Source organism: Pelophylax lessonae (assembly GCF_965119305.1).
Source record: "Pelophylax lessonae genome assembly, chromosome: 1".
In the NCBI taxonomy this organism is placed as follows: Eukaryota; Metazoa; Chordata; class Amphibia; order Anura; family Ranidae; genus Pelophylax; species Pelophylax lessonae.
The window spans coordinates 249523322-249667500 of NC_138768.1; positions in this window are offsets into that span (position 1 = coordinate 249523322).

The window sequence follows — 144179 nt, forward strand, 5'->3', positions numbered from 1 at the left end:
GTTGAAACGTCTCCCCACTTGTATGGAATCTACATAGGATACGGTCATGGGTGTTACCTTAGCTTTATAATGTATTTACCTGCTTTGAAGCAATAATTTATAGTTGGTCCAATTATTTATAGCCAATCCCTATCCATTTGGGAGGGGTCCTATCCCCACAATCCCCATATATATTTTTATATATTTTTATACACTGTATTTACATAAAACCTTTCTCTTTCCCCCTCTGTTCTAACCCCTCCTCCTTTCCCTTCATAAAGGTCCAGTTTTTTATGTTTACATTTTTTTACCCCATGAAATGTTTTTCAAGTAATGATGTATTTGTATTATCATTCACATATATATCTAATATATATTTTAGCATTTATTATGTATTTATAGGTGTTACATTGTAAAGATTTACCAGTGTTTTTCATTCTTATGTGCATGCCTTGCTCAATTCTGCCCACGAGCTAGTAGGAAACTTCTGACTGGCTGGTGTCACATAATTAGTTGTTAAACTTTGCTTGGAAAGGGAGTGTGCATGCCCCTATGTGGTACAGCGCATGCTCTAAAATGTGTTTCATTCTGGTCCTGGCTATGTTCCACGCTGTGCTCCACCCACATCAGGAAGGAATTTGGCCAGCTTTCTCCTTCACATGGGGTCATCTGTCACATTCTACCTGGTGGTACCGGCAGTTCCCATGGCCTGCTCCAACTGGCATTCTGGACCTACACCTATTGATGTGCCTGTTTTTTACCTATCTAATGTAAGTATCCCTGTTGTGGGATTTATTAAGATACACTGTCTTACTGCACTTGGAGGCGCTTCTCTGCTTTTGTTTTTGCCCACAATTCTGTGAGCTGAGGTATGTTATGTACCCCTCTTCCCCACCTTTCCTGTTGTGAGGAAACAGCATGTAATCCGGCTCCTAAGTAGGCCTGCATGTGGGAATCCTCCTTCTTGCACTGCAGTCTACTCAGGATCGCTCACTGGGGCAGGTGTATCCTTCTTTGGTCCTGGCACTGGTGCGTGGTCCAGATAGATAACTCAGGGCAAGTGTATAGGGGAGAGAAGGCTCCGATAGTGTGATATAGTTTTAAAAATGTTTTATTGAATAAAAACGCTAACAAGTTACATTTAAAAAAGCCGCAAGCGGCATAACAAGCAAGGATGGCCAGCTCCCTCCGGAAACAATTCTGGTATGATCAGCTGCCCTACGCGTGTCTTCAATGTCACGTGACTTTATCATGACAATTGCGCGATCATGCAGCACTGGTGTGCGCTGATGAGGCTGCAGTGATGGGCACTGATGAGGCAGCACTAATGAAGCAGCACTAATAGGTGGAACTGATGGGCACTGATGAGGAGGCACTGAAAGGTGGCACTGATGGACACTGATAGACAGCATTGATGGGCACTGATAGGCACTGGTAGGTGGCACTGATGGGCACTGATAGGTTACACTAATTAGGAGGCACTGATGGGCACTGGTAGCACTGGTGGGCAATGATAGGTGGCACTGGTGACTACTGATTGGTAGCACTGATGGGCACTGATTGGTAGCATTGGTGGGCATTAATTGCAGGACTGGTGGGACACTGGTGAGCACTGGTGGTCCTAAATTATCAGTGCTGATGTCCCTTTACCATAAGCCAGTTATGGAATTTCTTCTCTCCTCATACTGTCAGTGTGAGAAAAAAAATAAAAAAACCTGATAACCAGCTTATGTTTACATGCTGTGATCAGCTGTCAATGGCCGACAGCTGATTACGTAGTAAAGGGCTGCTGTGATTGGCTCTTTACCTCAATCTGTGTTCAGCTGAGTCTAGGTCTGTGCTACACGGGGTGCAGGGCAGTGAGATTATGGGAGGGCATCCATGGATGCCCTCCTGGCACACCAAGCCCGCTCTGTAGCTGTCTTATCGGCAATAGCACAGGCAGGAAGTAGTTAAGGGGGCATGGCAGGGGGTGTGTCCTTTTCCTACATATTTTTGCCAATATGTGTCCCTCATTCCCATCTCAAAAAGCTGGGAGGTATGCAATAAGAAGCACTTAAGCAATGCTTTATAATTCCCATGTTTGCTTGCTTTGATTGGTAATACTTTTTTTCTCATGACGAGTACCGGAATCCTTGCACCCTACCCTGACCTGCTCCTGATCAGCTCCTCTTGTCTCTCTCCCTGCCCAGCATTGATTGCTCAAAAACAATTCCTCTGCTTCTGTTATTTGAAGGCACTGCTCTCAAATAGCCTCCTTTTTGGATATAGTGGCTGCGGGTTAGAGCCTCTGTGAATATTTTGTTTTTTACCTACTGTGTCCTGCTAGGAATGTTCCTCTTCACTTCTCCCCAGGACAAAAAATTATTGGAGCTCTGTACAACAGACACAGACAAAAATGGAAACCAATTTTTAATAGAGTGACAAATGAAGGATCCATTAACACTGGCTTTAAAAAAAAAATGTCAGTGCTCTTGGCAGAAAAAAAATCTAATTTTGAGTGTTTTTTGTACTAGAGTTTAGTCTAGGTTCACACCTTTGCACTTTTATGTGCATTTTCCAGTTTGCAGAAATGCACTACAGTTCATTTAACATGGTTTCCTGTGGGGCATGTTCAAATCTATGCGTTTTTCAGCCGCTGCGTTTTTGGAAAGGTCGGGGACTTTCTTTTTCCCCGCAGCACATTGTGTTTTGAGTGTGATAGACTTCAATAGACCCACACCAAAAATGCAAGTATTACATTTTTATGCATGTTTGCATGAGTTTTGTCTTTTCTTCTTTTTTTCCCTCCATAACAAACTGTGAATAGCCAGTTGTTAAGCCTGGCGGCCACCGCATCTTAACCAACCAATGAGTTGGGTCATCTTCCCCACTGACAGCTGAATGTAAAAAAAAATTGCCAACAAAGAAAAATAAAATGGCATGGGTCCTCCCCAATCCACGCCAAAGTGTAAAAATAAGTGGCGTGGCTCCAAGCATGCGCCCCCCCCCCTCCTGAACCAGACCAGGCCACATGCCCTCACTATGTGGGGTGCTGGGTGCTTTGGAGCAGGCATGGCTCTGTCACCCTCCAAAGCACCTTGTTCCCATGTTGATGGGGACAAGGGCCTCTTCCTGACAACCCTAGCTGATGGTTGTGGGGGGTCTGTGATCAGGGGGCTTATCAGAATCTAGAAGCCCCTTTTAACAAGGGGACTCCTATATCCCACCCCCCCCCCCCCCATGTGAATGAGTATATGGTACATAGTACCCCTATTCATTCATTCGAAAAAGTGTTGTAATAAAAACGACAGTTGCCAGTTTTTGACAATTCCTTTTTTTAAAAACAAAAACAATGTCCTCCGAAGTAAATCCATCGTCAATCAAGATGCCAGACGCCACCACCACCGACCCGTTAAAAGAAACAAAAATAACGATCCACTCCCGCTGAAGGCTCCCACTGTCTGATATTCCTTAAATAAATTAGACTTAACGGTGACCCCGCTCCCTTGTGACATCGTCAGCCAGGGGCATGCTGGGCCTGCTCTTTAACAACTGACTATTCACAGTTTTTTAGGGAGAAAATAAAAGCAAAAGGCAAGACAACTGCACGCAAAAGTGCATCAAAATTGTGTGTTCAAAAATACATTGCAAAACGAGCTGGAAAACCGCATCATCCAAAACTACATAGATGTGAACCTAGCCTTAGGAGAGTTTTGGACCATTTAGCAGTGTTTAACCTTTTTTGTCTGCCAGTAAAACGCTCTTAGAAACACAAAACAGAAAGGTTTTTTTTTTTTCTCCCTCTAAACACTGAGCTTAAAATATGCCTCTAAACGACTTAATGTACATGGACACATAGGATAAGATTGAGCTGCTTCTAAAGGCAAAACGCTAAACTCCTCTAGAAGCAGCTTTTTTTAAGCTAGTGTACATGGATCCTTAGAACTTCTGATAATGTTGCTATTGCTGCCATGCCATCTTGTCCCGATAATGACCACATGCTCATTCCTCAGGGGATGTCACAGAGAAAGGAAGTGAGTCTAAATGTCCCCAATGAGGTCACAGGAAAAATGGCTACAGAAATTGCACACATCCACACTGTCTGAAACTTATGCACCGTACACACGCACCGATTGTTGGCCGACTGATCGGCCGTCTTTTGTCCAGTGTTGTTGTGTTGGTTGAAATGTGCTCTAGACTGCACACGAATTTTGTCGGCCAACAACACCAACTGCAGAAGTGATGTCATGTTCTGGTCTACTTTTCGTGTTTTTTTTCTTCTCTGAGCATGCCCAGTCTTGCTCAACTGATTTTTGTCGGCCGAAATCTGTTCTGACTGAGGAACAATCGGCCGTTCTGCTGACAGCCAACAAAACTTTTATAGCATGCACACCAGATTTTGTTCGGCCGAAAAGTCGCAGTCGGTTGTCGGAAGCATCATACTAACAAGCCGATAATCGGCCGATCGGGCGGCGGCCGAAAATTCACGGCCAACAATCGGTACGTGTGTACGAGGCTTAAAGTAAATCATGTTGGATGAAGTTAGGCTTTAACACAAACCTGCATCGGCAAAGCAGAGATTCATCTCAAGCAAGAAATGGTTTCATTAGCAGAGGTTGTAAAAGAGATTAGAAAGAAAGTACAAAGATTTCTTCACAATTTTGTACATTTATAACATTTCCAGTGTCACTAGGATGAACATTATACTTAATTTAAAACTGTGCCAGATACTAGAACATGTTTAGTTAGATTTTAACATTAAATTTTACAGTCTCAAAAGGGCAAAAACTCAAAAAATGTTCTAGACAGTGCAGTACTTAGCAATTTTATTCATTAACTAAGCCTAAAACATTGAACTCCATAAACTATTACTACCTGGTTTGATTTTGAAAGCTGCATATAGGAAATGCACACATTGATGTGATATATGAGGAGGATCTGCACACACCTGCACTAATCTACCATGCATAGGCGTGCGCACAGGGTGTGCCGGGTGTGCCTGGGCACACCCTAATCACCTAGGGCACATTAGCATTATCGCTCTGTTTGCCAGTGAGGAGATGGGAAAGATCTCCCTCGGACCTGCTCTGCCATAAGAGAAGTGCCACACACTTCTATTTCACTTTGCCAGCAGGGAGAGTAATGTACCGGGGCCATATACATGTAGGCAAACACATGCATGTGTATTTAAACTTTGGGGTGCACACCCTAATGCAATAGGCTGCGCACACCTATGCTACCATGTATTATTTCAGACAGTCTCACATGCCCAGATAGCAATAACACATCTTCTGTCACAGAGCAAAGCTGTTTGCCTTCATGCTTCTACTTTAATATTTGGGGTTAAAGTGAAAAGAACCTAAGGCCCCTTTCACACATGCAGACTGTTCATTTTATGAGTTCAGTTACATCAAAATGGATAAAGTATTCATCAGTTAGGGTCCTTTCACATTGGCTTTCCGCCCGGAGGACTCAGTTTTTCTCAGTGGGGACCGATCCGCCGATCCCCGCTGAGCAGGCAGATGACAGGTCCGTCTCCACTCTGTGTGCAGAGACAGACCTGTCAGATCCCTGCTCTCCTCTATGGGAAATCAGATAATAATGGACCGCCTGTCCGTTCTCATCCTATCCGATCATCCAGACAGATGGAAAATAGGGTTTCCATCCGTCTAGATTTCAAAGACAAGATCAGATCGGATAGCAGCGGGTGTTAGCAGACATGTCACCGATGACATCCGCTGCTCCATAGGGGTGCATGGAGCATCCGATCAGGTCCGCCTGAAAAAAATGGCAGGAGGACCTGATCGGAAAGCCCTGTGTGATTGTTACATAACAATTTATTGTTATGTAAAGAGAGGTGAAGTGAGCCTGAAATTATTTCAGATATCCAATCAGGTGCAAGGGAGTTTAAAAAAAAAAGAGTTTTTTTCTTCACATGACTGTATGTTATATGAACACAGGTACTCTTCACATATATCCCTTTACATATTAGACTTTTGTAAATCATGTGCAGTTTAGTTCAGCTCTATTTCTAACTTATAAACTAGCCCAAGTCATTCTTAAAATGGATTTAAAGCCTAGACTTTTCATGTCAGCCCCTTGTGCTAGTAGCAGAAAAACTAAAAACTAAATAAATGCTAAAAAAAAATTAAACTTAAAACACACGCATGCACGCACGCACACACACACTCTGCAGATACCTACTAGACACCTGCACATCTCAAAGGTACAAAAATACTTTAGGGCAATAAAATTGAGTCGAACTGCGAGCAATCTATGGTGTGGGCTAGAAATGCTGGTAGCACTGTTCACGCCCTTGCCGTGGGTGCAATATAAATAAAATAATGTAAAATGTGCTGCGCAAATCTGTGTATCCTATGTGAATTGTTAATGTTACATATAGTTACATAGTAGGTGAGGTTGAATAAAGACAATAGTCCATCCAGTTCAACCTGTGTAGGTGTGTGTGGCTGTAATCATCTCACATAGCCTTGAATGTTCTGATACTTGAGATGTACGTCTAGTAGTCTTTTGAAAGCCACCATACTACCCTCAGAAACCACCTCTTGTGGTAGAGAATTCCACAATCTTGTAGCCCTAACAGTAAAGAACCCCCCACGTTGCCTGAGGTTAAAACGCTTCTCCTCTAATCACATTGTATGCCCCCGAGTCCTCATGCAATCCCTGCGATTGAACAGCTTTTTTTCTAAGCCTAGATCCCCATTGAGATATTTAAAAATTGCTATCATGTCCCCCCTCAGGCGTCTCTTCTCCAGGGAGAATAAATCAAGCGATTGCAGACGCTCCTCATAATCAAGGTCCTCCAATCCCCTAATTAGTTTAGTTGCCCTTCTCTGGACCCTCTCCAGCTCCAACACATCCCTTCTGAGGACTGGTGACCAGAACTGGACAGAATACTCCAGATGCGGTCGGACCAGAGTATTATAAAGTGGAAGGATTATAGTCTTATCTCTGGAATACATCCCTTTCTTTATGCATGCTAATATTCTGCTAGCCTTGGCAGCTGCTGCTTGACATTGCATGCTGTTGCCTAGTCTATCATCCACCAAGACTCCCAGATCCTTCTCCATTTTTGATTCTCCCAGGGGTTCCCCTCCTAATGTGTATTGTGCTTTTATGTTGCTAGTCCCCAAGTGCAAAACCTTACACTTCTCCACGTTAAACCTCATTTGCCAAGTCGTTGCCCACTCCGTTATTTTGTCCAGGTCATTCTGTAGGATATCTGCTTCATGCTAACTTCATGTTAATGAAGTGTATTTGTAATTACTATTATATTATGGTGGATGTGCAGTAAGGCTCTTGATATTATATTATCTGTATAATAATTATTTCCCATGATGGAAAAAACTAGTTGTGACAACCCTGCAAGAAAATTATACAATTAAACACAAAATAAATTGATACCCAATAACATACAAATTATGTCCAAATGTAGATATCCAAAAGATGGTATGTATATATATATATATATATATATATATATATATATATATATATATATATATATATAAAACAGCCGTGCAGTGAATGAGTGCAATGATATCACAATAATTACTGTCCAATGCCATATGCTGCAAATAATAGCACACAGACGTATGGCCCCTCCCCCATTTATTTAATAAAGTATACATTTTACCAAACATTATTGGCACTATGGATACCTTTCTCTCCATCTGTATTAGCCATCCTGGAGGGTTATGAACACCGCTGCACTACCATAGACAAGACAGGATTTAAAGTGCTTGGATCACATGCAAGCTTACCATTCATCGAGCTTAATTGATCAGGCAATAAGGTGAGGCACCCACTTGAGGGGGGGGGGGGCACAATATATTGAGGTGATATCAAGCCTGTTTATTTTTTTATTTAATCATTTTTTTTATTGAAAAGAAACAAGGATTTTCCAACAAGAAAAACAAGAAAATAGAAGAAAGATGACATTTTTTTTTTGAAAAATTCAAAAGATTGCAAACAAAACATTAAATACAAAATATGGCCATATTAGCATAACATGGTATGTTTCACTACAAGGATACCACTAGGCACCATTGATTGGGACACATTTCTGTATATAGGAGCACCTTATTTTGAATGCATATATGTTGGAAAAATCGCATATAGCATTGGACAATAATTAATTGTGATATCATTGCACTCATTCACTGCACGACTGTTATATATATATATATATAATACTATCTTTTGGATATCTACATTTGGACATCATTTGTATGTTATTGGGTATCAATTTATTTTGCGTTTAATTGTATAATTTTCTTGCATGGTTGTCACAACTAGTTTTTTCCATCACGGGAAATAATTATTATACAGATAATATAATATCAAGAGCTTTACTGCACATCCACCATAATATAACAGTGATTACGAATACACTTGATTAACATTAACAATTCACATAGGATACACAGATTTGCGCAGCACATTTTACATTATTTTATTTATACTTTAGGGCATGTTTTGGTTTAACTTAAAATGGATTACCTGCAACAGTTTCTAATATGTCAGCTATGTATACTTAAAGGGAAACTAAATTTTTTGCTGTTATTCAAGGGCACACAATTTTGAGTCTAGAGTCTCTTCTTTTTAATTAACCCATTCCCAATGGCCCTGTCATCATCCCAGGCCAATCGGTTCCAACCAATGTATTGGAATATGCCTAGAAATCTAAAATATACTTTCTTATGCTTCTGACCATATATTTGCCAAAACTTACACATATATGGGTTCCCATTACTTAGGATAAATAGGAAAACATGACTATATCTATCTGTATATATCAAATCCAAACGATAATGCTACACTCACTGCACATGAAAGGTGAACTCACAGTGATGAGGTTTTACTTTGATGTTTCAACAAGAAACAAGCTCATCTTTCTCGGGACAACAGTAAAGTGAAACAAAAAAACATTTATACCCTAAAACAGGGCTTCCCAAACTTTTTTGGGCTGAGACCCACTTCTGAATACAGTTATTTTTCGGGACCCACTTGCTTGTAAATGAATATTGTAAAGCACTACAGAATTTGTTGGCGCTATATATACAAATATTAATAATAATAATGCATATTTTAAAGGGAGGGGGATGTTAAATTAAAAATATCAATTTACTACTTTCACATTTTTTATTGAATACACTTAATTAATCTATAAATAAATTTAAGGCTATATGGCACTCACCCTCCTTCCTCTCCCAGTGGTCCACAGTGAAGGTGAAGCCCCTGTTTGCCCTCTCCAGGGCCCAGCACACCTCACCCAGAGTCTCAATGATGAGGATCTCTATGCTGGTCTTGGTGTCCTGGCTCTTCTCCTTCAGATCTTCTACTGGGGTGACAGAAGCTGCCATAAACTCCTTACACCGCCGGACCACCTGGTCCTCCTATGACACCAAGGCTGCCGTTTTTGCCCGATATAGCTGAGAGAATCCCGCCGCCAGTCTAGCCACCACCGCTGCCACCAGCAGGAAGGAGGAGCTGGCTCTGCACCCATGAACATATCCTACATAACAGCCCACATACGTACTCACTGATGTAAGTATCCTCCTTGTGGGAAATGCAGACCAGCCTCCGTAAACTGCATGGGTAGGGTCCTGAATCCATCGTGCTTTGACTGCTTTGGCTCTCTGTAATTTGTGTGGGCTCGGACAGCACAATTTTAGCGGGCCCGCTCTCAGTGATTTCCAGCTCATTGCAACCCACTCAAAACGCAGCCCGCGACCCACCAGTAGAGATGTATAGAACTGTTCGCCGGCGAACAGTTCCCGGCGAACTTAGCATGTTCGCGTTCGCCGCTGCCGGCGAACATATGCGATGTTCGGTCCGCCCCCCATAAGACATCATTGAGGCAAACTTTGACCCTGAACTTTACAGTCAGCAGACACATTTCCAGCCAATCAGCGTACCTCCCTCCCACACCCTCCCACCTCCTATAAATAAGCAAGGGCAGCATCCATCTTAGATCATTCTGAAGCAGTGTGTGTAGTGAGAATAGGGAGAGAGCTGCTGCTGCTGCTGTTAAGCTAGGGACAGTTAGTCAGTGTTCCTGGTCTTGCAGTGTTCTTGGTCCACTACTGCTGTAATATCAGCACCCCAAAAAGCCCTTCTAAGGGCTGGTATTTGTGTTTTTTTTTTTTTTTATATATATATATATATATATATATATATACCTAGCGTCCCCAAAAGCCCTTTTAAGGGCTGGTAATTGAGTTGTTTCTTCATATATATATATATCTATATCTATCTAGTGTCCCCAAAAGCCCTTTTAAGGGCTGGTAATTGAGGATTTTTTTATTTATATATATATACATATATATATATATATATAGTGTCCCCAAAAGCCCTTTCAAGGGCTGGTAAGGTAATAGATTTTTTTCTTTATATATATATATATATATATATATCTATTGTACACTGCAGTTGCCTGCCCGCTGTGTGTGAGAGGCCACAGACCTACCACAGACTGTACTGTGTGCACACCACACTCATTTCGGGTGGCACAGGCACAGTACCTGGCATTTTAAAAAATATTTTTTTTTTCTCTGTCATAATTGCAGTGAGTGCTGTGTCAGGTCCACAGAGTGCACTGTACCCACTGCAGTGCACTGCCCACCACTGATATATATACGTTGGCACAGCATCTTGTTGCAATAAATTGAAAAAAAAAATATTTTTTATTATTGCAGTTGCCTGGGCTGCCAGTGACTGTCAGGTCCACAGAGTGTACTGTGCCCACTGCAGTGCCACTGTGTGCCCACCCACCACTGATATATAAGGTGGCACAGCAGCTTGCAAAGTAAAAAAAAAATATATATTTTTTTAAATTGCAGTTGCCTGGGTGCCAGTGACTGCTGTCAGGTCCACAGAGAGTGTACTGTGCCACTGCCCACCCACCACTGATATATAAGGTGGCACAGCAGCTTGCAAAGTAAAAAAAATATATATATTTTTTTAAATTGCAGTTGCCTGGGTGCCAGTGACTGCTGTCAGGTCCACAGAGAGTGTACTGTGCCACTGCCCACCCACCCACCACTGATATATAAGGTGGCACAGCAGCTTGCAAAGTAAAAAATATATATATATTTTTTTAAATTGCAGTTGCCTGGGTGCCAGTGACTGCTGTCAGGTCCACAGAGAGTGTACTGTGCCACTGCCCACCCACCACTGATATATAAGGTGGCACAGCAGCTTGCAAAGTAAAAAAATATATATATATTTTTTAAATTGCAGTTGTCTGGGTGCCAGTGACTGCTGTCAGGTCCACAGAGAGTGTACTGTGCCACTGCCCACCCACCACTGATATATAAGGTGGCACAGCAGCTTGCAAAGTAAAAAAAAATATATATATTTTTTAAATTGCAGTTGCCTGGGTGCCAGTGACTGCTGTCAGGTCCACAGAGAGTGTACTGTGCCACTGCCCACCCACCACTGATATATAAGGTGGCACAGCAGCTTGCACTCATAGTACAACAGTAACAACACATTAAAAAAAAAATGACAGGCAGAGGCAGGCCACCCCGCAAGGGCCGTCGTGGTCGTGGTGCTGTGATTTCCTTAGGCTCTAGAATAATGCCCAGTGTTCAGAGGCCACCACAGCCCCTGAACTCAAAAAATTCTGAGGCCATAGTTGACTGGCTTACACAGGACACCCAATCGTCTACAGCTTCCGCTCGGAACCTTAATGCACCATCCTCCTCCAGCTCAGCTTCCGGCACCTCTCAATTTACCACTCGCCAGCCCGCCGGCACCACCACCAACACTAGCACCACAGCCGCTTCACTTGATCCGTCAGAGGAGTTATTTTCACATCAGTTTGAAGAAATAAGTGATGCGCAACTATTAGTGCCAGAGGATGTAGATAACGGGGATATGTCTCAGTCAGGCAGCATTATACACATGGACGTACATTGTGATGATGATGATGTTGTACCTGCTGCTGCTGCCTTTGCTGAGTTGTCAAGTGAAGCGGCTGATGATGACGATGTGTCTGTGGATGTCACCTGGGTGCCTGCTCGAAGAGCAGAAGAAGAGGGGGAAAGTTCAGATGGGGAGACAGAGAGGAGGAGGAGACGAGTTGGAAGCAGGGGGAGGAGGTCATCGCAAGGAGCTAGTGGCGCAGTCAGACAGCATGTAGATTCGGCACCCGGGGTCAGCCAGACAGCACGCCAATCAACGCAAGCTGTTGCCACCACCAGAATGCCGTCCTTGCAAAGCTCAGCAGTGTGGCATTTTTTTTGTGTGTCTGCCTCTGATATCAGCGATGCCATTTGTAACCTGTGCCAAAAGAAACTGAGTCGTGGGAAGTCCAACACCCACCTAGGTACAACTGCTTTGCGAAGGCACATGATCTCACATCACAAACGCCTATGGGATCAACACATGAGTAAAAGCAGCACACAAACTGAAAGCCACCATCCTCCTCCTGGTCCAGCATCTTCAGCCACGTCAACCACTGCTGTCCTCCATGCCCCCTATCAACAACCCGCCCCTCCGCCTCTCACCTTCAGCAGTTCCTGCTCGTCACCTGCCCACAGTCAGGTGTCTGTGAAGGAAATGTTTGAGCGCAAAAAGCCAATCTCGCAGAGTCACCCCCTTGCCCGGCGTCTGACAGCTGGCTTGTCGGAACTCTTAGCCCGCCAGCTTTTACCATACAAGCTGGTGGAGTCTGAGGCCTTCAAAAAATTTGTCGCTATTGGGACACCGCAGTGGAAGGTACCCGGCCGAAATTATTTTTCACAAAAGGCAATCCCCAACCTGTACTCTATTGTGGAAAAAGAAATCATGTCACGTCTGGCACACAGTGTTGGGGCAAGGGTCCATCTGACCACTGATAGCTGGTCTGCAAAGCACGGTCAGGGCAGGTATATAACGTACACTGCGCATTGGGTAAACCTGCTGGCGGCTGCCAAGCATGGAATGCGTGGCTCTGCTGCAGAGGAGTTGGTGACACCGCCACGACTTGCAGGCAGGCCTGCTGCCACCTCCTCTACTCCTCCTACTCCATCCTCTTTGCTAACCTCCTCGGCTGAGTCCTCTTCTGCTGTTGCGTCTTGCTCCACACCAACTGCACCCCCCCAGCTCCCCAGGGGCTATTCCACATGCCGGATACGACAGTGTCACGCTGTCTTGGGGTTGACTTGCCTGAAAGCAGAGAGTCACACCGGACCAGCACTACTGTCCGCCCTGAATGCACAGGTGGATCAGTGGCTGACCCCGCACCAACTGGTGTGTGACAACGGGAGCAATTTGTTGGCGGCATTGAATTTGGGCAAGTTGACACATGTGCCGTGCATGGCACATGTGTTGAATCTGATTGTGCAACGTTTTGTGCAGAAGTACCCAGGCTTACAGGACGTCCTCAAGCAGGCCAGGAAGGTGTGTGGCCATTTCAGGCGTTCCTACACGGCCATGGCGCACTTTGCAGATATTCAGCGGCGAAACAACATGCCAGTGAGGCGCTTGATTTGCGACAGCCCGACACGTTGGAATTCAACACTGCTAATGTTCGACCGCCTGCTCCAACAAGAAAAAGCGGTCAACGAGTATTTGTATGACCGGGGTGCTAGGACAGCCTCTGCGGAGCTGGGTATTTTTTTGCCACGCTACTGGACGCTCATGCGCAATGCCTGTAGGCTCATGCGTCCTTTTGAGGAGGTGACAAACCTAGTGAGTCGCACTGAAGGCACCATCAGCGACATCATCCCATATGTTTTTTTCCTGGAGCGTGCCCTGCGAAGAGTGCTGGATCAGGCCGTAGATGAGCGTGAAGAGGAAGAGGAAGAGTTGTGGTCACCATCAACACCACCAGAAACAGCCTTACCATCGATTGCTGGACCTGCGGCAACACTGGAAGAGGAGTGTGAGGAAGAGGAGTCAGAGGAGGAATGTGGCTTTGAGGAGGAGGAACACCAACCACAGCAGGCATCCCAGGGTGCTCGTTGTCACCTATCTGGTACCCGTGGTGTTGTACGTGGCTGGGGGGAAGAACACACCTTCAATGACATCAGTGAGGACGAGGAATTGGACATGAGTAGCTCGGCATCCAACCTTGTGCAAATGGGGTCTTTCATGCTGTCATGCCTGTTGAGAGACCCTCGTATAAAAAGGCTGAAGGAGAACGACCTGTACTGGGTGGCCACGCTACTAGACCCCCGGTATAAGCAGAAAGTCTGTGACATGTTACCCAATTACCGGCAGTCGCAAAGGATGCAGCAGCTACAAAATAAGTTAAAAACTATGCTCTACACAGCGTATAAGGGTGATGTCACAGCACAACGGGAATCCAACAGGGGAAGAGGTGAAAGTAATCCTCCTCCTACCACCACAACCACGCCGGCAAGGACAGGACGCTTTACAGACGTCTTGTTGATGGAGGACATGCGGAGCTTTTTTAGTCCTATGCATCGCCACAGCCCTTCGGGGTCCACCCTCAGAGAACGACTCGACCGACAGGTAGCAGACTACCTTGCCTTAACTGCAGATATCGACACTCTGAGGAGCGATGAACCCCTTGACTACTGGGTGTGCAGGCTTGACCTGTGGCCTGAGCTATCCCAGTTTGCCATTGAACTTCTGGCCTGCCCCGCTTCAAGTGTGCTGTCAGAAAGGACCTTCAGCGCAGCAGGAGGTATTGTCACTGAGAAGAGAAGTCGCCTAGGTCAAAAAAGTCTTGATTACCTCACGTTTATTAAGATGAATGAGGCATGGATCCCGAAGGGACTGACAGTGGGGGATGCATTTGACTAAAAAAGGCCTGGTGATGACTGAGATGCCTTGGCCTAAAAATGGTCCACACGCTGCTGTATATAATCATTCTCTGCATGCCGGATGACTTACGTGACGTCTCCGCCACCAACTACGGTTCAAGCAGCAATGTTTTAGTGCACTTTCTGCCTTAAAACCTCAATTTTTCAGGCCGCTGCTACAGCAGCGGCTGCAACAATACCTACTTTTTCATGCATGTGTACATGCCTAATTTTTCTGGCCTCTGGTGCTACACTGTGGCTGCAAAAAAACAAAAAACAAAAAAAAAGGCACATACATGTGTCAATTCCCCTTCGTGATCGTTACCTTGTCGTGGTGTAGGGGCTTGCGTATCACAATGAAGCGATCACCTCTAGGATTGTGTTGGCACACCCCAGATGATAAGGTCGTTGCTTCATTGTGTACAGACCAAAAGCGATCCGCAGGATAATTTTTCATAAAAAAAAACATTCATTTTCTTTCATTCTTTCTGCGGAGCTGGGTATTTTTTGGCCGCGTTACTGAATGCTCATGAACAATGGCTGTAGGCTCATGCATCCTTTTGCGGAGATGACAACCCTGGTGGTCAGTCGAACCCAAGGCAACATCATCGACCTCATCCCATATGCGTTTTTTCTGGAGCGTGCCCTGCGAAGAGTACTGGATCAGGCTGTAGATGAGCATGAAGAGGAAGAGTTGTGGTCCTCATCACCACCAGAAGCAGCCTTGTCGTTGTCAATTGCTGGACCTGTGGCAACGCAGAGAGAGGAGTCTGAAGAAGAGAAGTCAGAGGAGGAAGGTGGCTTTGAGGAGGTGGAATACCAGCCACAGCAGGCGTCCCAGGGGGCTTGTTCTCACCTTTCGGGGACCCTTGGTGTTGTATGTGGCTGGGTGGAGGAAGAGACCTTCAATGATGTCAGTGAGGACAAGGAACGGGACATGGCTAGCTTGGTATCCAACCTTGTGCAAATTGGGAGTTTGCGGTTGTGCAAATGGACTGACTGACTGTTAAACGGGGAGTTTGGTCTGTCAGAGTTTGGTCTGTCACTGTGAAGCGGGCAACGGGCGTAACCCTTACACTACTTGACCGATAAAACATCATACCTGATCGTATTCACACACTGGATGTTTTAGTGCTGGTTTACACTGCCGCTACCACTAAAGTAGCGTCGCTTCCAGTGCGACTTTGGCGCGACTTAGCGCGAATTTGACGCGACCTCATCGCGAGGTGACTTTTTATTTGGCCAATCACAATATCATGTTTTGTTACCGTCACCTAATTTCCTTTTCCTGTTTTTTGTTTTACATATTTCCCCATGTGTGCAGTGTTGTCTGTGTCATAGCTCAACTGATAGGCATGTTTGCCTTGGCATATCATATTTCAGCTTGCCAGAAAGAAAAAAAGACACTGCATTAGTTTTCTACTAAAAATCATAAGAAAAATGCTGTTTTTTTTGGGTTGTGGACATACTACAGAGCTGAAACTTGACAGGTACACTTTTTAGACCCCCCAGACACTAAATACAAAAAATGACATGCCTGCCTAAAAAAATGCCCGATAAATGCCTGCAAGAGAAAAAGACAGCCGCAGAGAAGCCGTATTCCTGAAAATATAAGAAAAATGCTGTTTTTTAGGGGTTCTGGACATGCTACAGAGCTGAAACTTGACAGGTACACTTTTGTGACCCCCCAGACACTAAATACAAAAAGCGACATGCCTGCCTAAAAAAATGCCCGATAAATGCCTGCAAGAGAAAAAGACAGCCGCAGAGAAGCCGTATTCCTGAAAATATAAGAAAAATGCTGTTTTTTAGGGGTTCTGGACATGCTACAGATCTGAAACTTGACAGGTACACTTTTGTGACCCCCCAGACACTAAATACAAAAAATGACATGCCTGCCTAAAAAAATGCCCGATAAATGCCTGCAAGAGAAAAAGCCAGCCGCAGAGAAGCCGTATTCCTGAAAATATAAGAAAAATGCTGTTTTTTAGGGGTTCTGGACATGCTACAGAGCTGAAACTTGACAGGTACACTTTTGTGACCCCCCAGACACTAAATACAAAAAATGACATGCCTGCCTAAAAAAATGCCCGATAAATGCCTGCAAGAGAAAAAGCCAGCCGCAGAGAAGCCGTATTCCTGAAAATATAAGAAAAATGCTGTTTTTTAGGGGTTCTGGACATGCTACAGATCTGAAACTTGACAGGTACACTTTTGTGACCCCCCAGACACTAAATACAAAAAATGACATGCCTGCCTAAAAAAATGCCCGATAAATGCCTGCAAGAGAAAAAGACAGCCGCAGAGAAGCCGTATTCCTGAAAATATAAGAAAAATGCTGTTTTTTAGGGGTTCTGGACATGCTACAGAGCTGAAACTTGACAGGTACACTTTTGTGACCCCCCAGACACTAAATACAAAAAATGACATGCCTGCCTAAAAAAATGCCCGATAAATGCCTGCAAGAGAAAAAGACAGCCGCAGAGAAGCCGTATTCCTGAAAATATAAGAAAAATGCTGTTTTTTAGGGGTTCTGGACATGCTACAGAGCTGAAACTTGACAGGTACACTTTTGTGACCCCCCAGACACTAAATACAAAAAATGACATGCCTGCCTAAAAAAATGCCCGATAAATGCCTGCAAGAGAAAAAGACAGCCGCAGAGAAGCCGTATTCCTGAAAATATAAGAAAAATGCTGTTTTTTAGGGGTTCTGGACATGCTACAGATCTGAAACTTGACAGGTACACTTTTGTGACCCCCCAGACACTAAATACAAAAAATGACATGCCTGCCTAAAAAAATGCCCGATAAATGCCTGCAAGAGAAAAAGACAGCCGCAGAGAAGCCGTATTCCTGAAAATATAAGAAAAATGCTGTTTTTTAGGGGTTCTGGACATGCTACAGAGCTGAAACTTGACAGGTACACTTTTGTGACCCCCCAGACACTAAATACAAAAAATGACATGCCTGCCTAAAAAAATGCCCGATAAATGCCTGCAAGAGAAAAAGCCAGCCGCAGAGAAGCCGTATTCCTGAAAATATAAGAAAAATGCTGTTTTTTAGGGGTTCTGGACATGCTACAGAGCTGAAACTTGACAGGTACACTTTTTAGACCCCCCAGACACTAAATACAAAAAATGACATGCCTGCCTAAAAAAATGCCCGATAAATGCCTGCAAGAGAAAAAGCCAGCCGCAGAGAAGCCGTATTCCTGAAAATATAAGAAAAATGCTGTTTTTTAGGGGTTCTGGACATGCTACAGAGCTGAAACTTCACAGGTACACTTTTTAGACCCCCCCAGACACTAAATACAAAAAATGACATGCCTGCCTAAAAAAATGCCCGCTAAATGCCTGCAAGAGAAAAAGCCAGCCGCAGAGAAGCCATATTCCTGAAAATATAAGAAAAATGCTGTTTTTTAGGGGTTCTGGACATGCTACAGAGCTTAAACTTCACAGGTACACTTTTTAGACCCCCCAGATGCTAAATCCAAAGAAATTTTTTATTTTTATTTTTTTTTAATTTTTCCAATAATTGGCTCTCTATCAAAAAATTATAATTTTTAAGAACTTTTTTTTGCGTGATCCCTCTCCGGCATGCCACAGTCCAGGTGTTAGTCCCCTTGAAACAACTTTTCCATCACTATTGTGGCCAGAAAGAGTCCCTGTGTGTTTTAAAATTCGCCTGCCTATTGAAGTCTATGGCGGTTCGCCGGTTCGCGAACATTTGCCGATGTTCGCGTTCGCCGTTCGCGAACCGCGAATTTTAGGTTCGCGACATCACTACCCACCAGTGCAATATAAGCACCAATATTATTTATTTACTCTGAAGTATAACATAACAGTACTATCTATATAATATATATGTACCCTATTATTGAGAAAGCGCTATAGGTAATCTTTCTATTTAGGTTACTTCACATCCATTCACTAGCACTTTACTAAAGCAGCTGCTTCCCCACCCTTTTTATTATTTTTTTATTATTTATTATTTATTTTTTAGGTAGGTCCATTGGCGCGGGGGATATACTACCAGTATATCAAACTTTCTAAAATCACTGAATAAATGTGAGGAAAGTGACAGAACTGGTAAAAAAAATAAAATAGCAGAAAAGTGTGTAAAATAAAGCATTTATTCAAATAACAATAACTGAAAGAAAAAAAAAAACCCATACTTAAATAGATAAAGTTTTTTTTCCCTTTAAGGATAAGACTTGGGGCTGCACAAAATCAGCCACTTAAAGCATAAAAAATGAAAGAAACAGAATAATGCAGATGGATATGCAGATCACGGATATGTCTTATGGAAATGTGCTTTGCAACTTTACTGAAGACATGCACATTAAGCAAACTTGCGACTTACTCTGTTATACTATATGTAAATGATATTGTGCTGAGCTATTTCCTTTCAGCAAGTTAAAATCCTTTACTTTTTAACAGTGTCTGTAACTCAGGTTGCTTATTCTACACACATTTTGGAAATGAGACTACAGGATGTTTTGTGAACCTGCTCAGGCTAAATCTTTAATGTAATGTAACTATTTCCTGTGAAAAGCAATCAGCCTCACGGTTATGAAGGAATATAGCAAATGTCACCAGTAATGGCAAGGTAAATGGCAAAATTCAAAGTGAATGTTGGATAAGTAGTTTCAATAAATTAAAGGAGAACTGCTTTTAAAGTCCACCACTCTACCAGAGGTTATCAGTGGTTCTGCAGAACAATGGAGATGAAAACAAAGATGCCGGGTATCTTATTATTAATTCTAGTTTAAAGATAGCTGTAGCAAGAGGTTGAAGTTTTTATCCAGTAAACATTTTTTTTTTTCTGTTATCCAGGTCACTGGTATAGAGATGTTCTCTCACTCCCTGTCATGCCAACAATGGTTTACCAGACATGATAAAAAGGGAACTTGCCAACAGAAAGGAAGACATAAATCAAACCACTTGCCGACTGCCTAACTGTAAATATACATCATGTTTTTTACATTAAATACCAGTTATGGCAGCAGCTAGCTTTTTTTTTTTCGTATAGCACCCTCTATTGCTAGAAGTGTAGATAGGTTTTGTTATAGTGTAGGTAAATGTATGCAGGCTTGGTTGCCTTTGTTTGTTTCCTGGGTTGGGCAGAAATCTAGGGAGAGCTGTGTGATTCACAGGCTGCATCACTGAGACTGAGACCTCCCTCCTATTTCTAGAATGTGCTGAAACCTTCTTGAAAAATGGAAGGGGAAATAATGTGGAGCTGCCTGGAGTATTTTGAGGGCCCTGACCAATCCTCAACTTAGATTGGCAGGGGGCAGGCCCCCTCAAATACTCTGGATCAGCCCAGCTGGGGAGGAGTTGTTCAGGTGGAAGTTGAAGATGGAGTGTTAGGCTGATGGTAGCCTTTGAGAGAGCTCCCTAGTCTGGAACGGTGACCTTAGGCCTGGGCTCGGAAAACACACAGAGGTGTTATGGACAGGTGGCATGGGAGCAAGGAGAGGACAGTGGGAGAACACTGCCAGGCAAGTCTCCAGGAGGAACAGCTAAGAGGGCTGGTAGGTGACACACAGTCAGGAGGACTGGAAGACGTGCCTGAGAGGACTGGGGTGGAGCAGTCTGGGATGGGTGCAGAGCCAGTCAGGAGGACTGTGGGGGCATGTGCATTTGAAAGAGGCAGCTGCAGCCAGAGGTGGTACTGGGAGCAGTAGCCACATATAGGACAGCCAACGCTAAGGACTACCAATTTTTGCTACACCATAGGGACCCGCGGTCCCTACTTGCAAAGGGCATTGGGTTTGGGTCTGACTGAGCCAGTGTCAGATCCTCATATCAGTGCTACCTGGTCCTGGTAGTGATAATCTGAAAGCAAGTGTATGTGCTGGAGGTTTAGAAGAAGAGATTGTATACACTGGAGTGTATAGAGTTAAGTCTCCACCAATTTCCTTCAATGAAGTGGGCATCCCATATGCACCCTTCCCCATCCAAGTTTAATTCTCCTGAAAAAAACAAAAACAAACAAAGTTTCAAGGACTGCTTCTTGTCTCTGAGTGACTGGAAATTCATGTGCCTGGCTCTTCAGGGTTGGAGACGACTACATTCACCTGTAGGGAATTCACCAGGGATAGCGCTACATTTGTTAGGCGACTGACTTTCAGATGAAAATAATCCTTGTAGCGGATTTGCCATGGGTTCACTTTTATAGGCGGCAGAAGAGGTGCCCCCTCCCGCTGCTTATCAGTTGTTTCTGGGTTTACTGGACCTGTCGGTAAACCCGGAAGCGATCCAGTCCAGCAAATAGCTGGGCAGGAAGTCAGGTACCTCCTGTCAGAAGGATCGGGTGTCTTGGGTGGCTGCCTGAGTACTAGAAGAGAGAGCTAAGCTGCAGAGAGGATCCGGTGTGCCGAGGACGAGGCGAGAAAGAGGGGTTCAGTTCCAGGAAAGCCTTCCACGGTCGTGAGTACTGTGAACTGCCCCTGGGGCCTGCCTAGTGTAGAGGGGACCACTCCGGTGGAGGTCCCAGGGATCCTGGAGCCTGCAAGTGTAAAGGGGGTTGCCTAGTGAAAGGACCCTGAAGTGTAAAGGGGGTTGCCTAGTGAAAAGACCCTGAAGTGTAAAGGGGGTTGCCTAGTGAAAGGACCCTGGAAGTGTAGAGGGGGCACCAGCGGTTGGGCCCTGAACAGTTAAGTGTGCAGTGTTAAGAGTGGAAGCAGTACAAGCAGTTGCAAGGAGCTACCTCAGTCAGTGAAGGGCTGGAGGGTGTCATACACAGGACTTTTGAGCTGTACAGAGTGTCAAAAGTCAAGGATCATTACAGTCCTGGATCGTCTGAGTTAACCAAGGAGTTAAAATTGGAGTTTCAGCACTTTCAGCAGAACAGTATTTAAAGCACCAGGAAGCGTTGGTCGGCATTCAGCTGGCGTCAGGACAGCGCTAATAGGCATTTTTCTACAAAGTGTCCCAGTTGAACCTATTTGAACCAGAGGAGTATCCCACTCATTCCCTTCTCCCATCCCCATTATAAAATAAACAACACAAACCAAAGATGCCGGAATGGTCATTGTCTCAGTTCTCAAACTTGGGTTTTCAACTTTAATGTGTTGGAAGGGTTTCCGGTAACAATGGCAGACCAACCTCAGGCCCAATTCCTGGAAACATTGCTACATATACATATATATATATATATATATATATATATATATATTGTAACCTAGGGTAGCTCTGGAAGGACCGCCAGCCAGTTTGGTGAAAGCAAAACAGTTCATTTAGTTGAATCCCAGCAAAACAAAAGACAGCTTACTTCAGCCAAAGTAAATAAACAGTCCAAATCCTTGTATTGGTAATAAAGCAGCAGGCTCACCGCTAGTCTTTGGTCCCATACAGGGGTCAGGCTCCTCCAAAGTCAGGGTGCCAGGCAGGCCACACAGGGGGAAAGTTAGCAGCCAATGGCTCAGCTTGAGCTTCCACTCACTACACAGCTTGTGAGTCTCTGTCTCTCTCCCACTCACTTCCTTGACACAGGTGCCGATTTCCCTCTGCTGCCTTTCAAGCCTCCCCCACCTGGGAGTTAACCCTTGAGTACCACAAAAGCTCTGCAACTGACCCCATTAAAGGGACCACAACTCAAATATCGGGGAAATGTACCTGCCATCCAGGACACATTCCCGGTGTCCTGTACAATATATATATATATATATATATATATATATATATATATATATATATATATATATATATATATATATATATATATACAGTATGTAGCACTACTCCAATGGGAGCTGCTGTGTGCCATTAGCAAAAGTAGACCATTCTGACATGTTTCCAAGTGTTTCCACCTCAGACAAGGACCAGTCCAGTTTCTTTCGTTTTTATGTTTTACTAGGAACTTGGATAGGAGAAGGGATGAGTGGGATACTCCAATTAAACTGAACTATGCACAATATGCTGGGACGATGTAGAAAATGCTGATTGATGCTGGTTAACGCTGACTGAGCTAGTCACGGCTAGGCTGCTTACTTTACTTTGCCTTTAACTGCGAAAGAGTCCTTTTAGATTCCTAAGTCATTCCTTTCCTGAGGCAACCGTCCTTTATAGAAGACTGCACTGCTATGCAACTTCAGGGCCCTTCCTGGCGCCCCCTTCTACCCTCTAATCTTCAGGGCTTAACAACTTGTCATCCCCTTTACTATATCACTCTGGGTTAGCTGACTCCTGGATCCCCTTGAACCCTCTGGAGTGGTCCCCTCTCCTAGGCAGACCCCTGGGCAGATGCTTGAGTACTCATGATACTGTTTTTCCAGAAGTTTTCTGCCCAGCAGCTCCACTTGGTCAGCACACACTGGATCCTTCTTCAGCACAGCTCAACCCCTGGTCCCTAGGCTGACCGCTTGGACCACCTTTCTCAGCAACAGGAGGAGAGACAGCCATCACCCTCATCCTGAGACCTGGCTTCCTGCCCAAAGACACCCTGTCACATGCTCCCTTCGGATTTATTCCCAATCCCAGGATGCAGTGCAGCAAAGCCCACCCACTGGGACAGACATAAACCCTGGTGTGCTATTGGCTGTTTCCTCCACTGTCCAACAAAGCCCCTCATTGGACATAGTGGGGAGACTCCCCAGACTCAACAGGTCACACCTGGAAGCATGTGACAAATTTTTGTAAAGTAGCTTTCCTTTATGTGTGTTTCATCAGTTCTATTTCCTCGGCCCAGGTGTCAAAGACTTGTTTTGCTTTGTGCTATTCAGGTCTATGTGAAGGAGTACTGTTGGATGCTAGATTGCGCTGGACAATATTAAGGCGTGAACTTGCTTGATGATAGTAAGTCAAGATCTGTTTCTTGAACAAGGCAGCATAAGAGATCACTCTCCCTCTGAGGAAATCTTTACCTGCTTCCCAAAAGAGGTTTGGGTTGTTTTTGTGGGCTGAGTTAGTGGATGAAAAAACCTCACATTCCGTCTTTATAAAGGATTGAAAATCCGAGTTGTTAGAGAGGTAAGAGGTGACGCGCCACAAGTGGGGGTTGTTTGAAGGCACTAGGTCCTGTATCGTTACAGAGACTGGGGCATGGTCTGAAATTACAATGTTATGAATCTCTGCATTAGAGATTTGAGGGTAAGGTTGTCGGTGCTGAAAATATAATCAATCCTGGAGAGTGTGTTGTGCGGGGGAGAGAGAAATGTGAATTCTCTATCTTTTGGATATAGTAGGCGCCAGATATCGGTTAAATGTAAGGAGGCTATGGCAGAAGCAAAGGGTGTTGATAAGGGATTTTTAGTGTGTCTAGTGTGCTTTTTGGCCATGGATTTTTAATCTACGTGGTGAATGACCGTGTTGAAGTCCCTGCCTGAGATGAAGAGAGCGAGGTGATGTCAAAAGTTTGGGTGATAGTTTGCGAAAGAACAAATGGCTTGGGTTATTGGGAGTATACACATTGGAAATCTGAATGTCTTTGTTTCCCATGTGCAACCAAACTGAGATGAACCATCCTTGGTTGTCGGCATCTATAGAGATCACCTCACTAGGAAGGTTTTTGTGTAACAGTACTAGTACTCCAACTTTCTTCCCAACTGCCCTTGATCCTAGGACTGTGCCCACCCAAAGTTTTTTCATACGAACAAAATCATGGACTGTTAGATGTGTGAAAAAGAAAGATAAAACAGTACTTCTCTCAGAAGCCACCCGGGGACAGAATTTAAGATGGCAGCCCGTCTGAGTGAGGCTGACTGTCAGCCCGTCCGTGGCTTGAGCAATATATCCCGTCAGTGAGAGAAATAGGAAATGGCCAGTGACAATCATGGGGAAAAATAATAAAAGACAAATTCCTGTAGGAGACGTAAGAAAAATTAAACAGAGAAAAAAAAAAACAATGCTTAAGAATACAATTTGGTGTAACAGAAGAAAACTAGAGGCTGCGCTCTAATGCCCCTTTAACAAATTTAACCTGTAGGAACTAGCCGGATCGGTCAGTGGAATTTGGAGCGGTTGTCAGAGCCAGGCGACTTAAGGCATTTAGGAGGATCCATTCTGGGGCTCCTTTGGTCAAGGGGACGAGATACTGGTGGCGTCTTGGAGGTGAGATTTGAGTGTGCCTCTGGACTGATCAAGCGGAGATAAGATTTAGCTGCCGAAGGGTCTTGAAAGGGGAGCTATTCACCGCTTGTGGAGCACACTCGGAGTACAGCTGGGTATGCCAGCAAGAATTTAATTTAATGTTGGAATAGGGTGGAGCAGATATGCTGAAAGGCTTTCCTTTTTTTGGACACCTCAGCAGAATAATCCACAAAAATTAGGATTTTGATCCCATCGATTTGTAAAGAGCGGGGTTGACGATATTTTAGTAGAATTGATGCCATATTTGCATAGTTAAGGTAATTGGCTATAATTGGGTGAGGGGATTGTCTGTAAGGGGAGTGTGTTCCTAAGCAGTGGGCCCTTTCCACGGTGCAGATGGAGGTGAGGGCATTTAAGAGGCATAGAATTCTGTGAGAAAGGTAGTGTGTAGGGATTCTGGCACTCCTAAAAATCTGAGGTTATTACGCCTCGATCTATTCTCTAGATCGTACATTTTCTGAAGGATGAGCTGATTTTTTTTATCTTGGGCCTGTCCTGTGGACTGAGCCTGATACAGCTCATCCTCCACAGATGACAGTCTCCCTTCTACCTCATTAATGCGGGAGACATGATCAGCCAGTTCCTTTCTGAGATGCTCCATACCTGCCTGAAGAGCTCTTTCCATCGCTGAAGTTGAGTGCTGCCAATGATAGTGCAATCCTCTTTGTTTGTTGATCGGCAGACTGACAGAAAACTTGTGCCGCTTTAGCGCCGAGTTCCATGTCTCTAGCCGGCGCCATTATGGATAAACGGCAATAAAGCCACGGGATCGGGCGGGTGTGCTGGGACCTGAGAGCTGGAGTCGCTTTTGTCTAAGAAGCAGTCCATCCAAGCTGAGGGAGCCGTGGAGAGCATCAGCGGTCCAATCCGGTGATCCAGGCAGGTGTTGTAAGCTGATGTGTGTGGCTGTACAGCTGGAGTGGAGAGGGGATGCAGCTACTCCATGCGGCGCTGGAAATGGAAGTGCATTACATTATACAATATGAAAGCTCATTTGCCATGTAGTTGCCCATCCCTTTATTTTATCAAGGTCTTCCTATAAAGTTGCTGTATACTGTTGCAAAGTTATTACACTGCTAATCTTTGTATTGTCAGCAAATATAGACATTGAATTATTTATACCAACCTCAATACCACTTATGAACATGTTAAACAGAATTGGTCCCAAAACAGAGCCTCATTTACATGTCATTCAGACGATACACTATTTCTCACCACCCTCTAACCAGTCCACTATCTTAGTTCATACACTATTGTCAATGCCAACAGACCTCGATTTGTAAATTAAGCATTTATGGGGTACTGTATGAAATGGTGATGAAGGTTGATCTGGCAAGAATGATGCTTCATAAACCCATGCGGTTTACTACTAATTATTACTACTATGTTTGTCAGCAAATTCTTGAATATAGTCCATTCCATTCCCTCCAAAAATTTACAGACAATTGATTTTAGGGTGACTGGTCTGTAGTTTTGAGGTATACTGTATAGCTTTGCCTTTTTTTTAAATATCGGTACCATGTTAGCTTTTGACCAATCAGTGGTTACCATTCCAGTCAGCAAGCTGTTTTTAAAGATTTGGAATAATGACTTAGCTATAACATAGCTAAGTTCAGGTGTAAGCCATTTGGTCCTTTTAATTTCTTCACTCATTCAAGTTTTTTTTTTTTTTTACGCTGGTTTCTGTTATCCACAAGTACATTCCATGTTTTATTACTAAAAATACAGTTTTGTTTATTTTACCCCTCCTTTTCCTTTTTCAAAAACTGAGGAGAAGAATGTATTTAATACATTTGCCTCCTTCTTGTCACTTGTCACTATGTTCAGACCATCCTTTTTTACTATTAATTTGTTTGAAAAATTTTGGGGTATTTTTTTAACTTTCCTCTGCTATGTGTCTCTCGCGGTCTATTTTAGCTGCCCTGATCGTGCCCTTACATTCCCTCTTGTATTTGTAGTGTTGGTATGTTGATGGTGAGCCCTCAGCCTGTGTCTCCTTTTCCTATGATTTAAGTTGAACGTACAGTAATTACTCTGTGATCACTGTTTCCTACGTTATGCCTTACTTCCACAACTGCAACCAGCTATGAGTTGTTTGCAATTAGTAAGTCTAGCAGAGCATTATTTTTAGTTGGGGCATCCAACCACTGATACATGAAGTTGTCCTGCAAGACATTCAAGCAATGTCGAGCCTTTGATGGTTGAACAGTTCTGTTTGCCCAATCAACATCTGAGAAAATAAAACTTCCCATGATAACCTTGCCCTGCCTCACCACCACATAGAACTGTAAGAGGAGATCATTGTTCTCTTCATCATTCAGTTAGGGGGCCTGTATCATACACTTGCTATTAATTTGCTGTTTGTTTCTCCCCTTTAAAGGTCCTGCCATAAGGATTCCACCTCTTCCCTTGCCTACTTAGCAATGACGTCCCTTGTATTTCGCTGGCAAACTGCGCTTGACATACAGGCACACCCCTTCCCTTCTACCTACCCCGTCTCTCTGATACAGGGAGTACCCATGGACACTTGTAAGCCAGTCATGTGAGCTGTCAAGATGGCTTTCTGATATTCCCTCAAAATTGAAATCCTCCTTTTGTATCAGCAGTTTAATTTTATTAACTTCTAGCATGTCTTTTAATTTAAAAGTGCATATTATTTTCTCCTTGTTTTTTTCTTAGGCTGCAATAGGATTCTGCTAGTCTAAGCACATTTATCTTAGGTAAACTGCCTACAGTAGCACCCTCACTCACTGCCTGGTATAGTTTCCACTGATCCCACACTTAGAACCTAATTTAAAAGTTCCTCTAACCTTTTGGCCATCTTCTTCCCCAACAGAGCTGCACCCTCATAATTTGGATGCACATATATGAAAATAGGCCCACAATTCTGAGCCCTGTAAAGTAAACATAGGGATTCCAGTGGCCTTCACCTGTGGATCAATGCCATCCTGTGGAATAGGAAGGTTGCTTTCTTCACTCCTATGCAAGATACCCCTGAAGGATATCCTGTATTGCTGATGTTGTGCCTCTTTCTCAATTTCATTCTCTATGGTCTTGAGCACCCCTGGTATAATCTTCCACCACATCATCCCCATCCTCCTAATCATTTAAACTCACTTAGCAATAAGCTGCAACTGTAGGAACACAATTAATTCTCCCTTCCTATTGGTCCATTGCTATATGCAATGTATACACTCATCGTCAACATTTGATGAAATTAGTTACAGCACATCTTCCTGCAGCAGATGACAGATACATTTGTTGCTGACTACTCAATGCCAATTTGTGGGATTACTGAAGAATTAGATGTTGAAGAAGAAGAAGAAGAGGGTACATGTCAGGGAAATAGCCATAGGAGAACTGGCAACTTTGCCAGTAATAGAAATGGACGCTCCTGACTCAACTGACACAGCCCTCTGCTGGCCTGTCAGGGAAATGGCCATAGGAGAACTGACAACATTGCCAGTAATAGAAATGGACGCTCCTGACTCAACTGACACAGCCCTCTGCTGGCCTGTCAGGGAAATGGCCTATAAAAGGTGGCCATAGAATCAGACTCTGTGTTCCTGTGCTTCCTGTTTCCTGTTTGGATTTCCTGTTGTGACTTGGCTTGTTCCTGATTCCGTTTGATCTCCTGCTCCTGGTTTTGACCCTTGGCTTCTCCCACTGACCTTGCTTCCGTTACCTACCGTGTATGACCCTGGCTTGCTTCAAGACCTCGGCTATTCTGGTTGTCTCCTGTGCATGACCTTGGCTTGTACCACGGTTTCCGCTACTAGAGACTATTCCTTGGCACAAGGTAGCTTCAGAGCCTTGAAGACTCATACCCTGCTGCGATTCCAGCCTGTTCCAGTTCGCTCTCGGATTGCTCCTGGTTCTACCTACCTGACTGCAGCTGGTAACCCGTGCCACTTGGGGCGCCACACCCTTTGTACCATCTCCAGGGGTGTGCCGCACTGAGCCGCAAGGGAAGCCCTCTCAGCACCTCGGCCTCGGATCAGTTAACCCTGACAGTACATTTTCAGCTGCTAATGACACTGCTCTATTCTACACCTGAGAGAAGGAGGAGGATGATGAAGGCCTTGTTATCCACTCTTCAACCTCCTCCACATTCTCTGACTGTAAAGCAGTAATGAAAGGAGGATGTGTCCTGTCTCTCAAAGGTGTGGCCCGACTGCCTGCTTTACACTGCAGATGCACAGCTTGCTTATTTCCTACTAGCTGCATGTGAAGAACCTCTGCCCTTCTATTTATACATTCCAGGCATAACAACTGTCTAATTTTAATAGCAGCTATAACAAAAGGGGGATTGAGGAAGTGCTACCTTGGTGCAGTTGACACTGTGCTGATTTTGGTGCCTTAAACTGCACAGCAGTGGAATGTGCTGTTAACAAAGGGCAGTTTTATTTTTTGTCATCAACATTTTCTTAACCCCCCCCCCCCCCTGATGTTCCACCTGTCCTCCAATAAATGTAATGCAGTGGAGTTTGCCCTCTATTATATTCTTCCACAAATGACACAGGGATCCAGGAGTAATATTTTGCACATCGCTTTGGAGTAAGTAAGAGGAAGGGCAGGACAGTGAATGAATGTTCGCTGGACTGTTTCCCCTCTACCCAGTGGCACCAATCATGCCAGTCCCAGACAGAGCCTGCGGTACATGGCGTGGGCTGTGTGCAAAGGGGCACAGACACAATATTGCTTCAATTTGACTGCCAGCACTCAGTTGGTCAGATATACAGTCCCTGTGGTTGCAGCCACTAGGAGTGTGTGTAAAGTCCTCCACTTCCACATCCTTGTGACATCTGTCAGTGGCAGCGAAAGGGTTACACTAGAAGTTTATTTTTTTGTTTTGGATATAATGTCATCTTTGACGCCCTAGGTGGAGGAGGGGTATGATTGGTGAGGCAGAGATAAGTGGGAACCATTTACTGACTTTAGTAAGATAGGAAAGTATTTTAAGTGAGAGATTAAAGTGAAAGAGCTGAGTTGAGTGAGCTTTGTTGTTAGGTATTTAGGTCAGGTCTAGACCTAGCCAGGCTTAAGGCTCCACCACAATGGACAGAAACTTGGAGACCCTGCTGTAGATGATTCAGGGTCCAGTCAGATACTCGGTTCGGAAACAGTTGTTTGATATTCCCTCTGTGCCTCTTGTTGGTTCTTAGCAGAAAAGGAGTCTCTGCTGGAGTATCTGGAGTATCTGAGCTGAGCAGGGACAAGAGAAGAGAAGGCAGTGATCACCTGGAATGGTTGATGATATGATCCAGTAAAAAGTAGGGGGGGGGGGGGGGCTGAGAATAATTTATGGGCGCTCCAAGGGTTGGTACATTGGTATGAGGGCATGGTACATGGTAAACAGAAAGTGGTGTTTTTTGACACTCATCAGGGACCTAGATGGCACCAATGTTATAATTTATATTGTTGCACTATTGTCATTAGGAATTTTTTTTAACGTTAATGGGTAATTTACTGTACAGTGAATGTTTTGTTATGATTTATTAATTGTATATTGCTGTGGCCATTGATTTCCAATATTAGGTAAAGTATTTGCCTGTTGTATTTGCACCTCTATGAGGTTTTGTATTGCTGTCTGTGCCCCTGCTGGAGTTATTTGCTTTCTCTATTTGTCCTGGTGACCATTGTTTCCAGCGCAGAAACTTCTGGGAAATCCTTAAATTTAGAGTTGCCATTGGAACAGGATTAAATGGAATCTTTTAACATGGGGGACACCTGTTCCGATGACAACTGCCTAAAAGGGGAGGTTTTGTCCATGGGTAGATTCCCTCTCTCCTATACTGCCGTATCTTTGAGACAAGCATTGGAGAAGAAATCACCCAGGAGACACACAGCAAAAATTAAAACCTGACATAGGACTTATTTATTCCCTTCTCAGGCTTTCAGTCTTTTTTTCGCATCTAATTTAACCTCTGTCACTCATGCTTTATATCTCTTTAAATAAACAGGGTGTATGGATAATTCTTGATACATTAAAATAGTCTATAACATATTTAAAACAAAGCTATATACAACAGAACAAAATAAATTACAAGAAAAGAATAGAGTGTGTTGATACTCTGATGGATCAATAATAACACTCCCAGATGTTTTAGCTTTTTTTAAAAAAATATAGTCAATATTGTCATGTGTGAAATACAGTAGATTGCTTCTAAAATAACCAAGGATTCGAAAGCCTCTTGTTTTGACTGAATGCCACATTGATTTGAACCTGGCCACACAAAGGGAAATAGTCTGTTACAGCTTAAATGTGCACTTGTCACAGTGGTTGAACTGGAAAGTAATGGCTTAAGAGAGGTTACATCAAACACAGTTATAGTTGTCCTTTTTGTTTTGCAGGACTGAAAAACAAGGGTGGTTCATTTTAATGTAGCTACATTTGCATCAGCTTGAAAAAGCCATACATTGGAAAATAAGTTTGGCATATGTCAAGGCACATTCTTCATACTCTTCTTATGTAAGCAGATTTGCATTGTTCTTTTAACTGATTCTGAAAAAAATGTGTAGCAACAGTGAAAGTTTAATGCTTTATAAACTGTAATTCCATCCTCTTTTATTTTACTGCAGCGGTCAATCAAGTGAATGTTAAATGATTACCTCAAGGTGTTGTTTTACACATTTGGAGAATACTGATGTGGCCCAGGAAGTGTGTGCATTTATGGAAATTAAAGCAATGTCATCAAAAAGCCATTAGCGCCCCTTTCTTAAAGTTTAGTGTGTCCATTTTCCCATATATCATTTAAAGCAGGGATTCCCAAACCAGTTGTTCAGGAACTACAATTCCCATCATGCCTAGTCATGTACGTGAATGTCAGAGTTTTACAATGCCTCATGGGATGTGTAGTTCTGTAACAGCTGTAGGGCCGTAGTTTGGGAATCCCTGATTTAAAGGATCATCAAACCAGGAGTTAGGATATTTTACATCATATTGTCAGAAACTCCCCCTTTAATTCAATTGGCTAGTTAAGGCTCAACCATGGAATATTTAGTTGCCTCATTCTATACATTTTCCTTAACTAACTGGGTCCTCCTGCAACATTCCCTTTAATGACTCTTTTCATACTGACCTCCTGCAGGGCAGAGGCCAAGAAAACTTACATGGCAGTGCATATTGGCATGTATCCTAGGGTGGTCAGGGTTTGGTAAACTCATTAAGGTGCTACTTGGTTCTAGCAGTTTAAGGTATCAAAAAATGTTATTATAGATGTGGAGGGGAGCAAACAAAAACCAACAATCAATGGAATTGAAAGACAGAGACAACATTGGTGTAAGGCTCCATGTACACGGGACGCTGGAAATGGCCGTTTAGGAGAAGTTGGGTGTTTTTTTCAGAAGCCCCTGAACCCATCTACATTTTATCTTATCTGTCCATGTACACCAGGTCGTTTACAGTCATTTGCAGGCAGTTGCGTTCAGGGACTGTTTTTAGAACGCAATTATTTGCGTTCGAACGTGTGTTTCCCGGCGTTTCAAATGCACAAACGCGTCCGAACGCGTCTGAACGCGTCCGAACGCGTCTGAACGCGATGACCCGCGTTTAGCGTTCGCGTTTTTCCATTTTAAAGGGGAATAATTGTTTTGACCTCTAGGAACGCTTCTAAACGCAAACACCCGCAAACGCTGCTAAACGCCCGCTAAATGCGGGTACAAACGCGACCGAACTGACGTTTCAAACGTCCTAAAAATTCCAGCATTCAAAGGGACTTTTAACAACGTCCCGTGTACATGGAGCCTAAGGCAGTTGCTTCTGACTTGGATGTCTAGTTGAGATTTGAAATATTTGATTTCAACAACCACCTTTTGGGGTCCTGTATCCTCATATATGTCAATATGATAAAGGTAGGATATGCCATCCAACTGACTCTTTTGGGTTATCTTGGGATCAGGAAGTAGCCCCCCCCTCCCTTTTCATGTTAGCATTGGGATGATAGTATTCCTTGTGTTTGTATGTTACATTCCTGGCTATTAAGCACTGTGATTGCTTTTTGGGTCCACCTAGCCATATCTCCTAGTGGGTGTCCCTTAATTGCCTCCCCACAGCCCTGGAGGATGTGACTATCTTCCTTCAGTATTTTCTTTTTCCTAAAAAATGTACATACAAGGCATCTTTAATATGTAAACATGAAGTCCCGAAGAAGTGGCACTAACCACAAAACATGTTGGCAGTGTGACCTATGACAATTCAAGCCATTCACATTTTTATGGAAATTTGTATTGAAGTGGTATTAAATGTAATCCATGTTTGGAAGTTTTTATGATATTTTTGAATAAACTATCACATTTTTAATTTTTTTGTGATATGTACTGTACATTCTGGTTGCCCATCCTTGAACATCCCTTATAACTTCTTCTTGGGTTTCATTTGCAGGCATGTTCAGTGACTGCACCCAAAAGTTCCCAGAAAATGTGCTAATTGTGAATATTAATGCAAGCGGAATAAACTCAATGCAAATAATTGAGCCCCACTAAAGGCTCAATGGTTACTAGCATGCAGCCACCAGCTTCTTAGCAACCAATGAATCCTGAGCTGTAAGCAGACACCCAATGTCCGCCGGCACCCATTAATCATTCGGTACACAGGCAGAAAAGCGATCTGCCTATTTAAACAAGGAAGATTGCCGTTCTGACAGTAGGGAAGACATTGATCCTTTGTTCCTGCAAAGCAGTAACATGGATCAGTGCCTCCCCCTAGTAAATGATGATATAGAAAACCAATGCGCTACCAGAAATATTATAGAGAAGGGGGGGGGTATATTAAAATGACAAGGTAAACCTAGCAGACAGCAGCCAATCCCTGCAGTGTCACCACATACAAATCAGTATAAAAGAAAAATAATAGATAGGCGCTATCGCAAGAAGGTCTAAACCTATAAAATTACACTGATAATATAACAATCAATAAGTGACAAATAGTATATATAAAATAATATAAATCATGAAAAAAATGACAATGCAAGTGAACTAAAAATCACAATAATATATCACACCTGTGATAAAGTGCATAAGAATATTGTAAAAAAAATAAATACAGTTCAAAAATCCATAAATGTGAATCATGCAAGTGCAGAATAAAATTCATGAAAAAATGTGCAAAAATAATCTTCAGGGTTTAAATAGCAAATAATTAAAAATAAATAATGTCAAAAGATCAAATATATCCGCAGAATCTAAGTGCAAAAAATATATTTTTCATTAAAGTTATAGGAAAAAGTGAATATTTATGTAAATCCACCTTAGTGCCAAAAAAATGTTTTGTTTTTTTTTATAAAATTTAGGATACTTGGTAAAATAAATCAAAATGATGAGGTTTAGAGGAGCCGGGTGACGTCACTTCCGGTTGCGGCCAAAACCTGAAGTTCGGTGTTTTTACCAACGCTTTGCTGCTACGGGGATTATTTGGTCCTAGCTTTTTAATTATCTGCTATTGTTTACCTAAGTGTTTTAAGCTTTTATTAAATCTTTATTGTTAAATACTTCACTATGGACATCTATTACTTTCTTTCTTTGTGAGTGGAGCATTACCAGCCTTGGAGTCATTTCCCCACCATAATTATTTAGAAGGAAAATATGTGGTCTCTCTGATCCCAGCTGACTTCCACCTGCCAATGGATTAGACCTCTTGGCCACGAGTATTATATGTACATGCATTTACTTCTACCCATTAAGGAGAGGGGCCATTGCACGTGGTGGAAAATATCGGTTTGCTGTGTATCTGCTTTGGGGGATATTTTTCCTTCTTGGACATTATTATTCATCATTTAATTTCTTTTACCAAGTATCCTAAATTAACCACTTGCCTACAGTGCACTTTCACCCCCTTCCTGCTCAGGCCAATTTTCAGCTTTCAGCGCTCTCACACTTTGAATGACAATTGCGCGATCATGCTACACTGTACCCATATGACACAAATAGAGCTTTCTTTTGCTGGTATTTAATCACCGCTTGGTTTTTTATGTCTTACAAAAAAAAAAAAAAGAAAAAAGACAGAAAATTAAAAAAAAAAAAGTTTTTCTTATTTTCTGTGAGTAAATTTTGAAAATACATATTTTTTCTCCTTCACTGATGTGCGCTGATGAGGTGGCGCTGATGGGCACTGATGAGGTGGCACTTATAGGCACTGATGAGGTGGCACTGATTAGGAGGTACTATTATGCCGCACTGATGGGCACTGATAGATGGCACTGACAGGTGGCACTGATGAGCACTGACAGGTGTCACTGATGAGCACTGAGAGGCGACACTGATGGGCACTGAAAGGTGGCACTGATGGGCACTGAAAGGTGGCACTGATAGGCACTGAGAGGCAGCACTGACAGTTGGCACTGATGGGCACTGGTGGGTGGCACTGATGGGCACTGACGGTCGGCACTGATGAGCACTGACGGGCGGCACTGATGGACACTGATGGGCAGTGTGGCGGAATCCAGACACCGCGACTAGGTATCTCCTCCAAGAAGCTGCTTCCTAAGCAATCTGGAACACGGGATCTGTGAATCTGTCTATAGTTACCCCAAGAACTCGACAGTATAAGTCTTGGAGTGAAACCAGAATGAACTGTTTATTCAAAACACATGCACACAGAGATATACAATCTGACAGGTGTCAGGTGGGAATGCCAGCAGCATCGCGTCTACCAGCGTGCGCTTGTACTCGCGCATCTTGCGATCACGCTCCAGTGAGTGAATAAAGGACTGTACGTTGTTCTTGTAACAGGGATCCATTAGCGTGGCCACCCAGTAATCAGCACAAGTTAGAATGTGGGCAACTCGGCGGTCATTGTGGAGACACTGCAGCATGTAATCGCTCATGTGGGCCAGGCTGCCCAGAGGCAACGAAAGGCTGTCCTCTGTGGGAGGTGTATCGTTTGTGTCCTCTGTATCCCCCCAGCCACGCACCAGTGATGGCCATGAGCTGGCCTGGGTGCCACCCTGCTGTAAACATGGTTCAATATCCTCCTCCATCTCCTCCTCCTCATTCTCCTCATCCTCCAGAACTGTGCCCCTGCTGGACAATTGTGTACCTGGCGTTTGTGGGTGCAGGAACCCACCCTCGGAGCCACTTGTGAATGACTGCCCTGAAAGCCTTGGAAATGATCCCTCTTCCTCCTCCTCCTCCTGTGCCACATCCTCTTACATCATTGCCCAAATCGTTTTTTCAAGGAGGCATAGAAGTGGGATAGTTAAGCTGACAAAGGCGTCATCGGCACTGGCCATGTTGGTGGAGTACTCAAAACAGCGCACAGGTCTCGCATGGAGGCCCAGTTATTGGTGGTGAAGTGGTGCTGTTCCGCAGAGCGACTCACGCGTGTGTGCTGCAGCTGAAACTCCACTATGGCCTGCTGCTGCTCGCACAGTCTTTCCAGCATGTGCAAGGTGGAGTTCCACCTTGTGGGCACGTCACATATGAGGCGGTGAGTGGGAAGGCCGAAGTTACGCTGCAGCGCTGACAGGCGAGCAGCAGCAGGGTGAGAATGCCGAAAGTGCGCACAGACGGCCCGCACTTTCTGCAGCAGCTCTGACATATCGGGGTAATTTTTAAGGAACCTCTGCACCACCAAATTCAGCACATGCGCCAGGCAAGGGATGTGCGTCAAACCGGCTAGGCCCAGAGCTGCTATGAGATTTCGCCCGTTATCGCATACCACCAGGACGGGCTTGAGGCTCGCTGGCAGCATCCACTCATTTGTCTGCTGTTCCATGCTCCTCCACAACTCCTGTGCGGTGCGTGGTTTTTCCCCCAAACAGGCAAGTTTTAAAACTGCCTGCTGTCATTTACCCCTGGCTGTGCTGAAGTTGGTGGTGAAGGTGTTACGCTTACCGGATGAGGAGGCGATAGAGGTTGAGGAAGTGGAGTAGGGGGAGTTAGGAACAGGAGGCAAGCTGAAGCGCCCTGCAATCCTCGGTGGTGGAAGGACATGCGCCAAATTGCTATCCGCCTCAGGCCCAGCCGCCACTGCATTTACCCAGTGTGCCGTTAGGGAGATATAATGCCCCTGACCGTGCTTACTGGTCCACGTATCGGTAGTTAGGTGGACCTTGCCACAGATGGCGTTGCGCAGTGCACACCTGATTTTTTCCCCCACTTGGTTGTGCAGGGAAGGGATGGCTTGCCTGGAAAAGTAGTGGCGGCTGGGCACAATGTACTGTGGGACAGCCACCGACATAAGGCTTTTAAAACTGTGCGTCTCCACCAGATGGAATGACAGCATTTCAAAGGCCAAGAATTTTGAAATGCTGGCATTCAGGGCCAGGGATCGTGGGTGGGTAGGGGGTACTTCCTCTTCCCATGAAGTGTTTGGGAGATGGAAAGCTGAACGCTTCCACGGGACATTGTGGAGATGGTTGGTGACCCAGCTGGTGGGGTTGCTGACAGATCCTCTGTTTGCGGGGTGGCAGGTGTCGGTATCACTACAGAGGTGGATGAAGAGGCCGAGACTGCAGCAGAAGAGAAAGCAGGAGGAGCCAGAGACCTTTCTTGGTTTTGAAGGTGTCTACTCCACTGCAGCTCGTGCTTTGCACTTAGATGCCTGATCATGCAGGTTGTGCTCAGGTTGAGAAGGTTTATGCCTCGCTTCAGGCTCTGATTGCACAGCGTGCAAACCACGCGTGTCCTGTCATCAGCACATTGTCTGAAGAACTTCCATGCTAGAGAACTCCTTTGACCTGGCTTTGGTGCACTCAGTCCCTTGCTGCGTTGGGCAGTAGCAGGCGTAGTGTCTAGGGCATGGGCGCTCTGCTTCTGCACCCTGCTCCCTCTTCTGCTGTGCTGGTGGCTCTGTGCGACCGCCGCCTCTTCCTCCAAACTACTCAGGTCACCTGCATGACCTTCATTCCATGTGGGGTCGAGGACCTCATCATCCTCCACATCATCTTCCACCCAGTCTTCACCCCTGCCCTCCTTGTCGGTCTCCACAATTCTGAGTGCCGCAGCAGTTGGCACCTGCGTTTCGTCATCATCGGAGACGTGCTGTGATGGTCCTTCCATGTACTCATCTTGAGAAATAAGTGGTTGGGCATCGCTGCACTCAATCTCTTCCACTTCTGGGGCAGGGCTAGGTGGATGGCCCTGGGAAACCCTGCTGACATCAAAAAGAAGAAGAGACTGCTGCATGACTTGGGGCTCAGACTTCTTGCCTGGTTTGCAAGGGGGTGAGGTGAAAGACGATTGGACATCGGCTGCAGGTGCCAACTCTGACCTTTCTGCAGTAGACTGGGTGGGAGACAATGTGAAGGAACTGGAGGCACTGTCAACAACCCAATCTACTATCGCCTGTACTTGTTCTTGCCTCAACACTTGTAGAGGCGCATGATGCCCTACCAAATACTGCTGCAGGTTCTGTCGCCTACTCACACTTGAGGTGTGCGTGTAGCTGGCACAGATCGACCACGTCCTCTCCTTGCAACAGGAGCACCACGACTCAGGCCACGGCCCCTATTTGACGTTCTCCTCATATTTCTGTAATTTATGATCTTTCCCTAGAAAGGTGTTTATTGAATAGCGGAACAAAACAACAACAGTATCCCACGGGTGTATCTCACAGTCAAATATGCAAACTATGCAGCAATTTAATTTTTTTACACCAAAAGGGTGTTTATTAAATAGCGGAATAGAAAAACAGTATACAAATACAACGGGTGTATCTCACAGTCAAATATGCAAAGTATGCCGCAATTTAATTTTTTTCACCCCAAAAGGGTGTATATTGAATAGCGGCATAGAAAAAAGTATATAAAACGGTGTATCTCACACGTGCAAAAACACAGACTAGGCCCCGATTACATTTTTTTGGACCCTAAAGGGAGGATGAGGATGAGAAAGAGGAGTAGGAGGACTTCGGAACAGGAGGCAAACTGAAGCGCCCTGCAATCCTCGGCGGTGGAAGGAGATGCACCAAACAAATTTAAAAGGTGTATCTCACACGTACTGATACACACTATGCCGCAATTTATTTTTTTTCACCCCAAAAGGGTGTATATTGAATAGCGTAATAGAAAAAAGTATATAAAACGGTGTATCTCACACGTACCAGTGTTAATTTTGGCAGCAAATTTCAATTTAATTTTAGTCTTAGTCTTAGGACTAAAATGGCATTTTAGTTTTAGTCCCATTTTAGTCTTCTGCAAGTGTTTTAGTTTCAGTCATATTTAGTCGACTAAAACTCCAGTACATTTTAGTCATCTATAATCGAATGGGTGTAGTTCAATTGTAATTTGTAATGCATTATTTAAGCATTTCTCTAATATTTCCAAACTCATTATATACTACTGCTGGTCCTGGAGTGAAAAATCTAATATGTTATTATTTATGGTATTAAGCTTTGAGCATGCACCAGTGTTAATTTTGGCAGCAAATTTCGATTCAGTTTTAGTTATAGTCTTTTGACTAAAATGCCATTTTAGTTTTAGTCCTATTTTAATCTTAAGACTAAAATGCCATTTTAGTTTTAGTCGTATTTCAGTCATCTGAATTGTTTTAGTTTTTGTCGTATTTTAGTCGACTAAAATTGTTTTAATTTAGTCAACGAAAATGTTTTAGTCGGTTTTAGTCGACAAAATTAACACTGACACGTACAAACACAGACTAGGCCCCGATTACAATTTTTTGTACCCTAAAGGGAGGATGAGGATGAGGAAGAGGAGTAGGAGGAGTTCAGAACAGGAGGCAAACTGAAGCGTCCTGCAATCCTCGGCGGTGGAAGGAGATGCGCCAAACAAATGTAAAAGGTGTATCTCGCACGTACCGATACAGACTATGCCGCAATTTAATTTTTTTCACCCCAAAAGGGTGTATATTGAATAGCGGAATAGAAAAAAGTATATAAAACGGTGTATCTCACACGTACAAACACAGACTAGGCCCCGATTACAATTTTTTGTACCCTAAAGGGAGGATGAGGATGAGGAAGAGGAGTAGGAGGAGTTCAGAACAGGAGGCAAACTGAAGCGTCCTGCAATCCTCGGCGGTGGAAGGAGATGCGCCAAACAAATGTAAAAGGTGTATCTCGCACGTACCGATACAGACTATGCCGCAATTTAATTTTTTTCACCCCAAAAGGGTGTATATTGAATAGCGGAATAGAAAAAAGTATATAAAACGGTGTATCTCACACGTACAAACACAGACTAGGCCCCGATTACAATTTTTTGTACTCTAAAGGGAGGAGGAGGATGAGGAAGAGGAGTAGGAGGAGTTCGGAACAGGAGGCAAACTGAAGCGCCCTGCAATCCTCGGCGGTGGAAGGAGATGCGCCAAACAAATTTAAAAGGTGTATCTCACACGTACCGATACAGACTATGCCGCAATTTAATTTTTTTCACCCCAAAAGGGTGTATATTGAATAGCGGAATAGAAAAAAGTATATAAAACGGTGTATCTCACACGTACAAACACAGACTAGGCCTCGATTACAATTTTTTGTACCCTAAAGGAAGGATGAGGATGAGGAAGAGGAGTAGGAGGAGTTTGGAACAGGAGGCAAACTGAAGCACCCTGCAATCCTCGGCGGTGGAAGGAGATGCGCCAAACAAATTTAAAAGGTGTATCTCACACGTACCAATAAAGACTATGCCGCAATTACATTTTTTTCACCCCAAAAGGGTGTATATTGAATAGCGGAATAGAAAAAAGTATATAAAACGGTGTATCTCACACATACAAACCCAGACTAGGCCCCGATTACAATTTTTTGTACCCTAAAGGGAGGACGAGGAAGAGGAGTAGGAGGACTTCGGAACAGGAGGCAAACTGAAGCGCCCTGCAATCCTCGGCGGTGGAAGGAGATGCACCAAACAAATTTAAAAGGTGCATCTCACACGTACCGATACAGACTATGCCGCAATTTAATTTTTTTATCCCCAAAAGGGTGTATATTGAATAGCGGCATAGAAAAAAGTATATAAAACGGTGTATCTCACACGTAAAAACACAGACTAGGCCCCGATTACAATTTTTTTTACCCTAAAGGGAGGATGAGAATGAGGAAGAGGATTAGGAGGAGTTCAGAACAGGAGGCAAACTGAAGCGCCCTGCAATCCTCGGCGGTGGAAGGAGATGCGCCAAACAAATTTAAAAGGTGTATCTCACACGTACCGATACAGAGTATGCCACAATTAAATTTTTTTCACCCCAAAAGGGTGTATATTGAATAGCGGCATAGAAAAAAGTATATAAAACGGTGTATATCACACGTACAAACACAGACTAGGCCCCAATTACAATTTTTTGTACCCTAAAGGAAGGATGAGGATGAGGAAGAGGAGTTGGAGGACTTCGGAACAGGAGGCAAACTGAAGCGTCCTGCAATCCTCGGCGGTGGAAGGAGATGCGCCAAACAAATTTAAAAGGTGTATCTCACACGTACCGATACAGACTATGCCGCAATTTCATTTTTTTCACTCCAAAAGGGTGTATATTGAATAGCGGAATATAAAAAGTATATAAAATGGTGTATCTCACACGTACAAACACAGACTCCCCTTTAAATTTGTAATTTTTAAATAGCAGATTAGAACAGCACTGTGTGTAAAGGCTGTATGTCACAGTAACGTATGAATGAAAAAATGAATAATTATTTTTCACTTTAATTGGTGATTTTTCAATAGCACATATGAACACAGCAGTGTCTTATGTTTTATGTCACGGTCAACAGCAGGCTATGAAGGGAAAAAAAAAAATTCCCCTTTAAATTTGTAATTTTTAAATAGCAGATTAGAACAGCACTGTGTAGTAAAATATAGCTGAACGCTGCACACAACAGACTGATAAAAATATTTTTTTTTCTCCCTCCTCCTCCACCTCCTCCTCAGTGGGCTCAAGTGAGGGCAAAAAGATTGTTCACTGCACCACCCCCCACACAACAAAATCGATGTAGATCGCTAACAGACGATTGTTCTGTCCTGTGTCTCCTAATCTCTCCCTGTCTACTCTCTCCAGCCTGTCCCTAAAATGCTTTTCTATCTTTCCCTGCCTACACTCTGACCTGTCCCTACATTCTTTTCAGCCACAATGCTTTTTTTTCCTGTCTCTGTCCATAATCAGCAGCAGCCAGCACCGTTGTGTGTGCTCTCTCCGTACACTAGAACAGACTGACGCGCACCACGCTGTGTCTCTAGCTTATAAAGGCCTGGGTCACATGCTTCAGCTGGCCAATCACAGCCATGCCATTAGTAGGCATGGCTGTGATGGCTTCTATGGCACACCAGTTAAACGCTTGTTGATTGGCTGTTGAAACCGCGCCATTAAAAACGCGCCATTACATACAAAACAGGAAATAAAACTAGCGAACACGGATTTTAAACCCAAATATACAGTAAAGTTTTCGGGTCCGTGTCCGGGTAACAAAAATCCAATTATCCGGTACGGACCCGAATAATACAGTCCGTGTTCGCTCAACCCTAGTTATTAGTCATTAATGTCATTAGCATTAGTGTCACTGGTCCCCAAAAAGTGTCAAAAGTATCAGTTATGGCGCTTTTCCACTGCATGGAACTGAACGGTTCGGCTCGCTTTTGTGCTTTTCCACTGCTGGTACCGCATGGTATGGTGTAGGAACGGTTCGATACGGTACGTCTGCGCTTTTCCACTGCATGGAACCGAACGGTACGGCTCTCAAAAACAGTACCACCTCGATTGTGGTTCCAAGAGGTACCATACCCGGTACCATATCCCACAATCCTTTGCATGCAGTCACTACTAGCCACTGATTGGTCATAGAATCCCACCCACCCCGTTGTTATCCCACGCACTTAACTTTAGTACTACTTTAGTGGAAAAGCAAACCATACCGTACCGTACCGAACCGTTCCAACACCGTACCATGCGGTACCAGCAGTGGAAATGTAAACCAGGCCAAGCAGGGCAGAGTAGAGCCGAGCCGGGACTTGCAGTGGAAAAGTGTCATTAGTGTCCTGACTGTCCACTGCTATAAGTCGCTGATTGCCACTATTACTAGTAAATTAAAACAAATAAATAAAAAAAAAAGAAATCCCATAGTTTGTAGACGTTAAGCCCCCGTTCACATACACGCAACGCTACTTCTCACCGCGACCTCCGAGGTTGAAGTCTATGGCGGTCGCCTCCGGGTCGCCCCAAAGAAGCTCCGGACCCTTTTTCTAAGTCGGAGCGACTTGTGTCGCTCCTATTAGAACGGGTCCGCAGCTTCCCTATGGAAGGCGACCTACGGCGACCTGTGAGGCGACCAGGTCGCCTCACAGGTCCCCTTAGTGTGAACGGGGGCTAAAACTTTTGCACAAACCAATCAAAACACGCTTATTTTTATTTTTTTTACCAAAAAACTGATGAAGAAATTTGATTTTTTTTTCTTTTTTTTATTGGATATATTTTATAGCAGAAAGTAAAAAATATTGTTTTTCTTTCAAAATTGTCAGTCTTTTTTTGTTTATAGCGCAATAAAAATAAAAACCTCTGTGGTGATCAAATGCTAACAAAAGATAGCTCTATTTATGGGAAAAAAAGGGCATGCAGTTTGTTTCGGTGCAGAGTCGCACGACAATGCAGTTGTCAGTTAAAATAATGCAGTGCTGTATTGCAAAAAATGGCCTGGTTATCAAGGAGGAAAGGGGTAAATCTTCCAGAGGGCAAGTGCTTAAGGACATGCGTATTTAAAAAAATTCTTAGTACTGCTTTGTATAAAATGAATGGTTTTATACAAGAATTCAATCTTTATGTGTGACATCAACAGAATATGTGCAGCTCTATCAAGACTGTGGCTATTCTATTTTCTAAATTAGCTGGAAATCATTTTTCTTGGAATAGATACATAATGTCTCTGAAAATAGTTATTAGTTATGAATTGGTAGAATGTAATGGGTTTGAGATACAGATAATTATATTTCTAAAAGGCTGATGTTCGGGTGTTTGCATTATTTTTTATGATTGCTATTTGGATCAGCGTGGCTTTAGCTTTTTTCTTGATCAATAGAGGAAAACGAGAAAAAAAATGTTTGAACCCAATAGAACTAGTCAGTCGCTTAAATCCTTAACCACTTCTGGACCAGAAGGATTTATCCCCTTAATGACCAGGCCTTTTTACGATTCTGCACTGCATTAATTTCACTGATAATTGTGCAGTCATGCGACGCTGTACCCAAATAAAATTGATGTCCTTTTTTTCCCACAGATAGAGCTTTCTTTTGGTGGTATTTGATCACCTCTGTGATTTTTATTTTTTGCGCTATAAACAAAAAAATGGGACAATTGGGAAAAAGAAACAAAATGTTTTACTTTCTGCAAATGTTTTCACCATTTTAGGCCAATTTGAATTCTGCTACATATTTTTGGTAAAAAAAAAAAATCCCAATAAGTGTATATTGATTGGTTTGAAAAAAAGTTATCACATCTACAATCTAGGGGAAAAATGTATTTATTTTTTATTATTATTTTTTTTTTTACAAGCAATGGCAGCGATTAACAATTTTTAGCGGGACTGCAACATTTCTGCGGACAGATCGGACACCTAACTGACATTTTTGACACTTTTGGAGGGACCAGGGACAATACTACAGTAATCAGTGCTAGAAATTTGCACTGTTACTGTATTAATGACTGGCAGGGAAGAGGTTAACATCAGGGGCGATCAACTGGTTAAATGTGTGCCTAGGAGGTGCTTTCTAACTGTGGGGGGAATGGGATTGCTGCATGAACCAAGAGACCTGTGTTCCTAAATAAGAGGAACGCAGGATCCCTGTGTTCATTACTGACAGAACAGCAGTCTGCTGTATTTAGCGAAGACAAGGACCAGGAATTGTTGTGGGTGGATGGCGGTCTGGCAGATATTTGTGGCCTGTGATGAGTCTACTGGTGGTCACATGTGTTGAATTCCTCAGAGATCCATGCCTCATTCATTTTTATAAATGTGAGGTAGTCTACACTGTCATGAGCTAGGCGAGTGCGCTTATTGGTCACGATACCCCCTGCTGTGCTGAACGTCCTTTCGGACAGGACACTGGACGGGGGGCAAGCCAACAGTTCCATTGCAAATTGTGCAAGCTCTGGCCAGAGGTCAAGCCTGCCCATCCAGTAGTCCAGGGGTTCATCACTCCTCAGAGCGTCCACATCGGCCGTTAACCCGATGTAGTTGGACACCTGTCGGACACCTTTTTTTACGCTCCAACATTTGAGCCACAGAAACCTGCCTTTTTCCAGAACAACGTGACAACGGCATCATGGAATGGACTATGGACATGGTGGAGTATTGGACAACTGTGAGGAGACAGGAGAAGGAGAAGGAGAAGGAGAAGAGGCTGGACGGTGAGAGCATGGAGTTTGGTTTTGTGGGTTCTGACGGTGTTGCTCCCACTGGACTTGGTGATGGGATTTCAGGTGCCTTCTTAAGGTGGTTGTCCTTAGGTGAGTGTTGGGCTTACCGTGACTTATGCGTTGACTGCAAAGGCTGCAGATGGCAAAAATGGTGTCAGCAACGGACACATTAAAAAAAGCCCACACTTCGGAGCCATGTGCCGGCGTCCTGGGAGCGCCAGATGTGACTGTACATGGTTGATGGCTCGCTCCTGATACATTTGCAGACTGCTTTGTACCTCTTGTGCAATGCAAGTTCTGCCTGCCTATCCTCCCTATCTGCTGGTCCGTCAGTCAGCCAGTTCTACAAATAATTGGCCAGTAACTGTTGTCACTGTGTGTAGAACAGTTAACACAGCAAAAGAGGCCAAATTTTTGCAGAACTAAAATACAATCTTAGAAAATGATACTGTTAAATAACACCCCACTTCAATATGTGGTATTGGGGGGGGGCATTGGTGTATCACACCAGTTCCAAAAATTGGCCAATTAGTTTGGCGCTGTGTGTACCAGACTTCACTCAGCAAACGAGGCAATATTGTTGCATGACACAAATACACTTGAAAAAGTTTACACAGATAACACCCCACTTCAATATGTGGTATGGGGGGGGGGGGGCATTGGTGTATCACACCAGTTCCAAAAATTGACCAGTGAGTTTGGCGCTGTGTGTACTAGACTTCACTCAGCAAACAAGGCAATATTGTTGCATTAATTGAAATGAAAAAGGTGTGTGAATAAATGAGATGAATTGTAGAAGTATAATATTGAAAATGTGAAGGGATATAACATATATGAAATAAGTTATAAAGGTGCGCTACTATGTGTACAAATTAACAATGGTATAACATCCAATATGACAATAAAAATAAATGAAAAACAATAGTGCAAAACTGTGCACAAAAATTGTTATGGTGTGAGAGTCTCTTTCATCTGGAAAAGGTGACAATAGCCCAAAATGATACGTGAAGAAAGTCCAACTGCTGAAGTGACACTAAGGTGTATGAGCCGGCTAAATTGGCCTCTTACCAAATAACAATCTTGAAAACGTGGTGTTAAAACAAAAGTGCAATTGATTTGTGATGGTGACACCCAGTGATGTGAATGGACTTTTACCACAGGTGAGGGAGAATGGAGCATATGCTGTGGTACCAAGGAATCCAATGTTTGGATCAGCCAGAGATGGTGAAATGTCCAGTGGGATGGATGGACCAGAGCCACTTCTTAACTGCACGAGTCCGGAAACTTCCAGGAGTGAAAGTTCCAACAGGAAAACCACCAGAGAAAGAAGGAAGGGACTGATAGTGCATTACCCACAATTTATTGAATCATAAAAAAGGTGAACACTTACAAACATCCGTGGTTTGAACAGCAAGTACTCAAAATAAAAATCACGGTCGCCTGCAGTGCGATCCGTGACATGTAGCAGCACGGCTGGCTCCCACCGACGCGTTTCTACTGATGAGTCGGCTTCTGGGACTGGAGCTAAAGCCGCGCTGCTCTTCTCCCTACTTAAATATTAAAATTCCTGTATGTCCCGGGCAAAAACCGGAGATGGAATGACCGCACCTCCGGTGCCATGACCTGTTCCTTCAAACAGAGCAATATAAAAAAATATAAAAAATAATTGGCAATAAGAGAGGCAGTTTGAAAAGAAGTACAGAAACACAAAGCGCCTCTCGCAGACAGTATAGATTGCCTGATAATAGTAAATTTCATATGTATTATAAAAAAAACAATTTAAATATGTTAAAAATTCATTAATAAGTTAATTAAAAGATCATCCTAAGTTAAAAAACTATTTCAGGATGAGTGTGCCTGACTAAAATAAAGAAATAAAAAAATATGAATTAATAAAAATGTAAAAATAAAACAAAAACTGGAAGATATTAAAAAATAGAATGAAATAAATGAAAATGAAAATAAAATAAAATAAAATAAAATAAAAAAATAAATAAAAAATATAATAATGGAAATGAAATAAAAATAAGAGTAAGAAAAAATAAATGAATAAAAATAAAAATAAAAGTGAAAATGAAACTGAAAACTGAAATAAGAATGAAAAGAGAGAAATAAAAAATAAAAATAAAAAAAATAAATAAAAAATAAATAAATAAAAATAGAAATAAAAAATATGATAAGGTTAAAAATAAAAATAAAACGATATTAATACTACAAAAAGTATCAAAAAACAAATGTTTAAAAATATTTAAAACATTTTGGTCACAAAAATTATGTGATTATACTATCCCCCCTTAAGCCGAAGGAAAAAACGAAAGTCTCCATCCACAGACATACGTACAACAAATTAAAAAATATTCAACAAAAACTTATGCAGAACTCTTAACTTGTCTAATCAGGTATATGAGGAAGAGAGTGAAGATCACATAGACGGATATGAATGGATGATTTTGAATGGAATATAATCATGTCACAATTACAACTATTGATTGTTGATGTGGGCATTTATATCCCACTCCACATGCATACCCCAGGGTTGATAACACTTCAGTTAGTGAATCCAAAATGTCTCTCACCTGGAGATACTACGCTTCATGTTACTCCCTCTCCAGTGAGGAGAGTAACTCTCAATCACAGTGGCTTTTAACTTGGAATACCTCCTCCGATGGTATTTATCATGATGGGCTGAAAGACTGTGTCCCAGAAAGCCTTGTTGTATTTTTGTGAGATGTTCCCCTATTCTAATAATTGAAGTCCTAATGGTCCTCCCTATGTATTGTAGGCCACAACCACAAGTAAGAAGATAAATGACCCCCTTAGTATGACATGTGATAAAATTCTTAATGTCATATTTTTTCTTAGTGACAGTGGAGCTGAACGTTTTAGACCTCTGTGTGTTTAGTTCCCTGCATACACGGCATTTCCTGCACGGGAAAAAGACTTTGAGGTCTGCAAACATTTTTGGAACTGTAGGTTTCTCCACTGGGTTAGGGGCTATGAGGTCCTTCAAATTTCTGGCCCTCTTAAAAATGATGGGAGGCTTGTCTGGAAGTGTGGGGCCTAGAACTTTGTCTCCCCTTAAAATATCCCAATACTTGCGAAAAGTGCAATTAATCCACCCGTAACCATTGGAAAAAGTGGTTACGAAAGCATATTCAAATTTGGATAAAACGCCATCTTTTTTCTGTTTGGGGACAACAAGGTCTCTTTGTTGCAAGGCACTAACTTGAGAGATGCCTTTGTCTAGATCATCACTTTTAAAGCCTTTTTCTAAAAATCTGTCTTTCAAGACTTCGCTTTGCGTAAGAAAATCGTGTGGATCTGTACAGTAGCTACGGATTCTCCTAAATTGGCTCTTGGGTACTGATGATAGCCACCTGGGGTGATGGCAGCTATCTAGGGAGATAAATCCGTTCTTATCGGTGGGTTTAAAAAAAGTCTTTGTATAAAAGCTGGACCCTTTCCTGAATATAACTAAATCTAGAAAGTTAATGGATATGTCACTAAACTGGTACGTGAGGCGAATGCCCCAATCGTTGCACTTCAGACGATCCATAAATTCATGTAATGAATTGGTACTGCCTCTCCACAATAATAAGACATCATCTATATATCTTCTCCAAAGGAAGATATTGGGTTCTTTATTGGTATAGATGTTTCTATCCTCCCATAACGCCATAAAAATATTGGCGAGGCTGGGGGCAAATTTTGCCCCCATCGCCACGCCAGTCTTCTGTAGGTAGAAACTGCCACCGTAATAGAAATAATTGTGTTCCATTCCGAACTGTAATAGTTCTAGAAAGAAAGATTTCTGTTTAAGAGGCAGACTGTAACTGTAATCCAGGAAGGTGCTTACTGCCTCGTAACCCATATGATGAGGTATAATGGTGTATAGGAATGATACATCCGCTGTAACAAGTAGCAAGTCACCTTCCACCTCCAACTGAGTGAGTTCTTGAATGCATTGCAATGTGTCTTTAAGATACATGGGGGTTTCTTGAACAAGAGATTGGAGAAAGTGGTCCACATATTTTCCTATCCTCGAGGTAACCGAATCAATACCACTTACTATCGGTCGGCCAGTAGGCTTGACCAGACTTTTGTGGACCTTAGGTAAGTAGTAGATTAGAGGTATTCTCGGAGCTAATGGGACTAAATGTTCTTTCTCCTTTTTGTTGAGGATACCCTCTATATATCCTCTACAGGTTAACCTTTCAAGTTTTCTTTTGTAGAGGCTCGTTGGATCCCTCTGAAGGATCTGGTACGTGTTCGTATCAGACAAAAGACGATCCGTCTCTTCCAAATAATCTTCTTTATTAAGCAACACAACACCCCCTCCTTTGTCAGCTAGACGTATAATCAAGTCTTTGCACTCACAAAGGGATTTGACTCCTGTCATAAGGTCCTTTTGAGGGCGGAGTTGAAATTTAGCCTCATCTTAGTCCTTCAGAACCAAGTCCTTGAAGACTGTGATGTTGCTGCTTTTCACTCCTTGGGGGTTAAAAAGTGAAGCGTACCTTTGGTTGGAGTGTGTGTAGGGGGAAACTTCATAGCTGGTATAGTTTCTCTCTTTCGCATTGGACAAAAAATGCCTTTTTACGTTCAATTTTCTAATAAATTTGTGCACATCAATAAGTGTTTCAAATTTATCAATGGCTCTTTTGGGTGCCATTTTAAGGCCCTTATCTAAAGTGTGGTGTTCCGAATCCATTAACACGACTCCACTGAGGTTAAAGATGCCCTGACCTCTCATCTTTTCCTTTTTCTGGGAGTCACCTCCTCTGCACCCCCTTGTTTTTTTCTTTTTCCTTTGTTGTGGCCTTTCCCTAAAAAACCTCTCGGTTTTTGGCTGATGGGTGTATTGGCTTGATCATTTTGATGATGTTCATATTCATCATCTTCACTCTCCTCAGTATCACAATATAGGGGTTCATATCTATTTTGTGAAACTACCTGTCTGGGGTCTTGGTAATAAGAAGGTCCAAAATAATTCCCTTCATGATCTAAAGAGGGTCTTCTTGGTGACCTATACGATGGTGAATCTTGGTACCTATTGGTGGGTTTAGATACCTCACCTTCCCATCTCAAATTTTTGGTATGGGGACCCTTAGTTCCTTTAGCACTTTTACCTTTAATGGGATAAGAAGGAGGATTTTGCTTAAGGGGTTTGAATTTCTGATGAGAAATTCTGGGAGCAGAGGACTCCGTACCCCCTGATCTAGGTGGTTTCAGATTATTAGAGTGAGAATTCTCCTGTGTACCTCTAGAATCTATAGTTTCACCTCCTGGGGTGACTGGGGCACTGGTAGTCGGGTTAGATTTCTCACCCGTGTTCAATTGCCATTTGAACACTTGGGTGGATTTGTAGTCTTCTAAATCCCGAAAATACTTCTTTCTTTTCTTTATTTTCTGTTCCTCTTCCTCCATGGTGATGATTTCTCTCAATTCTTGTCTATATACCTTGTAAGCCTCTTCCTATTTAGATGGTGACAGTTTTTCCTTGATCTCTAAAATTTCCTTGTTGAGCCTTATGGTTTTCCTTCTTTTCCTATCAACAAGGAAATTGAGCAGATTAAGACCTGCACCATTGAAAAACTGACACCATTCAAGGAGTTCAGTGTCTCCTTGATTAGGACTGATGCTCCATCTGAGGCTACGTGGAACCATTTTTTCCTCAATGTATTTTTCCAGGAATACTATATCCCATGCAGCATGCAGTTCTGCCACCATGACATTTTTGAGCTGCATAAATATTCCCCTAAGATCGGTGGATTCTGGTTTAGTTCTATCAAACACATCGTCCACCGCTAATATCCGGGAGCTATGATATTCAAAAATATCCATCCCTCTGGTACGCTGCTGACCTGGGAAAAATGTGGTGAAATAATTGAAATGAAAAAGGTGCGCAAACCAATGTGATTAAGTGTAGAAGCAGCACCGTAAATATTGAAAATGTGAAGGGATATAACATATGAAAAAAGTTATAAAGGTGCGCTACTATGTGTACAAATTAACAATGGTATAACATCCAATATGACAGGGGTCTTTAAACTATGGACCTCCAGTTGTTCAGGAACTGCAATTCCCATCATGCATCATGGTTTTCTCCACTGTCCAATGTACCTCTCTATTGGATACAATGGGGACACTCCCTCAGCCCACATGAATCACACATGGAACACATGGAGCAGGCCTAACTAGTAGATCCGGCTCCCTGATGAGAGCTCAAATGCTTTACCTACTGCTTTCCTGTTAAAACTATACCTGCTATCTAGCACCTGACTAGCAGGGTGCTATATATATTTATTTTATTTCATTTTTTTAATTATAATTTTTTTCTGTAGATGCAGGGATTCTAGTGTTAGGGTGGATTTCCACTTTAACATGAAAACTTGCAAATATTTTATTCTTCTGCAGCACAAACAGAATATGGAAAAGTCCAGGGACCTAGATTTAATATAGAACATGACAATGATACATGTAGCAAACATCATGACAATTACTGTGCTTTCTGAAATGAATACCTGATGATTACGGTTTAGCACTTGCAGAAATAGTGGGGTGCAATTGCAGGGTATCCAGACACTGCAATTTAAAGCAGCAGCAGATTGCTGTCATATTATTTTGGCCATTATCAGGTATAGATTTGACATCATGAGCCTGTACATTCATCATCTTGATAGGTCATGGTCAAAATACAAATGAAACACAGAGTGCATAAAGAAGAAGGAATATTTCTCTTGTAGAATTGATGGCAACGTAAATTGCTTTTCAATGTATATTTGTCTGTGCACTTTTTGCTTGTATTTGCTATAAAGGAAACTGCAGTATTACAATGTTCAGTGTCAATTTTAATACAGAACACATCAGTTATCCTCCTAAGAAGGAATAAGTCATATGCCTGATCTGGGATTCACAGCACAACAAGTGGCTCCTAAAGGCTGAAATGCACACATTGGCTACTTTTTTGGGAAGTCCATATAAATGAATGATCTATTCAGTGCAATGTGTTTGCTAATATGGCTTAATATACAGTATGGTTGTGTGGGTGTGTTGTGTCATCAATGATGTAACTAAAATATTTTGAATTATACTTGTAGCAGGTTTTCCAGGCCTGTGGCCTGATGTGGGTCTGCCATTGTTACCGGTTACCTCTCCAGCCCATGTGAGCTACGGCCCTGGGTGTGAGAACTGAGACATGGATGATTCCGGCATCTTGGTTTTGTGGTTTTTATTGTAGAAAAGGGGATGGGAGAAGGGAATGAGTGGGATACTCCTTTAGGCTTAACTAATTACACTTGGGACTTAATCCGAGAAAAATGCCTGTTGGCGCTTCCTTGACGCCAGCCGAAGCCAGCCAATGCTCACTAACACTGAGAACACACTGTAGCTTAATAGAAGTGCTGGATCCTTGACAGTAAGTCCAGAAGACCCAAGACTGTGAATTACTGACACTGCTGTACTGCAAAGTCACTGAATAATCCCCTCCCGCCTTGCACTGGCTTCAGGTAGTACGCAGTAGATTTCTGTAAAGCTGCAACTCTCAACTGTCACACTCTGTCCAATTCAGGGCCCATATGCAGATGCCCTCTTTAATCTTGAACTCTTTGGGGTTCACTGACTATGTACCCCCCTCTGTAACTTCAGGGTCCTCAACCTAGGTACCCCCTTTCAGCTAGCTGGCACCTGATCCCAGAACCTCTTCTGGAGTGGTCCCCTCTTACTCTGGCAGACCCCCAGGGGCAATCCTCAGTACCCACCACCAGTGTATTCGTGTAGTATAAAATAATACAGATAAACTACTAACACCATCCACTGACCTACTGCAAACCAATTTCTTCTCTACTCAAACTGTCCTCTGCCCTGGTGACACCGTCTTCTGCCCTAGTGACACCTTCCACTGTGCTACTGACATGTCAATTGCTCTACTGACCCCATCCAATGCCCTACTGACATATCCACTGCTCTGCTGACACAATATACTGTACATACACACACACACAGGCATGTGTGTTTGAGCTTTGGGGTGCACACCCTAATGCTTTGGGCTGTGCACACCTATGGTGTCATCTTAAGAAGCACAGGGCATTAAAAGGTTTGTTTACTCAAACCCAAAATCAGCAGAGAGTAAAGACTCATACACACAGGCCAAACGTTGGGAGACATTGGCCAGTTCAAAAAAGCCGTTTGGCGGGCCACTGTCAGATGAGCATGCTGGAAAACCAGCAGCTGACCAGCTCCTGATCAGAGCTCTCAACCAATGGCTTTGAGCGCTGATCTGAGTGTTCTGGCAGGGTGGGCGTCTCACTGCCAGAACACAACAGCTCAGCAGGGCAGATCGCTGTACCAACGTCGGAACGTTAGTAGAGCGAATTTGACCAGAGCTGTCACGTTTATTTTGAACGAACAAAAAAAAAATGATTAGTGTGTACCAGGCTTACGCCCAATAGACCCCTTTACCAGTTCATTTTGGCTTAAGGAATATTAAAGACCAGCTTTGGTTGATGGTCTTGAGAGGGACTTTTTCTTTCCATCCCATTAAAGCTATTTTTTCCCTGATACAAATCTATATAATTTTAATACTCACTCACAAACTCCTAATTTATCTTTTTTTTTTTTTCATCCTTTCCTTCTACCTTCTTTCATAGTACATGTCTTTTCTCTTTCACTTCTACTTCTTTGCCCACACTCTCTATCCTCTCTCCTCTCTCTCCTACCTCCTAACTTTTGAACTTCAGAATGAGAGATAATTGAGGGAGGAAGTGAACTGTGGTGTGCATAGGAGACGACTGAAAAAATGTGGGTGTGGCCAAAGTATTTGCAGCGGGAGGGGCTTAAGGGGAGCGGTTAAACAAAACCCAGGCTTCCCTGTATGTATAAAATATGCTTTGATTGCTTTGTCTGAGCCTACATTAAAGAAGAACTTCATTAAAAAAGTCAGGGACTGCATAGCAACAAGCAACTGTTGAGAAAATGAACACTTGGTGAGAAGTATATAATGTACAGTATTGTGTATATGGCACAGGAGTGTTTAAGGCAAAGCACAGGGGTTGGGGAGTACTGCAGTCAGTGTCGGGTTTCGGATACATAACGGAGTGTGCAGGGGTCCAGGGTGTGTAATGCAATGTGTTCAGGAATCAGGAGTATATAATGCACAGAGGGCTGCAGTCAGTGCTTGGTTTATGAATACATGTGACACAGAGAGCACGGTCCAGGAGTACATAATGCACAGATGCAGGGAACAGGAGTGTGCAATGCATAGTGAGAGTCAGTTATACAAAACGAAAGAGGTGCAGGAGTCAGGGGTGTGTAACGCACAATGTAGGGATAAGAAGAGTGCAAAATCCCCCCCCCCCCACCACAAGTAATACTCTCCCCACTTTATCCTTTTAGCAAAAAATCCCGCTCCCTCCCCACCAAAAACAAAAAATTAGTTTACCTCTTACAAATGCCCCCCCTCCTTCCGCTCTCTCATCTCTCACAAATACCCAGCAGCTCTCTCTCCTCTCACAAATGCCCCCCCCCCCAGCTCTTACAAATGCCCCCAATCTCACATCTCTTACAAATTCCCCCAGCTCTCACAATTCCCCCCAACTCTCTCACCTCTCACAAATGCCTCCAAGCTCTCTCACAAATTTCCTCCATCTCTATCACCTCTTACAAATGCCCCCTGCTCTCTCACAAATGCCCCCGGTTCTCTCACTCCTTACAAATGCCCCCCCCCCAGCTCTCAAAAATGCCCCCTAACTCCCTCACCTCTCACAAATGCCCCTAGCTCTCTTAAAAATACCCCCAGCTATCTCACAAATGCTTTCCAACTCCCTCTCCTCTCACAAATGCCCCCTAGGTCTCTCACAAACATCCCCCAAGCTCCCTCACAAATGCCCCCCAGCTCTCTCACCTTTTACAAATTTCTCCCAGTTCTCTCAAATTTTACAAATGCCCTTTCCCCAGCTCTCTCACCAATGCCCTCTCCTCAGCTCTCTCACTAATGCCCCCCCCAACTCTCTCATTAATGCCCCCTAACTCTATCACTAATGCCCCCAGCTCTCTCACTAATGCTCCCCTGGCTGTCTTACTATTGCCCCCCTGCTCTCTCATCAATGCCGCCCCCTGACTCTCTCACCAATGCTGCCCCCAGCTCCTTCAAAAATGCCCCCTCAGCTCTCTCACCTTTTACAAATGCACCTAGCTCTCTCAATAATGCTCCCAGCTCTCTCACCGATGCTGCCCCCTGCTCCCTCACAAATGCCCCCTAGCTCTCTCACCTCTCACAAATGTCCCCCAGGTCTCTCACAAATGCCCTCCAGCTCTCTCACCTCTTATAAAAATGCCCCCCTTAGCTCTCTCACAAATGCCCCCAGCTCTCTTACATCTCACAAATGCCCTCCCCAGGTCTCAAACATGCCCCTCAGCTCTCTCACATCTCACAAATGCCCCCCATGCATGGAGACAGTTTTTTACTTTAATGCATAGAAGGTAGAGTAAGGTAAAAGGTAAGGTAAAAAAAAAAAAAAACTTGTAATTTTAGAACCACTTTAAAGCCGTTTATAAACCCAAAAGCACACATTTATTATACATCAGCCTACAAAAAATATTGTATTAAATGGCTGTTTAAGTTTTCATTTTTAGACTTAATTCCTTCTACTGTCACCTGGTGATCCTGTCAGTAAGTCTGTTTTTCAAAAGAACAAGCTCCAAATGCTTCATTGTATCAGTTTACATAGATGGGACAAATCATTTACCACTGACAGGGGTGCCTACAATGGTCAGCTTTTTTTATTAATGTAAAAAGAAAAAAAAAGTTTGATGCAGGTACTGCTGGTGAAGCTGACTCTTTCCTAAAAGTACAAAGGCTGGCCACCACCAAAAACACCAGTCCATTCACACTGGCTCCAATAACACAGTTTAGGGGATGTCTTTCTAAGATTCTATTGCTTGGAGAACTTTAAACAGGAGATAGGTTAGGGCATGGGATGCTCCAAAAAGCTCAGTGACATGAATGAGAGGACAAAATTCTCCTTAAGTAACTGTGAATAATGAACAGCCTAAAGGCCCGTACACACGATATGAAAATCTGAAGGGAATCTGCTATCTGACGATTTTCGGATTGTTAGTATGGTGCTTTCGACAGCCAATTACGAATTTTCGGACAACAAAAACTGAATGTGCAGGCTATAAAATTTTTATCGTACGTCAACACAACGTCCGATTTTCATTTAATCAGTACAGTTTTCGTCCGAAAAAAATTGGAAGAGCAAGACTAGGCATGCTCAGAAATGAAAGAACACATACAAAACAATCCAACACATGACATCACTTCAGAAATAGAATTCTGTCGTATGGGAATTTTCGTATGAAAGTAACCTCTTCACTTTCGACATGGGACAAGCATGCAACAAAAAACAGACGACAGATAATTTTGATTGGTTTGCAGAAAAGTTATTGCGTTTACTAACTACAGGAAAGATTTATGTCATTTTTATTGTTTTTTTTTTTTTTTTACTAGTAATGGCGGCGATCTGCAATTTCTTGTGGGACTGCAACATTTTGGCAGACAGATCGGACCCCTAACTGACATTTTTGACACTTTTGGGGGTACCAGTGACATTACTACAGTAATCAGTGCTAAAAATATGCACTGTTACTGTAATAATGCCATTGGCAGGGAAGGGGTTAATACTATTGGTGATCAAGGGGTTAAATGTAAGCCTATGGGAGTGATTCTAACTGTGGGGTGGTTGGGCTTGTGAGATGACCATAGAGACATGCGATCCTATATAGCAGGATTCCATGGTCTCTGTGATCATCTCAGGGAGAAGGACAGATGGCTGTGTTTACATTCTCTGTTAGCAGGGGGAGATTGTGGTTGGCCGGCGGCCATCGGAGCTGCCTGTCACACGCACTGGCTTCCCCGCTGACGAGCGGGGCAGGAGCGCGCCACCAGTGGCATGCACTCGCCCCCTAGCTCCTCCCAGGTGAGCACCGTACATGTACGGGACTTTGCCTGGGAGAGCCGACCTGCCGCCGTACAAAGAAGATTCCATTTTTATTCCATCTCTGAATTAAATAGCTGTTTAGTAAATTTTTTTGCATACATATTGTACATGCGTATTTGCTAGTAAGATAGTCAGCCTGTGCATGTTGTAGGCATATTTTGTTATACTTGGCATGCTATGAATTGTGTTTTTTGCAGTTGTACAGGTACATCCCATAAAATTAGAATATCATCAAAAAGCTAATTTATTTCAGTAATTCAATTCAAAAATTGAAACTCATATATTATATAGATTAATTACACACAGAGTGATATATTTCAAGCATTTCTTTCTTTTAATTTTGATGATTATGGCTTATAGCTTCAGAAAATTTGAATATTACATTAGACCAAAAAAAAATTATTTTTTTAATACAGACATGTTGGCTTACTGAAAAGTATGTCTATGTACAGTTTAGTGTGCACTCAATACTTGGTGGGAGGCTCCTTTTGCATAAATTACTGCATCAATGCTGTGTGGCATGGAAGCGATCAGCCTGTGGCACTGCTGAGGTGTTATGGAAGCCCAGGTTGATTCGATAATGGCTTTCAGCTCGTCTGCATTGTTGGGTCTGGTGTCTCTAATCTTCCTCTTGACAATACCCCACAGATTCTTTGTGTGTGTAAGAAACAAAGTGAACTCATATTAAACCATAAAGAACAATGTACATCACATAAATGGTGAAAAAACTGTCCCATAGCACATAATGCACATATGAATAACAAGGAAGTAAACCTCAAACAGAAATCTATTAATGCCCAAATGTGAAATCTTGAAAGGGACAAACATCCACATGTAAGAATTCCAAACCACCTCTAAGACAAGTGTGCCAGTTCCCTTACCAAACGGTAATTATCTCCATATTATAAGAGATACACAACGCAGAAATCATCCAATTTGGGGGGCCACAACGCAGGGTACCACCAACTCCACCACTAGTTATCTAAAGCCAGCACCTCAAAGTAACAATGGATAGGAGAAAGAACAAAGAACCATATAGTAGTATGCTAAAACCACTATATTGATTAAAATCAGATATATGTCTCAAAAGTTACAGAGTAACACAAGCAAATCACAGCACACCAGGGATCAACTGTGAATGTACTAAATCATATGTCACTGGCCTCGCTATAAGTACATTTCATCTGGTGCAACAGATGTCTTCAGACAAACTAATGTTTAGTAAGCTGCAATATATTGTATTTTTGATTTTGGGTTTAATACCACTTTAACTCTTCAGTAAAAGAGTTATCTTTAATCACCTCCCGCCTGCCATACAGAAATAACGGCCAACAGGATGCTCTCTTATTTTGGAACGATGTCACATGATGTTGTCCCACGCTCGCCGCCCTTTCATGCCTGCGGGGGTGTGCAGTTTGGCGACTGGCGTTACACTGTGTCCCTTGGACCTCGCACATCCCAGCTCTTGATAAAGAGCCAATGATGCGGCTCTTTACCCATGCGATCAGCTGTGTCCACTCAGACAAGGAAATGCCAGTTATTGGCTTTCCTCTCCTTATACTGACAGTGTGAAGAGAGGAGAGTCAATCAGTGGTATTTCCTCACAGGGAAGACCTGCACAGATAATCATGGCACTGATCATCAATGCCATGATTATCAGTGCAGCCTCAACAGTGCCCATCAGTGCCGCCAATCAGTGCCCATCAGTGATGCCAATCAGTGCCCATCAGTGTCACGTATCAGTGTCCATCAGTGTCGCCTATCAGTGCTCATCAGTGCTGCATACCAGTGCTGTCTATCAGTGCCCATCAGTGCTGCATATTAGTGCCTCCTCATCAGTGCCACCTCATCAGTTCCCATCAGTGCAGCCTATACATGCCCATTAGTGCAGCCTCATCACCATGCATCAATGAGGGAGAAGAAATACTTATTTACAACATTTTCTAACAAACTAAGACATTTTTTTTTTTAAATGTACGGCCTTTTTTCATTTCTTTTTTTAGCAAAAAATAAAAAATCTAGTGGTGAATAAATACCAGCAAATGAAAGCTCTATCTGTCCAAAAAAAAAAATTATATAAATGTAATTTGGGTACAGCGTTGCATGACAATTGCCATTCAAAGTGTGACAGCTCTAAAAGCTGAAATTTGTCCTTAAAAAAGGGGTTGAAAGTGCCCAGTATTAATGTGGTTAAACTGCATATCCAAATGACCACAATGTCTTTCCTATAATACAAATATACATAGCCTAAAATACAATCAACTCCGGACAGTGGAACACCTTAAAAACACCAAATATTTTGGCTACAGGAGAAAACAATAGAGCATTTTTAGCACTAGCCAAAGGCAATAGAAGATTTCAATACTGCAGACAACAATAAAACAAATGGGTCCCTGGTGAGTAATTTGATTTATATCTATGTACACTTCTGGTTGCGAAAAAGAATAAACTTTGAAAAGTGTTCGTTTTGACAGTTTTGTTTTGCTTGAAAACTCCATGATACAAACTGGAATTTCCCTTTAGGTTTGCATTTTCCACTATGTGTGAATTATGGAGCATTCTCTTAATATTTATGCCATAATGTGTTGGCTTGTGGTATGATATCCTGACAATTATGTTTTCATATGCTTTCCTTAAAAACTCTGGAGACATCAACAAGGTTGAAAAAATGTTTAAACAGCTCTACTGTTTATTGCTATTCTCTTGAGGATACCACATGTTCCTGAGTTCCTTCAACACAAAATTGGAGCTAACAGTAAACAGGGCAGACCTGATGAATATTTATTGACACTGGTTAATTCTTTTGGTGGAGTAGGATCATGGCACAGTTGTAACTCATTTTTGCGATATATGAAGAACAGATGACTCTTAACCTTTTTCGTAGAGCATATATAATCCAAGGAGAGCATGTGCAATGTAATTTCATTTTTAGCAGTGGGCGTTACACTTTGCTTTATATATTTTTCTGCATAAACATCGCATCATTGACCATGTGAAAGTTGCATGAAGGAAGAGATCTACTATTTCAAAGGGGCAGCACACGTTATCAATCATGCTTTATCTCTGCTTTTGTTTCTTAGTCTCTTCTAATTGCTGTGTAAAGTTGAAGGAACGCTAGGTAAAAGAGAATACATTTCTATAACAATAAGGGGGTAACAAGGCAATTATTTTTGGTCAGGGGCTGTGCTAGGGGATTGATTTGTCTCTTATTGTTACAAGTTCATACACACGTGAATAAAATAATGTATGCAAAGAAAAACACTGCAAGCAAGCACTAAAAATATTTTTTTTCTCTGCTTTTGCATACAATTTTTTAGGATTTCTTTAAGTCATACACAATGTTGACTTGGCTTAGTAAATGCAGTGAAGCTATTTTCTCTTTCAATATCCCAATAACCCATTGTGTGCAATGAAAATAATTAAAAAAAGATGTGTTTCATTGAAACAATTGATGTGAACACAACATAATGCTACTTACTAAGCAAAGTCAACTTGCATTTTGCAAAGTGAATAGTCTCGACTCCCAGAATATGTACGTATGTGTGTGTGTATCTAGTGTCTCATGAAATTCTTAGCTTACAAATGGAAAACACTTACTTCATTCACACTACACTGGCAGAGATGGAATAACAATCTTTAAATATAATATATATATTTAAATATAGAAATATAGTATATGTATATATATATATATATATATATATATATATATATATATATATATATATACATATATATACTCATCTCCAAATACAGAAAGGTCTCTTCACCGTAAGAGCTGTGAAAATGTGGAATAGACTCACTCCAGAGGTGGTTCTGGCTAGCTCACTAGATTGCTTTAAAAAAGGTCTGGATTCTTTCCTGGGTTGACTTACTATAACTGGGTACTATTATTTATAGATAAAGTTAATCCAGGGAATATTCGTTTTCCTCCCAGGGGATTTAGGCTCCATGTACACGGGACGTTAGAAAAAACGTCCTGCAAAGCCAGTTCTGACGCCGGGAAAAAGCAGCTGTCAAACGTGCTTTCAGTAGCTTTTTCCATTGTCGTTATTGCATGTTTGGCCACGTTGCTTTTAGCAGTGTTTTTTCTGCCTCCATTCAAAATCAATGGTTCCCTTGCGCTGTGAGAATCTTAAGGGGGAAATCCACGCCAAAAATGGGAAAAAAACGGTGCGGGGGTCCCCCCCAGGTTACAAAACAAGCCCTTCGGGTCCGGCATGGAATTTGAGGGTAGCCCCATGCCGAAAAAACGGCGTGGGGTCCCCCCCAAAATCCATACCAGACCCTTATCCGAGCATGCAGCCCCGGTAGGGCAGGAAGGGGGAGGGGACGAGCGAGCGGCCCCACCCCCCCTGGACCATACCAGGCCACATGCCCTCAACATGGGGGGGTGTTGGTGCTTTGGGGCAGGGGGAGCTCTGCACCCCCCACCTCAAAGCACCTTGCCCCCATGTTGATGAGGACAAGGGCCTCTTCCCCACAACCCTGGCCGGTGGTTGTGGGGGTCTGCGGGAAGGGGGCTCATTGGAATCTGGAAGCCCCCTTTAACAAGGGGGTCCCCCAGATCCCGGACCCCCTCCCTATGTGAATGGGTATGGGGTACACTGTACCCCTACCCATTCACCCCATAAAAGGCAGTGTATGTAAATAACGACAGGAGACGTTTTGGAAAGTTTATTAAAAATCTTCATCTGGTCTTCTCCACTCCGGTCTTCTCCTCTCTTCTGGTCTTCTCCTCTCTTCTGGTCTTCTGCTCTTTTGCTGTCCGCTCTTCTGCTGTCCAATCTTCTGCTCTTTTGCCTCCTCTGGTCTTCTTCTTCTTCCTCCGGTCCTCCTCCGACGATGTCTCCGGTGATTATGCTGGTCTCCGGTCTCTGCAGCTTGTTATATAGCATTTGTGGGCGTGGCCTCCCGGTGACGTCACCGGGAGGCCCCGCCCCCTTATGTCACAGACTGCGTTGTCTGTGACACAGGGGGCGTGGCCTCCCGGTGACGTCACCGTGAGGCCTTGCCCACAATAGCTATATAACAAGCTGCAGAGACTGGAGACCGGCATAATCACCGGAGACATCGTCAGAGGAGGACCGGAGGAAGAAGAAGAAGAAGACCAGAGGAGGCAAAAGAGCAGAAGATTGGACAGCAGAAGAGCGGACAGCAAAAGAGCAGAAGACCAGAAGAGAGAAGAAGACCAGAAGAGAGGATAAGACCAGATGAAGATTTTTAATAAACTTTCCAAAACGTCTCCTGTTATTATTTACACACACTGCCTTTTATGGGGTGAATGGGTAGGGGTACAGTGTACCCTATACCCATTCACATAGGGAGGGGGTCCGGGATCTGGGGGGCCCCCTTGTTAAAGGGGGCTTCCAGATTCCGATGAGCCCCCTTCCCGCAGACCCCCACAACCACCGGCCAGGGTTGTGGGGAAGAGGCCCTTGTCCTCATCAACATGGGGGCAAGGTGCTTTGAGGTGGGGGGTGCAGAGCTCCCCCTGCCCCAAAGCACCAACACCCCCCCATGTTGAGGGCATGTGGCCTGGTATGGTCCAGGGGGGTGGGGCCGCTCGCTCGTCCCCTCCCCCTTCCTGCCCTACCGGATAAGGGACTGGTATGGATTTTGGGGGGGACCCCACGCCGTTTTTTCGGTGTGGGTCTACCCTCAAATTCCATGCCGGACCCGAAGGGCCTGGTTTGGAACCTGGGGGGGACCCTCACGCTGTTTTTTTCCCATTTTTGGCGTGGAGTTCCCCCTTAAGATTCTCACAGCGCAAGTCGCGCCGCAATTTGGATCATCCTGATCCGACTTGCGGTGCGACTTCCATTCAAATCAATAGGCTCCCATAGGGAACCATTGATTTTGAATGGAGGCAGAAAAAATGTATAACGTGGCTGAACGTATGTTCATCACGTTCGGTCACGTTTGGTCATGTTCGGCCGTGTTTCTGCGTTTAAAATGTCGGGAAACACACGTTCGAACGCAAATAATTGCGTTCCAAAAAACGTCCCTGAACTTAACTGCCTGCAAATGACTGTAAACGACCCTGTGTACATGAACTGATAAGATAAAATGTAGATGGGTTCAGGGGCTTCTAAAAAAAACGCCCAACTGCTCCTAAACGGCCATTTACAACGTCCCGTGTACATGGAGCCTAAGAAGGAATTTTTTTCTCCTGCTGTAGCAATTTGGATCATGCTTTGCTGTGGTTTTTTCGCCTTCCTCTAAATCAACTGCGGGTATAGGATTGTGTATATGGGATTGTATGGTTGGGTTTTCATTACTGTTTTTTTTTTGTTTTGTTTTTTATTGGTTGAGCCAGATGAACTTGTGTATTTTTTCAACCTGACTTACTATGTAACTATGTAAACATTAATTGAAATATTTTATTTGCTATACAGTAAATGCATAGGTGTGCGCACAGGGCGTGCCGGATGTGCATGCACATTCCCTAATCAACCCGTGCAATGCAGATTCTTCTTGCTGCCCAGACCCCCCCTCCCATTTCCACCTCCCCCGCAGCACTGCTAGCTTCCCTCCTCTCCTTTCTTGCTGGATTCTGTGGGGTTTTTTTCAGAATAGGGAGCCGGGGAGGGGGCCTGTAAATATGTCATTTACTGGCACCTTCCTTTTCTGAATGAACACAGTGAGTGAATGGTACCATTTGTTTGCTACGATTGATTTACTAAAACTGCAGAGTGGAAAATCCTGTGCAACTGTGAGTGGTAGCCAATCAGTTTTTAACGTCAGCTTGTTCAATGAGGCTTTGACGGAAAAAAACAAAACACAAACCTGGATGCTGACTGTTTTCTATTCAGAGCTGCACCAATATTTGCAATCTCCACTTTTAGTAAATCAATGCCACTGTGTTCATTTAAATGTGTTTACTATGCTTCAGTTTGTGAATGAACAGGAAACCACTCAGCACATGGAATTTCCCATTCATTCACTGTCCAATGCAGCCAAGGCTACAGAGAAAGGGACTGGGGAATCCCTGTCTTCATTCCCTATCTCTGTCTCAAAAGTTAGACATCAGAGGTCTGTTTTGACCCCTGATATATTACCAAAGCCCCCCAATGGGGTTCCGACAGAAATTGTAAACCAATAATAAAAAATAAAACTGTAAACTATAATAAAAACTAAAATAATAATAATAATAATAATTAAAAAAAAAGCTACTGACACCATCCACTGCCCTACTGTCATCAATCGCTGCCCTTCTGGCACTGTTCACTGCCCTACTAACAATGTCCACTGCTCTAATAACACCATCCACTGCTCTACTGACACCATCCACTGCCTTACTGTCATCAATCTCTGCCCTTCTGACTTGGTTCACTGCCCTACTAACAATGTCCACTGCTCTACTGACTGACACTGTCCACTGCCCGACTAACAATGTCCACTGCTCTATTTTGGCTGACACTGTCCATTGTCCTACTGCCACCAACCTCTGCCCGGGTAACACATCCACTGCTCTACTGACTAACACTATACACTGTCCTACTGGCATCAATCTCTGCCCTACTGACACATTCACTGATCTACTGACAGCATTCACTGCTGTACTGACACCATCAACTGCTCTACTGACACTGTCCTTGGTTTAATAAATGTTAAAATATTTGTTTACATTTATTTATAAGAGTGTGTGTATATATTTGTTATATGTGTATATATACAATATACACTATATTACCAAAAGTATTGGGATGCCTGCCTTTACACGCACATGAACTTTAATGGCATCTCAATCTTAGTCCATAGGGTTGAATATTGAGTTGGCCCACCCTTTGCAGCTATAACAGCTTCAACTCTTCTGAGAAGGCTGTCCACAAGGTTTAGGAGTGTGTCTATGGGAATGTCTGACCATTCTTCCAGAAGCGCATTTGTGAGGTCAGGCGCTGATGTGGAGGAGAAGGCCTGGCTCACTGTCTCTGCTCTAATTCATCCCAAAGGTGTTCTATCGGGTTAGGTCAGGACTCTGTGCAGGCCAGTCAAGTTCCTCCACTCCAAACTCCCTCATCCATGTCTTTATGGACTTTGTTTGTGCACTGGTGGGCAGTCATGTTTAAACCGGCAGGGGTCATTCTCAAACTGTTCACACAAAGTTGGGAGCATGAAATTCTCCAAAATGTCTTGGTATGCTGATGCCTTAAGAGTTCCCTTCAATGTTCACTGGTACTAAGGGGCCAAGCCCAACCCCTGAAAAACAACCCCACACCATAATCCCCCCTCCACCAAAGGATTTGGACAAGTGCACAAAGAAAGGTCCATAAAGACATGCATGAGCGAGTTTGGGGTGGAGGAACTTGACTGGCCTGCACAAGTTGGGTCCAGATCTCAACCCGACAGAACACCTTTGGGATGAATTACAGTGGAGAGTGTGAGCCAGGCCCTCTCCTCCACATCAGTACCTAACCTCACAAATGCGCTTCTGGAAGAATGGTCAAACATTCCCATAGACACACTCCTAAACCTTGTGGACAGCCTTCCCAGAAGAGTTGAAGCTTTTATAGCTGCAAAGGGTGGGCCAGCTCAATATTGAACCCTATGTACTAAGACTGGGATGCCATTAAAGTTCATGTGCTTGTAAAGGCAGGTGTCCCAATACTTTTGGTAATATAGTGTATAAATACTGTATGTACTGTGTAGGTATATACATATATGTGTGTGCCAGGAAAAAGATTGATTAAAAGGAACTAGGTTCCCTAGAATCTAAGGATGCACATCTCATTTGCTCTGTCCCTTTTCCATGGAGAAAGTATCAAAATAATTATTTGTGCTTTATATTTTGTAGCGCTACCCCAGCAGGAGTTGCTTAATAGATTGGGTGCCCTGTTCTTTGCATCCACTCAATTACTGACCTCAACCCCTCCTACATACCAGATTAAGCAAAGAGGATATTGCACTACTATTACTAGCACCAGTATAAATATCCTGCACACATGACAGTTCCGTTTTAGAAAGCAAACACCAGACTGGCTAGGAATAAAGAAACGCAGTTTATTGTAAAGGATCAAAGTGGATGGCAGACAAAGAGGGTAACTTTTTTGTAGTAGTTTAAAATAAGTATCTATATGGATATAAATAATCTATACTTGGGAATCTGCAAATCAATATTAAACAATGGCAAAGATAACATTAAGGACAATGGTAATCAGCGCTGTAATAACTTGTCTGTGACCAGTATGCTATACTGCCTAGAGTGCACTCTATATAAAGAATTATGCTAAGACCCAGACCTTTCTTCAGAGATACCCCTTTCTTTAGGCAACAAGGGAAGTCCTTGTAAAGCAGTTATCCCAGGAGACAGTTCTTTGCCCTAGTTCCTCAGCTGGCTAGCGTTAGGGTCCAGTCTCTTCTTGAATGCCAGCATTCAAGTCTCTTGAGCTCCTTCTGCTTGTCAGCTCCCCTAAAACAAATACAATGCTCTACAATCTGCCTTTTGGGAAGCTTTTGATTTCCTAATTTCTCTCCTCAAGCCATTCCATGTGACTTTAATCATAGTCTTGTGGGGCAGTTTCTATGACAGCATCTTCCCTTCCTCTTCTGCTATTTGCACACATGTGCTGAAGTTGATTGCAGAAAGGAGCCAGAGGGATGGTTGATTCTTTAACAGAGAGCTGCCCCATGTGACACACAATGTAAAGGCTTGTGGGGCAATTCCAAAGGTTTCCTATGATAGTCCCCTATCATGGAGAAAAAACAGCCAAAAGAAAGCACACACACCCTACCAAATGTCCCCAAAATACTTAGTAGACCCTTAAGGAAGTCTGAGGAAGCGAGGAGGGAACTGATATTACCAGCAATTTAAAACTAATTTTAACTTTGTAAATGTCAATGCGTTAAAAAAAAAAAATTAATAATCTCAGCTAAATGGAACTTTTTACATTTTTTTACATTGGAACATGGACAGTGTAGTGTCCATTCCATCCCTCCCTCCACACCCCCCAATTTTTTTCCTTTTTTTTTTTTATTCTTTAACAACATTTTGTCTATTGGCCTACAAAATGGACAATTTGGATTTGATACATTTATCTCCCATTGACTTCAGTGGGATTTGGGCTCAGCATTCAAGCTTCTTTGAAGTTTGCTGGACCCAGCTCAAATCTAACCCAGGGCAGTTCAGCTTATCCCTAGTAATGATAACTAAAAAGGGTTCAGAAACCATACGCCTGATAACAGTTTTGGACATATATTGGCAGGAATCATAAGATAATCTGAGACCTGTCTTTTTTGAATTTCAATGAAGGATATCTATAGGAAAAATTCCTAGTGCCCAACACTGGATCAATACATGATTGCATATTGTGAGTTTTGGAATTGAAGTTCTGTGGAATTTGTCATTTTCCATAAACCATGTAGACCCATTTCTATGCACACCTTACCAAATGCTGTAGGGGTGGGAGCACCACATGTGTGGCATATTGAGAAATTGTTTACAGAGGGATACATAAAGTTGTTAAAATTCCCTACCACTAATACCGAATTGGGGTGTTCGTCAATTAAGAAGCAACCTAGTTCTTTAATAACAAATAGCTGTAATTACGGCATATGGAGAGGCAATATAAATGCTTGTAAGATACCAAGCCATATTGTATAAGGGACAGAAGGATAGAAGCATTTTTTTGAACAACAATAGACATACCTCTGATGCATACTGAATAGTATGAGTGATGTCACTGTTGGCAAAATTGCCTTTCAGCATATTTCCAGGTAACTGAGGTAATAATGTGTGTCCCTTTCTGACAGATAATAAAGGACCGGGGGTGGATTATACAAGCAAACACTGACATACAGTCCACAAGTCCACTTGCATTCCAGAAGACAATACAAATCTGCTCTTGGGCTTGGTAAAATGAGGAATACATTACATATTATGTAAGAACATTAGTAGCAATAGATTTTTTTATGATGCTGACTTGTCCAGTTGTCTGTGTGCTTGGCCATGAATGTGTTCTGAAAAGAGAGTCTGCATCAAATAGCACAGCTGGGAAAACAAGTTAATAGACAGAACTATTGCAAAAAACTAAGAACATAACAAACATAAAAACAAACAAGCTCTGTGGAGGAGAAACTTGGGAAGTATATATCCCCATGGAATTCACCTATTAGTTGCACAAGAGGAAGTGAACCTATTCAACTTGGACTATTATGCAAGTATCATAAGTGATTATGGAGAGGTAGCCAGATTTCACTAAAAGAAAATGGAAAATAGATATGTAACATTTCACATCCAGTATCTATTTCCAGATAATAGAATGGAGGTCAAATATGGCACCGGTTTAATATTCCATCTGTAAGTTAAAAACTTAGGCTGTGCAAAGTTTCAGGGCAATTGGTTAAGGTTTAGGCACTTTATTACACGTTAAGCTACATTAAGGCATTTTCACATTAAATGTATGAGGATGTCCCTCAAAAATTGAGAATGTGATACATTCAGTATGTTGAAGTAAAGTCATTGACCATACAAGCAACAGGATAACCATATAATCAACACAAGGAGAAAGAACAAGGCACAAGTGAGGTGAATCAGAACTTTCAAAGAGCTTGATGTGTGTTATGTGAAAGTAGAACTAAATAAACGTACACATGTTGACAGTGGTTTGCTCAGGATATGTTCTGGCATCCATTTTGTTAACCCAGCCACACACAGGCTGAGGAAGGTGAGTTAAAGAAATGGGTCCAATCATAGGCCATGGCACATAGTTTGTGTTGATGCATTGGTAAAGGAAGTGTTGAAAGTGTTTTTTAAACTCTGGCCCTTTTTTTTTCATCTCGTGTGAATAATCCAGAAAGAGAAATTTCTCCAAGATAAGAAAGCAATCTTGTTTTTTTTTTTGTAATCTCTATTACTTAAAAGTTGCATCAGAAGTGGCCTGGAAGGATTTCCCAGAGGCAGTTAATGCAGGAGGGGGAGTGGGTGACTCTGAGAGCCCTCTCCACAGCAAATAATGGAGATAGATTATCTCTAACTATGGTATGAATAAGCCGGCATTTTATAAAGTTTGCATCATTATTGCCCTTGGCATGTTACACTTACAAGGCATGTCACTTACAGCCTAAAAGTACTTGCATCACAGCTTGTTTCTATACCATTTCTTTTAAAGGACTTGGCTGTGGCTTTTTGCAGTGCTATTTTAAGGCCTGGGGCGTCAGTAAGATATTCAAATTACCCTACACTGTCCCTAAAGGGTTTGTTACCCCCAACACTTCATATTCCTGATATATACCTACTGTACCATGTACAGGTTTGAAAATGTAACCTGTTCTTTCTGTATTGCTTCTTTTGTGTGAAATCATTGCTGTTCCTGCCAGTCCCTCTGCTTCTCTATTAAAAACTGACCACACCAAGCAGGAGAACACACTGTGGTCAATTCTCTATCTGTGCCCCCCCCCCCGTATTGCCTTTCAAAGGAAAGCTCAGTGTACTGTTCTCCCCCCCCCCCCTCTTATGCAGCTGAGAACAAAGGTAATGCAATCACTTATAAAAAAAGATATTTAATATGTTTTTTTTTTTTTATAAGGGTTCTTTTATAGGTTTTGCAGCCATCTTTACCACAGCACGACAATTCTTAAACTGCAACTAAACCGCAAGGTCAGCCGGTTGCCAGCCAGGCTTGTCACATGACACTCTCAGACACGACTAATTACTACTCCTCCCAGCCTCACCGTTTCCAAGGAACATATAAAAGTGCAGAAACGTTTAGAAGATTCCTAGCTCTAGTGGTAGATACATTTTCAAGATATTCACAGTAGTGAGCAACTATAATTTAAGGGCCTGGCAGCCAATATTTATTAAAAGGCAAAACAAAAGTCTGTAATATATAGGTTAACTAAGCAGGGGTTCTTCTCCAGTAAATACACAAGCAGAAAATATTAGCCCATCTGTCTCTTAAGCTCTCCCTCAGCTTAAAGGGCCGTACACACGATAAGAAAATCTGAAGGGAAAATTTGTCCGACGACCGATCTGCCGATTTTCGGATTATTAGTATGGTGCTTTCGACAGCCAACTCCGACTTTTCGGCTGACAAAATCCTGATGTGCAGGCTATAAAAATTTTGTTGTCCGTAATACAACGTCCGATTTTCGTCTCATTAGTACAGATTTCGACGGAAAAAAATCTTAAGAGCAAGACTAGGCATGCTCAGAGACGAAAGAACACATAGAAAGCAATCCAACACATGGCATCACTTCTGAAGTAGAATTCTGTCGTACGGGAAAATTCTTTTATTATGAAATTAACCTCTTCACTTTCCACATCAGACTAGCATGCCACAAAAAACGGACGACAAATCGTTTGATAATCTTATCGTGTGTACGGGGCTTTAGTTTCAGTATCCCTGCTCTTTATGCTGGTCACCCCAACCATAGGTGCTTCTGTGCAAACCACTTTACTCTAGCATCCACAGCTCTGCTCTGGCCTTAGTCCTCGGGCTATTTACTGCCTTTTGCAGACACACATATGCTCTGGCTGCCACCTACAGCCTCTATGACTCCTGGAGAGAATAGGAGTCCTTCTGACTCCCCATGCACAGACTTCCTGTCTGTTAAGTGGAGCAGTTTCCAACTGGGAGCACTAAGGTATTTCTATAACTTCACCTGAGCACACACCCTGCTGGTCCTCCACAAAACCCAGACACAGAGTTGGAGAGTCCATCCCACCCAAGACACTATGGAATCTCCCAACCACAGAGTCCCATTCAGGTATACTAAAACCTGGAGAAAGCTGCAAAAGCAGTTTTCTACACACCACAGCTATACTCTGTAGTCCTTCACGGAGCGAATGTGCACACTCTGTGTCCTTTAAATTACTAATTTCACAGTGTCAGCATCTTGTCCTGTCACACCCTATACACAAATGTTTTGCCTTTCATTTCTATTTTTAACTGAATGAGTTGTTTTACAAGGTGATCGTTTACAATCACTTTAAGTGAAGTGGCCCTGTCCCTGACCTTCAGTAAATCATGACATAGAAATAAAGTATTGCTCCTGGTCAGTAAGAGAGGCAAGTGATAGTTTGCATATGTGCACTGCTGTATATACCTTTTTGACAGTGGGTTCAGATGGCTTCATCTTAATTTTAGCGGATTTGGATGATTTTAGGATAGGCCATGTCCTCCTCCTGGCTATTTGTATTCTCAGCAAATGTATGGATTGGAGAGGAGCATTTATTAATTGGGTCTGGTACTCTGGCAGAGCGGAGTTCTTTCATAGAGGCAGAACTGACCTCTTTGGCAGAGATATCTCAATGTCTAACAAACTTTTCCAGGCAAGCATCAGCATTCTTGAACACTTCCTTTGTTACCTTGCTCAGTGTCTAAAGCACACAGTAAAATCCGACACCATTACTATCAGTACTATACATGACAGCTTTCTTGTTGTCACTGGTTACTGAGGAAGTAGCGGGTGTTGGCACCTGCCACATTCTTAGAACCTTTGACATCACACTGCCCCATGCATTTACTGGCTGAAAATCCCCAGTGATGTAAACAAAGGGTGAGGCAAGTGTGATATTACTGGCCAAATATAGCCACATTTGGGCAATGACATTGAGAAAATATGGCTATTGCCATCACATTATTCTATTATGCAGACCCCACCACAATCACAATGAAAACTCATTCACTGAGTCACAAAAACAAAAAAGAGCAATGGGCATATTCGATCCTATTGCTACATTTGTGAAAAGTAACATCCCCAGTCCCCACCTCTAAATCTAACCAAAGGGACTGGGTATATCCAGTGATGTGATTTACCAAATAGGACAGTGGCCAAATGTAGCCAATGTCATTCCTCAAATATGTCCATATTTTGTCAGTAATGTACGCTCTGGCCCAGAGCCCTTGTTTACATGACTGGGGATTCCCAGCCAGCAAATGAGTAGGGCTAGATGAGGTTACTGGTTTCTTCCTTAATAGCCAAGGACAGTGAAGAAGGAAACTATCATATGTAGTAGAAATATTGCTTCAATAGTAAAACCTTGGATTGCGAGCATAATTTGCTCCAGAAACATGCTTGTAATCCAAAGCAATCTTATATCAAAGTGAATTTCCCCATAAGAAATAATGGAAACTCAGATGATTCATTCCACAACCATTTATTCACGAGTTTATAGTCCATATAAAAAGATTAAAGCAATGTGTAACCATAAAATGTTCATCCACAAATGGCAGCCTCCACAAGGGGATTAGAAGCAAAATCCATCAGGAGCAACAGAGTATAAAAGAGAAGAGAGGCGCCTCTATGTGTAGTAATATGGTTACATTTAATGAAGGTTCAACATTTAGCAACTCACATGGTTGATGATTGAAAGAGGCACATTTAAGAATGCAGGCATCCAGGGGGAAGCTGTCTACATAGACCATCCTCTGCACCACTGGCTCTCACCGCCATCAGTCTGCAATCGTGACCTGGAAGACTACCCTGCAGTAGAGTGAACTGAAAGGGAGGCTTGAAGCACTGATGGAGTGCAGTATAAAAGGGATGACGTTGATGGGGGTGTGGAGGACGGTCTATGTGGACAGCTTTACCCCGGATACCTGCATATTTAGATGTGCCTGTTATAATCATGTGAGTTGCTAAATGTTGAACCTTCATTAAATGTAACCATATTGCTATACTTGGAGTAACCTCTCTTCTCTTTTATACTCAGTTGTGACATGACGCTACTTGTATATCAAGACATTGCTTGTTTATCAAGTCAAAATTTAAAAAAAAAAACGTTGCTTGTTTTAAAAAACGCTCTCAAACCAAGTTACTCTCAATCCAAGGTGTTACTGTATATATATATATGACATTTTATATTTACTGTATATGACATTTTATATATATATGTGATGTTCTGCTCTGGCCGAACAAGCTAAAAGTCCAGTGCTTGGATGAGCACCCAAAAAAGAAAAGTTCAGTCTGAACCTGTGTTCGGACCCAACCAAGAGCTAGTGAAAGGATAACAATCCAGGAGCATGCAATTTGGAGAGAGCTGAAATCCCATAACAGTAAAAAGCTAAGAAAAGTCCTTTGTGGCAGGATCTCCAGCTTGTGATATTTTAGATCTATTTTAAATACTTATGGATTTATACATTATTTCTAATTTTATGAACTATTTTATTCTTAAAAACACTCTTTACCAAGCAGTCAAAATAGAGGTATTGCATGTGAATTTATTTGAATTGATTTCCACTATAAACCATGCTTGTATCAAATGGTTCCGTGCAGAAATTCCAACACTATTGAAATGCATCTTTCTGTTTTTCTTAATGGAAACATTGAAAATGATGGAACATATACAGTATAATTGCTACATAAGCCGTTATGTAGTTTTAGTGTTATTAAAGACTACCTTTCCATTTCAAGCTGCTGTCACTTATGGTTTAGAAAACTGCCAAAAAAATAAACATAGTTTCCTTGCCATATGGCAGCCTAGATGCATTTTGTACATTGTTTGGGTACAGAACTTTCCCGGAAATTGTATCTTCTGCTTGGCGGATTGGGATGCTGCTTTTAAAGAAGTCTGGTCAAAGAGGAACATTTCAGGAATAATCAGCAATATAGAGCATGTTTTATTTCTGGTAAAATCAACTGTTGACCTAAAGGGACACAGTAGTTTCTTTTTTATTATTACAATACTGAGACAAGTTAAAGTGTTTCTGTACCAAAAATTTTTTTTTTTTTTTGGGGGTTGAATGAGGAAAAGTTAGAACCCCTGTCTAGTTTCAATATAACTGGGGCTTAACTAGCCACTTGACCTCCAGAAGATTTGCCCCCCTTCCTGACCAGGTCATTTTTTGCAATATGGCACTGTATTATTTTTAACTGACAAATGCGCGGTCATGCAATGCTGTACCCAAATACAATTTATGTCCTTTTTTTCCACAAGTAGACCTCTTTTTTGGTGGTATATGATCACATCTGCTGTGTTTATTTTTTGTGATATAAACAAAAAAAAAAATTAAAAAAATAAAAAAGTTAAATGTAAGCCAATAAGTATTCTGCTCCATGTTTTTGGTAACAAAATCCCAATATGCATAAAGTGATTGGTTTCACAAAAGTTATAGGTTCCAAACTGTAATAGAGGGAAGCGCAGGCAGACCTCGGGCAATATCGCTTTATTATGGGACAAACAGTACAGTTAAAATTGCACTCACATTTCTTCCTTATTGCACAAGCATATCGGCATGTAACAGAAGCTCCTTGCTCCTCCCGTCCCTCTAGCTTTTGTCACTCCGGTCTCTTCTCTCACAGCTACCGCCGCTATGACCCCGCTCTCCCTTACTTCCTGCTAACGGCTCCCCCGCTGGGTCACAACGTGTCTGTACCAGTGCGCCTGCGCACCAGTCCGCCGTCATACACCGCTGCACGAGTGAGCCAAAGCCTCAAGCAGTATGGGGCTGCGGAGTGGAGGGATCCACTGGGGTGTACTGATTCTGCTGGTTGCCACGGACAACGCATTTCGGAGGCGGAGCCTCCTTCCTCAGGTCCCACCTTGCTTACTACGATACCTCCTCCCTATATACCTAAACCTCCAGCCCTAATTGTTTGATTTTTTCCCTTAAAAATTTTTTTTTTACATATATCCGATATGTCATATTAGAATGACTCTGGATCTGATTTTTAACATGATTTTAATCAATTTATATCATATTGGCAAATTGGTGTTGGTTATGGTGTCCAAGAAATTGTAGATGTTGAGGTTATTAGAATATTAGAGTTTTAGAATACTTTTTTATTATATATAAATTTATGATATTGAATGTAATATATATTTTATTGTATATGTTTTTATAAGAAAAATGGATTGCCCCTTGCTCCTCCTCTCCTGCCAAGGTAGATGATAATTGGAAGCCGGCCCTTTAAGAGAAAGAATCAAACAATTAGGGCTGGAGGTTTAGGAGTGACAAAAGCTAGAGGGACGGGAGGAGCAAGGAGCTTCTGTTACATGCCGATATGCTTGTGCAATAAGGAAGAAATGTGAGTGCAATTTTAACTGTACTGTTTGTCCCATAATAAAGCGATATTGCCTGAGGTCTGCGTGCGCTTCCCTCTATTACAGTTTGGAACCTGCATTTTATCCGCCCCCCCCCCCCCCCCCCAGTGGAGTGTGAGAGGAGCTGCAGCGACCAGGACGTACCGGCTTATAGGCATACATCAAGTAGGAAGTGGACACATGATCAGCGCCACAGGCTGGTGAAGTATATCCCTTTGTAGATGTTGGAACCCAGCATCTTTTTACAAAAGTTATAGTGTCTACAGACTATGGGATATGTTTATGGAATTGTTAAAAATGTGTTTAGTTATTACTAGTAATAGCGGCTAGTGTTAGTACAGGAAAGGCTAAGTTATGACTCATGGTAAGTTGTGTGAGTCAGAAATTGGGCCAGGTTACTGCAGGTCAGGCTGGATGGTTCTACTGGGGCAGGTGTCTGGTACCTCCCTCTTGATCTAGAAGCTGGAATTAGCGTTTAAAAGTTAATGGGCAGAGACCAGGAGGTTCTGATCTGTATACTTATGGGAACTTGGCCAATTCCCAGGCAGAATTTCCTGGCAGGGTGGTTAGGTCAGGGCCTTAAATATGGGTGAGCAATTCCAGCAGGGGAGTGCCACCCAAAAAGGCTATGTATGTCCTTTTCTATCCTTTTGTACCCTTTTATACACTTTATTGTCATAACTTGTACAGCATTGTTTTTGTACCACCTTGTTTAATAATTTAAAACATTTTTCAATAAAAATTATTTGGAAGAAAAAAAAATCTTTCCAAAAGAACACAAATGGCATAAACCAACCAAACAGGGATTTTAACCCTTCTCTACTGTAGCACTTACCCATAAAGGAGGTCGGATCCTCTGTTCTTATGCCAATGACTCTGTGGACAACTATGTACTCTCTGACACACATGGTTGGGCTGAGGATATAGTTGCAGATACCTGAGTGTAAATATATATAAATATATATATATATATATATATATATATATACATATTTATAGTGTATAGTATAGCGAGAGAGAGTTCCCCAAAACACAGCATTACACCAGAAAATGATGCCAAACTGTTGCAAAAAGATGGAGGTAAGAAAGACTGTACAGTGATAGATCCCCATGAAAGGATTACACTTAAAGCGGAGTTCCGGGCACAAAAACAACCTTTTTTTTTGTGCCCATACGCTTGGTCTCTTCAGGCTTCACCTGAAAAGGAATTGGATAGTTAGGCATTTTTTTTTTCACTCACCTTGTATTTGTAGATTGAAAATACTCACCTCAGTGAACTTCCTCCCTCTGAGCCGCGGCTCCGCCGTCACTTCCTGTCTTGCGATGATTCCTGGGAGCTGAACGTCATTGCTCCCAGGAATCAATGCGACGGCGCCGGCCCCGCTCGTCACTTCCGCGGCGACGCCGCATTCCCCGCTAAACAGCTTCTGGGCATGCCCAGAAGCTGTGAAGGAATGCGGCGCCGCACCGGAAGTGACGAGAGGGGCCGCCGGTGCAGGCGCATTCTGGGACAAGAAGACGCGGAAGAGGACGCCGAAGAGGATCGCGCTGGCTTCAGCTGCCCACAACAGAGATGGCAACGCTGTGGAAGAAATTTTATAAGTGAGTATTTCTTCTAAAAGGTAAGTGCAAATCGGGACAGATCAGAGGCTAGCCATTGTGGAATGTACTAGCCCTGACTGTCCCGGGGGTATGTTTGTTGAAAAATGGTTTCTGTGCCCGGAACTCCGCTTTAACTGGTTCACAGTTCAAACATAGGGATGGGCCAAACGACCCCCTGTTCGGTTCCCACCAGAACTTTCGAACATAGCAAAAGTTCAGAACCGAATAACGAACCCCATTGAAGTCTATGGGACCCGAACTGTAAAAATCAAAAGTGCCCATTTTGGGTAATTGGGTGTACAATGGTTATGGAGGACCGGGTACTGCCTTAGGGGACATGTATCAATGAAATAAAATGTCATTTTTAAATGAGCAGTGATTTACTGATACTTAAAGTAAAAGCATAAAAAATGAGAAATAAGAATACAAATTAAAGATTCCTTTCAATATATAGTGCCTGGGGGGTTCCCTTAGTCTACCTGTAAAGGGGCACATCTGTACTGTGTATAGAAGCTGCTGCAGCAATATTTGCATTTATAAAGCCAAAAAAATGACATTTTCCGTGCAAGCTTTCTTTATTTTGTAAACAACGGCTTGGGGAGCCAGTCTGTATGATGAGGCCACAATTACAAATTTCTTGGATAAATTCTAGTGTCTCTTCCGCAGACTTTGGATAGAAGTAACGGGTGCGGAAAAATTGGTCTTTGGGTGTCAGAGGTGCCTTCACACTGTAACCCTATAGAGGTACTCTTGATAAAAGCAAGAATTGGCCTTGCTGTCAAAAATTAAAAATGATATGCACCTGTCAAACAGGTGCAGAAAAACTGGTCTTTTTGGTGTTAATTGTGCCCATGAAACCTACATGAAAAAATTTTTTCCAGATGAAATCAACATCCACAATGCTAGGCAGCCTAGAAGTCTTGCAGAGATTCCACATTACAAAAACACTTAATCGGTGAGATCGCATAAGGGGCTTCATAGCTGCTGGTAATCCAGAGCTGATTTATTTTGATAAATTTCAGATGGTCCACAGAGTCCGTGGATAGAAGCATTCTTTTATCAGTAACAAAACCTCCAGTAGCACTGAATGCCTGTTCGGAAAGCACACTGGATGCAGGGCAGGCCAGCAGCTCAATTGCATACTGGGCAAGTTCTGGCCAGTGGTCTATTTTCATGACCCAGTAACCCAGTGGATCGTCAACTGGAAAGCTCTCCATGTCTGTTTTCACTCCTAGATAATCATCCACCATATGATGCACACACTGCCGATGGGATGTGGAAGCTGAGAGCCCTGGGCGGTGAAGGCTAAAAAAATTGTGAAATGCATCACCTAGGCGGCCCCCTTCTTCACTGTTCTTCTCTTGACCAACAGAAGCCTCAAAACTGAGTTTTCTATGACACTGTAACCTACCAGAGTTGGGAAAAGTATTAGATAAACTCCTCTTTAAAGTGTTCTCAAGAGATTTAATCTTCTGCACCCTCTGTGGGGATGGGATAAGTTCTGAGACTTTCCCGTTGTACCGGTGGTCAAGGAGGGTTGCCAACCAATAGTGATCCTCTTCCTTGTTGTATTCTTTGTTCCTTTCGCAGGCTTTGAAGCATGAGGGAGCCCATGCACCACAAGTTTGCAGAGGCATGAGAAGCAAACTCCTCGGGGTCACTGAGGATTACAGTATCTGGAACTGTCTCCTCCCAGTATTGTACTACTCCCAAGGGTTCTGGGGATAGAAAACCATCTCTTACAGTTTGGCATATGTCTTCCTCTGCTTTAATACCTCCAAAACTGCCAGAATCTTCCTCCTCCTTAATCCTCTCCTCTTGTACATTCTGTGGCATAGGAAGAATGTTATCTGCATAAAGCGGGCCTTGAAAGGAAAGGAAGTCCTCCTCTTCCTCCTGCTGCTCTGCCTCAAGTGCCCTGTCCATAATGCCACACAGAGTCTGCTCTAGCAGGAACACAACAGGGATTGTGTCACTAATGCATGCATTGTCATGGCTCGCCCTCCTTGTGGCCTCCTCAAATGGTGACAGTACAGTGCATGCATCCTTTATCAGCAGCCATTGGCAAGGGGAAAAAAAGCTGAGCCTGTTGTTGTGCCATACTCACACAGGTACTCGTTGAAAGCCCTCTGCTGCATGTGCAGCTGCTGCAGCATTGCCAAAGTTGAGTTCCACCTAGTGGGCATGTCACAAATCTGGCGGTTTATGGGCAGGTGGAATTCCCGCTGAATTTCAGCCAACCGAGCACTAGCTGTGTATGACCGCCTGAAATGGCTACAGACTCTTCTGGTCTGCTTTAGCAGATATTCCAACCCTGGGTACCTATTTAAGAAATGCTGCACCACCAAATTGAAGATATGTGCCAGGCATGGCACATGTGTCAACTTACCTTGTCTAAGGGCAGACAGGAGGTTTGTGCCATCATCGCACACTACCATTCCTGGCTCCAGTTGGCATTGCGTGAACCACCTCTGGGCCTGCCCCTGCAGAGCTGAATGAATCTCTGCTCTGTGTGTTTCCTGTACCCTAGACACACCAACTGAAGCAGTGCATGGTACATTTTAGTCTGACTCATTGAATAGCCCATTAAAGGCTTAGAGGGCACTTGTGGTTCAGGAGGAGGAAGAGGGGGTAGAGAGGAAAAATTTTGCATTATCACCACTAGCTGTATGGAGACGTGGCGGCACAACAAGCTGCAGCACTGAGCCCTATCCTACATTCTTAAAAATTGCAAGCAGAGTTACCTTGTGTGCTGTGAACAAAATATAGCATCTCTGACCATGCTTGCTGGACCATGTGTCAGCAGTAATGTGGACTTTGCAGCTGACTGCCTTGCCCAATAATGCCACAAAATTGCCTTCCATGTGATGGTACAGAACTGGAATGGCCTTATGTGAAAATAAATAGCGAATGGGAACCTGCAAATATGGTACAGCACCTTCACGTTCGAAGGGGGCAGAATCCACCAGATAGAAAGGCAGAAGTTGTAAATCCAGCAGCTTTGACCAGCTTGCATTTAGACGCTGGGGGGCATGTGGGTAGCAGTGACTGTATTTTTTTTTTTTGCTGCAGCAGCCGGGGCAGCAAAATTTGACGGCTATAGTCTACTGCTGGTGGTGTGTTTATAACAGATGTGCTACAAGGATCTGGGACACCCTGCGCTATACCATCATCCCTGTCAGTGGAGGCTGCTGAGAGGTCATGGGGTATAGCTGCAGTAGACTGAGGGGAGTAAGGAGGAGGAACAGAATTGCATCCTTTTTGTGTGACTTGCAGGTTCTCTAGCCAATGGGCTGAGTATCATATAAATAGCATTGTAATATTTAGCCGGTATAAATAATAGGCTGCAAGCAGTAATTGTTTATTAGTCCACCTCATTCTTGAACTTGCACAGGGTAGACTGAAGGAGACCTGTAAGTGTTCACCACAGTAACCTTCTGCTGGCCAGCTCCTTGGGACTCAAACCCTCGCTTTAGAGCATAGGCAAAGATAAACTGTAACCAACCAGCAAGTCTGTCCCTCTGCTAGTAAACTGTTCTGTATGGGTAGCCAGTGGCCATTAACCAGTCCTGTGTAAAGCCAAAGCTTTTTGACCAAGTACCAGAAAAAAGGGTTTATCTATCTTTCTTTCTCCCCCTGATGGTGTCCTCAGCGTCCGGCCCTGAACAGCAGGCTCCCCACAGTTTAAGTCGCGCTCCTAGGTTTAGGTAGGGATCAAAGAATAAAAAGGACATAGATAAATAAAATAATAAAAAGGACTTGTTATACTCACAAGAACAAGCATGTAAAATGGCGATAATGACAAACAGGAACGCCGCTGTTTCAAAAAGAAAACGCCCACAATCAGGGTGAAACGCATTGACGTATTTCCGGCGTGGAGCCACGCAACGTCACTTCCGGTCGGGCTTCCTGGTCTCGGTGGAACGCACGCCAACAGCGGCGTTCCTGTTTGTCATTATCGCCATTTTACATGCTTGTTCTTGTGAGTATAACATAATCGTGGGGTAATAAATATATTTTGGAACGTATTACACTATCAGCCCCCTTCTTTCATCCACATATATCGGGAAACACCATCTCTATCCCAACGGAGCGATCCCACAAAGCACTCCTTACAATTTGGATGAAATATCGGAGCTCGGATATTACAGTCCCATCAGTATATCCAAACACGCTGAGCCATCTATAGTGTGGTGAATAGGGGACCTGGAGGGTCACTCATGTGAGCACCTTAATATACCTGGATGGATCTGCACCCGAGCACTTTTATTTACTTGCACTGAAGAAACAAAGATTTGCACTTGAGCACTTTATTACTATTTTTATTAAGAGACTCTATATGGTATAAAGCACTTAAATTTGTTTACATAAATCTCACTATTTGTCGTCATATGATTTGTTGCTAGCGCTGTTTTAACATACTGCAAAGTTTTCAGCCAAAAGTTTGCATTTGCGAACCCTGGGAATTAGCTGGGAAACCATGTTAGCAGCAAACCTGAACCCCACCCCTACAGCTGTATATTACAGAAAATGCCAGGGCAAAAAGGTACTAAGCTGCTGCTGATAGGTAGATGTAGTAATAATGCTAAAAACAGAATCAGCAATTTGCTAATTTTTTGAATCTGCATGCATATATTTAGGCAAACAAAATAATAAATCAGAATTTGTTAACTCACCAATTTTCTTGAATTTTTAATCTTTTCACTCATTACTAGTTGTAAGCAATAACACCACTGGCCTAAACACTGTATCTCTGCTCATTGTAATTCTAAAATAAAAAAAAAATGATTCATAGCAACTGTGCTTGCTCTGTAATCCACTTACAGCTGCTGGGAAAAAAAATAATGTTTACCTAAACAAATAAGAACATAGTTGTTGGGTATTACCTGCTGTCATTGATTGGATGACTGGAATGCACAGCGTGGGTAGCATTCCGAATTGGAAAAATATATCATGAGAATGGGGTTACTGGCTACCTAATAGCACTGGAAATGATTTTCAATGCAGGAACTTAACCATTTTACCACCGGAGGATTTTCCTGCTTTACGTCCAGGCCACTTTTTGCAACTTGGCACTGTGCGACTTTAACTGACAATTGCGCGGTCATGCAACGCCGTACCCAAACAAAATTTATGTCCCTTTTTTCCCACAAACAGAGATTTTTTTTGGTGGTATTTGATCACCTCTGCACCTCTTTCATTTTTTGCGATATTAATAAAAAAAGAGCGAAAATTTTGCAAAAAAATTGACATTTTCTACTTTGACAGTTAAAAAATATCCAATATATTCAGTTTTTGTCATATATTTAGGCCAAAATGTATTTAGCTACATGTCTTTGACAAAAAAATTCTCATATTTTTAACCGCTTTAAGACCGGAAGATTTTACCCCATTCCTGACCAGGCCATATTTCGCAATTCGGCACTGCGTTACTTTAATGGACAATTGCGCAGTCATAATTTTTTTTTCCCGCACAAACAGAGCTTTCTTTTGGTTGTATTTGATCACCTGTGCGATTTTTACTTTTTGCGCTATAAACAAAAAAAGAGTGACAATTTTGAACAAATAACAATATTTTTCAAATTTTTTTTATATGAAATTCCCCAAACAAAAAATGTAAAAATCTAAATTTTTTAACATTTTAGGCCAATTTGATTTCTGCTACATATTTTTGGTAAAAAAAATTGCAATAAGCGTATTTTGATTGGTTTGCGCAAAAGTTATCGCAGCTACTAACTACGGGAAAGATTTATGTCATTTTTATTGTTTTTTTTTAACTAGTAATGGCGGCGATCTGCGATTTTTTTTGCGGGACTGCGAGATTGCGGCGGACAGATCGGACCCCTAACTGACATTTTTGACACTTTTGGGGGTACCAGTGACATTACTACAGTAATCAGTGCTATAAATATGCACGGTTACTGTAATAATGACACTGGCAGGGAAAGGGTTAATATTATTGTTGATCAAGGGGTTAAATGTATGCCTGGTGCTTACTGACATGTGTGGGGGGAGGGGATTGTGTGACACAGGCACAGATCGCAGGTTCAGCTATGCTGAATCCTGTAATCTGTCCCTGCCTGTCACATAGGAGATCTGCCCGCTTTGTTTACACAAGCGGGTGGATTTCCTCACTCGATCCCCAACGATCGGGGAAGATCGGCGGTGATCACCGCCTCTCCTCCCCTGGCCCAACTCCCGCTGTGTCTGAATACAGTGGGAGCGAACCTCCGGCGGCGCGCGCACCACCGAGAAGGGGAGGAGTCCAGCGGCGTAGGTCTACGTCGCTGGACGATAACAAGTCACTTTGCCGCAGTACCAGCTCAGTGAGCGGTCAGCAAGTGGTTAATGTTTGCTGTCTTTTACAGTATTCGTTTAAAACATTGTGAAATCTGAATGGTTCACTTTAAAGTTTATGAGTTATTAGACTCGGTGGGAATGTGAACATCACTTGCAACTACATATAATTACTCTCACCTTGTATTTCTGATTTTAGACCTTTCTGGGGATACTGTCTGCTGGGCATTTTTATGTATTCCTCATGTTAGCAAGAGTATCCTTTCAAAAAGCACATTAAAAGATTAATTAGCGTCCTCTCAAAATTGCACCTAGTGTGCATGTGATAAGGTTATTAGATTGTGAACTCCTTTTGAGGGACAGGGACTGAAGTCAATAGATCTATGCACTATTAACTATTAAATTTTATTATTATTATTATTATTATACAAGATTTAAATAGCGCCAACAGTTTGCGTAGTGCTTTCCAATGTGAGAGAAGACAATATAGTTACAATACAATTCAATACAGGAGGAATTAGAGGGCCCTGCTCGTTAGAGCTTACAATCTAGAAGATTTTATTTTCTTTCAAGGGATTTTATTTCGCAGGGTTCAGACTGAATTGCACATTAATAATTCACAGTGGTGGACTTTAAACATAATTACATCATGATTATCTTTCACAGTTTTCCGATTACCAGTGTGAAACACCTATAGGTGACTATTACATGATTATTCCAGTAATTGTACAGTTGCGTTTTGTTAAAGTGCAATATGATTCATGATGAATATAGCACATTTTGGAACCGTGTTGCTAAAACTTGAATGAGATTTACCATATACAACATATCGGCCATTATCCTAGGAAAAAAATGCACAGTACTAATCAGCTTCAAAAAGCATTTTTATTTTAGAGTAGACTAATGGGCAAAAAACCCACATTTACAGCAGTCGGTCAAAAACATCAACATAGCTGTTTCTGTTTTTCTATACCCCCCACTTACCTTAGTTTCCTTGCCTGTAATAGTAGTGCTGACAGTTTTTCAGCTTTTACTTATGTGGTTTGAACCTTTTTATCAAGAGAAAAAAACTCTTACTATAACTACTAAACATTGGCATGGGCAGCATAGGAATGGCTGCAAAATTCTTGTGCCCCAAGTCAAGAGCAACACTAAATCATTACAGTGTGAAGCCCCTGGAGACACAGAACACCTTGTATTCTGCACATAGTCACACAGCCTAGTGAGCCATATCTTGCAAACAAAAGAACAAATGCAGGCCCCTGCAGCTCCACAGTGCAGGTAAAATGGTGCAGGTGTTTTCTCTCCTGCTTCACCTGGCAGTCCTTCTCCTTACACCACCTAAGGACAACCAGCAGCCACAGGAGCTTTGCTCTTCTAGCCTCTCCTGCACACTCTATTCCTACTACAGTGAGCCCAGCTAAGGCAAAGCCCTGCATGGCAGCTCAACAGGGTAGTCCTACTGAGGTGAGGCTACATAGATTATCTCTAAATAACACAAGGAAACTGAATTATTTCATCAATATTGTTCTTACTTTGAACCAGCCCACTCTAGACATTGCATTAAAATGGTGTCTTCACAGCGTTCTCTACATGTAGATATGAGCCCACTAATGCAACAATTAAATCTGAGGTGCAGAAGGTGGAAGACAGTGTCAACCATACAGAACAAAAAATAGGAGAATTCATTTCTTCCTTTAACCACTTGCCATCTGCCCACCGTCAAATGATGGCGGAGTGGTGCGGCTATTGTTCTGGGCCAACGTCATATGATGCACTGTTCTCAATTTGGGGGGGGGGGGGGGGGTGTTCATATTGCTTGGTATTTATTAATATTTACACAATTACGATTTGTTGCCAAACATAAATAATACATTTCTTCTATATAGAAGCTATATATAATATTGTTCCAGGGAAAAGCAGGAAACCCCCAAAAATCTGGGGAATATAATGGTGTTTACTAATGGAGCAATTGCCAGGAGTATGAACTGTGTGCAACTTTTCCATCTTTGCCAGTGCTCGCCAGTTTACATGGGCGAAAACGTGATTTTGGCATGCCAATTCACTATATTGCGGGTTGCCGTTTTGTAAAACGTTAAATTTTAAGCAAAGTTGGCGTTGAGCATGCGCACATGTGCCTTCTCCCAGCTCTGGTCTTCTGGAGCTATTTTTGAGTTTAAAAGCCATTAATCTCCAAATGATGTACCAAATCTCCCACAGTCATTTGGGCTTTTTGGGTTCTTAACCACTTAACGACCAGCCACGTAGATCTACGTCGGCTAACTTTGAGTGGTTATACCGGGATGATGCCTCTAGCTAGAGGCATCATCCCGGTACCGTTGTTTGAAGCCGGCGGTCGGCTTTCCGTCGGTAACGATCGATGCGGCTCGGGAGCCGCTCGATCGTTACCCGGGGGGGCGGGAGGGGAGGTCCCCCCCCCTCCCGCCGCCTTCCGCGGCTTTGCTCGGGGCTCCCGTCCCACCGGGAGCCCCGAGCACCCAGCCGGCACGTCCGCTGGCTGGATGGAGTCCCGATGAATGCCGGAAACGGCATCGATCGGGTCTCCGATGACGTAACCCGGAGGCGGCGTCCATGACGTCACATCCGGGTTACCGTGCCGCAAAAGGCGGCAGATTTAAAAAACGGCTGTATGCAAAAATGCCGTTTTTGGCGTTTTGCATACAGGGAAGTGTAGTGGAGGGGTCTAGGGTCTTTTAGACCCTCGATCCCTCCATAAAGTGTACCTGTCACACATATTGCTGTCACAAGGGATGTTTACATTGCTTGTGACAGCAATAAAAGTGATCAGATTTTTTTTTTTTTTAAAAACCTGTAATAAAGTTAAAAAAAAAGAAAAAATAAATAGGAAAAAAAAAAAAAAAAAATTTAGCCGCCCCCGTCACCGTTAGCTCGCGCACAAAAAAAAACGTATACGCAAGTCAAGCCGCAAATGAAATCGCTGTTCAAACCACACATGTGAGGTATCGCCGCGATCGCCAGAGCGTGGGCAATAATTTAAAAAAAAGAGCTACACTCTAACTCAAAACTGGTAACCGTTAAATAAATTTAAAGCGTCGCAGATTGAGATCTCTATTGACCGTAGTTTGTCGCCATCCCACGGGGGGGCACAATTTTAAACCGTAACATGTTTGGTATCTATTTACTCGGCGTGACATGTTCTTTCACAATATACAAAAAAAATGGGCTAACTTTACTGTTTAGTATTTTTTTAAATTAGTGAAATGTGATTTTTCAAATTTTTTCCAAAAAAATGGCGTTTTAAAGACCGCTGCGCAAATACCGCGTGACAAAAAATTTTGCAATGACCGACATTTTATTCTCCAGAGTCTTTGCTAAAAAAATATATATAATGTTTGGGGGTTCTAAGTAGTTTTCTAGGAAAAAATACTGGTTTTAACTTGTGAACAAAAAGTGTCCGAAATAGGGCTGGGGGTAAAGTGGTTAAACAATGTTTTTGAAAAAAAATAGTCCAGCTTTTAGCTTGCCTGTTTTTAACTCTCGCCCTGACGTTATTGGATCTTAGTGAATTTGACATTAGACGTTATTTTCCGCTGGCGGTACAGCGAATTCCGATTTCAAACCTTAAACTTCGCCATAGCGCCAAAAGCCTGGTGAAGGCCAAATGGCGGTACAGTGAATTAGGCCCTCAGTATCAGAATCGAATTACAGAATCCAAGGCACTTTCTACTGGCTGCAAATAATAAAAAATATTTATGTGACTAAAATAAAAAAGTTTGAATTTGTACTTTTTTTTTCTAAACAGAGCTAATGAACAACTACATACATAAAATATATACAGATATATATGTCCTTTACTGTGGTTGTCTATAGGACAAGGCATCCATATAATTTAGAAGGAATATTAAGATGGGAAGTGTCTATGCCTACAAAGTTCAACACACCAACATTAACTCTGAAGTCACTGTTCATCTGTTTGTTACAGTCTTGAGAATTATCAAAAAAAGGCAAAATATTCACGTGTTGAGCTTCTGGTTGTTTAGCTTGGTTGGTTACAAAATGGTCTGCATCTTGGAAAAAAGTTTGATTGAACTGTTGCTCTTAATTTAGGCACATTTAGTTTGAACAAAGTATGTTTGCTAAAAAACAAAGATTTGTTTAAATCTTTCATCTAGTAATCAGTGTAAATGTGTTAACACTTTCTCCTTGGCAACATTTCACACCCTTTGTCATCATGCATGAACAATAACATTTCAGACAGATCTGTTTATTAGTTTTTGAGCAAATATGATACAGGGAACATGAAAACCTTGCAAAAATCTCTGTGAAATAATTTAAAGAAAACCTGTGTAGAACAAGATATATAGACCCTATTAAAGACAGAATTTCAAAAAGTTACTTTTATGGCTGTCTATGACTACATATTCTTAGTCATCAGACTAGGTCGAGTCTGCAGAAAGTAAATTGGAGGAAGTTAGAACCCTTATTCTGCATGCTTGTTCCAGGTTAGTGACTCAAAACGTACTGGAGTTACTTGACATGAACATCAGGGAATGAGCATCGAAAGAAGATCAGTGGCAGTCTACATATTTCTCTCAGCACAATTTTCTTGTGGCACACAAATGAAATGCAATAAATATGGAAAGTTTGTATGAAAACCTGAAAAAATGAATGTGAATATATGTTCCAGATTTTATGTGGCTGACTGGAACCTTTGTGTTTAGCTGTACGCCATTAAAAAATTTTAATCTACATTATACTCTGGAGCATAGACAATTGTGTTGGGAATAATTCAGAACAAACCTCAGAAGACAATCTTGTAACTGTTTTTGGGGTTGGAATATCTCTATGGATATTGACAATGTGGGCTATGTGGGACTTTAAATGAGACACCGGCAGGTATGCCCAGCGTCTCCATCCCTGTATCGGAAAAAATGAATTGAAAAGGATTAAAAGAGGTGCATGGAAGCCAGCCAGCCCCCAGTCTGATGTACTCACCCTCCAGTCTGCCACCAACCAAGTAGACCTGTCTCAATATACATAAAGAACAGGGGTTTAGTTGACACGCATTTGCAAACGCATATGTAAGCTGCAGAGCCACGACACGGCACCCTGTTATATCTGCAGTCCCTAACACTTTTAAATGTAAGTGTCTCCACTCTGGGAGCACATGGTTGCTAATGGGTGGATAGGAAGCAGGTGGGAGGGAGCAGCCCAAACTTCCCCCACCCACTTCCGTCCACGACTGGTATGGTATCTAAATGCTCTAATAGCAATGTTCTTAAGATGGTACAAACTGAAAACGACCAGCTGAGAAGCATACACCTCCAATCCCTTGGCGGATGCAGTGTAAAACACAGATTGGGACTTTATATGAGGCAGTTTGCCTGTATAGCTCAGTGCCTCCATCCCTAATTTCATAAAGTATTTGGGACTTTACATGAGAAAAGCAGGTCATGCTATGGTCTCCATCCCTGTATATGAAAAAACTGGGGTCAAATTAGACTGCATCCACCAAAAACGCACGAAAATCGCACGGTGGGACTTTAAATGAAGAACCAGCCTGTAGGCGAGGTGCATCCATCCCTAGTTGCATAGATACCATACCGGTCGTGGACGGAAGTGGGTGGGGGAAGTTTGGACTGCTCCCTCCCACCTGCTTCCTATCCACCCATTAGCAACCATGTGCTCCCAGAGTGGAGACACTTACATTTAAAAGTGTTAGGGACTGCAGATATAACAGGGTGCCGTGTCGTGGCTCTGCAGCTTACATATGCGTTTGCAAATGCGTGTCAACTAAACCCCTGTTCTTTATGTATATTGAGACAGGTCTACTTGGTTTGTGGCAGACTGGAGGGTGAGTACATCAGACTGGGGGCTGGCTGGCTTCCATGCACCTCTTTTAATCCTTTTCAATTTGTTTTTTCCGATACAGGGATGGAGACGCTGGGCATACCTGCCGGTGTCTCATTTAAAGTCCCACATAGCCCACATTGTCTATACAACTAGGGATGGAGGCACCTCGCTTACAGGCTGGTGCTTCATTTAAAGTCCCACAGTGCGATTTTCGTGCGTTTTTGGTGGATGCAGTCTAATTTGACCCCAGTTTTTTCATATACAGGGATGGAGACCATAGCATGACCTGCTTGTCTCATGTAAAGTCCCAAATACTTTATGAAATTAGGGATGGAGGCACTGAGCTATACAGGCAAACTGCCTCATATAAAGTCCCAATCTGTGTTTTACACTGCATCCGCCAAGGGATTGGAGGTGTATGCTTCTCAGCTGGTCGTTTTCAGTTTGTACCATCTTAAGAACATTGCTATTAGAGCATTTAGATACCATACCAGTCGTGGACGGAAGTGGGTGGGGGAAGTTTGGGCTGCTCCCTCCCACCTGCTTCCTATCCACCCATTAGCAACCATGTGCTCCCAGAGTGGAGATACTTACATTTAAAAGTGTTAGGGACTGCAGATATAACAGGGTGCCGTGTCGTGGCTCTGCAGCTTACATATGCGTTTGCAAATGCGTGTCAACTAAACCCCTGTTCTTTATGTATATTGAGACAGGTCTACTTGGTTGGTGGCAGACTGGAGGGTGAGTACATCAGACTGGGGGCTGGCTGGCTTCCATGCACCACTTTTAATCCTTTTCAATTCGTTATCTCTATGGATATTATATCCTTTGATTTTAAAAGTACCATTGATCTTTCTAGTATGCCATAGCCCTTAAACAGCCAAACATCTATTCTAATGGACCTTGTTCATAGGTTCCTTGATGATCACAAGTGAATTCTTGATAGTGCTTGCTTAACTCTGACCTCATAGACTCCTTTGTTGCCCCCCCTTCAACTTTCAGAAAAGCTGTGCAGGTATAAATTACTTTAAATAGGTGTAGGCTTAGAAGCAATAAGAAGGTTACAAGCCCTGGTTCACCCAGCTCAGTGTAATATCTATACGCATAGGATGTGTTTGACATTGTCCTATCATGCATCATGAGTTTTCTTTATAATGTGAAAATTTTCTACCATCATAGTTAAAAATAGTTAATACTAATTAGGCTATTTTTCTAGCTAATAAAATGTAATAAAAATTGCAGTAGATTTTTAAAACTTGCCTTTCCAAACCTGAAGGTTCCATACAGAGAGCTAAATAATCAGAGTGGAATAATATGACTCATTGTTAGAGAGAACATAGCGGTTTCTACAAATAGCACAATTATAGAAATCATGGTCATCATGCACATATGAAATAACACATTACTAGTGATTGCTGCATATAACAGCATGTGCTTTAAAAAAAGTAATGAATGTAAGGGAGCCTGAAAAATATCAAACCTCAATTTGAAAAACAAGAAAAAAAATGATTAACATGGTCTTATGTCCTGAAAATATACTGTAAAGCAATAGCTGATTTCACGCTAAAGCTCAATTGGTGGTTTCCTAATGACATACAACAATAGCTTTAAGGGGCTCTCACATGTTTGGGAGTTATTATTGAAAACATTATAAAAATCAAGTTTTCACTGCGTTAGGAGGAAGAGAGACATTGGATGTTATGATTAACACAGAACACCTGGGTTACTTCTCTGACACATCTTTAGACAATGAAAAATGAGAACAATGGTAGGATCAATATTTTCTAAAGTGTAATAGATAAAAAACAACAGCTGTTGTATGTTTGCAGAATTATTCAGTTAGTAATTTAAAGGGTGCCTGTCCTTAAAACAATGTTTTAAGTCATGTGACAATACTGATCTTATTGGTTTCAGTGCTTTATTTAATTACCTTGCCACATAGTAGGGAGGAGGAGTAATTGCAATCTGTGGACCTATCTAGCTGATTGTACATTACATCATTTGCAGTTCTAGATTGCTGTGTGCATTGAACATGCAAATAATGCTTCATTTACGGCTTCTGTTTCTAAAAGGTTCACCACTGGTATTAGCATGTCCACATTTTACTTGTGAACACTTGATGTGATTTTATTTCTGCATATTTGCACAGTTAGCCCCAAAGCCATTAGAGAAAATTGCTTGTTTATTTTAGGCATGGTTCAGCTCAGCTGGCATATGTTTGAATATATATATCTATCTATATATATATATCTATATATATATACATATATATATATATATATATATATATATATATATATATATATATATATATATATATATATATATATATAGATAGTATCTCACAGAAATTAGTACACTCACACACTCACATTTGTAAATATTGTATTTTATCTTTCTCATGTGACAACACTGAAGAAAGAAATGACACTTTGCTAGAATGTAAAGTAGTGAGTGTACAGCTTGTATAACAGTGTAAATGTGATGTCCCCTCAAAATAACTCAACACACAGCCATGAATGTCTAAACCGCTGGGAACAAAAGGGAGTACACCCCTAAGTGCTATTGTCCAAAGTGTCAATATTTTGTGTGGCCACCATTATTTTCCAGCACTGCCTTAACCCTCTTGAGCATGGAGTTCACCAGAGCTTCACAGGTTGCCGCTGGAGTCCTCTTCCACTCCTCCATGATGATATCACAGAGCTGGTGGATGTTAGAGACCTTGCGCTTCTCCACCTTTTGTTTGAGGATGCCCCACAGATGCTCAATAGTTGTTTAGGTCTGGAGAAATGCTTGGCCAGTCCATCACCTTTACCCTCAACTTCTTTAGCAAGGCAGTGGTCATCTTGGAGGTCTGTTTGGGGTCGTTATCATGTTGGAATATTGCCCTGTGGCCCAGTCTCCAAAGGGAGGGGATCATGCTCTTGTAACGCTCCTGCGTTTCATGTATGGTGTGGATTTTCAGCTGCAGAAATATTCCACTTCAGTAGTCATGTAAGAGAGATGCTGAGATACCATTCCCAACCTCAATGACTCATCATGTGTGGAAGGTCTTAATTCAGCTAGTAAATACACACACTCAACAAGCTGGTTCCTAGAGTGACTTTATGTATGTAGTAACACAGTGATGAAGATTTAAGAGACAGGTTGAGTGGAGGTGGTAGGTGACAGACACTTGAAGGTAAGACAGTAGCAGATGGATGCAGGTAGGTTTAGCAATCATGTATGGTAGCAGATGACAGAGTAGCAGGTGGACATATAAGAGTGATCAACCCAGTGCAGGAATAAGTAGCAGTAGTCTTAAGAGCTAGCAATCTAGATATGCAGATGTGATAAATAGTCTTTACTATGCAGAGCTAGATAGTGTAAGCTTAGTATAAGTTTATAGAGGGTTCCCCTGCGGGGTACTTAGCACTAATAGCAATACAGCCGAAGGTTGGTTCAGGAGGAGCGGATGATCCGGAAGCGGGATGCAGGGATCAGCGCAGCGAGGTTCCGTCAGCAAGGTATGCTTGCAAGCACGAAAGCTTCAAGCCAAGTTAGCATCCAGGTAAGGGTGTTTGAACAAACACATGTGAGTGAGAACCGGCGATTTAAATAGCCATCTAGTCCGGCGCTGAATGATGACAGCTTCAGTCTTAAAGGTGTATGCGCACCTTTCCAAAAGAGAATGGTGGGGCGCATACACTTGTGAAAAAGAGTAATTTAGGGTACCAAAGGTACCGGAACATTACAATACCCCCCCCTTAAGGCCGGCTCCTGAAGGCCTCTGGAGCTGGTTTGTCTGGGTATCTCGCATGAAAATTGTGGATTAATCTAGGGGCATGTATTTCAGAGGTGTTTAGCCAGGTGTCGTCTTGGGGCCCATAGTTCTTCCATCTAACCAAGTACTGAAGTCTTCTTCTGTAGATACGAGAATCCAGAATCTCTTTTATCTCGTATTCTTCTCCACCTTCAACTTGTACAGGAGGCGGAGGTGGAATATTAGGCCTTATTCCTTGGTCCGGAACATGGGGCTTCAGTGGCGACACATGGAAAATGGGATGGATTTTTAGGTCTATTGGCAATGTAAGCTGTACTGCAGCTTTTCCAATAAGTTTTTTGATTGGGAAAGGTCCCAAGAACAAAGGTCCAAGCTTTTTGCTAGGGATCTTTAGTCTTAAATTTTTTGTTGAGAGCCAAACGAGGTCCCTGATAGTGTACTGTGGAGAAGGTCTTCTGCGAAGATCATAGTACTTCTTTTGTTGACTGTGAGCGTGTGCAATGGTAGTATTTAATAAACCCAGAGAATCCTTTATTTGGGTAAGATAGTCTGAGGCTACTGGGTTGTTTGAAGGAAGGATGCGTGGTGGAAGAATAGAGGGATGAAACCCATAGTTCAAGTAGAACGGACTTTGCTTGGTTGTACTGTGGGTTGCGTTGTTGTAGGCAAATTCTGCCAGAGGGAGAAGATCCACCCAATCATCCTGTTGGTAAGAAGTGTAACAACGTAAATACTGCTCGATGCATTGGTTGACTCTTTCAGTCTGTCCGTTGGTCTGTGGATGGTAAGGAGAAGTGAGCTTCCGCTCGATCCATAGTATGTGACATAGTTCTTGCCAGAACTTAGAAATAAATTGGGATCCACGGTCAGACAGAAGAGTTTTTGGGATACCATGTAATCTAAAGACATGTTTCATCAGGAGTTCTGCCGTTTGTTTGGACGAAGGTAGTCTGCGAATAGCAATGAAATGTGCCATCTTTTTCAAATGGTCCACTGACACCAAGATGGTATTAAATCCTTTGGAAAGAGGCAATTCTACGATGAAGTCCAAGGACAAAACTTCCCATGGAGTTTGGGGTATTGGTAGACTGCATAGTAGACCGGATGGTCTCGTAGTGTCAATTTTGGACCTGGCACAGACATTGCATGAAGAGACGAATTTTTGTATAGATGTTTTCATGTCAGGCCACCAGAATTGCCGGGAAATCAAATTAAGAGTCTTTGTCATACCCATATGTCCTGCCATAGGCACATCATGAGATAATTCCAAGATCTTGGTGCGTAGGGTAGGTGGTATGTAAAGTTTGTCGTTGTAGTAGAGGAAGCCTTCTGCATCAGTATTTAGTTGTGGTGGGGGTGAATCCAAACTTATACCATGCAAAACCTCTTCCTTCAAGGAACGGACAACTCCAATAATGCGTTTGTGAGGTATTATAGGAACGGAAGGGATTTCAAAGTAGTTTTCTTCAGTTAGTCGTGATAGTGCATCCGCCTTTTTGTTCTTATCTGCAGGTATGTAAGTCACTAGGAAGTTAAACCTTAGAAAGAATAGTGACCATCGTACCTGTTGGTGCGAGAGAGTTTTGCTAGTCTGAAGATATTGGAGGTTTTTATGGTCCGTGTATATAATTATTGGTAATTGGGTGCCTTCGAGTAAATGTCGCCAATTCTCCAGAGCCAATTTTATAGCAAGCAGTTCCTTTTCACCCACGGGGTAATTTATCTCGGGACTGCTTAGGGATTTAGAAAAAAAGGCGACTGGATGAAGTGGTGAAGTGTGGGTTGGTCGTTGGGAGAGTATTGCTCCTACTGCCATGTTTGACGCATCTACCTCCAGAATGTATTGGAGGGATGGGTCTGGATGGCGTAATATGGGAGCGTAAGTAAACCTTGTCTTTAACAAGTGAAAAGCTTTATTGGCTTCTTCTGACCATTTGAATGTTTTTTTTATGCTAGTGAGCTGTGTGAGGGGTCTCACAATAGCAGAAAAGTTTTTAATGAACTTCCTGTAGAAATTTGAAAATCCCAGGAATCGCTGTTGCGCCTTGCGTGTGGTTGGTGTAGGCCAATCCTGAATGCAGGATATTTTACTCATGTCCATCTCGATTCCTGTTTTGGATATGATGTAGCCTAGAAAAAGTACCTCATCTTTATGAAACAAGCATTTCTTCAGTTTCACATAAAGGTTATGTGCAAGCAATCTCGATAGTACAAGTCTTACATGTCTTATGTGTTCAGACAGGGATCGTGAATATATAAGTATATCGTCCAGATATACCACAACACAGACATCTAGTAAGTCTTTAAAAATATTGTTTATAAATCGTTGGAAAACTGCAGGGGCGTTGCATAGCCCGAATGGAATCACAAGATATTCGAACAATCCGTATCTGGTTCTGAATGCAGTCTTCCACTCGTCTCCATCACGGATTCGAATGAGATTGTATGCTCCTTTCAGGTCCAATTTTGAAAAATAGGTAGCTCCACGCACCTGCTCAATGAGCTCAGGGATAAGCGGTAGAGGATAGCGATCTTTTATTGTGATAGCATTCAATTTCCTGTAGTCGATGATAGGTCTGAGACTTGAGTCCTTATTGCGAACAAAAAAAAGTCCTGCTGCTGTGGAAGAAGTGGAAGGTCTAATAAAAACTTTTTCCAAGTTCTCATCCAAATAGGTTTTGAGGTGGGAAAGTTCATCCTGTGAAAGAGGATAAACATGACCGAACGGCAATTTGCTATTTGGGAGTAGATCAATGCTACAATCATAGTCTCGATGAGGAGGTAATGCTTGAGCATTTTTCTCAAGAAAAACCTCAGAAAGATCCTGATAACATAGTGGTGCAATCTCATCTGTCACCATAGACAGAATCTTCCCGGAAGACGGGAGGTTACACGTATCCTCGCAATAGCAAGAGAGGAAGGCCAAGGACCGTTCCTTCCAATCTATGGTTGGTTGGTGTGTGTGTAACCAGGGAAGTCCCAACACAATGGGAAAGTGGGGTGAAGATATTAAATCGAAGGTAGTAGTCTCCCTATGAGACTCGTTAATAGTGACTAGAAGTGCTTGTGTCTGATCGGTGATCGGACCAGAGGATAACGGAACACCGGTAATAAGACTTAATGAGACAGGTTTAAGTTTAGAAATAATAGGAATTTTATTTGAAGCAGCAAAACATATATCAATATAATTTCCACAAGATCCTGTGTCAATCATGGCCTTAGTAGTAATCCTGTTCTGGTCCCACTGTAATGTCAAACAAACAAAAATGTAAGGGTTAGTGAATGAAGTTGTCAATCCCCCTAGGAGGACATGTGAACACTCACCCTTCTTTTTGTTGACTAGGGGACAGACATTTATCTTGTGATCCGGGGATGCACAGTACAAGCAGAGATTTTCATATCGTCTTTTGGCTTTTTCCATAGTTGATAGCGGTGGGCGTATGGTTCCTACCTCCATAGGAACGGGGTTAACGGCCGGAATCCGAGAGGAAACGGATAATGGTATTCCCATTTTCTCAGCCTTTCTTTCTCGTAGTCTTCTATCTATGGTAATACTGAGTTGTATTAATTCATCCAGGGTTTTTGGTAGATCCGCTCGGGCGAGTTCGTCCTTAACGGCTTCTGATAGGCCAAGCCTAAATTGGGTTTTCAGAAATGCATCATTCCATTCTGAATCAAGGGTCCATCTCTTGAATTCCGCGACAAAGTCTTCTACAGGCCTCCTTCCTTGTTTCAAGGATCTTAATTGAAGATCGGCAGTACTCTGCCTATTGGGGTCATCATATAGGCTAGTGAGTTCTGCTAGGAACAAGGCATAGGAGTTGAGAAGCTGGTCGTTTTTCTCAAAAAGAGAGTCTGCCCAGGCTCGAGGATCGCCTGTTAGGTAAGAAATAATAGTACAAACCTTAATGTGATCAGTAAGGTAGGTACGAGGGTTTAGCAAAAAAAGTAACTCACATGCGTTTTTAAATTCGCGAAATTTTTTGCGATCGCCTGTAAATACCAAAGGGGGATTTATCTTGGGTTCAGGGGACTGAGCAGAGGTAAGTTGTGTCAGTCTAATTACCTGCTGCGACAGAGCCTGATTGTCTTCTTTTAATTCAGCAAGTGCGTGTATTAACGCAGTCACTTGCTGTTTTAATTGTGTCACCTGAGTGGTTATTTCTGCTGAATCCATTTGTAGGTTCGTTCAATCTGTAACGCTCCTGCGTTTCATGTATGGTGTGGATTTTCAGCTGCAGAAATATTCCACTTCAGTAGTCATGTAAGAGAGATGCTGAGATACCATTCCCAACCTCAATGACTCATCATGTGTGGAAGGTCTTAATTCAGCTAGTAAATACACACACTCAACAAGCTGGTTCCTAGAGTGACTTTATGTATGTAGTAACACAGTGATGAAGATTTAAGAGACAGGTTGAGTGGAGGTGGTAGGTGACAGACACTTGAAGGTAAGACAGTAGCAGATGGATGCAGGTAGGTTAAGCAATCATGTATGGTAGCAGATGACAGAGTAGCAGGTGGACATACAAGAGTGATCAACCCAGTGCAGGAATAAGTAGCAGTAGTCTTAAGAGCTAGCAATCTAGATATGCAGATGTGATAAATAGTCTTTACTATGCAGAGCTAGATAGTGTAAGCTTAGTATAAGTTTATAAAGGGTTCCCCTGCGGGGTACTTAGCACTAATAGCAATACAGCCGAAGGTTGGTTCAGGAGGAGCGGATGATCCGGAAGCGGGATGCAGGGATCAGCGCAGTGAGGTTCCGTCAGCGAGGTATGCTTGCAAGCACGAAAGCTTCAAGCCAAGTTAGCATCCAGGTAAGGGTGTTTGAACGAACACATGTGAGTGAGAACCGGCGATTTAAATAGCCATCTAGTCCGGCGCTGAATGATGACAGCTTCAGTCTTAAAGGTGTATGCGCACCTTTCCAAAAGAGAATGGTGGGGCGCATACACTTGTGAAAAAGAGTAATTTAGGGTACCAAAGGTACCGGAACATTACAGCTCTGCTTCAATATGTCACAGTACATATTGGAATTCATGGTTCCCTCAAAGAACTGTAGCTCTCCAGTGCCGGCAGCAGTCATGGAGGCCCAGACCATAACACTCCCACCACCATGCTTGACTGTAGGCAAGACACAGTTGTCTTTGTGCTCCTCACCTGGTTGCTGCCACACACGCTTGACACCATCTGAACCAAATAAGTTTATCTTGGTCTCATCAGACCACACAGGACATGGTTCCAGTAATCCATGTCCTTAGTCTGCTTGTCTTCAGTAAACTGTTTGTGGGCTTTCTTATGCATCATCTTTAGAAGAGGCTTCCTTCTGGGATGACCGCTCTGCAGACCAATTTAATGCAGTGTGCGGCATATGGTCTGAGCACTGACAGGCTGACCCTTCCACCCCTTCAACCTCTGCAGCAATGCTGGCAGCACTCATACATCTATTTCCCTAAGACAACCTCTGGATCTAACGCTGAGCATGTGCATTCAATTTCTTTGGTCGACCATGGCAAGGCCTGTTCTGAGTGGAACCTGTCCTGTTAAGCAGCTGTATGGTCTTGGCTACCCTGCTGCAGCTCAGTTTTATTGTCTTGGCAATCTTCTTATAGCCTAGGACATTTTTCTGTAGAACAACAATTCTTTTTTTCAGATTCACAGAGAGTTCTTTGCCATGAGGTGCCATGTTGAACTTCCAGGGACCAGTATGAGTGAAAGCGATAACACCAAATTTAACACACCTGCTCCCCATTCACACCTGAGACCGTGTAACAGTAATGAGTCACATGACACCGGGGAGGAAAAAGGGCTAATTGGGCCCAATTTGGACATTTTGACTCACTTTTTCTAGCGGTTTAGACATTAATGGCTGTGTGTTGAGATTTTTGAGGGGAGAGAAAATTTACACGGCTGTACACTCACTACTTTACATTGTAGAAAGTGTCATTTATTCAGTGTTGTCACATGAAAAGATATAATAAAATATTTACAAAAGTGTGAGGGTCTGTACTCCCTTTTGTGAGATACTGTAAATATATAGAAGCAGCTTTTTGGGTGATGTTTCATAGGTTTGGACAGCGCATAACATTCATTCCATCAGACATGGGAGTAAGTCACACATGTGCAAGTCACAAGCAAGTCTCAAGTCTTAACCTTCAAGTCTCAAGCAAGTCCCAAGTTACTGTGGCGAAAAGCAAGCAAGTCAAGTCAAGTCGAGTCGCTGCCAGAAGTCAAGCAAGTCAAGTCATTTATTTTGGTCAAGTCACAAATCAAGTCAAAATACTGATCTACCCCAATTTTCACCTTTTTAGATTTCAATATTTTTATTGATTTTATGAAAAAAGAGAAACACTCATGGTATAAACAGGCAATAATCACCATTGGAAGTAGCATACAATTAGCAATATGTAACAAGGTCAACAGAGGAAAGCAGGAATATGGCAAGCTGAACCAAAAAACCCCAAAGATAGTTGGTCAGTGGCTCTTGTCGTGGGCTGGAGCCGGACCAGCCGGACCGACCCCGCCCCGCTCCCTTCGGCGCCCCAAAGGGAACACACTGCGCCTCGAGGGAGGAAGCGAACACCCTGTCTCCAAACCACTAGAGCGTTTTATATATATAAAAAATCAGCTCATCCGAAATAGATGGCGCTAAATCACAGACCAGGTAACTTCTATAGTAGCCACAACAGGTGGTAGCAAAAGGCAATAACAGCCCTAGGTAATCACATCAACCTAAGTCACAGTGTGGTAGAGAACGAAAGAGACAGAAAAGAAGGAGAAACAAGGGGGAGGTTATGATGTAGTAGAAGAAAAGAAAGAGGAAGAGATAGTTGGTGTCCAGGCCCACAGAAGGAGGGCTCAGGTAGCCCACACAGGCCACCCAGTCCCCCCATTAGGGGGGGTGATCCCCTTTATCCGGAACCCGCCAGGTATCGCACCCAAGGGTCCCAAGTCTTTTCGAAGAGGCGTAGTTTATCCTGGAGGATGGCCACCATCCTCTCATTGATCATAATCCAGGTAAGCTTAGCCTTAAGCAACTTGAATGGCACCACTGGAGATCTCCAGGAACGGGCTATACTATTTTGGCTGCGGTAAAAATGAATGTCACCAGGTGTTTCATATGTTTTGAGGTATTCTCGATTGGTTTACTGAGAAGCGCCTGGAGGGGCAATTTGAACAGGTTAATGAGGGTGAGAGAGTATATAAAATTATAGACTCTTATCCAGAACCGTCTGACCTTAGGACAGGTCCACCATATGTGCAGGACCGTGCCCCGCTGTCCACTTCCCCTAAAGCATTGCGGGGAGGCCTCACGGACTGCTGCAGCCAATCTGACCGGGACCATGTACTACCTCAAGAACACTTTGTAGTTGGCCTCTATTAGTGACTTGTTAACCAAAGATTTTGAGTTAAATTGTGCCAACGTATTCCATTCAGCTCTATCAAGTTCCTCCCCCAGGTCCCTCTCCCAACATATCATGTAAGGCAACTTGAGTTCATCATCGTGTAGGATAGTGTATATCGAGGAGATATATCCTGTCTGTTTATCTATCGTGTTGCAGAGACATTCCATTGGAGTGGAAGTAGTGATATCACAACGGCGTTTCACAGAGTCCACATAGTGCAATTTTCACCTTTAAGTCAGTTAAAAGTCAGTGGTCAGGAAAGGTTTTGTTTTATTTTCAACATTAACAAAACTGCTTAGTGCTTTTTTCTTGGCATATTAAAGAAACACTTTGAATGCCCAAACAGCTCAAAATCCTTTGTCCGGTCATGTTTCAACACCACAGTAAAAACATGTTACGTATTTCCATTGTTAAACAGCAAGTGTCCTAAAAATCAGAACACACTTAACTTAAAAAAGTAAAGTCATTTCGAGTCATATGTCTCAAGTCAAAGTCAAGTCTCAAGTCATGGATGCCAAGTCAAAGTCAAGTCGAGTCTTTTATTAATTTTAGTCAAGCAAGTCTCAAGTCCTCAAACTGTTGACTTAAGTCTAACTTAAGTCAAGTCATGTGACTCAAGTCCTCCACCTCTGCATTCCATAGCAAACCATACATGTTAGTCAATTCTGTGTATATATGCTGTTGCCTGGGCACACTATTTTGAACACATGAATCCCTTGATGCCAACATAACACATATATAAGGCCTCACTGCACTGTGTTTTTTGTCATGTATGATTATCTGTCTTTGTCCTGGGAGCGCCCCACACAGTAGGCTCCCAGCACAGAGATGGGGGTCTCACCAAGATCCTAGGGTTCTGTATTAACGATCGGAACCCAGAACACCCGATCGCTGTGGGGATCAGTCACTGTGAAGCCTGCCCCTGTGTTTCTCTCTCTCTGTAAATGGAGAGGAAGGATACATTGTACAAACAAACAAAAATCAACTGTGTGTGTAAAAAAAAAAAAAAAAAAAAAAATTAATAATAGTAATAAAATAAAAAAAATAAAGAAAAAAATGCCTAGATCTAGGTTTGATCTAAGTCAGTCCCAGGGTTAGTGTTTGGGTCAAGTAAGGGTCAAAGGTTAGGGTCAGTATATTTTGGGTAGGGTTTTTTTTAAATTAGTATTAGTGTCAGTTAGTATCTGTGTCAGTGCATTTTAGGTAGAACAAAAACAAGTAAAATGTGCACTATTGTTTCTTTGCTTTACTATGGGAACCAACAATAAATAACATACACATAGGTGGTATCACTGCGATCCCTTAGGAGCAAAAGAATTTATTTTGGGTTGTTCTTTGGTGGTAGGTTATGGTAGTAACAAGAAATAAATTAAGAAAATATATTTTTGTACTATTTTTGACAAGTTTTCCTTTGGTAATAAAAAAAAAAAATGGGAGATATCCATTACTATTTACCACCAAATGAAAGCCCAATTTGTCCTAAAAAAGCAAGGTACTGTATAATCCACCTGGATACACATAGTAGTTGTGATTGTATGTACAGTTTTACTAACACATGTCAAAGTTGCAAAATTGTGTTTAGGCATTATTATTTGTTTTACTCTTAAGCATGAAGCAGCACAGAGAGCATAGTTATTTGCTCATTTAAAAAAATATTCCAGCTGATACCAAGTCACATTCAGGTACTTACAGAGGTATTATTGAATACAGAGCTGCAATAACCTGTGTTTTTTTTATATTTGATTGGAGTTTAGCTTTCATGAAAGAAAAAAAAAAAACAAGCAGGAAAAGAGCCTTGAAAGGGGAATGTACTTTTGCACAGCATTGTAATAATGATATGTTTTACAGTATAGTTTATATTATGAGGAATCCTTTTGTTAATTTTAAAAGATGATGAACCAGAATTTTATCTTGCCTTAGCATTAACTGAAAAGTTAGTGCAGGCATATGGTTTTCTGAATCTGGTTAATATTTAAATGCATCAATCACTTTCCATGATGATATTTATTGATGACTCTATCTATCAGTGGACTATACCATCTGTCACTAGCATCTGCTTTTAAAGTTTTGTCTCTGAACATTGTTGTATTGATCAGTGCCACAACTTCCATCATTTTCCAACTACATAATTTAACATAATTTATATAAGTTAGAGTATATTTAATTACAAGTGATTATTTCAGTGGTAACAAAATAATATTAGGTTCTAAAACATTGTTGTATCTGTTATAATGTTCTGCTGTGTCCTGTAGCATATACTTTCATTGTTGAAAATGTTCCTTGAAGCAGTTCCTAATAACAGCAAACTCTACTGACAATAAAAACTGTTATGCTTTAGAACAGGAGTCTCCAAACTTTATAAACAAATGACCAGTTTACTGTCCTCCAGACTTTAGGGGGCTGGACAATCCCCCATCATTGGTGTCAGTGAGGGGAATTGTGCCCCATCATTGGTGTTATTGGGAGGACTTGTGCCCCATCATTGCTGTCATTGGGCCCCAATGTTGGTGTCATTGAGAGGAATTGTGTCCCACCATTGGGGTCATTGGGCCTCATTGTTGGTGTCCTTGGGAGGAACTGTGCTTTATTGTTGATGTCACTGGTAGGAATTGTGCCTTCATTGTTGTCAGTGAATAAAATAGTACCCCAAGGGCCAGATAAAAGCAAGCAAAGGCCTGTATCCAGCCCCTGGGCCACCATATGGAGACCACTGCTTCAGAACAAGAGCATGGGTAGTATTGCTGCACTACATCAGTTCAAAGTTCAGTTGTTGCCAAGGACTTTGACTTCAGATAGTTTTCAGATAGCTTTCCTCATGTTTTTTGCTACAGCCTAAGGGCTCTTTCACACGGCCGCTCCGTGTGAAAGCTCCGCTGCGGGACTTTTTTTTTTTTCTTCACGGAGCGGATGACATTTGTGTCATCCGCTCCGTATGTCCGCATATCATCCCATCCGTTTGCGGATGATATGCGAACATAATGTAAGTCTATGGGCAAAAAACGGAACAGAACTGAAAGGAAGAAAATCGGATGTCAGCGGATGGTATTCCGCTGACATCCGCAATGCCATTGACTTACATTATGTCCGCAAATCATCCGCAAAAAAATAGGATGATTTGCAGACAAGCAGAGCGGCAGTGTGAAAGAGCCTTAAGGTTTGGCTTTTTAGTTCAGGCACTCAGGCATTTTATGAACCTCTAAATAAACAAAGTCCAAACCTGGGTACAGATGGAACAGGTGGCTCATTTTTGTTGACTAACAATGAATAGAGACTGCAGAGGCCAAGTTATTTCAGACATTCTGTTACTGCTAGGGGTCTGCTTTAAGATTACTTGAAACTGGTTGACCTGCTTTTTCAACTAGACTAACTTCAAAGACTTAACATCTTGCTTAGGTTGGGCGATTTGCTAGTAAATGATAAAACAATGAGGATATCAAATTTTTTTTCAGGCTTCATTAACTGCTCAGTCTCTTCAGACATTAATTTTGTATGCTGTGACTGTATTATATTTTTTATAACTTTTATTTACAGCCAACATTTGCCATACAAATCCCTTTGTACTCCTTTGATTCTCACTGAAATATCTTGGCAACCTTGAGGATGAATTCTTCAGAAACCATTTGACATTCAAATAACTGACATGCAATTCTGCTGTCACATTCTTCTTCAAAACATTCTCTTTCAGAAGGGATACATTACTCTAAAGTATCCCACAAATAATTTGACTTTAAAAAATAAGTGGTTATTGAAATTAGATTTTTCTAAATGCAAACATGTTTTAAATTGTCAAGCCTCAATGTGTGTTATAATTGTAAAAAACGATCAGTTTGAAACTAAAGGGAATCAAAACTTGAAGGACCCAGCAGGTCAGTATTTTACTGCACAAGAAAACATAAATAATACAAAGATAAGGAAACATGCACAGGGAAATATTAAGGCGCATTTGTCAGTACTATAATGTTACTAAACTGATTTTCTTCAGCTCCTTTAGAGCCTCCAGAGCCCTGTAATATAGAAAGGGACACACTTCCTAGCATTGTCAATGGCTAGCCCATCTCTTCCTGTCTCCTGTGTTTTCCTTTTTGTAATAATCATAATGTGCCAACAGGAACATGACAGAGTCAGGAGGGACAGACCACCTGTTGAAACTTTTAGGAAGTATCAACATTTACATGTTAGATCCACCCATAATTTGGCTATCCCAGGGTTTTTAGGAAGACTTTCAAAGGTTTTTTAGTCTACTGAGCAGTGTGCTTTAAAGCCAGAAAAATCCAAAAACAAAAAACAAAAATATAAACAGTATTCCATCAGCACCTAATTAGCCACACTTCCACAATATATAGTGTGCCAACTGCAATAAGGCAAATAATCACTTTAGCACCTGTTATATTTACCCTTAATAGACTAGAAATATTTTCAGCTATGAATTTGTTCATTGATTTGCTTAAAATACACACACACACACACAATATATATATATATATATATATATATATATATATATATATATATATATATATATATATATATATATATATATATATATAAAATGTACTGTACTGTATATATACTATATATAGTACACACACACACAAATTAATATATATATATATATATATATATATATATATATATATATATATATATGTATATATATAAACCGTTTCACTGAGTCTTCATTTTTGACCCCTTTACAACCGCGTAACACATTTATGTGACATCAAGGAAGTGGGCTTTAAACCTGGGTGCCCTATATATGTGTTCTTTTGTTTGTGCTAGGAGCACATTTAATCTCGATGACAGCCCCCGATCATCTCTACTAATCTTTACTAGTGATAGCCTCTGATTGGCTATTCCAGTGATAATTCAATCTGTAGCCCACACTTGTGGTGTTTTTCCTCTGTGAAGAGGATAAACAACACACTTTCCCAACAGCGAGGAGGATATGTCTGCACACAAAAAAAATTCCTATGAATAAATACAAAAATAATTAAGGATAACTAGTTCAGGGCTTGATCTAGTGTAATGAGCGTTAGTGTCAGTGTAGGTGCCAGTGTTAATGTCAGCTAGTGGCAAAGTAAGTGTCCGTTACTGTTACTGTCAGTTAGTGGCAATGTAAATATCAGTTAATGGCAGTTAGTGGGGATGTAAGTGTCAGTAACTGGCAGTGTGTCAGTTAGTGGCAGTGTAATTAATTAGTGTCAGTTAGTGTGCGTGTCAGTTAGTGGTAGTGCAAGTAGCAGTTAGTGGCAGTGTTAGTCCTATTTCACACATGAGGACCATTTGTCTGTTTTTCATTCACCTGATGACGGCTAAAACACAGACATCAATGTATCTCTATAGAAAAACGAATGTAAATTGATGATTATCCATTTACTATTATTTCAGGTACTTGTATAGAGCTCTCAATTTACGCAGCGCTTTACATATACATTGCACATTCACATCAGTCCCTGCCCTCAAGGAGCTTACAATCTAACTCACGTACATACATACATACATACTAGGGCCAATTTTATACAGGATCCAATTAACCTACCAACATGTCTTTGGAGTGTGGGAGGAAACCGGAGTACCCAGAGGAAACCCACGCAGGCACAGGGAGAACATGCAAACTCCAGGCAGGTAGTGTCGTGGTTGGGATTCGAACCAGTGACCCTCTTGCTGCTAGGTGAAAGTGCTAACCACTACACCACTGTGCCGCCCATTTACATCTGCTTCCATCAACATCCGTTTTTTGGAAAACAAATGGCTACAGGGCTCAAGTGGTTACGGCTCCAGCTGGAGGATGTAAAATAAGGGATGAACAATGGATAAAAAAATGACGACAAACTGATGTAAACCTCATCCATTTTTTTGTTGAAAAAACATGACTGAACTGATGAAATGAACAGTCCACATGTGTGAAAGGGACCTTAGTGTCAGTGTAAAAGGTTTTATATTTGGTGTAAGTGTGAGTGTTAGTGTCAGCATCAGTGTGTTTAAGAAAGACAAAAAAATATGTTCTGATGTTTCTTATTTCTACTACAGGCAAAAAGAACAAATCACACACACACATGTGGTATTGTCGCAATCATCAGGAGTAGAAATATTTATTTAGCAATTTTTTTTTTTTGGTGGTGGTACATAGTATTAAAATTATACATCTCAAACACTATTATGTCTTTTACTATTTTGGGCCCATTTTCCTTTGATAATAATAAAAAAACAGGAGATATAAATTAAAATTTCCCACCAAATGAAAGCCCAATCTATCCTGAAAATAACAAGGTATAATCCACCTGGATACACTAAGTAGTTGTGATGGTATGTACAGATATACGGTACTAACACATGTCCAAGTTGCAAACTTGGTCTTGGGTGCTAAGGTTTATTTTGAGCCTGTTCATGAAGGGGTTAAAACCCCATAAGTGATGCCTTATCTTTTGTATTGTAACTCATGCTTTGCTGAGCACCCAGGCCCATTTTATCTCAGATATGTGTGCAATGGCAATCACTGGAATACATAGTATATTCTTTTTTTATTCATATATAGAATCTCACAAAAATGAGTACACTCCTCACATTTTTGTAAATATTTTATTATATCTTTTCACGTGACAGCACTGAAGAAATGACACTTTGCTACAATGTAAAGTAGTAAGTGTACAGCTTGTATAACAGTGTAAATTTGCTGTCCCCTCAAAATAACTCAACACAGCCATTAATGTCTAAACCACTAGCAACAAAAGTGAGTACACCTCTAAGTGCAAATGTCCAAGTTGGGCCCAAAGTGTCAATATTTTGTGTGGCCACCATTATTTTCCAGCACTGCCTTAACCCTCTTGGGCATGGAGTTCACCAGAGCTTCACAGGTTGTCGCTGGAGTCCTCTTCTACTCCTCCATAACAACATCACGGAGCTGGTGGATGTTAGAGACCTTGCGCTCCTCCACCTTCCGTTTGAGGATGCCCCACAGATGCTCGATAGGGTTTAGGTCTGGAGACATGCTTGGCCAGTCCATCACCTTTACCCTCAACTTCTTTAGCGAGGCAGTGGTCATCTTGGGGGTGTGTTTGGGGTCGTTATCATGTTGTAATACTGCCCTGCGGCCCAGTCTCCGATGGGGGGGGATCATGCTCTCCTTCAGTATGTCACAGTACATGTTGGCATTCATGATTCCCTCAATGAATTGTAGCCCCCCAGGGCTGGTAGCACTCATGCAGCCCCAGACAATGACACTCCCACCACCATGCTTGACTGTAGACAAGACACACTTGTCTTTGTACTCCTCACCTGATTGCCGCCACACACGCTTTCTTGTGCATCATCTTTAGAAGAGGCTGCCTTCTGGGAGAACAGCCATGCAGACCAATTTGATGCAGAGTGCGGTGTGTGGTCTGAGAACTGACAGGCTTGCCCCCCACCCCTTCAACCTCTGCAGCAATGCTGACAGCACTCATATGGCTATTTCTCAAAGACAACCTCTGGATATGACTCTGAGCATGTGCACCCAACTACTTTGGTCGACCATGGCGAGGACTGTTCTGAGCGGAACCTGTCCTGTTAAACCAGTGTATGATCTTGGCCACCGTGCTGCAGCTCATTTTCACGGTCTTGGCAATCTTCTTATAGCCTAGGCCACCTTTCTGTAGAGCAACAATTCTTTTTTTCAGACCCTTACAGAGTTCTTTGCCATGAGGTGCCATGTTGAACTTCCAGTGACCAGTATGTATGAGTGAGAGTGATAACACCAAGTTTAACACACCTGCTCCCCAGTCACACCTGAGACCTTGTAACACTATTGAGTCACATGACACCAGGGAGGGAAAATGGCTAATTTGGCCCAATTTGGACATTTTCACTTAGGGTGTACTCACTTTTGTTGCCAGCGGTTTGGACATTCATGGCTGTGTGTTAAGTTATTTTGAGGGGGCAGCAAATTTACACTGTTATACAAGCTGTACACTCACTACTTTACATTGTAGAAAAGTGTCATTTCTTTAGTGTTGTCACATGAAAAGATATAATAAAATATTTACAAAAATGTGAGGGATGTACTCACTTTTGTGAGATACTGTATAGTGAGACATTGGCAAGCAGGCTTGTAAGCAGTGTGTGTATTTGTTACCTAGGTTTCTCACATACGCATACACATGGTAAGAGGCTCCATAGATTTCTGGCTGATATGGAGAAAAAAAAAACTTTTTGTTTTCCACGAATCTTAATGTTATTTTTTGGATCCTGAAAGCTTTGTAGAGATTTTGGTGGGATAAAACCTATATTTCCAGATTCACATCCTAGCTAAATCTCATTATTAGCCTCAGAGTAAGCTGTCCACATGCCTTTATATTTGCAAGCTGACTAAGGCTCAGGATTCTCTATCACTTTCTCTGATGCTCGGTGAAAAGGCATGTGTTGAGACCTGAAGAAGGAGGCCACGCCTCCGAAACGTTGTCCCTAGCAACCCCTTGCAACTCATGCTCTGGGTCCCAATCGGGGAGTCTCCCTCTGCTTAACCGCATTGTCAGTTTCTCTGAGCGGCTACAGCATCCGGCTCTTGGAGAGTGTGCGGCGGTGGCTGGAGTAATCCGAGGCGGTTGGCTTAGCCGTACGATACTCACTGATCAGTGCAGGACGAACAGCTGAGCCGCCGAGGCTAGGAGGAGAGAGCCCTGCAAACATCATCGGGGGATATTTATTTCCATGCATGACCTATCTGTTTGTGAGTATGGCTTCTATTAACTTCAAATAAATGGTGTTACACTAGGGCGGTGTGCGCTCTGTTCCTTTATTTTTTGTACAGCTTCTTTGCCTCATATCCCATGGAGGGTTAGGAGAGCTGCCACGCCATGTGTTTCACCACAGGCCATATTACAAGATTCCCCAGCTTGAGAATCAATCTCCAGGATCTGCGCAGGGACTGGTAATGTGTGTTTTCTCGGTGAAAAGGCAGACTGCTGACAGAAAACTAAAATGCACAAGTGTTGCCTATTTTAGGGAGCTCCTCAGGCAGCACCATGTTCATCTAAAACTATGAGTTTGGTTAGTGACCTGGATGAGCAGATGTTTTGTTTTATGCTATGGACTTCCTGTTAAAAGCCCTCCTGCATTAAAATAGTGTTTTTGCTGCCTTGCTAAAAAAGGTGCAGAACAAACCATTGTTGAAAGATGTTGTAAATGGCTTATACTGGCAAATGTTAATGAGCAATAGGTGAGCCAAGCAAATACCCAACAGAAACAACAAATGGCTAAAGCTTACCACTAAAGCTTCACAGTAGCTGATACAGACCCTGTTAGAGAGGTAGTGCATAGGAGGAAACGTTTACACACTGACAGCTGGTGCAAAGGGATTTATGGAAATTTTCCCTGAAGGATGCAGCCTACCTTGGTAGCTTTGATGAGTTGATGAATGTGCAACACTACCTGGGGAGCAATAGGCTGATGTACTAGCAACAGATGCTGGGGACTACCTTAAACACAAAAGAAAAATCCTATCCAGGCTTGGGGTTGCTATGGTTATCCAAGTACTTTTTTTATTTGCTTTATTTGCTTGGGAATATGACCCTGGGAATCCTGCATGGTCCCAGATGTATGATTTGTTCCACCTTACAAACAAGTGTTTGCAAGCAGGGGTCCTCAAACCTGCTCAGATTGTTAAGCAACAAGTCTGCCTGCTCAGATTGTGGAGCAGCTAGTCTGCAACTATTATATCCCAGCCTTTCCTTTTAGGATACAGTGGCGCATTAGTCCTACACAAGTGTGGGTTTGAAATGACATCTCTTGTGGAGCTAGATAATGCTGCAGAGGATTCAGGATTCAGGATATTCAGGGTTTGCCCTCCAAGCCGTTAACCACTGTAAACAGGAAAACATTAACCTTGAATAAGATTATCCCTTTAAATCAGTGGTAAACAGGCTCTCAAAGAGGAATGTGAGGCAGACATGGGTTCCAGATATGAACAGCCACATGGCCCAAAAGGAATTTCTTTCTTGAGATGCACACATCATAATAAGTGCTGGTGGTGCCAAGAACTGGAACATGTAGCTGCCAAATGCCCCATATTACATGACCATATAGAATGTGACCTGGGGAGGCATATGTCACTATTTTAAAAGCCTGTTATTGCAGCATACCATAGAACTGAGACTGAAAGGCAGATGTGCCCTACTACAATAGCTGGATATCCTCTGGAAGTCTTGTCACGTTGCCCTTGCCAGTCTGGTGGAACCTACCAAGCTTGATTTAGATGGAATGGGAATAATATGTATACACTGAAATGATAAGGGTCTGGTAAATATTTTGGGGGACAAGTGGTGGCTCCTAATGCCATTTTAAACAAAAAGAAGACCATAGTAAAATGCCATTTATCAGCAACGCGCATTGCCTACTTCTAAACCATATCAGGCCACATGCCTTCAAAATGAGTAGGGCACCTTACCATATTGATGGGGACAAGGGCTTCTTTCTCACATCCCTGAACTGGTGGTTATGGGGATCTGCAGGGTGGGTTTATTGAAATTGGGAATATCCCTTTAACATGGGGGGGGGGATCCAGATACCCCCCCCCTTACGTAGTAACCCTTGGTTACTCATTCACCAAAAATGTAAATAGTAAATAAAAGATATATAGCTAGATAGCCATCTGCACCCTAGGAAGCAATGATATGCCCCCACATGAGCCCCAGCAACCAATGATACTTGCAGAAGTAGAGTGTCTTTGATTGCTGGCACACAGGATGATGGAGCTGCACAGCATCATTGGTTGTTAGGTGGCAATTAGCATCCTAGCAACCAATGACAGTAAAGTGGGATTGGCATCTCTAAGCAGAAAGTTGATATTAAGTTTTATTAGCAATATGTTAAATTAATTACTTCTGGCTACAGAAACTGGAGGTTCAGGTGGGTGAATTGATCAAATATGTCCGCAGTCTGCCTTTTCATATATCAGCAGGCTCCCACAGCAGAGAGTAATAGAGAGCCTTCAGCATCAGTCATCTTGCATATTTTAAACAATATAAATAGTTAACATATTTATAACAGTAATAATAAATTACTTTCTTTTCTTATTCTAAAAGAGGCTTTATTTAAAATGGATAGCCTCTCTGGCAAAGAATATTATGTACTCTTAAATTAAGAACATACTGGACTCAATTCACTAAAGGATATAACATATTTGAATCATGTGACACATTTTTCCCAGATGTTGCATGCGATATGGAAAATCTCAATTCAGTAAAGCTTTTTGTGGTACTTACTGCAAAAACAAAAAATGCCCAGTAAAAAAACATGGATGTATACAAAGTACATGGTTGGTCAATGTCATCACCAGGTGGCCTCGCCCCCTTGGGACATCTTCAACTAAACATGGATGTGTCCATGTATGGTCAATCATGAGATGACTCCACTCCTTGTTACATCATTGGTCCCCCCCCTTCAAGCATGGGGGGAAGTGGTGTGTCAGTCCCGGGTGGAAGGGAGTCCCTGGCTGACAGTAAATAAGTCATGGTTATTAGCACATGGCAAGTGCTAGCTCCCTAGCAACTTGCAGCCCTGAGCTGAACTGTCACTTTTAGCAATAGTAGGAATACCACTGCTAAATGTTTCAGTTCCCACTGCAGTCAGTCTGTGGTAAAATAACATTTCAAAACACACATTAAATACCGCAAAATTTTAAAAAATGAGCATGCTTTTTTTGTGAATTGCATGTATCTGAATTAAAAATCACACAAGGGGGGGCGTGGCTTGGCACCGGACCTGAATGGCCGCATGGTAGAGGAGCTCTCTGCACTGGGGGATTAATATTAGCTTTTTGGTGTCTCATCTATCACCCCAACATGGTCAGATCGGGCCGCAGCGCATCAGCCAGCCGAGTACCACCCGACCAGACGATCCAAAACTCTGGCAACATTCCAGCGATCTTTAGGGCTCAGCGGGAAGGCCTACGAGCGGCCTCACCATCTCCAGCACCCCGCTCTCCTGAAGTACAGCCTGTCTCCTCCTCACCGCTCCAACTGGGGACTAACATGGCGACTCCACTACCCAGCCTGGCGGACCTACAAACAGTCGCGGCCGATATAAAACATACCCTGGGATCAGCTATCACGGAGCTTTCAGTTGAGCTGCGTTCTGTAACAGCCCGCCTCACAGAGACAGAGAAATCATCGATTACCCAGGCGACCGCCATCAAACAGCTTCAGCGATCAACTGATGCCCAAACAACACATCTTATCGAGATCAACAGGCACCTGGAAGATCTCGATAATCGGGGTCGTAGGCACAATATCCGCCTGAGAGGTCTCCCTGAATCAGTGGAACCACCCGCTCTGGTGCCTGCAATCACCGCCATCTTCAATGACCTACTCGAGCGCCCTGCAGACACTCCTGTAGAATTTGAAAGAGCTCATCGCGCCCTCAGACCGAAAGGAGCGGATAATGATCCCCCGAGAGATGTGGTGGCATGCCTGGTCAGCTATCAAGTTAAGGAGGCTATCCTGAAGAAAGCGAGAGCCCGAGATCGCATCTCCTATGAAGGCTCTGAGGTAAAGCTCTTCCAAGACTTATCTACCATAACCCTGCAAAACCGACGGGCTCTTCGTCCCCTGCTGGAAACCCTGCGTTCAAAAGGCATTACTTACAGATGGCGCTTTCCCTTTTGCCTATCTGCATCATTCCGGGGCAGATCTGCAGCTCTCAGAGTCCCAGATGATTTACCCGCCTTCTGCGATGCCATGGAGGTCCCTATAATAGACTTACCTGACTGGTACAGCACCTTCTACACTCCGGAACCCTGGATCTCAGTGACATCCTCTTCAACTCCGAAGTCCCAACGCCACCGACACAGACGCCGTCAATCACACCCTGGCTCCACACCTAACCGTGGAAGAGATGATCACCGGAACAGCCCTCGTCGTTCCCCAACCCAGCAGAGGGAACATGTAGACCTATAACTTCATTCCTACGTGCAGCCTGGATGCCTGACAATGTGAGTCTCTCCTTTCTCCCTGCTCTACCCTAAGATGCCCTTTCCCCAGATTTATAGACTTCCTAACCACCCCATGCCCTCTTTAGCTCCTGGGAATATTACCCCCCCAATTCTCCTCCTCGATCACAAACTCTGAATGCCCTGAACTGGAATTGCAAGCAGAATCTGTCTCGCTCGCTTTTTGCCCTCTCCCCCCCCTCCCCCCATCGATCTGTCTGTGAGACTGTTTGCATCGCCTGCTGCTTATTTCCCTGTACACGATCCATCACCATACTTCACCTTAGCAATATATGCTATCCCTGCCATCCTGAATTTCCGATGACACCGATTCAAGCTGAACTGAACTTTTTGCAGGAACTGTCTGACACCAGAGAGGATGCTTGATCCCTGTCTCCAGCACTCAGGCTGAAAGATGGTTAACGTTCTCGCAACAGGATCTAATGTAATGTATGACTTAGGAAGATAGTGCAGGCTCGTGAAATCAGGCTTCTACACCTCTCAACTGTTGTTTGGTTGGTTGATGGTGACCTGGGTTTGATGATGGGGGGGGGGGGGGCGGATGTAGGGGGAGTCTGCTTATCTGACTTCTAGCTGCAGAAATTGCAATTCTATATGCCTCTTCAGATATCCGTCGGCTGTCACTTCCCTATCTTTTTGCTCAAATCACTCCATCATTGTATTCACCTCCTCTCCCCTTCCTTTCTCCCTTCCCCTTCCCTCCAGTCCCTTCCCTCCCCCCTCCTTCTCCTACCCCCTCCTCATTCCCCCCCTAATCCTTTCCCCTCAATACCCTTCCCAACTCCTATTTTTTCAACTCCTATTTCCAATTAATATCCCTATATTTTCTATATTCTATTTTTCCAACTCCTATATCTATAATCTATGGGACTGACGATGTATACTTTGTTATGTTATACAATAGAAGGTAATATTAGGTTGCACTAAGTTATATTTTAGGATGGGGATTGTGCATGTGGCCTATGGGACTTTTATGGACTTCCATGATCCCCTCGGCGATATGTTCTTGCTCCTTCCCTACTTAAAACATGCCTATCTTCATATTGAAATGCAACTATACTTCTAAGCTCAATAGTACTGTATTACTAAACCAGTGGTGTTTTGTTAAATTTCCATATACCGATAATAATCAACAACAGGTTCAAAAGATATTGCAAACATTAATGTAATATTTGCCTGATGCTCCAACTTGACTTCAGATCACAATCAATAAGCCCCAGTACCGAAATACAAAATTGGCATCCAGCCATGATAAGATCTGGAGTCATCGAACCTTGACTCCATAGATTATTTCCCCTCTCCCCATCCCTGCTCCCTCCCACCTTCCTTTCCCCCCCATTTCCCCTCTTCCCTCCCTTCCCCCCCCATCCCCCCTCCCTCCTTCCCCCTCCACCCCTCTCCTTCTCCCTTCCCTTCCCCTCCTCCCTCCCCCCTTCCCCCTCCCCCCTCTCCCCCCCCGTCCCTAACCTCACTCTCTCATCCCTCTTCCCCTACAATCCCCTCATCCCAATTACCCCACATGTCCCCTGCATCTTCATCTCCCTATACCCTCCTCAATCCTCAGTGATCTGACTCTACTCCCTACCCGTTCAACATTGCCAGACCTCACAGTCAACTACTTCTCGGCATCCAGGCTCACCAAAACTTCTCAACCGATCTAATACAACTGTTTAAATGTTCATACTATCTTGTTACTAACTGTCAAGTTGATTTAAATACCTTAGCGGTTATGCAATTTTGTTTATATGTGATGTTACATACACCCTTAAGGTTTCACTACTCTACATTATTCACCTTTCGCTTGAGCCGGTCACTGTAACATTTGATCTGGACCAAATATGAACACAGGGACGCTCATAACCCTATACTACATATATCTCTAGGTATACCGGAGACAATTTTCTCCTTTTTGCATTCCATACAGGCTCCAAAAAGAGCCCCTGACGACCCGGGCTCCTTAAGACCATTATCTGCAATTGTTTTTCTACAATTCACTTTTTTTTTTATCTACATTTCGAGACACCAAAGATTTTTGTTTGCCTACATTTCCCTGCTATTCCCCCAGTGCCGTGCAGTCCCACGGTTATCTGGTTTTTGTTCTAAGACCCCTCCCCGCACCACAGCGGGTGCCTGTGTTGACCTCGGGCGCCCGCTGAACCTAGCACCAAGTGCGCATTTCTTCACCCCCCAGAATAAAGTTTTCCTGGTAATCTTGGTGAGCTTTCTGGGGGTGTCCCCCTCTATATCTCTTCTCTGTCACTCTCAATAACTCCTCCAACCTTCCTATCTCTACTCTTCTCCTCTTCCCCTCCCCCCCCTTTTTTTTTTTTTTTTTTTTTTTTTTTTTATTTATTCTCCCTCAGATTTTATCCCCCTTTCACTATTCCCCTTCCATCATGACCAACCCCAAGTTGACACAAATTCAACATAGTGTCAGAATTCTCTCACTGAATGCACATGGCCTAAATGTGCCAGAAAAACGTTCGCAAACGCTATCAGAAGCCCATAGACTACGGGCACAAATTATTTTATTGCAGGAAACCCATTTTCGAACTGGAGACCCAATTTATCTCTCCAACAAACGATACCCTACGGGATTCCACTCCACGACGGAAGGCACCAAATCACGAGGAGTCTCGATTCTATTTGCACGTCAATTAGACTTTAAGCTGGTTGACATCAAAAGAGATCCTAATGGTAGATTTCTTTTTGTAAAGGGACTTCTTGCCTCTCGCCCAATTACAATCGCAAACGTATATGCCCCTAACACCAAACAGGTGGCCTTTTTTCGTTCAACCTTACAGGAACTTCAGGACTTTACAACTGGGCTTCTAATTCTTGGAGGTGATTTCAACGCCCCTCTGAACCCCTTAATTGACTCCTCCACAGGCAGTTCGGTCCTTCCCTATAAGGCTTTACGACAAATCACTACACAACTTCAATCCCTCCGTCTCCATGACACTTGGAGATTGACCCATCCAGACACCAGAGATTACACTTTTTTTTCTTCACCTCATCAAAAATTCTCTAGGATCGACTACCTTTTCCTATCCCAACCAGATCTTCCTTATCTCTCCTCCTCCTCGATAGAAACCAGTGTGCTATCCGACCACAATCCTATCACCTTAACTTTGAAGTTTCCAGAAGTAGAAACAAGAAGTAAGACTTGGAAACTAAATGCCTCACTCCTAAAAGACACACAGGCAATCACCAGGATCCAAAACTCCCTGAAAGATTATTTCAATTTGAATGATACCCCAGATACCTCAGCTCTCACCCAATGGGAGGCTCACAAGTGTGTGATCCGGGGAGAATTTTTGGCACTATCTGCAACACTTAAACGGGCCCGACAGAAAGACCTTACGGACCTATACTCTAAACTCGAAGCACTTGAAAAATCCTACAAACGCTCACAGGCACAATCCACTCTATCAGAATTGACAGCGATACGAACCGAACTGCGAGATAAGTTGGGCTTACAAGCCCACCGCAGACTCGTTCTTTCTCGCAAATTATTCTACGAACAGGGGAATAAAAGTGGTCGCCTTCTGGCGCGGTCTATACGCCCACAGCACACGTCCTCCCCAGTACACTTTATTAAGGATGCTTCTGGCAAGGACCACCACTCTAACCCTGACATTGCAAAACAATTTGAGTGTTATTATAGGAAACTATATAATCTCACAGACTCACTTGCCACTAAACCTTCTCCAGATGTCAGGAAAGCTCAACTAGATAAGTTCTTCCATGATCACGGCATGAGCCCCATCTCCGAGTCCGATGCGATCTCCATGGAAGCTCCCATAACTAGTGAAGAACTACACCGCGCCCTCAAAGAAATGAAGCCGGGGAAATGCCCAGGCCCCGATGGGCTCTCGCTTCAGTACTATCGTTCTTTTGCTGATACCCTCACGCCACATTTTCTCCGTGCATTTGGGAGCTTAGCTACATCCCCTAACCACTCACCTTCTCTTTTAGAGGCACATATCTCTGTTATCCCGAAATCAGGAAAAGACCCTTCCCTAGTCACTAGTTATAGACCGATCTCCCTCCTAAATGTAGACGCCAAGCTATATGCAAAAATTTTGGCCAATAGAATACTCCCCTTTCTGCCATCTCTCGTTTCCCTTGACCAAGTAGGCTTTGTTCCCGGCAGGGAGGCGAGAGATAATACCACAAAGGCCCTAAATATCCACCACTGGTTGACAACAAAGAAAACCCCTGGGTTCTTTCTCTCTTTGGATGCAGAGAAGGCGTTCGACAGGGTGGCCTGGGACTATCTAATTAAGACCCTGGAGTCCATTGGACTCCGTACCAGGATGCTCTCGAACATTCAGGCACTTTACACAGATCAAACTGCTAGAGTCAAGGTCAATGGTCACCTGTCGGACGCCTTCCAACTATCCAACGGCACAAGGCAGGGATGCCCACTCTCTCCTATCCTTTTCGTTCTATCCCTCGAACCCTTTCTGAACATGCTTCGCCAAAACCCCAACATCCACGGGGTACAGATTAGTAATACCACCCATAAAGTAGCTGCGTTCGCAGACGACATGCTTCTTTTTTTGTCGCAACCGCACATTTCCATTCCGAACTTATTGAAAGACCTGGAATATTATGGTTCTATATCCAACCTCAAAGTTAACCATTCAAAATCAATGGCTCTCAATGTCTCCTTACCTATTACCGAGGTGAATCGTTGTAAATCTAATTTCCCCTTTCTTTGGGCAAACACAACACTCCCATACTTAGGCATACATATTCCCAGTGACCTGTCACATCTTTATGCTTCCAACTACCAACCCCTCCTGTCAGCAATCAATACAGATTTAAAATCTTGGAGGAATATTCAGGTTTCATGGTTTGGAAGGGCTGCCATTCTTAAAATGTCTATTCTCCCCAAATTGTTGTACCTTTTCCAAACAATCCCCATACATATTCCCCCAGCCTTTTTCTCTACCCTACGCACTTCATGGCGGAACTTTATTTGGCAAGATAAACCACCTAGGATTAAGTTTTCTCGTCTTACAGCCCCCAAACACAGAGGAGGTCTCAACTTGCCAGATGTGACCAGCTATTACAAAGCATGCCTTCTAGGCAGAATAGTTGATTGGACCCTTCATGCTGAACATAAAGAGGTGGTTAGGATGGAGAATGTCTGGACATCCACTCCGCTACACCTTTTACCGTGGCTTCCGTTATCAGACATACCTCAATCTATTAAAATACACCCCTTCATTGGGCCTCCACTACTCATCCATGATTCATGGCGTAAGAAGTTAAGAATTGATCCCCGCTGTGGCCCACTGACCTCCCTTAGGCTAAATCCAGCCTTTCCACCAGGCATGTCTACCGGCTTTCTGCGTTCCCTTTGGCCTCACAAAGAAATCTTAGCCAAACACTTTTACAAAGATGGAGCATTCATCTCATGGGAAAGTCTTAACTCCTCACTACACCCCTCAAACATACCATTGTGGACTTTTTTTCAAATACGCCACTTCCTCTCTTCCAAAGGCACCCCGGCTTTATGGTCAAGACCCAGGACACCATTGGAAAACATATGTGAACGTTCCCATCCTCAAAGACACACAATCTCAGAACTATATGGTCACATACTTGATGCCCCATCTGCATCCTCTGCTACTTTTTCCCTTGCCTGGTCGAAAGACTTACAATTGTCCCTTTCTGAAAAAGACTGGGAAGCAATCTGCCGCTCACCCCACCGCACCTCGATTAATGTCACTGCACAAGAAAATGGATACAAAATCCTTACCCGCTGGTACCGGACGCCAGACAAAATTCATAGATTCGCCCCAACAGTTGACAACACCTGCTGGAGATGCAATGAATCTCCGGGCACAATGCTTCACATATGGTGGACATGCCCAATGTTGCAAACTTTCTGGGAAAAAGTACAAAAAACCATAAAAAAAGTCACATCCAGTGAAATTCCTCTCACCCCGGAAAAATTCCTTCTTAACTATTCCCCTAGAACCTCCAATTTCTCTCAAACTACACTAGCACGACACATGATAAACGCTGCCAAACTTTGTGTGCCGTGCCACTGGCGCACATCTGACATACCCTCACTTAAAGAATGGTTTCACAGACTAAATAGAACTGAGGAAATAGAAGAACTGATAGCTATTTCAAGAGAAGACATATCCAAGTTCTCTACAGAGTGGCTGGATTGGATCCGATACAAAGAGACGAACGAATACAAATCCATTGCCAGCTCTTCATAATCTGAACTCATAGATTTATTATTTCTTTTTGGAGCCGGCTTCCCTGAAGTAGCGGGAACTGGGAAGCTGAGCACATTGTCGCGATGAGGTCCATTACTTCCGGATATCCCCCCTCGACCCTCATGTACACATCCCCCCCCCCCCAACCCCTTTTACTTTTCCCTATTTTTTTTTTTTTTTCTCTCTTTCTTTCTCTCTCACCTCTCCTCTTAATCTTCTTATCTATTCTTTCTTTCTATCACGCCTCTCTACCTATCCTTTTCTATCTCTTTGACAAGCTATATTTCGGCACTCCCACAGATGGTTACCAAGAAGCCAGCTCCCTTGTTTCAGACACATGAAGGAAGCAGACTCATGATTATAATAACAAACAAGGACTCCTACCCCACCAGTTGGACACTAATCCAATTTTTTTCTTTTTTTTCTTTTTTTTTTTTTTCTCCTTTTACTTCTCAACACATCTTTTTGCCAGAGTACTACTTAAAGCCCCACTCCTATCTTAATAGAGTGCTTCCACTTTATACGTTTTTGATTATGTCTTCTTGTGTCTGTAACCACGCAATCTCTTATGTTTTTTATGCCATTATGTTTCTTGTTATTACGTGGGCTCATTGGCCCTCATTCTATTGTACTGTATACATTTCTTGTTATTTTTTGCTTTTATCAAAATAAAAATTTGTTTATGGAAAAAAAAAAAAAAAAATCACACAAGTTATTTTAAAGCAAATAATCATGCGGTATTTAACTCCTAGCGAATTGAGCTCACTGGCTTCAACTTTAAATGGGCTGTTTCTGGTCATGTTGCTGGTAGAGGCCAAGTTGATGAGAGGACATCCTATACACCTCCTGTCCAAAACCCCTGGAGTTGATAACAGTGCGTAGCATGACAAGGAGTGGCACGGGTGCCTACATTGGGTCCAGGCACAGAGGATGATCTGAGAGTAGGCTGGGTACTGCTTAGGTGCTATGAATGTGCAGAACAGATCTGGTGCAGAATGCAGGGGCACCAGTGGAGCACAGGAACCTGCAGATTCAGGAAGCAAACTGAAGTCAAGAGGAGCTGGAGTCAGCAACAGCTGGATAAAAACATTATCAAACTGACAGGCAGGAGCAGGGTCAGAAGCCAGGCTGGGGTGTCATGCAGACAGTAGAGGTACTGCAGCATCAGCTAGAATACAAAGTCAGAACACAAGACAGAGTCAGCAACAGGAGATTGGAATAGAGCAAAATCAGGAGGCAAGCTCAAGCACAGAGTAGCAGAATGCAGGTCAGGTCACAGGACACAAAATCTGATGACAACTCAGCAACTTCTCTGTGTGCTGTGTTTTAAATAGAGAGTTTAGAGCCAACGCCAGTTTCAAACGTACATGTGCCTTCATGTGCTAATGTGCATTAGCATGAGTGTGTGCATAGCCAAAACCCTGTGTATTGAAACATGGTTTGTAATATGCACATGTGCAGATCTTTTGGCATAGTCATACACTCAATCATCCTGACACCCTCAGGTATGGGTGATAAAAATTTGCCAGTGGCACCATAATTTGATGGCACAGTTTGTAAGGTCCAATTTTGCACCAATTGATGTCATAATTTTAAATGATAAGGTAGAAAAAATTGTAAAAACACAGTGCACAAAAACACTATACACAGCTGTCATGGACACCATTGTGACTTGGGCTTCTGGAGGGGCCTGAGGGCCAGCCTCCTTCCCACAGACTATGGACTAAGGAGACCCCCTCTTGCAGTCACAAGGAACTCTTTCCCCAAGAAGGTTATATCACTTCCCTGGGTACTTGGTTAGCTGTGACTTATACCAGCTACGTTTTCTATGCAATTATTACTGGAGGGACTGGTTATGGGACCCCTTTGCAAACTGTGCATAGTGGAACTATTTTCCTGGAGCAATATGTTATGTGTAGGGGGTAATTTCCAGCATATGTGGGGCTAAGAATCTTTATTTTCTGATATAGATTTCCAGGCATCCATTATTGTTTGCTGTAATTAGGTTAATAAGCTCTCACTTTGTTTAGCCACCTCCAGAGTTTAGACTTCTAGTTCCCTGGAAGGAATCCATTTTCTTGTGTTTTCATTGTTTATTTGTTTATGTAATGTAATATTCTCCTGGGACTTGTAATGTGTGCCATACCTGTCTAGATACCTAGTGGGGGTGTCAGGCAGTCCGTCACAATGACCAACCCACATTCCCTGCACTTCCCTGTTCCCATATCCCTGTGGCATCAAAGTTTCAAAGCAGTACTAACCAGACTTGTATAAAGTACTCGAAATTTCTACTTGAGTAAAAGTACAAGTGCTCAATCAAAAAGTGACTTGAGTAGAAGTGGAAGTGCTCGCAGAAAAAGTTACTTAAGTAGAAGTACTAAAGTATTCAACATTTTTTTTACTTAAGTATTGCAAGTAGTTTTTTCAAAAAAATTGCTACTTAAATACTAAAAGTAAAAAGTACCAGTAGTTTTGAAAAAAAAAATTCTACTCAAGTACTGAAAGTAGAAGTACAAGTACTGTGTTATGTAGTTATTAAAGAAAGAAGTCAAAAGTTTGAACATCATATTGTTTTTTATTATTTCAAATGATTTATTCAAATGATTAACCTGTGTTTGTTAGTAGTTTCTTGATGCACTTTAAGCGCTGTAGCACCATTTATTTGTTTGTTTCATATTTTCTTTTTATTGGAAAGATTTGGTATAGCAGCTTTTATTATACACAGCCTTTATTTTCGTATGCGCTGATTTACAAATGACATTATACACATTTTTTTGAGCTTTATGCAACCTGCCATCTACTGTTCTGGCAGTGGTAATTTGTTTAAAAGTAACGAGTAACTATGCAGCACAAAAAAAAATATCGGAGTAGAAGTATCGAAATCATTGAAAAAATGTAGTGAAGTAAAAGTAGAAGTAGGAGAAAAAAATTCTACTCTAGGAAAGTACAGATACCGCATTTCGGTACTTAAGTACAGTACTTAAGTAGTTCTACTTCGTTACTATACATCTCTGGTACTAACAGGACTAAATGTAGAGACAATGGGGGAGATTTACTAAAATTGAAGCACCCAGAATCTGGTGCAATTGTGCATGGTAGCCAATCAGCTTCTAACTTTAGCTTGTTCAATTAAGCTTTGACAATAAAACCTGAAAGCTGATTGGTTTCTATGCAGAGCTGCACCAGATTTTGCACTCTCCAGTTTTATTAAATATCCCTCACCCCTCTCACAACCAGCTGTTTTTCTATAATAGTTAAAGGAAAAAAGACAACAATAAAAACCTAATATAGTTGCTAACCCTTCCAGCTTTACGAAAAGGATAATATCACAAGCTTATTTAATTTTTTTTATTATTATTCAAATGTGAAAATGTTGGTCCAAATGAAGACTAATGCCTTTAAGCCACTTTTTTTTTACTTTTTACAATATGTTTTCAAATTGATTTTTTTTAATGTTTATAAGAAATATTTATTTTATAGTTAATCTTTTAAAAGAGGATACACCCATGACACAGTTTTACATATAGTTACATAGTTGGTAAGGAATAAAGACATCAGTCCATCCAATTCATGTGGGTGTGTGTGCATAGTTATGTTGTGTGTGTGTGTGTTTTCTCAGAGTATTATCAGTTTTCTCAAGAGGGAACACAGCAGTAGCTTTTTTCACGCTCTTTGTAAATGAACTATTGTATGGAGCTCCCTAAACAGGGAAGATAGAGTGAATGAGATGGAGGAAAATGCAACTCTCTACAAAATTTAGTTAAACAACTGTATATAAACACCAGACTTCAGCCATTTGACCTCTACAAGGTTTTACTCCCTTCATGACCAGGGCATTTTTTGCTATTTAGCACTATGCTACTTTAACTGGTAAGTGCTTGGCCATGCAACACGATTCCCTTTTTTTTTTTTTTCAATATTTTTATTAAAGTTGAACAACTGTAAATACAAAACAGTGATGGTACATCAAAGTCAAATAGACATACTAGCTGATAACAAAGGTCAGGTAATAGGCATTAGAGGTGGGTAGTAAGTCAGAATACGACCAGATCGAACAGTAGTAAGCTAAGCAGGTTTCAGGTAATGAGGATAGAAGAATTTGCATAAGGTCATGGAACAATATAAGAGCGTGAGAAAACCAAACGAGGGAGGGGGGACCCCCTAAACGCAAGGCCACGACCCCTAAGACACCCCTAAAGGGAACATACTGTGTCTCAGAGGTAGTGTCCCGCCAAAGAGGGAACTTATGTGAGAATAACCATAGGAAACCCCTCACTACAGATTCATCTGAGAGACCTTGCTTTCCTTTATAACCTAAACAGCATTTTGAAAAAACTAAGAGACCTGGCTAATACACAATGTCGGGTCCGTCCCTAAACGAATCGGAACATGAGGTAGGATACCCCGACCCTCACAATCCCTATTGAAAAAGTAAAACCTGACTCTTTGTCCGCTGCAAAAACACTGAAGGAGTAATTGCAAAGGCATTTGATACAGTTTCCCGTAAACATTTAGTTTACAAACTGAAGTCTGTATGCATGGACCATAGGGTATGTGCCTGGATAGAGAAATAATGGGTTGGGCAACTACATGGCAAATGAGGTTTAAAGTTGAAAAATGTAAAGCAATGCATTTGGGTAATAAAAATACACATGCAAGTTACTCGCTGGTGGGAGAACCATTGGGGAAATCCAGGATGGAAAAATATCTGGAGGTCCTAGTTAGGGTGACCACGTGTCCCGGAACGCCCGGGACAGTCCCGTTTTTGGGGTGTCTGTCCCGGGTCCCGGTCACCCTCATTACGGGACAATGCAGTGTCCCGGAATGTCCGCCGAACTCGGTCAGTCTGGACTGTCTGTGTATCATGTCTGAGTCAGTCCGCGGCTGGATGAGGGAGGATGGCTCGTCATGGCTGGGCTGGGCTGTGTGTACCATTAGAGGGCGGGCTGCCTGCAATTCGAGCCAATAGGAGAGCAGTGAGCAGAGGTGGACGGTGACGTCAGCCGGAGCCGGCCCGGGATCATCTCATGTGCGGCGCCGCCTCAGCTCAACTCAGCCTGCCTGCTCCTCATGTAACTGTCTCCAATGGCCGGCCGGCGGGCCGGGTTATCAGCATTTAAGAAGAGGAGGACAAAAAAAATGTAAGTTAAACTTTTCAATTCAATGGATGTCTGCTGCCAGTGCCACACACTGACCATAAATATAAAGGACCTATTTCCAAGAACCGTCATAGACATTCTGCAATGCTCTAATGTATGTTCAGCAAGTGTACCACCAGTTGAAATTGTTGTTGTGCTGCATTGACTAAAGAGTTTATTTTTTCCCTAGTAAAGAGTTTTTATTCAGTGTTACCATTCTATTCATGTGATCTTTACAGAGAACCTGTTAATAGGTATTACAGCTAACTGCAAAAAAGGGGGTCAACAAAAGCTAAGCTGGCTACTGGATAAGATGTAAACCTAGGGATGGAGGCTTCATCCCACCCAAGGCTCCTAAAAGCCTCCAGGAATCAGAGCAGAACTTACAGTATTAGAAACAAAAAGTCTGTTTTCTCTACATCAGCTATAGAACCTGGAACTCCTCGTGTGTATATGGGGAATCTAGGTGATACACATACACTGTCCACAATCCTGCCAGCCAGTGCCTTACAGCAGAAATTAGAACTGTTTCTGGGTCTGACCCAATTCTCAATAAAATGTCTGACACCAGTCCTCCTGGCTGGCATGTATTGTCCGCAGGGCGCTTAATTACACAGCAGTGGCGGCCTGTACGTTGCAAGGGAATTTAGTGATTAAGGTAAAATCTTGCACAATCTCTATCTGTGTAAAACATAGAAGCTTTTTGGGAACTTGGCTTTAGCTCAGCAAATACAGCTAGCCTTTACATACTGGGTAGCTCTACTAGAGTTCTCAAACTCCCAAACAACAAAGTCACCAGGAAAAGCTTGGAGAGGGGTATCCCACTGTAGCGTTGGTAATCTATTGCAGAATGTCTATGACAGTTCTTGGAAATAGGTCCTTTATATTTATTTTAACTGGCATGTTTCAACTTTAGTCCCATGACCCCCTTTGAATCTCTTCGCTAAATTTCCATTTTAGGTGAATATTCCTATACAGTTATAGTGGTCTTTTTTTTTGGGCGGGGGAGTTGTCGGGGGGGGGGGGGGGTTGTCCCTGAATGGCAGTTTGGAAAAGTGGTCACCCTAGTCCTAGTAGATGACAGGCTCAGCAAGGGCATGCAATGCCAAGCTGCTGCTAGCAAAACCAGCAGAATATTAGCATGCGTTTAAAAGGGAATTTACTCCAGAGATAAAATGATAATTCTTTTACAAGACTCTGGTCTGGCTGCATCTTAAGTATGTCATCCAGTTCTGTGCACCGGTCCTCAGGAAGGATGTGCTGGAACTGGAGAGAGTTCAGAGAAGGGCAACAAAGATAATAAAGGGATTGGAAGACCTTCATTATGGGGAAAGGCTGAAAACATTAAACTTATTCTCTCTGGAAAAAAGCCACTTCAGAGAAGATATGATAGCGACATACAAATAACTTACTGGTGACCTTAGCATAGGGAAAAAACATTTCAGTGCGAGGGAGTTCAAAAAGACATGTGGCCATTAATTTAAACTGGAAAAGAAGTGATTTAACCTTAAACTGCACAAAGGATTCTTTACTGTCAGAGCAAGCAGTGGTATCGCCAGGGAGCATTAATAGTTTCAAAAAACTATTAGATGGGCACCTTAAAGATCGCAACATACAGGGATATGGGATTACTATTGACATAAACTCACACACAGACACACATCACAGGCTGAACTGGATCGACTGGTGTCTTTATTCAACCTTACCAACTATATACAGTATCTCACAAAAGTATTAACATTTTTGTAAATATTTTATTATATCTTTTCATGTGACAACACTGAAGAAATAACACTTTTCTTACAATGTAAAGTAGTGATTGTACAGCTTGTATAACAGTGTAGATCTGCTGTCCCCTCAAAATAACTCAACACACAGCCATTAATGTCGACACTGCTGGCAACAAAAGTGAGTACACCCCTAAGTGAGAATGTCCAAATTTTTAGCGTGTCAAGGTCTCAGATGTAAATGGGGAGCAGGTGTGTTAAATTTGATGTTATCGCCCTCACTCTCTCATACTGGTTACTGGGAGTTTAACATGGCACCTCATGGCAAAGAACTCTGAGGATCTGAAAAAAAGAATTGTTGCTCTACATGTGAGCATGTAAAGGTACAGCTAGCCTGGAAAACATGAGAATGAACACAGAAAACTTCTTGTTTTCTTTACATGTCAGTATAAAGGACTGATATCCAATCTTTTAGATGTACCCTGATGAAAAAAAAATGCACCTATTTTTAATGCTGACAGTTTGTGCAAAAGCACTCTTAATTCACTGCTTTTTATGATACTTTACCAATTTTCCTACAGAATAAGAGATCCTGGCAAAAAAAAAACATTATTCGGATATATGGATAAACTTGTGAAATATTTTAAATGTAAACTTCTAATTTGAGAACAAGGTATTAAAATACTCAGAATAACTCCATCCCTCTACTGAATTTCCAACAATTATGGGGATACACTGTTTTATTATATTGCATTTGAGTAAGGGATTTACAAATTTGAGTAAGGGATTTACAAATGTTTGCAAGATGCAACAAGGACACCACATGTATTTACTCTATTTATCAATGAACCGTTAGCTTAAAAAACATATCCATTAGAGGGCTTCTAAAGTGATAAGATTCCACAGAAGCAATGAACTAGAATGTTTTTTGACCTAAATAGATAGATATATATACGTATATTTGGTACTTAAGATGGGGTAAACTGTTTAGGCAGCAGTGGACCTAAAGGTTTACTCCGCTTTTGTGGGAAAAAAATATATAGCATATGCAATTGCTATACAAACTGTAATATAATTTATTGTTTTTCAAAATTAGTGGTGTTACTCTTTGAGTTGGTTCACACTATGGCGACACGACTCTGTACTACTTTGGGGGCGACTTGTGAAGTCCAGTGCACCGCGACTTTGGCGCGACTTGCACGGACTTCATGTAATGAATGTCTATGCAAGTCGCTCCGAGGTCACCCCAAAGTAGTACAGGACCTTTTTTCTAAGTCGGAGCGACTTGTGTCGCTCCTATTAGAACGGGTCCTGTAGCAGTCAATGGACCGCGAGGGACCGCGACTTGTCAGGCTGACAAGTCGTCTGACAAGTCGCGCTGGTGTGAATCGAGTCTTAAAGTTTGGAATACAGGATGCTGACATTCAAGAAATGTAATAAATTGTATTTTGGGAAACAGAGATGATTAAAAGCTGCTGAGTGAATGGGATGTGGGGTGGTATTAGATTGTGGTCATTTGCAAGTGCAGTTTTTTCTAACCCTGATAGATCATTAGGGGAATACATGAGTGACAAGATCATGTTGGGTTGTTAGATGTTAATATGAGCAACTCATTTTAGACTAGTGCATTAGCGCATGTTAATGTAAGTTGTGTTAGGGCACCCCATAGAAATGAATGAGCAGTCAATGCACCCTAAGATACAAAAAATTGGATGTGACTTTTTTTGTAACACAACACACGGCAACACACTTTCATGTTTTGGAGTGCCATTCAGAAATAGTTTCACAATAATGCAGTGACAAATGTTATGTGTGATACCGCAATGCAGATCTGTAAATGGGCCCTAAACAGCGTTGTAATTCTAAAATTAATATGGATATTTGAGCAGTTCATGTAAACCATAATAATGTTTATTAGCGATTATTAAATGCAGTTTATTTTTTTTACTATTATCATTCTCTGAATTTACCCTTGTACCAAGATAAAAGAATGATTTCACCTGTCTATTTTTATATGCACATGAAGGTATGATGGGTTCGTTTTTTTCTTGTTTATCCTTTGTAATATGCATACATACTTGCTATTCTCCAGATTGACCATAAAACCCATATTAGAGTGGACCTAAACTAAAAAAGTGATTTTTCTTTTTGTGTAATAGGGAACATATGGAAATGTTAGTTGATAGATGCAGTACCTTATGGCTGTAATTCTTCCTGAAACATGGCAGTACACTTAAAGTTTGTTAATGTCACTACTGCTGTGCTTAGTGTTCTCCCAAGGGCTTGCTGAAGAGAACATAACTGCTTATTTCTGCTTCTTTCATTCTGCAGGTCTGTGGCTCCTCTACCTCTCCTGTTGGTCTTTTGACCATTCCCCAGCAGTCACCAGGGAGGCAGCTCTAACATGAGAAAACAAACTCTACACCCTTCCATGGTAACTACATCCACACAAAGACATAATGTGGAACAAGGTATGGCAGACCACAGGCATTTCTGGTCACTACTGTTTTTTCCTTTGCTTGCCTTTTGTGGGCAAAATATACAAAACACAAGACCTATTTACATCAGCTTCCACATCTATAAATGGGGCTTGTAATTTATGTGTCTGGGTCTCTAATACTTTTCTATAGTGCCAGATATGAAAGGTAAAGAAGGTACATGCCAATGTATATCTGGGTACATATCTGTGCAATACTACCTGCCTTGGTAAGGTTTACCATTTTGTTTAAGCTTTTACATTCTGTACGCTTCCCTCATCACCATAAATAGCTTTTTTAATTTAATAATATCATATGCTGTTTGGAATTTAATAAAGAGGATACAGTTCTATTGCATAGTACTCATATTTTTCCCTATGTCGCAGCAGAAAACCTTGTCTGTCACTGTCCTTTCAGCTTTAAAGCCTGTTTGGAATTCTCCTAGCTCCTTTTTGACATATGGTTTTAGCCAATCAAGTCTAGTGTTAGACAAACTTTTAATGGCCGAGTTTAGTGTGGCTATTTTTATAGAGTTTCCAAAACCCAGGAGGTTCCTTTTATAAAAACTGAAAATAAAATGTGTATTTTATTAAATTGGAAAGACTTCTTCTACACGTACACTCTTGTACATGGATTTTCTCATGAAAGTTTTGATCTGCTTTTTTTTACGGCTCAATGTGATGCGTTTTTTCTTAGCTTATTGAATGCTTCATTAAACTCTTTCATGGTGGGTTCCTTTTCTTCCCTGCTGTTCTGTTGGATACATCTAGCATTTGTATTATTTTCTTTCTTTGTATCTTCAGCATTTCCATTCAAGAGTTCACTAATGCTCTGTCCATATAGACATAGCAATTGCGCAATTCATTTATTTGCCTGTGGAGGCTGATTACAGATATTGGAATCATCATGGTCTCAGAGAGACCAAAATATGGTAAAAACCACCATATTTCAAGGCTTTCAGAGAATGATTACTTATTTTTTTCTATTACTCCATTTATTTGCACAAATTAGTATAGCTTAGTAATACAAGTAATGCAAGATATAGGATTTAGGTAAAGTATAGTATTTGTAAACTTTATGGAGCTGCAGTCTTTAATTGTGATAAAGAAAAGCATATCAATTGACAAAAGAAAAGACTGTGTAAGTAACATCTCTTTTCTTGAATCACCATTTATTATAATAGGGGACCATGATTAATGAAAACTTAACCACAGATGTTCTACAGTATATCTTCTTGAGTCATCATCCAGTGATGCAGATCTACCTCAACCATGATGCTCAATGGCTGCTGATTCCCTGAACAAAAACTAAAAGCTCCTGCCGACCACGTCTGAACCCATCTTTTGACCCCTGCTGAATGTCATCTGCCCCACCGCTCCAATATAAACTTAATTTCTCTAGGTGACATCAGTGACCAAACAGTATATAAACATACACAGTGCAGAAGTCTCCTTCATATGTTTTCCTCTGCTGGTCAAAAGTTCTATAGTCCTATAGTGTTAAACTATTTTTTCCATTAGTAAATGTTAACTCTCATGGTTAAATGTTCTTACAGTTTTTCTCAACCAGGACCAAACATTGCAGGACTTATTCATTGCATTTGTAAGAATGTTGCAAATTTTCTATAAATAAACCCTCTTTGGAGCTCCTGTGGAATATAATGTAGAAAGGCTAGTATTATACCCTCCTGTACAAACTTTGGAAGTCTCTTGTAAATGCTGATGCTTTTAATTGTTTGGCAGTACATGTTGCATGCTGCTAAATATCATCTGTTCTAGAAGACTGATTTATTTAATACCTTTCTGATCCACCACTAGGCAAACAAATTGAAAGAATTTGGTGATGTCTCATGTCCTAAAGTTTGGAGGGTATGGTCAGCTGGAAAATGTAAAAAGAATTCAGATCCTATGGTCCTATGGCAGTCACCATTTTGACCTGTATGCACTTAAAGTGGTTCTAAAGGTAAAATGTTTTTTTTTTTTTTTTACATTAATGCATTCCCTGCCACTTGCCTTGCCTCCGCTCCCCCCGCCTCAAAAAAAAATAAATAAATAAAATAAATGTACCCGAGTCCTGTATCAATTTAGTGCTGTATCTGTTTTCAGGTCTTCTTTCTTCTCTCCCTGCTCTCACAAGCTTGGCTGAGAGCAGAGGCATCCATTGGCTCCTACTGCTGTCAGAAAAACCCTGTGAGCAGAGAATGGGGGTGCGGCCAAGCTCATTCGTCTGCCCCAAAATAAGCGGTAGCTATAGGGGCAGACAAAGGAGAGGAGGAACCAAGTTTGCCGACAGGGGACCCAGAAGAGGAGGCTCAAGGCTGCTTTGAGCAATACTATTGCACAGAGCAGGTGAGTATAACATATTTGTTATTTTAATTCAAATTCATAAAATGCCTTTAAAACCACTTTAAAGGTTTTTGTTATTTCAAAAACAATTTTCTTCAAAGTGGACACAGCATTTAATAGATGTGCATGATCTATTTACACCAAGCAGTTATATCTTTATGACCACTGACAGGTTAAGTGAATAACATTATTTATCTTGTTACAATGACATCTGAAAGTGGGTTGGATATATTAGGCAGTAAGTAAACATGTTGTTCCGGAAGTTGATTGTTGAAAGCAGATAAAATGTGCATTGCAGTTTGTTGCATAAGGGACTGTGTAGCTGCAGATCAGTGAAAAGGCCCATACTGACTTTTATCCCTAGTCAAAAGTGCCTACAATGGACACGTGAGCATGAAAGCTGGACCAAAAAGCACTGGAAGAACGTGGCCTGGTCTGATGAACCACATCTTTCTTTTACATTATGTGTATCACTTATTTGGGGAAGAGATGGCACCAGGATGCAGTATGGGAAGAAGGTTGGTCAACAAAGGCTGTGTGATTCTTTGAGCAATTGTCTGCTGGGAAACCTTTGGTCTTGACTTTTATGTGGATGTTACTTGACATACCACCTACCTAAACTTTGTTGGTGACCAAGTGCATACCTTCATGGAAACTGTATTCCCTGATGGCAGTGGCTTCTTTAGGCAGAATAATGTGCCCTGCCACACTGAAAAAATGGTTCAAGAATGGTTTGAGGAACACTACAATGAGGTTGAGGTGTAGATCAGTTTCTGAACCATATTAAAAAAGTGATGGCACTATTAGACACCACACAGACTGTCCAACTAACCTTTGGGATGACATCATTTTTACTTGTAATCAACAAATAGATCCAGTCCAGGAGATAATGGTATTGTGCCTACCAAATGTCAATGTCAACCTAGAATGCAGTGGGATTGTCCTGGAATAGAGTGTTTTTGAAGCTTTGTAATCAAATTTGTAATGAAAAGACATTTGGATGAAGGTGAATACATGCTCAGTAACCCAAGGGGTAATGGAAGTTTTTGGGTAGGTAAGTTGGGACTAGGATCCTGAATACACCAGAGCCCATCTCTACTGATGAATGTATACAATCGTGTGCGGTTCATATATTGCAGTTGCATAACTCTGTCCATCAACTCCCTCACATCATCTTGAATGCCATACGTTTGTTTGTGTTTTATGTCTAGCACAAGAGGGTTTCCCTTTCTATGATGTGTGACATCTTTATATATTTAATATAATTTGTCAGCAAAATAATGCTAGTTAGTTTACCAGTCTCTAAAATTTCAGCACATTCTCCACAAATTAGCCAAAAATCGTCATTATTTTTTTCTTTTTCTGCAGATCAGCAGTTATAAATACACTTTTTTGCATTTAGGTATAACAAAACAGATCTGTAATTATCAGCTGAGATGGATTAAAGTAAAATCAGTCAGTAAAATCAGTCTGTATATGCTGTAAAGCATGCTTGTTATACTCCCTGTGGAACCTAAGGGGTGTTTCCTCTGCATTGTGTAAAAAGGCTGTTTGATACTGATACTGTAATGCATGGATTCTCCCTTTCTTTCACTGTCCCCTGATCATTTCCTGATAACACAGAGCCTATAGAGTCAGGCTGCACATGCTCAGTTTGGTGTGTATTGCTAGGGAGGTTTTTTCCTTTTTCTTGGGAGAGTGCATGTGATCAGCACAGAACCAATCAGCACTGTCCAGACAGAGAGTAAGGGCTCTTGAAGTCTCAGAGGACAGTCAGACAACTTATCCTACACATTTTAACCAGTGCTTGGCTAAACACTAATAGAAGTCACAAGACTGCTGATGAGAAAAGGTATTTAACAGTTTATATTTATTAAAATAATTGCCCTTCCATGTTTTGTGTACTGTGAGGGACCAGATATAGTAAATTCAGGGTCCTGGGTTTAGTAACACTTTAAGGCTAATTTTGGACCTGAGCAGTATGAGGTCTTCAAGTTCACCCACATTGTCACTTACTGTTTTGTGTAGCAGTTTGCTTAACTGAGAACCATGGTGTACTTCCTTCATTTGGCAGCTTGGCCTAAATAGCTGAAACAGGAGCTCTAACAGAGGTGGATGCTGCTCGGCTTTTAGGTGTCTGCACAAGTCTATCAGTAGCAGAAGGGCCTGTGGCAGAAATTTTGCTGGTAAACTGCTGCGTTCTCAGTATTGGGAAGAAGCAGCACTTTGTGGTGATTTGGAATAGAGCTAGGTAGCAAAAGTAATTCTTAAGCAAAGGTTCAGGGTAGGAAAATCTGAATGTTGGTAATCTGCCTAATGAAACCCATAGAAATGTTTGTGAAGTGAGCAGGAGTATAGGTGACTAACAATGTGCCCCAAGGATCTAAAAAACAAATCCAGGCAATTGAAAAAAAATATTAGGGTAAGAAAATATTTCTGTGTAGTACCGTTATGTAAAAAGGCAATACTGACCTTCCAGTGGTGAAACATTTAACAGAATTACTCGAAAAATAAGTAAACCCATCAGTGAAGAAAAAAAAGTACTTATTTGTAAAATTTTATAACAGAAACTAAGAAAATGTTTTTATTTCTTTTTTCTAAATTTGTAATCTTTTTTCTTTAATTTAGCAACAAATAAAAAACCCAGTGGTGATTAAATACCACAAAAAGAAAGCTCTATCTGTCGCAAAAAATTATAGGAATAGGAAGGGGATAGGAAGGGGGTGACAGTGTCCAGTATTAAAGTAGTTAAAGAAGAGAGGTGTTCTGCAGTTCTGTCCTAGGGTGACAATGCTACTCCTCCCTAAACAATGTAAGAATTGTCACTCTTAGACAGGAAGCATTGTACTGGCAGGACAACTGGCAGGGCAAAATTGCAGTTGCAACATCTAAGGATTATTGTTTATATATACTACATTTTTGTCTTGGGAATATATATACTTCCAAGAGCCCTAGCTATTTTGCCCAAAGTTCAAAGTAAGAGAGTCTGCTGTGCATCAAAATCTAGTTCAAGACTCCAACGTCAAAAAGTCCTGAATACCATCCTGACAGCAGCTGGGAAATAAAACATTTACATGACCTGATATTTTGGTTATGCACATAAGGGTAGATGAAAAGGTTGCATTACTTACCTTACCTCTGCTCTGGGCCAGCTCTTGTGCTTTCCTCCTCCCCTTTCTACACTCTGGGCTGTGGGCAGTACATTGATTTTATCAGATACAGTGCAGGGCTATTAACCCTGCATTCCATGTAGAGGAGGCTGGAGTGTGAAAGCAGCTGGGAGCTCCTAAAAAAGGCATCAGTGCAAGACTGGTTGCACATATTGAAAGAGCATGTTGAAGCGAGAAAAGGGGTACGTTTTTCTCCCCTAGACATAATGAGCCATTAACGCTTGCAGTGTGGGGCAGGGCACAGCAAGAGTACATCATTTTGCCTAGTTCTCAGAGATCATCTTTACAGATAAATTCTGTTCAAAGATACAAGTGATTGATTACATAAAATACTTTTAAGCTAGCAATTTTATAATTTGAGATGATTAAAATTTACCATTCACACTTCTGCCATGGTTTTTTTAAAACGGAAAGATCACATTTATCTTCCATGCATCTGTGTGAGAAGTACTAGTTAGTTTAAATTACTTCTCATTATTTCCATCCACCTGCTTTTGTGATTTTATCATTGCTCTACTCATATTGAAATCAAATTATAATTATCTTCTGCAATCTGAGTTTTGAGGGATACTTTAAATACTCTTGTACATGTAAGATGCTGGGGATTAGTTTTTTCCAATTTTGCTGAGAATGACCATGAAGTTATAGTAAACGTGGACCTTCACTCTTGCCAAGTAGATTTCGAAAATTAAAAAAAGTGTCTGCATCAGGAGGCACACAACCAGAAAAGATAAGAATCTTAAAAAAGATGTTTTAAAATAGATTTGCTTTCCTCAACTTTTCCTCAATTTAAATTGTAGCATTACCCGATGTCTTCAATCGTAGTCCCTGATAAGGTGATGTATGCAACTATATATTATAATGAGAATTTGTAGATTGACCTGTTTAGTTTCAAGCTTTCATAATAATTAAGCATTTTAAGGTATGACTTGTACTGGCTGAACCACTGAATTTGTTTCAATAATTATGTAGGGAAAATGTCTGAACACAAATAAGAAGTCACCATTGCACAAATAAATATAGTCAATGATACATATAAAAAAAGTAAAACTGATGCATTTGATCACCACAGTAGCATACTGGTGTACTCTGTACAGAAATAAATTGTTAAATCATAATATTCCCTCTAATTGCAATAAATGTGTAATTACTGACCACATGGTGGCACAGTTTGCTTTGCCAAGCCTGAAAATAGCTGTAGAAAAAGATTGCTTTAGGTCTTATTGCTTTTCCCCTTTGGTTTGGTATTGTATAACTGCCATCTTCACATGTTTATAAACAATTGTATTGTTCTGTTATTGCAGAAGGAATTGTTTTTTAACAATGATTCCCAATACTAACGACTGCACAATATTATTGACAGAAAAGAAAAATAATGTATAGTCAGCTGAGCCACCAAGGTATATTTACAAATGCATTGATAAATTGATAAAGACAACTAATCAAAAAAAAAATCCTAATAAATAACTACAAGTAAAAGTTTTTTTATGCATTTATTTATTTAGGCCAATAATTTTATACCTATGAAACCTCTACCTTATTAAAATTTTCGGGGAATTTTAAATAACAAATATAAGGGAATAAAACCTAGTAGGAGTACTCTTTCCAGATTCAGTGGAAAAACATATCCCTATGTAACAAACAAAATATGAGAAATTAATGCACTTTCTGCAACTACCAAGGAGAAGTATCAACCTCACAGCAAAAGATAAGAATCTAACATTCTCTTGTGCTGATTCCAGTGTGCTGTACTTATTCATGCACAGATTTTATACTGGAGAAACAAACAGAATCTATGAACAATATGTAATCATCATCAATGTAAATAACATCATAAACACAATGGCTCGCCAGTAGCACAGCACTTCCACAGTCCAGTTGATTCTGTTGGACATATGAAAGGCACTTCTGAACTGAAGTAGGAGGAAAATCTGTAAAAGTATTATACTTTCAATAGATAAAAACTAAAAACCATGAAAATACTACACTATATAAAGCCTGACCACTCTGAAGTAACCTATGGGAAGTCTAGGACAATGTATAATCGATAGATAGATAGATAGATAGATAGATAGATAGATAGATAGATAGATAGATAGATAGATAGATAGATAGATAGATAGATAGATAGATAGATAGATAGATAGATAGATAGATAGATAGATAGATAGATAGATAGATAGATAGATAGATAGATAGATAGATAGATAGATAGATAGATAGATAGTGCATATACTACATAGATAGACTTAGACTTTTGTAATCTGCATTTGTTAATGAGTCAGAACGACATATTTTATGTTTTACCCACATTCAGTGTTGTGTACTGCTAAAGAATGTTTACAATACTCCATAAATTGCAAACACAATACATTTGAAAATTATTTTACAAATTAGGTTGTATCCTAAAACTCAACTCCTACTTTATCCCACCTCTTACCCCCAACTCGCCCTGTTTAGCTAATCACTAAAAAAATATTCTAAACGTCAAACATATCTTGGTAAGTGGACATGTGGTGCTCTGGACCCCAATGTTTTCTCTTCTTCATTGAGGAGGAGGATAATGTCTACTTCACTGTCTGGGGGAAATAGACACTTCATACTGGCTGTCCAGCAAAATGGTCCTTTTAGAGAAATTATGCCAGGAAGGTGGCAGATCAACTGCAGTGCTGGTTGTGACACTTGGAAGCAGCATCAGCAAGGGATGCGAACAGCATACTTAGGTCAGTATGTATGTAGGCTTCAGGATGTATTTACAAAAATTGGTGAATTGGTGATGGGGGGGTGAGATAGTGGGATGTTGTGGTAGTGGGGGGGGGTATAGTGTTGTCAGGAGATGGGATTTAAAGTAAACCTTTAGAGAAATAAAGGCTATCATTGTTGCCCTCCCTTTGCTTGGCTGCAATTTGAAACTTTTGGCTTCCATACCTTCTGTAGGACTGACTGATAACAAGTATGCAGATTAGGAATGCAAGTGGAGGATCAAAACTCATTACCTGTTTGCTTCCTTTTTGGGTCAGAGTCACAACTTCATACAGTTCCAGGTAAGTCAATGCTTGCCTGCAGTCACATTTGAGGTGCACATCCAGCTTGTCACTGCACAATATTAATCCACAGGTGAAGATACACCAGCGTATATTGCTTAAATTCCTTGTATTGCATAAAAATGTGGTGCAGATGAAAAAGCTGACAAGTCTCTTACACATTTCACACTAATGAGTAGAGTAGAGTAGAAGATAGTAATGATCTCCCTTCCCACTTTTAACTCAAACCTCACCACACATAGGGAGCATACGCTGCTACCTGTCAGCAATAAGGTATTATTGGATCCCCATCAATACCAAAATTAAACACAAAAACCATTATAACCATTTTATCCAACCTTTTGTAAACATTGTGTAGGGACTTTGGTCCTATAACTAATATACCAAATGTTTACTTATAGCTACTAATACTGCAAATTCAATTACTGATAATTAACAATGACCATAGCTATACAGCATACTAAGCATATACAAACATCATTCAAATGTAAAAGAACAAAAGTGTAAATGCATATTAGAATGTATCAAAATCATTCCATGCATCCTGATGCCATAGATAGCAATAGTCAATGGTAAGGCAGCCAATCCAGTGTGCAGAATAGATGGTGTTCAACTGAGTGCCACCAGCACAAACAGAAGCATTGGAAACTCACCAGATATCAAGGCCGCCACTACAGCAGCAAGAAGGCCTCAAAATACTTATGTGGGTCCCTCTGGGCAACAAGACAGTGGATATTCTCTGCGAGAAAGTCATAGCAGGTTCCAACTAGAGATAAATTAGCTCAGCCAGAGGCCAGAAATATAATCAAAGTGTAGAAAGGTTTATTCATTCAAAATAAAATACAAACCATGTGCAAATAAAAATAATAAATAAAACTCACATGGATTGCTGCTGGCAACCCGGAATCGCTCAGCAGCGGAACGTCAATACCAAATGTAATGCCCAACGTGTTTCATCCTATAAAACATTGTCAAAGGGTCATCTGGCACTGACATTTAAGCAAATTAATGAATTATAGTGTACCCAAATTGCAGGGGCAGTCTATTTCCAAAAACACCAAGACCAGAAATTGTGTATAGGACATTTTGCCAGAGAACCGGAAGTCAACAAGCAGCCATATTTGAGTGGACCAGGAAGTCTGCTCACTGCCATTTTAAAAAACCAACAGAAGTCAGAAAATGGCCATATACAAGAAGGACAAAAAGAAAAAGGAATACCTTCTTCTAAAGTAAATCAAAATAGAAGAAAAGGGTATCACCAAATGCTACAAAAACAATAAGGGGGTATCGCCAAATACTACGAACATGATAAATCATTCAAAATTAAGGAATACCTTAAATTTTCAAGTAATTAAAATAAGTGATATTTAAACCTGCAAAATGGGTTATATAGGGCACATGAGATATAAACCATATTAAATGACCATCAGTATAGATCAGGGGTCCTCAAACTTTTTAAACCGGGGGCCAGTTCACTGTCCCTCAGACACTGTTGGGGGCCGAACTATAGTTTGAAAAAAATATGAACGAATTTCAATGCACATATTTTATTTATACTGCACAAAAAAAACAGGAAAAACAATAGAATATTTAAAAGGAAGAACACTTTTAATCAACATAAACTTATTGGTATTTCAATGGGAAGTATGGGCCTACTTTTGGCTAATGAGATGGTCAATATCCGGTTCCATATTTGTCACTGCTAGTCGTAGCAAGTGATGCAAGTGTTCATCAGTTAGTCTGGATCTGGTTGGAGATTTCAGATGTTTCATTCAGGAAAAAGTCTGTTCACAGACATAGGTGCTGCCAAAGATGGTTGCAATTTTGAGTGCATGGTTCCTGAGGTTAGGATATGTCTCAGAGGGGAGAGATGCATAGAAATTAGTAAGGCTGCTTGATTTGAATGCGTCTTTCAGAGAGTCACAATTCTGTAGTTCAGCCAATTCCATTTGGTAAATCGGATCAACAATTTCAATGTCAACAGAAAATGGGTTCCGGAAAAGCTGTATGTCCCGTTCATGGAGATGAAGCTCTTTAAATCTAAATTGAAACTCCTTTTGCAAAATTTCTAGTAAATCCACACATGTTTTGTTTGGGAATGCAACTTCTGGTTTTTCAGCCAAAAGGTTTTGAGTCGTGGGGAGATGGCAGAAGTTTTCCTCCTTTACTTGTTTAATGAGGGGGTCTAATTTTACTTGAAATGCTTTCACATGTGAATGCATATCAAAGATGAGCTTCCCCTTTCCTTGAAGATGAACATTGAAACTGTTGAGTAGCTCTGTTACATCTGTCAGAAAGGCAAGGTGCCATTTCCATTCTGCATCTTTGAGCTCTGGTACTTCTTTGTTTTTCGAAAGCATAAAAGCAGAAACCTGTGGAAGTAAGTCATAAAAACGTTTCAACACTCTCCCTCGACTCAGCCAACGGACTTCCGTGTGATACAGAATATCTTCATAGGCAACATCAAGCTCAGGCAGAAATTCCTGAAACTGTCTGTGGTTTAGTGCATGAGCTCTAATGAAGTTAACACACGATATCACAATTTTCATGACAGAGTCCAACTTCAATGATTTACAACACAGTGCTTGTTGGTGGACGAGGCAGTGTATGGCTATTGGATGTGAATGGTTGTGTTTGTCCATCTCTTTTTTAATGCGTGCAACCACTCCTTTCATAGACCCCACCATGCTATGAGCACCATCAGTTGTCACACTGGCTAGTTTAGCCCAGTCCAGCTCCAAATCATTCATAGTTTGGCAAACTTTTTCATAGATATCCTCTCCTGTTGTTGTTCCTTTGATTCTTTTCAGTGCAGCAAGCTCCTCTGTGACTTAAAAATTTTCATTTGTTCCACAAATGAAAATCAGAAGTTGTGCAGAATCACGAACATCATTGCTTTCGTCGAGTGCCAATGAAAAATAGCATATTTTTTTTGAAGAGTTTTTTAAATGCAGATGCAAATTTTCTCCCATTTCTTCAATTCTACGTGTAATTGTAGGTCCTGAAAGACTCACTGTACTAAATAAATCAGCCTTCTCTGGACACATCTCTTTGGCAACAGAAAGAAGGCATTCTTTAACAAATTCTCCCTCTACGAACGGTTTGCCAGTGCGCGCAACTTGAAAACTTGCTCGCAATGATGCTATATTTAGCTGCTTTTGCTTCACAAAAGTATTTTGCTGAGTTGTCAATCCATGTTTCAGTTTTAATATTTTATCTTTTCTCACTTGGCCGACCAAACAATCATATTTATCTTTATGTTGAGTTTCGTAGTGTCAACGCAAATTGTATTCCTTGAACACAGACACTATATTCTGGCATATCAGACAAACAGCTCTTTCTTTGTACTGCGTGAAAAAATAATCGTAAGTCCACTGTTCTTTGAATACCCTGCACTCAGAGTCAATTTTTCTTTTTTTTGACATAATGATTTCCTAGGAATTGAAAATTTATAAAATACCAATAAATACAGAGCTACAAAAACAATATACCAGGAATAATGACTAAACTAAAATAAAAAAATGTCAGTGCTCAGCAATATTGCAAATGGTCAGCATTCAGCAGTAATGCAAGTGGTCAGCGCCAAGTAGTAGGTGAAGAAGGTGCTAATAAGCCACCCCGTGTTTTTAGTTTTTCATTATTGTAAATGTGATGGATCTATTTCCAGAATATATCTTGCAATGTTTGTGATAATAGTGATGATGCACATTAAATACCTGCTCGCTCTGTTATTTATACCAGATATGCACATTAAATACCTGTTTGCTCTGGTAAACAATTAATCTCAGGTGCAGATGTTACCAAAGAACCTTTTTTAGCACAACTTTGTGTTTATCACAATTGTAAAATGAAACATGAGGGGGTTAATGTATTGCCACTTGTCACTGAAACATTAGTGACCACTGGTAGTTAATTAACCCCTTTGTGCTGCATTAGTGGCACCAACACTGACACTGGTGCCACAAATACAGCACAAAGGGGTTAATTAATTGCCACTGGTCACCAATGTATCAGTGGTGGCAATACATTAAACCCCCCCATGCTGCATTTTACAATATGAGTTAAACACCAGTGATAAACACAGTGATAAACACAAGTCCCATGCTGCATATTTGAGAAATTACATACAACTGGTAATTAACCTCCTCTCCTCTAACATCCCCCCCCCCCCCCAGGACCCACCACCCTCCTATCTAAATATATTTAATTTTCAACTCTTATCAGCTTACGCGATGTGATATCAGGCATCCCAACCTGCAAAAACTATTTTCAGGGAGGTTTCAAACGAATTTCAGGGAGGTGGCACCCCACACCGTGACCCTGCACTAATTTAACACAACTAGAGGATGATGAAATTAAATGCAATCAGTATGCAGAGGTTTACTTCTTCTGAGAGATATAAAAGAAACACTCTAACCACCATGACCACTTCAGTGATTTGAAGTGGTCATGGTGGTAGGCGTTAGAAACACTGCACATGCTGGGATATTTACAGTTATGTGCTGGGGTCTATGTATGAACAAGGACATGACATATTATGACAAAACACAACTAGTTATTAAAAAACATATAGCAACAATTTACACACGCTAATGCACATACCATTCTACTAATTTTGCAGACTGCTGGTGGGTAATTCTGGTGGTTACTGCTGGCGGTTACTGCTGGTCATGATATTGGGTACTGCTGGAGGAAGCAGCGGCTGCAGTAGAGAGCAGAGCCGCTGCTTCCTGTATGGCTCCTGTCACAGGCGGAGTCCATTTCATATCACTCCACCTGTGGCAGAGCCGGAACTATACAGGAAGCAGCAGCTCTGTCATTGTCATCCTGTGCCCTGCTCATCCCAGAGGTAGCACACCATACAATGATGATGAGGAGGAGGATGAAGGTGGTGCTGGCCCAGTGCACAAGGCATGCATGTGATGACAGGGGTGACCTAATCACCCCTCCCCCCTATAGAAGCCCCTATTCCTTGCACAGTATTAGATAGGACACGTGTGTACAGTAATATCTCCCCAGACCTCCATTCAGCACACAATGGGATCAATGGAGAATTGTGCATCCACCCCCCCCATGCAGCCACTCCCCTGGTCCCCCAGTGGTGTCAGCCTAGACGGGCGGTGTAATGTCCCCAGTGACAGACCCCCACAACCGGTCCCCTGTACCTTCTCACCCGGGACCTCCACTTCCTGCTGCCCAGGAGCCAGGTGAGAAGAGCGGCAGCCTGGAAGGAGGAGCTCCCATTCACTGACACAGTGGGAAGAGGAGGAGTGCGGAGGGAAGAAGCCGCCCCCGGTCACTCCCCGCATTCAAATCAACGGCAGCAGAGCCTCTGCCTCCTGTATTGGCTCCTGTCACAGGCGGAGTGCATTTCAGATCACTCCGCCGGTGACAGAGCCGGACCTATACAGGAAGCAGCGGCTCTGTCACTGACATCCTAAGTCTCCCACGGCAGCCAGAAGATCGCACGGCACTTGCAGGTGTCCGTGAGCCGCCGGCCAAAGGCGGGAGACTCCCGCAAGTTGCGGGAGACTTGGGATGTCTGTGATATACACGCTGGAGAGCTTAGTAGTCCCTCCTCCTTGGCTCCTCTAGGTTGCGGCTTGAGAAGCACTCTTAACAGAAGCAGCAGTCTGGTAATATATATACATATACATATACATATATATATATATATATATATATATATATATATATATATATATGTATATGTATTATATTAAAAGACTGCTGCTTTGTATATTATATTTACTGCTGATATATACAGTAATATTAGGGATCACACAAGACTGCTGCTTTTGTATAAATTATATTTACTAGTAAATAGGGTTGAGCGAACACGGACTGTATTATTCGTGTTCGTACCGAATAATTGGATTTTTTTTTACCCGAACACGGACACGAACACTTTACTGTATATTCGGGTAAAAATCCGTGTTCGGTCGTTTTATTTCCGGGTTTTGCATGCTTTGGCGCGCTTTTCATGGCGGGCTTTCAACAGCCAATCAACAAGCGTTTAACTGGTGTGCCTAAGCCATCCCAACCATGCCTGCAAATGTATCAGTAGCTGTGATTGGCCGTCTGAAGCATGTGACCAAGTCTTTATAAGTTCGAGGCAGCGCCGCTGCGGCGTCATTCTGCTGTTTAGATCAGGGAGAGAGCACACATCAACGTGCTGGCTGCTGATTATGGACAGACAGGAAAAAAAAAACATTTGTGTCCGGATAGAATTGAGGGATAGGTCGGAGTGTGTTAGGCAGGGTGAGTTGTAGGCATTTTAGGGAGAGAGTCTGCTGATTTTAGGGACAGTGCGTTCTACAAACTACAATCGACATTGCTGTGTGGGGTGGGGTTTGCAGTCACCCGATCTACGATCTTATAAATCCTGTTAGGGAGAGAGTCTGCTGATTTTTAGGGAAAGTGTGTTCTACAAACTACAATCGATATTGCTGTTTGGGGTGGGGTTTGCAGTCACCCGATCTACGATCTTATCAATCCTGTTAGGGAGAGAGTCTGCTGATTTTTAGGGAAAGTGTGTTCTACAAACTACAATCGATATTGCTGTGTGGGGTGGGGTTTGCAGTCACCCGATCTTATCAATCCTGTTAGGGATAGAGTCTGCTGATTTTTAGGGAAAGTGTGTTCTACAAACTACAATCGATATTGCTGTGTGGTGTGGGATAGGAGATAGGCAGGTGTCAGTGGTCCACATCCATTTTGCTGTGTGTGGGCTGCAGTGAACACAATCTTTTTGGGGTGCAGTGAACGCAATCTTTTTGGGGTGCAATGAACACAATCTTTTTGGAGTGCAGTGAACACAATCTTTTTGGGGTACAGTGAACACAAGCTTTTTGGGGTGCAGTGAACACAATCTTTTTGGGGTGCAGTGAACACAATCCTTTTTGCCCACTGAGGAGGAGGGAGAAAAGTATTTTTCTATCAGGCACTGTGTGCAGCCTTTTTCCTTCAGCTGTGCTGTGCTGAGTGACTGATCATACACTGCTGTGTTCAGTTCACATGTGCTATTATTG